The sequence below is a fragment of the Ranitomeya variabilis genome, chromosome 1, assembly GCF_051348905.1.
Source record: "Ranitomeya variabilis isolate aRanVar5 chromosome 1, aRanVar5.hap1, whole genome shotgun sequence".
Lineage (NCBI taxonomy): Eukaryota > Metazoa > Chordata > Amphibia > Anura > Dendrobatidae > Ranitomeya > Ranitomeya variabilis.
Genome location: NC_135232.1, coordinates 1043844673 through 1043988851, shown reverse-complemented (window position 1 = coordinate 1043988851; position 144179 = coordinate 1043844673). Strand labels below are relative to the sequence as shown.

Genomic DNA, 144179 nt, shown 5'->3' with positions numbered 1-144179 from the left:
GACCATAGCCCTTCCACTTAACCAGGTACTGAAGCCTCCGCCTGGAGAGGCGAGAATCCAAGATCTTCTCCACCACGTACTCCAACTCGCCCTCAACCAACACCGGAGCAGGAGGCTCAGCAGAAGGAACTACAGGCACAATGTACCGCCGCAACAAGGACCTATGAAATACATTGTGAATAGCAAACGACACAGGAAGATCCAGACGAAAAGATACAGGATTAAGGATTTCCAATATCTTGTAAGGCCCAATAAAACGAGGTTTAAATTTGGGAGAGGAGACCTTCATAGGAACAAAGCGGGAAGAAAGCCATACCAAATCCCCAACGCGTAGTCGGGGACCCACACCGCGGCGGCGGTTGGCAAAGCGCTGAGCCCTCTCCTGTGACAACTTCAAGTTGTCCACCACATGATTCCAGATCCGCTGCAACCTATCCACCACAGAATCCACCCCAGGACAGTCAGAAGGCTCCACATGACCCGAAGAAAAGCGAGGATGGAAACCAGAGTTGCAGAAAAAAGGCGAAACCAAGGTGGCGGAACTAGCCCGATTATTAAGGGCAAACTCAGCCAACGGCAAGAATGTCACCCAATCGTCCTGATCAGCAGAGACAAAACACCTCAAATAAGCCTCCAAAGTCTGATTGGTTCGCTCCGTCTGTCCATTAGTCTGAGGATGGAAAGCAGACGAAAACGACAAATCAATGCCCATCCTACTACAAAAGGATCGCCAGAACCTGGAAACGAACTGGGATCCTCTGTCTGACACAATATTCTCAGGGATGCCGTGCAAACGAACCACGTTCTGGAAAAACACCGGAACCAGATCAGAAGAGGAAGGCAGCTTAGGCAAAGGAACCAAATGGACCATCTTGGAGAAGCGATCACATATCACCCAGACAACGGACATGCCCTGAGACAGCGGAAGATCAGAAATGAAATCCATGGAGATATGTGTCCAAGGTCTCTTCGGGACAGGCAAGGGCAAGAGCAAACCGCTGGCACGAGAACAGCAAGGCTTAGCTCGAGCACAAGTCCCACAGGACTGCACAAATGACCGCACATCCCTTGACAAGGAAGGCCACCAAAAGGACCTGGCCACCAGATCTCTGGTGCCAAAAATTCCCGGGTGACCTGCCAACACCGAGGAATGAACCTCAGAAATGACTCTGCTGGTCCACTTATCCGGAACAAACAGTCTGTCAGGTGGACAAGACTCAGGCCTATCAGCCTGAAATCTCTGCAACACACGTCGCAGATCCGGAGAAATAGCTGACAAGATAACTCCATCTTTAAGAATACCAACAGGATCAGCGACTTCAGGAGCATCAGGCACAAAGCTCCTAGAAAGAGCATCGGCCTTCACATTCTTTGAACCTGGTAAATACGAGACAACAAAATCAAAGCGGGAGAAAAACAATGACCAGCGGGCCTGTCTCGGATTAAGGCGTTTAGCAGACTCGAGATACATCAGATTTTTGTGATCAGTCAAGACCACCACACGATGCTTAGCACCCTCAAGCCAATGACGCCACTCCTCAAATGCCCACTTCATGGCCAACAACTCCCGATTGCCCACATCATAATTTCGCTCGGCAGGCGAAAACTTCCTAGAGAAAAAGGCACAAGGTTTCATAACAGAGCAACCAGGACCTCTCTGCGACAAAACGGCCCCTGCTCCAATCTCTGAAGCATCCACCTCAACCTGAAAGGGAAGTGAGACATCGGGCTGGCACAAAACAGGCGCCGAAGTAAACCGGCGTTTCAACTCCTGGAAAGCCTCCACGGCAGCAGGAGCCCAGTTAGCTACATCGGAGCCCTTCTTGGTCATATCCGTCAAAGGTTTCACAATGCTAGAAAAATTAGCGATAAAACGACGGTAGAAGTTAGCGAAACCCAAGAACTTCTGAAGACTCTTAACTGACGAGGGCTGAGTCCAATCAAGAATAGCTCGGACCTTGACTGGGTCCATCTCCACAGCAGAAGGGGAAAAAATGAACCCCAAAAAGGGAACCTTCTGTACACCAAAGAGACATTTTGAGCCCTTGACAAACAAAGAATTTTCACGCAAAATTTTAAAGACCAACCTGACCTGCTCCACATGCGAATCCCAATTCTCAGAAAAAACCAAAATATCATCCAGATAAACAATCAAAAATTTATCCAGATACTTCCGGAAAATGTCATGCATAAAGGACTGAAAAACTGAAGGCGCATTGGAGAGCCCAAAAGGCATCACCAAGTACTCAAAATGACCTTCGGGCGTATTGAATGCGGTTTTCCATTCATCACCTTGCTTAATGCGCACAAGGTTGTACGCACCACGAAGGTCTATCTTGGTGAACCACTTGGCACCTTTAATCCGGGCAAACAAGTCAGACAACAGCGGTAAAGGATACTGAAATTTGACAGTGATCTTATTTAAAAGCCGATAATCAATACAAGGCCTCAAAGATCCGTCCTTTTTTGCCACAAAAAAGAATCCCGCACCAAGAGGGGAAGAAGACGGACGAATATGTCCTTTCTCCAGAGACTCCTTGATATATGAACGCATAGCGGTATGTTCAGGTACCGACAGATTAAACAGTCTTCCCTTAGGAAATTTACTGCCTGGGATCAAATCTATAGCACAGTCACAGTCCCTATGAGGAGGCAGTGCACTGGACTCAGACTCACTGAAGACATCCTGATAATCAGACAAATACTCCGGAACTTCCGAAGGCGTAGAAGAAGCAATAGACACAGGCAAGGAATCCCCATGAATACCACGACAGCCCCAACTTGAGACTGACATAGCCTTCCAGTCCAGGACTGGATTATGGGTCTGTAACCATGGCAGCCCTAAAACAACCAAATCATGCATTTTATGTAAAACCAGGAAACGTATCACCTCGCGGTGTTCAGGAGTCATGCACATGGTAACCTGTGTCCAATACTGCGGTTTATTTGCTGCCAATGGCGTAGCATCAATACCCCTAAGAGGAATAGGATTCACTAATGGTTCAAGAGTAAAACCACAGCGCTTAGCAAATGACAGATCCATAAGACTCAGGGCAGCACCTGAATCTACAAACGCCATGACAGGATAAGACGACAGTGAGCAAATCAAAGTTACAGACAGAATAAATTTAGGTTGCAAATTACCAACGGTGACAGGACTAACAACCTTAGCTATACGTTTAGAGCATGCTGAGATAACATGTGTAGAATCACCACAGTAGTAGCACAAGCCATTCCGGCGTCTATGAATTTTCCGCTCATTTCTAGTCAGGATTCTATCACATTGCATTAAATCAGGTGTCTGTTCAGACAACACCATGAGGGAATTTGCGGTTTTTCTATCACATTGCACCGAATTAGGTGTCTGTTCAGACAACACCATGAGGGATTTTGCGGTTTTGCGCTCCCGCAACCGCCGGTCAATTTGAATAGCCAGTGCCATAGTATCATTCAGACCTGTGGGAATGGGAAAACCCACCATAACATTCTTAATGGCTTCAGAAAGGCCATTTCTGAAATTAGCGGCCAGTGCACACTCGTTCCAATGTGTCAGCACGGACCATTTCCGAAATTTTTGGCAATACACTTCAGCCTCGTCCTGCCCCTGAGACATAGCCAGCAAGGCCTTTTCTGCCTGAATCTCAAGATTGGGTTCCTCATAAAGTAAACCGAGCGCCAGAAAAAACGCATCAATATCAGCCAATGCCGGATCTCCTGGCGCCAGCGAAAAAGCCCAATCCTGAGGGTCGCCCCGTAAGAACGAAATAATAATTTTTACTTGCTGAGCAGAGTCTCCAGATGAACAGGGTCTCAGGGACAAAAACAATTTACAATTATTCATGAAATTCCTAAACTTAAACCTGTCTCCGGAAAACAGTTCAGGAATCGGTATTTTAGGTTCTGACCTAGGATTTCTGATAACATAGTCTTGTATGCCCTGCACACGAGTAGCCAGCTGGTCCACACTTGTAATCAAGGTCTGGACATTCATGTCTGCAGCAAGCATAGCCACTCTGAGGTAAAGGGGAAGAAGAAAAAAAAAAAACTCAGAATCTTCTTTCTTATAATCCCTCTTCTGCAATGCATTAAACATTTAATACTGGCCTGGCAAACTGTTATGACCCCAATGGCGAGGGTCTCAGAGGAACGTGGAAGTCTGCAGAATACAAAAATCCAGCTCATAGGGCAGTGGTAACTGGGTTGACCATATATCTACTCCTAACGCCAACACTAGCAGTAGCCGGGGATCATTCCTACGTTGATTCTAGATGACACGCGCCAGCCGGAGAATCTAGCTACCCCTAGGAGAGGAAAACAAAGACCTTTCTTGCCTCCAGAGAAGGGGACCCCAAAGCTGGATAGAAGCCCCCCACAAATAATAACGGTGAGGTAAGAGGAAATGACAAACACAGAAATGAACCAGGTTTAGCACAGAGAGGCCCGCTTACTGATAGCAGAATAAAGAAAGGTAACTTATATGGTCAACAAAAACCCTATCAAAATCCACACTGGAAATTCAAGAACCCCCGAACCGTCTAACGGTCCGGGGGGAGAACACCAGCCCCCTAGAGCTTCCAGCAAAGGTCAGGATATAGTTTAGGAACAAGCTGGACAAAAATACAAAACCAAAACAAATAGCAAAAAGCAAAAGGCAGACTTAGCTGATATAACTGGAACCAGGATCAGTAGACAAGAGCACAGCAGACTAGCTCTGATAACTACGTTGCCAGGCATAGAACTGAAGGTCCAGGGAGCTTATATAGCAACACCCCTAACTAACGACCCAGGTGCGGATAAAAGGAATGACAGAAAAACCAGAGTCAAAAAACTAATAACCACTAGAGGGAGCAAAAAGCGAATTCACAACACAGCTCACACGCAGCTGGTTCGGCTTCCTCCCAGGATCGCCGTGGAAGAACCTCTGGCCCTGTTGTCCAGAGACCCGCTGTAATTCCACCCGCAACACCACTTTCCCAGTCATCCACACACTCCCAGCCCAGTCTACAGCCATCGGTAGTACAGGCATGGGAGAAAAGGCGGCCTTTCTCGTCAAACCACCCACGAGCACAGGCTCTGACTGCAGGCATTGCCAAACTTCTGTCACTGGAAATGCTGTCATTCAGGCTGGTGGAGACTGACAGATTCCGTGACTTGATGTCATTGGCAGTCCCACAGTACAATGTGCCCAGCCGCTTTTACTTCAGCAGGCAAGCTGTCCCTGCCCTGCACAAGCATGTGGAGGGACACATAAAACACGCGCTACTGAACGCCGTCAGTAGCAAGGTCCACCTCACCACCGATGCGTGGACCAGTCAACATGGACAAGGGCGATACCTTTCCCTAACTGCCCATTGGGTTAATGTCGTTGAGCCGGGTACAGATCGTGCGAGTGGCGCAGGACGTGTCCTGCCCACTCCAAGGATTGCAGGAATCCATTCTGTACGCATTGACTCCTCCTCTTACACCAGTTCCTCAGAATCATCGCTGCAGGAGCCGTCACAGTCCACCTCCACATGGACCCGCGATGAACGTTTACCTGATACGACCGACATGAGCACAGCCGTGGCCAAACGTCAACAGGCCGTCTTGAAATTAATTTCTTTGGGGAATCGAAGCCACACAGCGCAGGAGCTCTGGAATGCCATCAAGCAGGATGTGTGGTTTGTGCCAGCGAATCTCCAGCCAGGCATGGTAGTGTGTGATAATGGCCGAAATCTGGTGGCAGCTCTGGGCCTCGGCAACCTCACTCACATCCCATGTCTGGCACATGTGCTCAATTTGGTCGTGCAGAGTTTTTTGAGGGACTATCCGGATCTTGATGCACTGCTGCACAAGGTCCGCCTAGAGTGTGCTCACTTGCGGCGTTCCAGCACGGCAAAAGCGCGCATTGCGGCTCTGCAGCGCCGACACCACCTGCCGGAACATGGCATCATATGTGACCTACCTACCAGGTGGAATTCCACGTTACATATGTTGGAGCGGTTGTGTGAGCAGCAGCAAGCTGTAATGGAGTACCAGCTGCATCAGGCGCAAAGAAGTCGCACTACGTGCCATTCAGACTTCACAACCACAGAGTGGGCCACTATGAAGGACGTCTGCCAGGTTTTGCGACCCCTCGATTATTCCACGCGGATGGCGAGTGCAGATGATGCACTAGTCAGCATGACTGTCCCCCTTATCTGCCTGCTTGAAAAATCACTGCAAGCGCTAAGGGATGATGTTGTGGAAGAGGTGGAGGATGAGGATTCACCATTTCCATCATCTTCTGGACAGTCAGCGCCACGTGGTTCCTCACAAACGCGTAGGCAGGGGACACTTTGTGAGGAGGATGAGGAGTCAATGGAGGAGGAAGACATCCGTCCAGAGGAGGGAGTTACACAATTGTCCAGTACTCAGTGTGTACAGCGAGGGTGGGGTGATGACGAGCGGGCAGAGATCACGCCTCCAGCAGGGGACAGCGTTTCTTGGCCAGTTGGCAGTCTGCAGCACATGGTGGATTACATGCTGCAGTGCCTGAGAAACGACTGCCGCATCGCCCACATTCTCAACATGTCTGAGTATTGGGTGTTCACCCTCCTCGATCCTCGCTACCGGGACAACGTAGAAAGCCTCATCACACCGTTGAACCGGGAGCGAAAAATGCGGGAGTACCAAGATACACTGGTGAATTCCATCATCTTCTCCCTTCCAACTGAGAGAAGTGCTGCTAGTGCATTACAAAGCAGCTCAGTGCGTCCAGGCAGTGGAGGAGGCTCTGCACAAAGAGGGAGCAGAAGCAGTGCCTCTGCCCAAGGCAAGACCAGTATGGCCCAAATGTGGCACAGTGTTTTGTGCCCGCCACAAAAGTCTACACCATCACAGACGGCTCCAGTCAGCAGGAGGCAACGGTTCCGTCAGATGGTGACAGACTACATGTCCTGCCCTCTTGCTGTACTCCCAGACGGCTCTTCCCCTTTCAAGTTTTGGGTCTCAAAGCTGGATACATGGCCAGAGCTAAGCCAGTATGCATTGGAGGTGCTGGCTTGCCCTGCGGCTAGTGTATTATCGGAACGCGTCTTTAGTGCTGCAGGTGGTGTACTAACTGACCGTCGCATGCGACTATCCTCCGATAACGTTGACCGGCTTACTTTCCTGAAAATGAACAAGGCCTGGATCTCGCAGGAATTTGCCACTCCTCTTCCTGATTAAATAATTAGGTGACTGTCTACTGTATCCAGGTCTCCTGTTGTGTTCATCTTTCTACCACCTGAACTTTAATTCCTGGGCTCCAACACCGCCAGTTGAGGCTCAGAAGTGCCGTCTGCACAGTCAAAACATACGACCCAGTGTTATTGGGTTTCAGTAACGTCAGCTGATCCCCAGCTGTGTAGCCGGCAATGTGTCCTGTGACCGCCACGCTGACACAACAACTGAGATGTAAGGGAACCTGTCCCCCCCCCCCCCAAGGCGTTTGTTACTGAAAGAGCCACCTTGTGCAGCAGTAATGCTGCACAAGGAAAAGGTAGCTATTTTTGTTTAGCTCCTTGCACACGCAGAACTTTTCACTTATAAAATGTGTCCACTGATACCGTAAAACTGTCCCGGAGGTGGGACTTTCCTTCGTAATATGACGCAGTACAGCTGTCATTCCTACCCCCTTGGCGCCGTGCCCCGGCTCCTCAGCGTTGTTTGATTCCATCCCGGAGCCTGCGCTGTTATGTTATCCCTTGGCCAGGCACACTTAGTGCTGCCCCTCTTCTGACATCATTTGGTGTCAGGCTGACTGCGCCTGTGCGGCCGCGCTGGCCGAGAGCCCGCCTCGCAGTGTCTTCTGATTTAATCCCACTGGGGGCCTGAGATCCATGGACATGCGCAGTGCATATCTGAACCTCCGCCTCTCACTCATCTCCCTACGCCTTCTTCAGACTGTGCGCCGTCAGCTGATCCCTAATAGCATGCCATGGCCGTGACGCCGCACAGTCTGAAGAAGCCGTAGGGAGGGGAGTGAGAGGCGAGGATATGCACTGCGCATGGCCACGGATCCCAGGCCCGCGGTGGGATTACATTAGACGTCACTGCGAGGCGGGCCCTCGGCCAGCACGGCCGCACAGGCGCAGCCAGCCTGACACCAAATGATGTCAGAAGATGGGCAGCGCTAAGTGTGCCTGGCCAAGGGATAACATAACAGCGCAGGCTCCGGGTCGGAATCAAACAACGCACGGCGCCAAGGGGGTAGGAATGACAGCTGTGCTGCGTCATATTACGAAGGAAAGTCCCACCTCCGGGACGGTCTCACGGTATCAGGGGACACATTTTATAAGTGTTTAGTTCTGTGTTTGCAAGGAGCATAATGAAAAGAGCCACCTTTTCCTTTTGCATCCTTTGTGCTGCACAACCTGGCTCTTTCAGCTACAAACGCCTTGGGGGGGGGTTAAAGGTTCCCTTTCGACTTTCTCCAATCAGGCTTCGGCCTACACTGTGTTCCTCTCCTCCTCCTGCTGTCCCTGGGCTCCAACACCGCTAGTTGTTGCCTGGTAGTGCTGTCCGCACAGTCCCAACAGTCCCTCCTCTGTTCTTGGGGTTCAGTAACGTCAGCTGTTCCCAAGCTGTGTGTGTGGCAATCCCTACTATCTCCTCCACCTCCTCCTCCTCCTGCTGTCCCTGGGCTTCAACACCGCTAGTTGTTGCCTGGTAGTGCTGTACGCACAGTCAACAGTCGCTCCTCTGTTCTTGGGGTTCAGTAACGTCAGCTGTTCCCCAGCTGTGTGTGTGGCAATCCCTCCTATCTCCTCCACCTCCTCCTCCTCCTGCTGTCCCTGGGCTCCAACACCGCTAGTTGCCGTCCAGAAGTGCTGTCCGCACAGTCCCAACAGTCCCTCCTCTGTTCTTGGGGTTCAGTAACGTCAGCTGTTCCCCAGCTGTGTGTGTGGCAATCCCTCCTATCTCCTCCACCTCCTCCTCCTCCTGCTGTCCCTGGGCTCCAACACTGCTAGTTGCCGTCCAGAAGTGCTGTCCGCACAGTCCCAACAGTCCCTCCTCTGTTCTTGGGGTTCAGTAACGTCAGCTGTTCCCCAGCTGTGTGTGTGGCAATCCCTCCTATCTCCTCCACCTCCTCCTCCTCCTGCTGTCCCAGGGCTCCAACACCGCTAGTTGCCGTCCAGAAGTGCTGTCCGCACAGTCCCAACAGTCCCTCCTCTGTTCTTGGGGTTCAGTAACGTCAGCTGTTCCCCAGCTGTGTGTGTGGCAATCCCTCCTATCTCCTCCACCTCCTCCTCCTCCTGTCCCTGGGCTCCAACACCGCTAGTTGTTGCCTGGTAGTGCTGTACGCACAGTCAACAGTCGCTCCTCTGTTCTTGGGGTTCAGTAACGTCAGCTGTTCCCCAGCTGTGTGTGTGGCAATCCCTCCTATCTCCTCCACCTCCTCCTCCTCCTGCTGTCCCTGGGCTCCAACACCGCTAGTTGCCATCCAGAAGTGCTGTCCACGCAGAGCCAAACACCTCGTCAATGTGTTAGTGGGGTTCAGTAATGCCTGCTGCTCCCCTGCTGTGTATACGGCAACGTGTCCTGCGACCGCCACGCAGGCACAACAAGTTAAATTTAAGGGAACCTGTCCCCCCCCCCAGGCGTTTGTTACTAAAGGAGCCACCTTGTGCAGCAGTAATGATGCAAAGGGAAAAAGTGCCTCTTTTCGTGGTGCTCCTTGCACATGCTGAACCTAACACTTATGAAATGTGTCCCCTCACACGGTTAAACCGTCCGGTCGGTGGAACTTTCCTTTGTCATGTGACGCAGCACAGCCGTCATTCTTACCCCCTTGGCGCCGTGCGCCTCTTCCTCAGCGTTGTTTGAATCCGTCCCGGAGTCTGCGCTGTTATGTTATCCCTTGGCCAGGCACACTTAGCGCTGCCCGTCTTCTGACATCATTTGGTGTCAGGATGGCTGCGCCTGTGCGGCCGCGCTGGACGAGATCCCACCTCGTAGTGTCTTCTGATTTAATCCCACTGCGGACCTGTGATCCATGGACATGAGCAGTGCATATCTTAACCTCCGCCTCTCACTCATCTCCCTACGCCTTCTTCAGACTGTGCGCCGTCAGCTGACGCCGCACAGTCTGAAGAAACCGTAGGGAGGGGAGTGAGAGGCGAGGATATGCACTGCTCATGCCCATGGATCACAGGTCCGCAGAGTGATTACATTAGATGACACAGCGAGGTGGGATCTTGCCCAGCGCGGCCGCACAGGCGCGACCAGACGGTTTAACCGTGTGAGGGGACACATTTCATAAGTGTTAGGCTCAGCATGTGCAAGGACCATAATTATAAGAGCTAAGTTTACCTTTTCCAGCATTAGTGCTGTACAAGATGGCTCTTTCAGCTACAAACGCCTGGGGGGGGGGGGGGTAAAGCTTCCCTTTCAACTTGCTCCAGTGCAGGCTTCGGCCTACACTCTGTTCCTGCTGCTGACCCTGGGCTCTAACAACGCCAGTTGGGACCCAGAAGTGCTGGCTGCACAGAGCCAAACACCTCGCCAATGTGTCAGTGGGGTTCAGCACCGCCAGCTGTTCCCCTGCTGTGTAGCCTGCAACGTGTCCTGCAACAGCCACGCAGACACAACAGACCTAAAGCTGCCGCCAGTGCAGGCTTCGGCCTACACTCTGCTCCCTCTACTCCTCCTGCTGACCCTGGGCTCTAACACCGCCAGTTGGTGCCCGGTACTGCTAGCTGCACAGAGAAAAACACCAGCCAATGTGTCAGTGGGGTTCAGCACCGCCAGCTGTTCCCCTGCTGTGTAGCCGGCATCGTGTCCTGCAAATGCCACGCAGACACAAGAACTGAAATTGAAGGGAACCTGTCCCCCCTCCCCCAGGCGTTTGTATGTTTCACAGCCACCTTGTACAGCAGTAATGCTGCATGTGTGCAAGGTGGCTCATAAACTTACTCCCCTTGCACACGTGGAACTGAACACGTCTAAAATGTGTCCTCTGTGACCATTAAACCGTCCCTGAGGTGTGACTTTCCTTTGTAATGACACGCTGCAACCCCCTTGGTAGCGCTGCCCGTCTTCTGGCATCATTGTTTGGCTGGCTGCGCCTCTGCGGCCGCCCTGCCCCACACAACGCCCCTCGGTGTCTTATTTATTTTGACTGCGAGGGTGTGATTGATGGGCATGAGCAGTGCATATGTTCGCCTGTCCCTCATCTCCTTCCGCCTTCTTCAGACTTGCGGCTTCATGGCCGTGGCGTGCGACAAGGGATCAGCTGACGCCGCACAGTCTGAAGCGGGTGTAAGGACCCGAGTGTGAGAGGCGAACATATGTACTGCGCCAGGCCAGGAATCCCAGCCCCACAGTGTTTTAACAATGTAAAGACACTGCGGGGCTGGGATTCATGGTCAACGCGAACCGCACCGGCCGACATGAAATGATGTCAGAAGACGGGCAGCGCTAACAGCGCAAGGCCAAGGGATAACACGACAGCGCAGACTCCTGTACAGCAAATAACGACGCTCAGGAGGCCGCGCCAAGCACCAAGGTGGGATTTTTGCCAGCTGTGCTGCGTCTCATTACGAAGGGAACTCACGCCTCCAAAACAGTTTGACTGTATAAAGGGCTAAATGTTATACGTGTTTCATTCAGCGTGTGCAAGGAGAAAAATTAAAAGAGCAACCTTTGACTTGTGCAGCATTTCTGCTGCCCAAGCTGTGGCTCTTGTAGTTTGTAACCCCTGAGGGGGGGTTAAAGGTTACCTTTGAAATCGGTTCAATTAGGCTTCGGCCTACACTCTGCTCCCCCTGCAGAGCCCGGGCTCCAACAACGCTAGTTGCTGTCCGGAAGTGCTGGCTGCACAGAGCAAAACACCCGCCACTCTGTCAGTGGGGTTCAGCACCGCCAGCTGTTCCCCTGCTGTGTAGCCTGCAACGTGTCCTGCAACAGCCACGCAGACACAACAGACCTAAAGCTGCTGCCAGTGCAGGCTTCGGCCTACACTCTGCTCCCCCTGCTGACCCTTTGCTCCAACCCCACTAGTTGGGGCTGTAAGAAGACAAGCTTGAATAGGTCCCCATCCTGGTTCCAGTACCGTCAGTTGGTTCCGGGCAGAGCCTTTGGCAAAGGTGCCTCCCTCTGGGTATCCAAGTTCCACCAACGTCAGGTGGTCCTTGGTAGTGCTTTCAGGCACGGGTACCTCCTGCTTAGTAACCGGGTTCCAGTAACGTCAGCTGGTCCTCGGTAGTTCCATTGGCTCTTGGACCTTCGGCTACCCATCCGGGTTCCAGTACCGTCAGCTGGTTCTCGGCAGTGTCTTTTGCTCTTGTACCTTCTGCTCCCCATCCTGGTTCCAGTACCGTCAGCTGGTTCCGGGCAGAGCCTTTGGCTTAGGTGCCTCCCTCTGGGTATCCGAGTTCCACCAATGTCAGGTGGTCCTTGGTAGTGCTTTCAGGCACGGGTACCTCCTGCTTAGTAACCGGGTTCCAGTAATGTCAGCTGGTCCTCGGTAGTTCCATTGGCTCTTGGACCTTCGGGTAGCCATCCGAGTTCCAGTTCCATCAGCTGTTTCTCGGCATTTTCTCAGCCTTCTTGTACCTTCTGCTACATTTCCAAGTTCAAGACCCTAAAGACGACGACCCGGAAGACCACCCCTAAGATGACGACGACACCAGAGACGACAACCACTGAGATGACGACGACCCTGGAGACGATGACCCTGAAGACCACCCTGATGACAACGACCCCGGAGACGACAACACTGGAGACGACGACGACATGGGAGACCGAGAAGCAGAAGAACAAGAGGCTGCAGAACAAAGAGCAGAAGAACATTAAGCATAAGACTAAATATCAGAGCAAAAGATATTATCTAAATTATAAGCAGAAGAAGACTAAGCAGTGTATGGGGGTGAGTCCGTTCCTCCTCGTGGTGCCCCTGGATAAAGCCTGATGCTGCAGGCCAAACTGAACGCGGACAAATGTAACTCTTTTGTGACAGGCAGAACGGAAGGTGTAATCTTCAAACTTTTATAGATAACAACTACGGGAATGCCTGTCACAAATAAGAATATGATGAAGAAGTTGAATATGAAGAAGATAATAGTAAAATAAAAAGAATATGAACAATGTAACAAAAAAAATAATAGGTAGAAGATGAAGAAGAAGATGAATAAGGTGAAGAAGTTGATGTCAAAGAAGCTGATGATGAGGATAATGAAGAAGAAAGTGTGGGAGAAGTAAAAAAGAAGGTGAAGGGCGTGGAAGTAGTGAAACATCAATATCTGACAAAATAAAAAAAAAATTAACATAGTCAAAATCTTTCTAATGCCGAACGTCATAAAAAAAAATAAAATTCCTGCTATTCTATTTGATTGGGCTAAACCTCTGTGACTTTAATGTCTCCGCCACGTCCCCCAATACATCCTACATTATTCTTAGTTGTTTTCCTTCATGTAGAATGAACCTACAAGGAAAGAAAGGGTTTATTTTAATTCCGATATTTTCGTCCCATTGACTTGTATTGGGATCGGGTATCGGTATCGGATTAGATCCGATACTTTGACGGTATCGGCCGATACTTTCCGATACCGATACTTTCCGATATCGGAAGGTATCGCTCAACAGTAGTGATAAAACGCATGTAATAAAAATGCAATAAAAAATACAAGCAGCATCAGTTAGCTAATTGGTGCAAAAATGCTACTGAAAATCCACAGCATTTTTAGGTCAATCTACTCCCAGAACCCACACCAATTAGTTGATTATAGGGTCCCAGTATTTGTGGAGAAATTGTATATTTGTATAGGAATGAATTGAATGAAAGCTAATTTAATTAATGGCCAGATTTAATCTTATGCAATCAATCAGCATGGCTTTCCCCTGATTTTCCTGTCTAGCTTTTATCTTGTGCGGAATATAATATACGACCTGGCCGATTGCCCCTATAGATTGCATGTGAGACCAGTAAGATAGGAGTAAAAGCTTAGTAGAAAAAAGAAGAGAGAAGTGTAGCAAAACAATTCTTCCCCCACCTGAGGCAGGTTATTATAATCCCCAGAACAACAGGATGCCTACTGTTCAGTCTCACGAGAATACGACCAGGACACACAGTGATTGCTTCACCGAGAAGAGGCTCTTAAATCTTGGATATTATTAGGCTGTCAGTAGACGGTGATGGGTTAAAATGACTGGTAATGTTCAATAATAGATTAGAACTGCTCGAATAAATGACAAACCACTTTAGAGAAAATGGCAAATTATTTGTAAAGAACATAAAGGGCATCAAATTGAAAAGATTTTCAGAATATTTTAGAGTCATATGAAGATGCAGAGGATATTGAGGTTAAAACTTTATAAATCAAATGACATTTTTATATTTTTTCTTTTCCAGTTAATATTGTTTAAATTCTAAATTGTTCTGTTTCTTTTCCTTGTTGCTTTTTCCTACAGTTTTGCAATTTTTTCATGAGCCATATTTTTTTTTCCATTTTAAGTCTTATTAATTTTAATCTCCACCATTGGAAAAATGTGCCTGCAACTGAACTTCCAATTTTCATGATGATGGATAGGTTATCATCTGAGCATTAAAAATACAAGTCCAAACTAATGCATTACAAATATTGTGAAAAACCCTAAAGTCTTAGAGATGGCTCGTTAGATCTAACTACCTAAAAAAGAAAAAAAGAAAAAAAAAACTGACCAGCACCTCTGAACAGAATAAAGCAAGTGTGAACAGGTGCAATATGACTGCATAATATACAGACGAAAGAATACAGCAGCCTCTGTAAGTGCTCACTTGTATACAAACATTGAATATGGACTGCTTTACTACTGTATGTAATATACTTATAAAATGTTATAAAGTGTGCTGTTGTATGCTTTTGTATCTATCTCATATCTATCTATCCATCCATTATCTATCTATCTATCTATCTATCTATCTATCTATCTATCTATCTATCTATAGATCTATCTATAGATCTATCTAGCTAATATATATCTCATATCTATCTATTTATAGATCTAACTATCTAGAAAAAGCAAGAACAGCACAAGAGAAAAGAGAGTCAGAGTGCAAAGCCCCCCAGGCAGATACCAAACCTCAATTATAGAACTCTACACCATTTGTAGTGACAAAATAGCTATTTAATTAGCCCATCTTAGCGACGTTTCAGTCCAAAAAAATGTGAACCTTTCTCAAGCAATGAATGTGTACAAATGCCAGGTATATAAAGGGTGTACATGATTACAGTCTTTAACAATAATTAATTAAGAAAGAGCATGTCTTATATACAAAATGACATATAAAATGTGCAGGATATAGCACATGTAAACATACACCTTATAAAGTGCAGTGCATCACTGTAAACATAAAAGAAAACAAAGAGTATATACTTTTTCATTAATTGGCAATAAACAGATGTATCTCATTAGTAATAATCTCCATGGCTTGCCCCATTCTACACATGAAAAGCACGCGCCAGTCCACGTCCTGTATGATCAAATGCGCATGTCAGGAAGAATCTCAAAGCAGAGGCGAAAACGTCATCTCGCACCTGCGCAGACGACATTGTGAAAATCTCCACGCCATCTTGGAAATGGACAAAGGAATTGAATGGACTGCGCATGTCATGTAAGCTACTGCGCCTCTGCACACACATCTAATAAATTCATCTCCGCGCCATGTTAAAAATGGGCAAAGGAATTACATGATCTGCGCACATCATAGAAGATACAGCATGTCTGCGCACAAATCTATCATGTTAACTAATATCTGTGTGACATACAAAAAGGAAAATGATGCCATTTCATATCTATCTATCTATAGATCTATCAATCTATCCATTATCTATCTATCTATCTATCTATCTATCTATCTATCTATCTATCTATCTATGTATCTATCCATTATCATGTCTCAGAGCCAGCTCTCCTCCTTCGGTTGTATCATCTATTCAGGTATTTATAGATTCAGGGTGTTTATATTTTCCTTCCTGTCCTTAATATTCCTTTGTGTTAGACCTTCCCGTTCCCTTCGCAGGCGACCTAACTCGCTTCCTGAGAATGTTTCTATAAACCATGACAATTCTTTTCCATCACATTCAAGCTTTCATATTGAGATAAAATCCACCTGTTCTTCTGTTTGTGATTTGTATTTATTTGAACAGAAATTTTAATTCCAATCAGTGATGCTCTATGTTATGACATTTTTCCTGTACATGGCACAGTTTTGTGAACTTTAATGTAATTAGTATATTCCAGTATACTGACTTTTTCACTAGAGGGCGCTGTTCTTATTCATTCAGTAAATGATATTTACGCTCTACAACCGTCAACCACCCAACTGCAGTTGCATTATGGTCACTATTCTTAGAGAATCCCTACATAGCAGAAATATATCTGCTGACGAGGGAAATGAGGCATCCCCTCATGCCCACCTGGACTCCTGGTTGAGCCCCACTAGAAAAAGTTGTCATGGTGGTCCGGGTCAGATGGAATTGAACAACTCCCATTAGAATTAAAAGTCACAATAAATAACAGCAATATAATTGCTTATAGGGTTGAGCTATAGTTGGGAAAATACACCCACTCAGACGCATCTCGCCCCTTCCTGCTTAGCTCCTAGCTACACATCTGATACGCAGTATAGAGGCAACACATTTAAAATGTGTAAGTATGCATAAAAAATAAATTTGAACCCCTTTACACATATATATATATGTCATAGGTCATGTCCCTGCAATCATTGAGGGCTCCGGCGTTGAGCCCCCATGTTTTCTGGCACATGTGCCCATAACAGCCGCAGGTGGAATCACGATCCGCTCGCGGCTGTTAACAAGTTAAATGCCGCTGTCAATTTCCAACAGTAGAATTTAACATGGCCGCACCAGAAGTGAGTTTAGTAATCCCGCCCACTGACAGCCATGTCACATGATCACAGGGTGCTGATGGATTTCTATGACAACAGGGGGGCTGCAAGACACACCTGTGGTCATTGTTGATCTGCTGAATCCCTGCTATGTGCAACACAGGCGATCAGATGATTGCAACTTCTAGTCTCCCATGGAGACTATTGAAGTAACTAAAAAGAAAATGTTTTGTAAAAAATAAAAAAATATATAATAGTTCAAATCACCCCACTTTGGCCCCATTCAAAATAATACAATAAAAAAACAAACAAACAAACACATATTTGGTATCGCCACTTTCTGAATTGGCCGATCAATCAAAATATGAAAATAATTAATCCAATCAGTAAACACCGTAATGAGAAAAAAAATCAAACCGACAGAATTACTTTTTTTTTGGTCGCTGTAACATTGCAATAAAATGCAATAACAGGCAATCAAAACATTAACTCTACCCCAGAATGGTATCAATAAAACATCAGCTCGGTGCACAAAAAAGCCCTCACCCAGCCCCAGATCCCGAAAAATAAAGACGCTACCGATCTCGAAAAATGGCGCCTTTTTATTTATTTTTTTGCAAACTTTTCATTTTTTTTGTTTCACCACTTAAATAAAAAAGAACCTAGACATGTTTGGTGTCTACGAACTCGTAATAACCTGGGGAATAATAATGGCAGGTCAATTTTAGCATTTAGTTAACATTGTTAAAAAAAAATTGTGTAATTGCACTTTTTTTTTGCAATTTCTCCGCGCTTTTAATTTTTTTCTCGTACACTATATGGTAAAACCAATGGTGTTGTTCAAAAGTACAGCTTGTCCCATGAAAACAAGCCCTCACATTGCCATATTGACCAAACAATAAGGCTATGTGCACACACTGCGGATTGGCCACTTCAGATTCGCAGCAGTTTTCCATGAGTTTACAGTACCATGTAAGCATATAGAAAACAAAATCCGCCGTGCCCATGCTGCAGAAAAAAACACGCGGAAACACTGCGTTGTTTATTCCGCAGCATGTCAATTCTTTGTGCGGATTCCGCAGCGGTTTACACCTGCTCCACAATAGGAATCCTGTGGATTTACCAGAATCAGTGCGTAAAAATCCGCACACCTTTCCGCAGCGTGTGCACATGGCCATACATCTGGCAGCTGTGGGTTTGTACTCAGCGTACTGCCCGCAGGAACTCCAGATCGTGTGCACATGCCCTTAGAATACATAGCTGTACAAGAGAACCATAGTGGGGAGAACAAAGTAAGAAATTATTATGACTGATGTTTTTGAAACAAGTTTTAATTTGAAGCTGCTTGAGTGAGATGTATCCATTTTTTTGGGCAGCGTGCACCTCTCCATTTAATGACTCATGGGCTAATGGTGCCACACAGGCTGAACTGCACACCAACCACGAGCACTCTGTTTTATACCAATTTCTGGCACAAATTATAGCAAATATGACAGCTGCTTGTTGCCACTCACCCCTTCTGCTAAGTCATGATTTATTTTTTATTTTTAAATGGCAAAAGTTGTTTTATGTCAGAAAACCGGTGAAAAAGATTTGATAAATTGCCCTCAAATCACTTGAAGACTATGGCGGGGAAGTTATTATAAAGGGAATTTTTTATATTAGTTTTGCATTTGGCTGTAATCTCATCATTTCCACAAAAAGTAATCAAAGTGTTTAGTAAATGTGACTAATCTTTAGATATGCCACTTCTTCCTTAGAGTTGCATCCGATTGCACTTGGCCATTCATGTCTATGGGTCCGCGTAAAAAATCTGACTGCACTCGGATGACATCTGAGAATGGAAAGCATGGAGATTTTTTTTCCATTCTCCACATCTGAGAAAATCAGATCATACTCTGATCAAACTCTGATCAAAGTGTGAGTAGCATAATCTGCCCTATTTTATCGGCTGAGAGAAAAATGGTAGTGTCACCTTAGCCTTATTATAGGACCTCTTCCTTACCGCAGTGAGTTTGCAACTGTTTTGTGAATTTTTAGAAAATGTTCAATTCACAAATCTGACTTGCAGCTCATTTGCATAGCCAACCACTCCCGCTCATACATAATTTTTTAAAAGCCTTGTGAAAGTGGCATAAAATAGCAAATTTGGGGGTCAAAATAGCGTGTGACAAAATTTGCGACTTTTTGACACCAGAAGATAACCATCGCTCCTTATGCCGGTCACCATGCAGACTACATGCATATGGCTTTATGTGCATAAAGTCTAATATTTGTCAGAATCTGCTGTTAGCGGGGTTTGATTTATTATTCAGGGAAAGTCACTTTGTAAAATATAATTCAAACTCTGCATAGCAGCGAGTTATTGACTTGCGGTTAATGCATTGTTGCCAATAAGGAGGGCAGAGGCAATTATAAGGTTAAAATAATCTGCTGAGTCTGCTCAGAATAATCTTAAAAGCTCATTAAAAGAACCGTGAGAAATAATCTCACAATGAGGCCGGGGTTTTTCATTCACTAGAATTATCGCTTCTCCAACATAATGCAATAGAAATTTCCTTCCAATTAACTTTGCCTTAGCAAACAGTTGGATCTAGAAATACTGACAGTCACTAACGTATGTGGGAGAAAAAACATTTACCAGTTTTTGCATAATTATGGCTGCACTGGATTTCTTTAGTTAACCCCTTAACACGGAATGATGGATACAGTATATGTCACTTAGTCCACAATGATGGATGTATCCTTCATGCTGATCGCAGGGTCCAGTTCTGTGGCAGTTCGATCAGCTGTAAGAGGCTTATTGTAAGGGCCTATTCTCACATCACTATTTGGTCAGTATTTTGCATCCGAGGATTGCGAGTAATAAAGCTGACTGCGCCGTTACACAGAGGGAAAGCAATCCCTCTGTCAGCCGATTGGCACCCCCGCAGCACGATAATCATATTGACCCATACTATAATAATAATGGATTATTATTAATCATATTTGGTGCAGGCCTTTAAAAAGATAAAAAAAAGGTAATACAGTATGTTATATGTATCCCTAAATGCTGCCACTGACAAATATAGCTCAGCCTGAAGAAAACAAGCACTCATTCAGATATTCAAGAGCTTCTCAAAAAATTAGAATATCATCAAGTTAATTTATTTCAGTTCTTCAATACAAAAAGTGAAACTCATGTATTATATAGAGTCATTACAAACAGAGTGATCTATTTCAAGTGTTTATTTCTGTTAATGTTGATGATTATGGCTTACAGCCAATGGAAACCGAAATATCATTATCTCAGTAAATTAGAATGATTAATAAAAAAACACCTGCAAAGGCTTCCTAAGCATTTAAAAAGGTCCCTTAGGGTATGTGTCCACGTTCAGGATTGCATCAGGATTTGGTCAGGATTTTTCATCAGTATTTGTAAGCCAAAACCAGGAGTGGAACAATTAGGCCGGCGTCACACTTGCGAGTTTTACGGACGTAAGAGCGCAGAAACTACGTCCGTAAAACTCGCATAACATACGGCACAATGATTCTCAATGGGTCTAGTCCTATCAGCCGTATATTACGGATCCGTAATATACGGCGTTCTACGGCCATACAAAATCGCAGCATGCTGCGTTTGTCAGCGTATTGCGCAAAAAAAATCGCCAATGAAAGTCTATGGGGGCGAGAAAAATACGGATTACACACAGACCAGCAGTGTGACTTGCGAGAAATACGCACCGGTGTTAGTGAAAAGTCGGTAATTCAATTGCCGGCTTTTCATTTCTCCTGCCTAAACCCGACAGGATATGAGACATGGTTTACATACAGTAAACCATCTCATATCCCCCTTTTTTTTCCATATTCCACACTACTGATGTTAGTAGTGTGTATGTGCAAAATTTCAGCGCTGTAGCTGCTAAAATAAAGGGTTAAATGGCGGAAAAAATTGTCGTGGGCTCCTGCGCAATTTTCTCCGCCAGAGTGGTAAAGCCAGTGACTGAGGGCAGATATTAATAGCCAGGAGAGGGTCCATGGTTATTGGCCCCCCCGTGGCTAAAAACATCTGCCCCCAGCCACCCCAGAAAAGGCACATCTGGAAGATGCGCCTATTCTGGCACTTGGCCACTCTCTTCCCACTCCCTGTAGCGGTGGGATATGGGGTAATGAAGGGTTAATGCCACCTTGCTATTGTAAGGTGACATTAAGCCAGATTAATAATGGAGAGGCGTCAATTATGACACCTATCCATTATTAATCCAATTGTTTGAAAGGGTTAAAAAACACACACACACATGATTAAAAAGTATTTTAATGAAATAAACAAACAGGTTGTTTTAATAATTTATTGCTCTCTCAATCCATCAGCAACACCCTCGCTTAGCAAAATAATAAACACACAATATACATACCTTCTGATGTCCTATCACGTCCAACGAGGTAATCCATCTGAAGGGGTTAACTAATATTACAGGCAGGAGCTGCGATAAACCACTCGCTCGTGCCTGTAATCCCCGGGTGCTGAAAGGAAAGCAGTGATCTATACTTACATTGAGTCGCGGTGATGCGCCCCTGCTGGATGTTCTCATGAACTGCAGCCTGGGAACTTTTTCCCACGCTCCAGGTCATATGAGGACATCCACCAGGGGGCACATCACCGCGACTGAAGGAAATGTAGGTCAATGACCTACATTTCATTCATTCGCCGGGGAATTACAAGCACGAGCACAGCTGCATTTGCAGGGCTCCTGCTTGTAAATTATTTTAACCCCTTCAGATGGATTACCTCGTGGGACGTGACGGTTCATCTGAGGGTATGTATCTTGTGCGTTTATTGTTTTGCCAAGCGAGGGTCTGCAAATGGATTGAGAGAGCAATAAAATATTAAAACAACCGCTGTGTTTATTTCATTAAAATACTTTTAAATCATGTGTGTGTGTTTTTTAACCCTTTCAGACAATTGGATTAATAATGGATAGGTGTCATAATTGACGCCTCTCCATTATTAATCTGGCTTAATGTCACCTTACAATAGCAAGGTGGCATTAACCCTTCATTACCCCATATCCCACCGCTACAGGGAGTGGGAAGAGAGTGGCCAAGTGCCAGAATAGGCGCATCTTCCAGATGTGCCTTTTCTGGGGTGGCTGGGGGCAGATGTTTTTAGCCACGGGGGGGGCCAATAACCATGGACCCTCTCCTGGCTATTAATATCTGCCGTCAGTCACTGGCTTTACCACTCTGGCGGAGAAAATTGCGCGGGAGCCCACGCCAATTTTTTCCGCCATTTAACCCTTTATTTTAGCAGCTACAGCGCCCAAATTTTGCATACACACACTACATTAGTAGTGTGGAATATGCAAAAAAAATGGGGATATGAGATGGTTTACTGTATGTAAACCATGTCTCATATCCTGTCGGGTTTAGGCAGGAGAAATGAAAAGTCGGCAATTGAATTACCGGCTTTTCACAGATATCGCGCTGAAGTAAATATAAATACAGACTATATATATATATGTGTCTCAATGACATATATATATATATATATATATATATATATATATACTGTATATATGTTTTCCCGAACATTTGAGCACATAAATCCATTAGATGTCGGTTTTGCAAGCCTGCGAGAAAAACTCGCAGTACGGATGCCATACAGATTACATACGGAGGATGCCATGCGCAAAATACGCTGACACACCCTGCCTACGGATCACTATTTTGGGAACATTTCTCCGTATTACGGCCGTATTACGGACGTATAATACGTGGCGTATTGTCTTACGCCAAGTGTGACGCCGGCCTAAGAGGAAAAGTATAATAGAAACATATGCACCACTTAAGCATTTATCACCCACTCCTAGTTTTGGCTTACAAATACTGATGGAAAATCCTGACCAAATCCTGATGCAATCCTGAACGTGGACACATACCCTTAGTTTTTCAGTAGGCTCCACAATTGTGGGAAAGACTGCTGATTTGATAGATGTCCAGAAGGCAGTCATTGACACACTCCACAAGGAGGGTAAGCCACAAAAGGTCATTGCTAAAGAAGCTGCCTGTTCACAGAGTGCTTGACACTGGTATTGTCGAAGGCGCTCTATGGGAAAAGAGGGAAATACCTCATGCTCCCACCAATCGTTGACTCCACCTTTTTCATCCCAACCCGACTATTCACCCACCATTTTTCCAATTAAAGACAGAGACCGTTATTTCTTTGGAATTGTATAGGCCATAGCAGCCTTTTTATTAAACATACAACAATTAACAATGAATGTAAAAGCATAACATTTTTAAGACTAGGAGAAGTCCTTGGAGCCCACAAGAATCTGGTGATTTAACCATAACGTGAACATAACTTAACCAATATTTTACTCCCAGCCGTTGTAACCCTGGCTCGGGAGCACCAAAAACCCCACAAGAGGGTTCACTGTTCACAGTAATAATCTGGAGATCCGACCACCCCTGCCGGAACTCCCCACCACCATTCACCAGATCTGAAACATATTAAACTCCAAAACAGAGGAGCCATATGCCGATGGACCCCCCAAACCAATTTCCACCAACTCCAAGGACTCCCCCCAGCCGCCACAACGAGAGGCCTTTGAACACCTTAAAGGCCCGAGACCCCACCCAAAGAAAAGCCATGGCCTTTTCAATGCCCTCCTGCAAGCCTAGAGTCCCCAAAAATCCATTCCCACGGCATTCAAATGAACGCCGTCCGCCAACCAATACTCCCCTTTTACTTTTTCCAATTCAAAGTGTCTAACCGTCACACCCCCATTTCTAGACACAAAGGAGGACACCGCCCTGTTAACCTTTATCCTGGCCTTATCAATTTTTTCCAAAGACCGCATGTGCTTCCAACATTTTCGCGGCACGATTTCAGACCAAACAATGTTCAAACCCGGATACAAAACCCATAACCGCAAGCAATCTTGCTTTATATCCTTAATCAATTCCCGAAAAGGTCGGACCCCCAAGTCATTCCCCCAACATGTAAAACCAAAATGTCCGGAGCTCGATCCAAGCTCACGCTGTTATGGATCTCCCGCAACACTCGATTCCAGGCCATTCCCCGAAAACCGAGCCACCGGATTACTGCCACACTTCGGTCAAAACCAAGCTGTCTGCCCTCCGTCCGAACATCGGCGCGCAGAGCTCCCCAATGCACATACGAGTGTTCGAGAATCCCCACCAATAATGTCTGGTGACCTGGAAAACAAAACACAAACTCACCAAAAGTCACGAACTGAAGAAAAAAAAAGCCGCCTAAGCAAGTCCTATCAAACCCCCCCAACCACCCCCTGTGGCCGCACATAGCCCTGAAATCGGTTAGAGCGCCACCTGCCAATCCGGCGAATAGCGGAAGCCCCTAACCCCCCAAGTGCCGCCTCGGTCGCGGCTCCTATCCGAAAAGAATGAGGGGCAAAACAGGCCCCATCAAAACCCAACAATGCAATAGCCTTTTTAAAAACTGCCGTGAACTGATAGTGAGACAAGCAGGAACCGTCTTGATGGCATAACAACGACCGATCTCGCCTAGGCTGAAGGCCCCAAAAACTGTGAAGACAAGCGACCGGACACATAGTAGAACCCGCGACTGAACCCAAAACGATTCTACTACCCCGGCCTTCCTGATCCGATTTCGATCGCCGCAACCACAGCTCCACCTGACCGTCAGCCAAAAACACATCCCTGGCCAACAGGCCCCCTGTCACCTGTTTGCTAGGTGCTACCAACTCGCCCACTAAAAACGCCCCAAAAAAGGCCAATGAAAAGGCCAGCCGAAACAAACAAAGCTCAAAAACCGAGAAACACAACGATGACAAGACCTCGCCCAACTTTTCTAAAATATTGAAAGAAACCGGCCGCCTCGAATCCATTTTTTCAGGCCGCCGTCTGAAACCTTTTACTGCCCGCTGCACCAAAAAGAACTTAGTGATATCATACTGACCCCACAATTTGAAACCAAATGCCAAAGCCGCCATGACTCTTGACACCTTAGAAGACGACCATCCAACCAATGCCCCCCGACTTAACCATGACAACAAGATCCCCACCTGATCCTGTTGGCTCGACCCACAAGACACCGCCGATAACAAAGCCTCCCACTCACGCCAAATTGTATGATAAGCCTCCCAAGTTCTGGGAGCCAACGACACCTTAATCAACGCCTCAGCATCCCGGATACCACTAGCCAAAGTTCCGGAGGGCACTCCAACCCGACCATCTCCGCCTCCGGGGCCAACGACCGAAAACGATCGAACTGTAAACGAGAAAGAGAGTCAGCGATGGAATTATGAACTCCCGGCACATGTGACGCTGTGACGTGTGCATTCAAAGTCAGACACAACAACACCAACTGCCGTAACACACACACCACCGGAGGCGATGATGCGGACAAGCTGTTAATTGCGCCAACCACCCCCATGTTATCGCAATAAAAATGAACCCGCCTGTTCCGAAAGATCCCCTGCCACAAATGCACCGCTACCAAAATAGGAAAAATCTCCAAAAGCGCGATATTCCGAACCAAACCAGAAGAAATCCAACTCGCTGGCCATTTTGACGCACACCATTGTCCCTGAAAGTACGCTCCAAAACTCGACCCACCTGCTGCATCGGTAAATAAATCCAAAGACTCATTGTCGATCACACCTTCCATAAGCAAGGACCTGCCATTATAGTTCTTCAAAAATTCACTCCAAACTGCCAAGTCCTCCTTGTGTTCCACCCCTAGCCGTACGAAATGGTGGGAAGCCTCATTTCCCGCCGTAGCACTAGCCAACCTCCTAGACAAAAACTCTACCCATCGGCATGACTCGACAAGCAAAATTAAGTTTCCCTAGCAGCGACTGCAACTCTCACAACGGCATTTTTCGCGACCCGCCGCCGCACATCATCCCGAAGGCCTGCCAATTTGTCCTCGGGCAATCGGAACTCCCACCGAACCGTATCGATGACGATACCTAAAAAAGATAAGCATGTGCTCGGGCCCTCTGTCTTACCAGGAGCCAGCGGAACGCCGAAGCGAAAAGCCATCCATTCGATTACACTCAAAATCCTAGCACAACGGTCAGACCCAGCCGGACCGACGCACAAGAAATCGTCTAAGTAATGCAGAACCGAATCGCAACCAGAAACGTCCCACACCACTCATTCCAAAAATGAACTAAACGCCTAAAGAAGCGATCCTCCCAAAAGCAACCAAGAAGTCTAACACTAGACGGATGAACCGGTAACAAACGGAAAGCGGATTCAATGTCCGTCTTGGCAAGAAGAGCGCCTTTTCTGCATTTCTGCACCCACACCACAGCCTCATCAAAAGATGTGTACACCACCGAACAAAGATCAGGATCAATTCCGTCATTTACCGACAGACCCCTGGGATAGGACAAGTGCTGAATCAGGCGAAATTTGCCTGCCTCCTTCTTAGGGACTACCACCAAAAGTGAAACAACTAAGTCCTCAAACGGAGCCCTTTCAAAGGGGCCCGCCATGCGCCCCAGCGCCAGTTCCTTACGCAACTTCTCCGAAACCACATCAGCGTGCAACAAAGGTGAACGCAAATTTTTTCTAACACAGGGAACAGCAAAGGAAGGAGCCGGAATGACAAAGCCTTCATTAAAACCTGACAACAACAACGACACCTTCTCCCTATCCGGATATCTATTTAGATAAGGGACCATACTTTCCAACTTCACCAGTGTCTCCCCCATGGGAATTACCGGAACCAGGCTTTGCTTTCACCTTTTTAGAACACTTCGCGGCCCCGTGGAAAGACCCGCTGCAGTGGGAGCACAAATGTTTAAACTTACAATTGACTCCGAATTTGCACTGTCCTTCATTGAATTGCCAGCACACGCCCAACTTCTGACCTCCCGCCTGTCCTGCGGTACCTGAGGACCCTGAAGCACCGGGCTATGCACCATGGCCAGAACCACCGGCTCCCCCGTGAAAGGGATGGCCAAACTTGTACTGCGCCATTACCCATAGCCAGAGACCAATATCTTTCTGGTCCCACCTAATGGCCGGCCGAACAGCTTTTCTCTGTCTAAACTGCTCGTCGTACCTGAGCCAAGCCTGGCCGCCATACACCCTGTGAGCCTCACTGATGGAATCCATGTAACAAAATAACCCCGAGCAATTCTCGGGCGCCTTTTCGCCGATAACATTGGCCAGGATAGCAAAAGCCTGAAGCCAATTAGCAAAAGTCTGGGGGATCAAACGCCACCGCCGTTTCTTCTCCTCCTCTTTCTTGCTATCCTCCTTCTTCCCCTTGTCAAGATTAAATTTTTCTAACGGAAGCAGGGAAAAAATTTCTACATATTTGTCTTTACCTATCTTTTCCCTAACCTCTTTGTTAAGATGTGCCCCCAACGGGCCCTCGAAACACACTTATTCCTCTCCATGCACCCTATCATCCAAGTGGATCCTGCACTCTTTTTCCTTTTCAGTCTGCACCGAAACGGAAACAGGTTCCGCCACCACAGCCGGCGCCGCCACTGCACTAACCGGCCCCAGCTGCGAGCCCGACCACGCTCCCAAATGCCCCTGTGCACCCGTACCACGATCCAATCTCACCAGCAAATTCTGCACATTCACCAAAATCTCCCGGACCCCTGCCATATCTCCGCCACCTGCACTCCCCACCCCAGCTACACCACTAAGAGCCCCCGGAACCCCACTAACTGCAGGTGACCAAGCATCTGAAGGACAAAAACGTGACACAGACGCATACTCACAGGGCTGCAAGGGATCTGTGGTCCCCCCAGCCGGAGTGCTGGCATCCAGACGTCCCCGAACTGTCCACTCCACCATCGACCCGTCTTGCGTTTGTCCCCGGTGCTGCCCATCCAACCTGCTGTTCTGGAACGTCGCTGACGTCGGGATTGCTGGATCCGGACTCCAGGTGCCGGGGGATGACGTGTCCCGGGCAGGTGAGCTGGCTGCACGCTGCCAGCCGCGCTCCCCGCCGCAGCAGACGGCCGTCCCGACCGCAGAAGTGGAGCAGGGGAGCCCCCTGACACCGCCGACAAGGCCGGCCCGGTGCAGTCCAGCCTCAGGCCGCCCGACCCACCGACGTCCGGCGATCCTCCGGACCCCACCGACCACGCCGAGGCAGGCCGCGCGACGGACACATCACCGCTGCGGCCTCCCGATGCTCCTGGCCCCAGACGCTGCCTGGTGCGTCGTGGCTCCGCCCCCACCGCGCCACGAGGTGAGGTCCTTGCAACCGCCGCCGTGCCCCGCCTGGCCGTCGGATTTCTCCCAGGCCGGGGCCTGTTTGCTGCTGCTTATACCGGCGCCCGGCCTGGAGGGTCCCAGGAGGGGCTCCTGCGCCTGCGGGGGGCACGAGGCCCAGAATCCGGCGACAACCGCTCGGGGGGCCGCGACCGCCGAGCTCGTCGCTCCAGAGGGGGGACTGCTGGCGAGGTCCCACCGCCGCAGTCCATGAGATGGGCCACATGGGCTTCCAGCCAGCCAGGAGGGCGTGCAGCTGCAGCAGCCCGCAGGCTCTCCAGGACGGCGTCGATGCTGGTCATCCTGCTCAGAGGTGTATCTAGCCTTTCCTGCACCCGGGGCAAAGGATCAGTTTGGCGCCCCCCCTATATCAAGCCCTGGTGTTAAAAATGGAGAGATGTCCATCAGACACCCCCATCACTAACCCAGTAATCGAAAAAAAAACACACACAAATCTTTAAATGGATACTCATCCATACTTTCCCTAGTTCACAATGTAAAAAAAAAAAAATATCCCCACATACTGTCGGCAAATTTCTCCCCCCCATAAGGTTGTCATATTTCTGCCCCCTATAATGTGCTCAGATTTCTGCCCTCATAATGTCCTCATTTGTGGCCCCAGGCCATAATGTCCTAATTTCTGCCCTCATCCCCCCCCATATGTTCCTCAGATTTCTCCACCAAGTGCAACTACACTCACCCATCCAGCTCCCTGGCTATGCTTCAGTCCTCACACTCACACAGTCAATTAAATTTACTCCCCCTGCTCCCTCCCTATCCTTGTGTCTGCAGGCAGGCTGGCTCCATATAGCCGACCCCAACCAGCCGTTTCTAGCCCCCTTAAATTTCAAACATTAATCTTCGGTGTCTTCAGCTCCATTACCCCGCCGTCTGGAGCTGGAGCACTTACCACCAACGCTGCCTGCGCCCTGTGTGTGCGTCATGTGACCTGATCACGCTGCTGGCGCTTCACTGATGCGGAAGTGCTGGCGGGCATGGCGGTCAGGGCTTACAAAGAGATCAAGGCAAGCCAAGGGTACTAGCGTCGCTAGTACACTTGGGATTCGGAAACGACGCGCAGCACTTTCTCTGAGCCGGCTATCAATTTGACAGCCGGCTCAGAGAACTGGAGAATCTCAGTGTGGGGGCGGCAGAATGCTGCCGACGGGGAGCCTCCTCCTTGGACCGCCGCATCAGGCGGCCCGCTGGCGCCCCCCTGTCGGCTGCACCCGGGGCACAAGCCCCGACTGCCCCCCCTGGATACGCCACTGATCCTGCTTCTCAGAGAGGTGAGCGGGAACTGACCGGCCCCCGCCCCCTGACCCCTCTCTACTCCCCCACCACTAGCCCCCCCATGTAATTAGCCTATTCCGCCCACAACCCATTGTCACGATGGCCTTCGCTTAGGCCGTGGGGGGAGGGGTCGGCTCGCTCCGGCCTGTCCTGTATTCAAGCATAGTAATGGAAAGTTGAGGGGAAGGAAAAAGTGTGGTAGAAAAAGGTGCAAAAGCAACTGAGATAACCACAACCTTGAAAGGATTGTTCAGAAAAGGTCATTCAAAAATTGGGGGAGATTGACAAGGAGTGAACTACTGCTGGAGTCATTGCTTCAAGAGCCACCACACACAGACGTATCCAGGACATGGGCTACAAGTGTCGCATTCCTTGTGTCAGACCACTGATGACCAATAGACAACACCAGAAGTGTCTTACCTTGGCCAAGGAGAAAAAGAACTGGACTGTTGTTCAGTGCTCCAAGGTGTTGTTTTCAGATGAAAGTAAATTGTGCATCTCATTTGGAAATCAAGGTCCCAGAGTCTGGAGGAAGAGTGGAGAGGCCACAATCCAAGCTGCTTGAGGTCTAGTGTGAAGTTTCCACAATCGGTGATGGTTTGGAGAGCCATGTCATCTGCTGATGTAAGGGTATGTGCACACGTTGCGGATTTCTTGCAGAAATTTCCTGAAGAAAACCGGAAATTTTCTGCAAGAAATCCGCATTTTTTTTTTTGCGTTTTTTTTCCGTTTTTTTTGCGTTTTTTTAGCATTCTGCAAGCGTAATTAGCTTGCAGAATGCTAAAGTTTTCCAAGCGATCTGTAGCATCGCTTGGAAAACTGACTGACAAGTTGGTCACACTTGTCAAACATAGCGTTTGACAAGTGTGACCAACTTGTTACTATAGATGCTGCTTTTGCAGCATCTATAGTAAAAGATAGAACGTTTAAAAATAATAAAAAAAATAAAAAAAATGCTTATACTCACCCGCAGACATCAGATCTCCTCACCGGCGTCCGTTCCTATAGCTGATGTGTGCGCGCAGGGCCTTCCATGACGTCACGGTCACGTGAGCGGTCTCGGCCAATCACAGGACAGTGACGTCATTCGGCAAGGTCCTTCACCGCACACCAGCTACAGGAAGTCAGGAACCGAAGCCAGCGTGCAGCACAGAGGCGGGAACACTTCGGGGGCCATCAGAGGGTGAGTATAGGACTATTTTTTATTTTAATTCTTATTTTTTTACCAATTATATGGTGCCCAGTGCGTGGAGGAGAGTCTCCTCTCCTCCACCCTGGGTACCAACCGCACATAATCTGCTTACTTCCCGCATCGTGGGCACAGCCCCGTGCGGGAAGTAAGCAGATCAATGGACCCCTAGGTGTGCGGAATCCCCTGCAATTCCGCATTTTAATGAACATGTTGCTTTTTTTTCCGCGATGCGATTTTTTCGCGGAAAAAAAGGCTACATTTGCACAAAAAATGCGGAATACACTGAAAATAATGGGAGGCATATGTTAGCGTTTTTTTCACGTTTTTATCACGTTTTTATAGCGAAAAAACGCGAAAAAAACGCGAAAAATACTGAACGTGTGCACATGGCCTAAGTCCACTGTGTTTTATCAAGACCAAAGTCAGCGCAGCCGTCTACCAGGAAATGTTAGAGCACTTCATGCTTCCCTCTGCCGACAAGCTTTTTGGAGATGGAAATTTCATTCTCCAGCAGGACTTGGCACCTGTCTACACTGCCAAAAGTACCAATACCTGGTTTAAAAACAACAGTATCACTGTGCTTGATTGGCCAGCAAACTCGCCTGACCTTAACCCCATAATCTATGGGGTATTGACAAGAGGAAGATGAGAGACACCAGACCCAACAATGCAGACAAGCTGAAGGCTGCTGTCAAAGCAACCTGGCTTCCATAACACCTCAGCAGTGTCACAGGCTGATCGCCTCCATGCCACGCCGCATTGATGCAGTAACTGATGCAAAAGAAGCCCCGACTAAGTATTGAGTGCATTTACTGAACATACATTTCAGTAAGCCAACATTTCTGATTTTAAAATCATTTTTCAAGCTAGTGTTATAAAGTATTCTAATTTACTGAGATAATGATTGTGGTTTTTTTTATTGACTGTAAGCCATAATCATCAACATTAACAGAAATAAACACTTGAAATAGATCACTCTGTAATGACTCTATATAATATATGAGTTTCACTTTTTGGATTGAAGAACTGAAATAAATTAACTTTTTGATAATATTCTAATTTATTGAGAAGCACTTGTATAAGACAAAATGAAACAAAATAATAATAAATCTCTCTCTCTCTCTCTCTATATATACAGTATATATTGTATTCAGTGTATTTTGGCTCCTGGAATTTGACAAAGAAAAAAGGAAAATTAGCTTTGTCCTAAAGGCCTACAAGGAGCACATCCCAAATTATTTTTTTAAAACTTTGTTGCTGTCAAAATAAAGTAGACATATGAAAATATATATTTCTTCACATATTAGTATTTAAACATATATGAGACACATGGGTTGACATACAGTATAAAAAGATTTTTTTTTCTGTATTTTTATTTAAATATACATATCATAGTGGCCTACTATTTCCACATAAATATACAGTGGATTGCGAAAGTATTCACCCCCTTGGCTTTTTACCTATTTTGTTACGTTATACCATATTGAGGGCTATGGGGTGCAATATACCATATGGAGGACTATGGGGTACAATATACTATATGGAGGACTATGGGGTGCATTATATTATATGGAGGACTATGTAGTGCATTATACTTTATGGAGGACAATGTGTGGGACCATTGTACTGTATGCAAGCAATTACTCATACATAATACTGTTTGGAAGGCTAGTGGGGGCCATGCTGTAGTGGTGTAGTCCCTTACTGCCTATGGCTTCACATAAGGGTCTCACAGTCGTGGTGTTTCTCTCTCTGTCCCCCGTAGTCGGATAGGACATACCCGTATGACTGGTGGCTTGAGGCTGTTTATAGGGACTCTATCATGCCCCGGCCTCAGAGGGGTGCCACCGTGTCTCCTGGGTATAGATGCGGACAGGTAACCTGCAATTAGCTGTCCTGCCGGTCTCTGGAGCAAAGCATAAAGGTCCTTACTCCCTCATTGTTCCGGCTACCGGGCTTCTGCGCCTCAGAAGGAGGCAGCCTGTGTAGGGCTGGTCCCCTTCTGGTATCCTCTCCTTTGCTCTGACTTCCTTCACGCTCGCTTCAATACAGTTCTGCCTTCTGAATGTCTCTTTCTGGGAGCTGCAGCTCTGAGGGCATGCACAGCCCTCTGTCCTCTGTCTGGACCCTCTGTCCACCTCAGACTACTGTCTGGAACGTTCTAACTTTCCCTACAGACTACCAGTTATATATATATCGGGAGTGACCTAATAAATAGGAGCAGAAGCTCCCCCTGGTGGTCTGGAGTGTGAAATGTGTTGCATGTTTGTGATACCTGGATGCAGTTATCCTTTGCCTCCAAACGTAGCATCACTCTCCCCGAGAGGAAAGCAATACCACTGCGACAACCAGGACCCTGGGGCGCCGCATATACTCGTGCTGACACCGGAGAATCCTCAGAAGATTCTCTAGATCTTCACAGACCAGTTTGACAAATATCTCTTTATCTGAGCTGGGACTTGGTAGTGGGACTTTATGTAATTTGCTCTACAGAGGTTTACTTAATATTCCCCTTCTTCCTCCATTAATCCATCTTTGGTCTACGGCGTGGATTTCGTAAAATCAGGTTTCTTGCAAATAAATGAACACCTTTCACTGCTGAGAGTATGTGTAGAATTAGCGGGGAAAAGTTAGATCTTTACTAGGAGCCTTTACACTACTTAGCTTGTGTGCGTAGAAAGCTTATTTGCGTTTAAATGGTCACCTCTACGACTTTGACTAGTACAGTCCTTTAGGTTATTTTTCCTCTTTCCTGCTAACTTCGTTCTTATTTTACACTAGATGGTGGCCCGATTCTAACGCATCGGGTATTCTAGAATATGCATGTCCACGTAGTATATTGCACAGCCCACGTAGTATATTGCCCAGCCACTTAGTATATTGCCCAGCCACATAGTATATAGCCCAGCCACGAGCCACGTAGTATATTGCCCAGCCACGTAGTATATTGCCCAGCCACGTAGTATATTGCCCAGTCACGTAGTATATTGCCCAGTCACGTAGTATATTGCACAGCCCACGTAGTATATTGCCCAGTCATATAGTATATTGCCCAGTTACATAGTATATTGCCCAGTCACGTAGTATATTGCACAGCCCACGTAGTATATTGCTCAGCCACGTAGTATATTGCCCAGTTACATAGTATATTGCCCAGTTACGTAGTATATTGCCCAGCCACGTAGTATATTGCCCAGCCACGTAGTATATTGCCCAGCCACGTAGTATATTGCCCAGTCACATAGTATATTGCACAGCCCACGTCAGGGCCGGACTGGGACTAAAATTCAGCCCTGGCATTTGAAGTTACACAGGCCCACTTGTCACATGGTGACTGTATAATATCTTTGTACACTTGTAGGCAGGGCCGGTTTTAGGCAAAGTGGGGCCCTAGGCAAAGTTTAAAATGGGGCCCCAAAAGCTAACATATTCCACATCACACAGAAGCCTTTCTGTTGTATTTACGTGCGCTGAGTTCAGGCCGCTAAATGAGTTTGATCGACAATACGGAAGTTGTTCAACGCTTGTTTCCCGGCCTCTTTCCACCAGCTGAGGAATAATGATGGGACAGAACGATCACTAATAGATCACTAACAGATCACCATACAGTATCATGTTTTCAGCAGCACATCTACAGTTTACACTGGCAATGTGCTGCTGACAACAAGGCTTTTTGTTCCAGCAAAAACAATCTGAATATGCAGCATTTTACTTGTTTAGTAAAATACACCCCATAGTCCTCCATATATTATAATGTGCTCCATAGTCCTCCATATAGTATAATACACTCCCTATAGTCCTCCATATATTAAAATACACTGCTCAGTCCTCAACATAGTATAATACACTCCTCATAGTCCTCCATATAGCATAATACACTCCTCATAGTGCTCCATATAGTATAATGCACCGCCACAGTCATCCATGTAGTACAATTCACTTCCCATAGTATAATGCACCCCATAGTTCTTCATATAGTATAACGTATTCCCCATAGTCCTCGATACAGTATCATGCAGCCCACATATAGTATAATGCAGCCACCCCAGAGTATAATACACAAACCACAGAGTATAATGCAGCCACCCCAGAGTATGTAACCCCCATAGAATATAATACAGCCCACCTCCCCATAATATATAATGTAGCCCCCCATAGAATATAATGCAGCCCCCATAGTATAGAATATAATATACTCCCCATAGTATATAGCAAAGCCCGCATATTATATAGCACAAACCGCATAGTATACAGCACAGCCTGCATACTATAGCACAGCCCGTGTAGTAGATAACACAGCCCACACAGCAGTATTCAGCACATACCACACAGTAGTATACAGCACAGACCACACAGTAGTATACAGCACAGCCCACGTAGAAGTATACAGCACAGTCCACACAGTAGTATACAGCACAGCCCACAGAGTAATATATACAGCACAGCCCACAAAGTAATATATACAGCACAGCCCACAAAGTAATATATACAGCACAGCCCACAGAGTAATATATACAGCACAGCCCACAGAGTAATATATACAGCACAGCCCACAGAGTAATATATACAGCACAGCCCACAGAGTAATATATACAGCACAGCCCACAGAGTACTATATACAGCACAGCCCACAGAGAACTATATACAGCACAGCCCACAGAGAACTATATACAGCACAGCCCACAGAGAACTATATACAGCACAGCCCACAGAGTACTATATACAGCACAGCCCACAGAGTACTATATACAGCACAGCCCACAGAGTACTATATACAGCCCACAGTAGTATACAGCACAGAGCACAGCCCACAGAGAACTATATACAGCCCACAGTAGTATACAGCACAGAGCACAGCCCACAGAGAACTATATACAGCCCACAGTGGTATACAGCACAGAGCACAGCCCACAGAGAACTATATACAGCCCACAGTAGTATACAGCACAGAGCACAGCCCACAGAGAACTATATACAGCCCACAGTGGTATACAGCACAGAGCACAGCCCACAGAGAACTATATACAGCCCACAGTAGTATACAGCACAGAGCACAGCCCACAGAGAACTATATACAGCCCACAGTAGTATACAGCACAGAGCACAGCCCACAGAGAACTATATACAGCCCACAGTAGTATACAGCACAGAGCACAGCCACAGAGAACTATATACAGCCCACAGTGGTATACAGCACAGAGCACAGCCCACAGAGAATTATATACAGCACAGTAGTATACAGCACTGAGCACAGCCCACAGAGAACTATATACAGCCCACAGTAGTATACAGCACAGAGCACAGCCCACAGAGAACTATATACAGCCCACAGTGGTATACAGCACAGAGCACAGCCACAGAGAACTATATATAGCACAGTAGTATACAGCACAGAGCACAGCCACAGAGAACTATATATAGCCCACAGTAGTATACAGCACAGAGCACAGCCCACAGAGAGCTATATACAGCCCACAGCAGTATACAGCACAGAGCACAGCCCACAGAGAACTATATACAGCCCACAGTAGTATACAGCACAGAGCACAGCCCACAGAGAACTATATACAGCCCACAGTGGTATACAGCACAGAGCACAGCCCACAGAGAACTATATACAGCCCACAGTAGTATACAGCACAGAGCACAGCCCACAGAGAACTATATACAGCCCACAGTAGTATACAGCACAGAGCACAGCCCACAGAGAACTATATACAGCCCACAGTGGTATACAGCACAGAGCACAGCCCACAGAGAACTATATACAGCCCACAGTAGTATACAGCACAGAGCACAGCCCACAGAGAACTATATACAGCCCACAGTGGTATACAGCACAGAGCACAGCCCACAGAGAACTATATACAGCCCACAGTAGTATACAGCACAGAGCACAGCCCACAGAGAACTATATACAGCCCACAGTAGTATACAGCACAGAGCACAGCCCACAGAGAACTATATACAGCCCACAGTAGTATACAGCACAGAGCACAGCCACAGAGAACTATATACAGCCCACAGTGGTATACAGCACAGAGCACAGCCCACAGAGAATTATATACAGCACAGTAGTATACAGCACAGAGCACAGCCCACAGAGAACTATATACAGCCCACAGTAGTATACAGCACAGAGCACAGCCCACAGAGAACTATATACAGCCCACAGTGGTATACAGCACAGAGCACAGCCACAGAGAACTATATATAGCACAGTAGTATACAGCACAGAGCACAGCCCACAGAGAACTATATATAGCCCACAGTAGTATACAGCACAGAGCACAGCCCACAGAGAGCTATATACAGCCCACAGCAGTATACAGCACAGAGCACAGCCACAGAGTACTATATACAGCCCACAGTAGTATACAGCACAGAGCACAGCCCACAGAGAACTATATACAGCCCACAGTGGTATACAGCACAGAGCACAGCCCACAGAGAATTATATACAGCCCACAGTAGTATACAGCACAGAGCACAGCCCACAGAGAACTATATACAGCCCACAGTAGTATACAGCACAGAGCACAGCCCACAGAGAACTATATACAGCCCACAGTAGTATACAGCACAGAGCACAGCCCACAGAGAACTATATACAGCCCACAGTGGTATACAGCACAGAGCACAGCCCACAGAACTATATACAGCCCACAGTAGTATACAGCACAGAGCACAGCCCACAGAGAACTATATACAGCCCACAGTGGTATACAGCACAGAGCACAGCCCACAGAACTATATACAGCCCACAGTAGTATACAGCACAGAGCACAGCCCACATCTCTTCTCTTCCTCCACCCCCTCCCCTCACCTCCTCCGAGAATGGCCCCACAGTCCAGAAAAAAAAAAACCTCTCCTCACCTCTCCTCTTGCCAGCGTTGCTTCCGCCTTCCTGCTCCTGTCTCTGTCTCAGCAGCGTGCAGTCTGCCCGGGACACAGCAGGTGCGCGATGATATGACGTCATCGCGTACCCGCAGTGTCAGAGGCAGAGCGGGGAATGATGGGAGAGGAGCGTCTGTAGACGCTCTCCTCCATCATTGAATTCAACTGTACCGGCGTCTATACGCCGGTATAGTTGAATGCGACGGCGGGGGCGGGGGGAGGCAGATCGAGCGGCCCACTACTGGCACCGGCCCTTCTGGCATTTGCCAGAAGTGCCCGATGGCCAGTCCGGCCCTGGCCCACGTAGTATATTGCCCAGCCATGTAGTATATTGCCCAGTTACATAGTATATTGCCCAGTCACGTAGTATATTGCACAGCCCACGTAGTATATTGCTCAGCCACGTAGTATATTGCCCAGTTACATAGTATATTGCCCAGTTACGTAGTATATTGCCCAGCCACGTAGTATATTGCCCAGCCACGTAGTATATTGCACAGCCCACGTAGTATATTGCCCAGTTACGTAGTATATTGCCCAGCCACGTAGTATATTGCCCAGCCACGTAGTATATTGCCCAGCCACGTAGTATATTGCCCAGTCACGTAGTATATTGCCCAGTGACATAGTATATTGCCCAGCCACGTAGTATATTGCCCAGTGACATAGTATACAGCACAGAGCCATGTAGTATATTGCCCAGCCACGTAGTATATTGCCCAGCCACGCATGTTACAGGTTAAAAAATAAACATTTACTCACCTTCCGAAGGACCCCTTGTAGTCCTGTCGCCTGTGTGCGGTGCACGTGGCAGCTTCCGGTCCCAGGGTTGGTATGAGCGCAGGACCTGTAATGACGTCGCGGTCACATGACCGTTACGTCATGGCAGGTCCTTCTCGCGCAGGCGCGCAGGACCTGTGATGACGTCGTGGTCAGATGACCGTGACGTCATGGCAGGTCCTTCTCGCATAGCATCCTTAGCACTGGAACCTGCAGGCGTGAGCGCATCGTCGGACTACGGAAGGTGAGAATAGCAGGTTTTTTTAAATTATTTTTAACATTAGATCTTTTTACTATTGATGCTGCATAGGCAGCATCAATAGTAAAAACTTGGTCACACAGGGTTAATAGTGGCGGTATCGGAGTGCGTAACCCGCGGCATAACACGGTCCGTTACCACTGGCATTAACCCTGTGTGAGCGGTGACTGACTGACTGGAGGGGAGTATGCGGGCGCTGGGCACTGACTGCAGGGGAGAAGGGAGGGACTAATCGGACTGTGCCCGTCGCTGGCAGGCAGCTGGCGAGACCAATGAGCGACGCGGGATTTCCGTGACGGAAGTTGCCGACAGAAAGACGGAAGTACCCCTTAGACAATTATATATATAGATCTGTATCTTCTCCCTCGTATACCCTTGTGTGCCCTCAGCTTGTGAGCAGAGAGGTCACTGATGTTGTTCTAGATTACAGGACATCCTTCACTTTTCCATGTAGTTTTCTGTCCTATAAATACTCTGCTAGATGTTTTTGATTTGCCTTGTCTCTTTATTCCAGGTCTAAAATGTCCTTTTCCAATTCCTGGCATAATTTATTTATTTCCAATTCTCTTTGTAATTCCTTTATCCCCCCCCCACTTAAATTAGTGTGCCAGTGTAAAAAATCACTAATGGAACAGTATGGTGCTATATCCTCCCATTGTTCTCTCATACTTTCTTCTGCCATCTTGATGGTAGGATGACTTGTACCCTTAGACCTCTTTTGCCAATAAGTAATTTTGCACAGCAATTCAAGTCCACCAAAGCTTAGTATTTGTAGGCCATAAATGTCCATACTCCACATTGCGCCTGCGTTGTATTTCCTACAAATAACCGGTAAGTAACGGACCATAACTATATTGCTGTTCCTGCCTACAGCTGGGGGTGAAGTCCTGCAGGTTTGGGCACCGCAGGTCTGGTAGAAGCTCAGACTCGGGCACTTGGGTTTATAGAGCATTTTGCTATGTGTAAAATCTGTTCCTCTTGCAGATTTTCTGCACTAAAAAAATGCAACATGAGAACATGACGTTTTCCTTGTAACTAGTAACAATATGACGGTACACAATCAACTAAAATCTCTTATTATATTCTTACTATTCACAAACATTTGTTTTAATTGATAATTGTATAATTATTAACAATAATATAACTGTGACACAGATTTGTTAGTAATACTGATTGTTCCCACTGCGGAGAGATTGTTTGCACTGTCGATTGTAAGGCCGCGGTCACACCACCGTATTTCTCTCATGTGGGAGACTCTGCTAATCACACCCTGATCAGAGTTTGGTCAGCGTGTGACCATATTCTCTTGGCTGAGGAGAAGATGGAAAAAATTCTTCAGCTTCTCCATTCTGTCAGTCTGTGAAGGTTAGACTGCACTCAGACGTCATCCGAGTGCAGCCCGATTTCTGTGACGAACCCATTGACTTGCATGGCTGACTGCAGTCTGATTTACAGATGCAAATCAAGAACGCTGTAATTTTTTCCTCGGTCCTGGCCGGAGGATAATATTGGACATGTACATGATGCTATAGAATAACATTGGTCCAAGTGTGGTCCGGTGTTTTGTCGAATTGCACTGGGAATGACTATATGGCCGCCTGCACCTGCCCGAGGGGACCGTCATCGGCATTCTTCTCAGCACCTGTTAGGCAACGGAGACTATTGGGTGCAGAAACACGAATGACTCTGACTGAGGGCTGTCCCACACGTCCAGATAATTCCGGTACCGGAATAAATCGGTACCGGAGTTATCCGTGTCCGTGTGCCTGGGAACTCACGGAGGCCATACGTGCGGCACACATGTGCCGCCCGTATGGCGAGTGGGTACCACACGGAGCGTGTGGTACCCACTCTGCATCATGCTGAAGCCGCGATTCATATTTTCCCTGCAGCAGCGTTTGCTGCAGAGAAAATATGAATAATAGTGTTTAAAATAAAGATCCATGTGTCTGCCGCCCCCCCACCCCCTGTGCGCCCCCCCGCTGGTCAGAAAATACTTACCCGAGTCCCCCGTCGGCTTCCTGATCTGGCCGCGGCTTCTCCTGCATGCGGTCACGTGGGCCCGATCATTTACAGTCATGAATATGTGGCTCCACCTCCCATAGGGGCGGAGCCGACTATTCATGATTGTAAATGATCGGCCCCACGTGACCGCATACAGTAAGCCGCGGCCAGACCAGGAAGGAGTGACAGCCGACGGGGGACCCGGGTAAGTATTTTCTGACCAGCGGGGGGGCGCACAGGGGGTGGGAGGGCGGCGGACACATGGATCTTTATTTTAAACACTATTATTCATATTTTCTCTGCAGCAAACGCTGCTGCAGGGAACATATGAATCGCGGCTTCAGCACCATGTGGGGGGGACAGCGCTTACTGTAGCGCTGTCTCCTGCACGCACACAGACCCCAGACGGAGAATGTCCGTGTGAGGTCCGTGTTTTACGCGGACCCATTGACTCTATTGGGTCCGTGTAATACGTGCGCTCCCACGAACACTGACATGTCTCCGTGTTTGGCACACGGAGACACGGTCCGCAAAAAATCAATGACATCTGCACAGATGCATTGATTTTTATGGGTCTACGTGTGTCAGTGTCTCCGGTACGTGAGGAAACTGTCACCTCACGTACTGGAGACACTGACGTGTGAAACCGGCCTGAGGAAGAGCACGGTCCCCTGTGTGTGACCTTCACACAACACCGAGCACCGCGGACCGTGGACCGTGCACCGAGCACCGCGGACCGTGGACAGAGCACCGTGGACCGTGCACCGCGGACCGTGGACCGAGCACCGTGCACCGAGCACCGCGGACCGTGCACAGCCCCTCATGTGAGGAGACAGGAGAGGCAGGAAAAGAGAAGCGAGGTCACATGAGCAGCGGCGGCGGCAGCAGCGGTCCCCCGCCCTCCTCAGTCCGCGGCTCTGCCTCACTCCGTGGCGGCCAGTGCTGAGGATCACTCCGGGGGGCGAGCCCTGCCTCCTCCTGCTGCCCCCCGGGCTCACCGGCACCATCAGCAGCGGCAGGAGGGGATGGAGGGGGCACACCGTGCCAGCCTGTGCAGTGTCAGCTGCCATGGTCGCAATGCTCCGCACTGACTGCAGAACACGGCTGGCATCAGCGGCAGGTAATGCATGGCACACAGCGGCGCCCTACCACGGGGGCACAGGATGAAGGGAAACTGTACAGAGGGGAGAAGCGGACGGCAATCGCGCGTATAGGGGTCCGGCATCAGAGCAGACCGTGTAGTGATGCCCCGTGTATGTGTACAAGTATATGGAGGGCAGCGGTATAAAGGGGGCAGTAATACAGCATGTATGTATATATGTAGGGTACAGGTATGAGAATATGGGGGGCAGATATAGACCAGGTATATATGTATATGTAGGCTATAGGTATAAAGGGGCAGCAATACACCATGTATGTGTACTAGTATATGTATGGTATAGGTATGAAGGGGTCAGCAGTAGACCCTGTATTTATATATGTAGGATATACGTATAAAGGGGGCAGTAATAGATCATGTATGCATATATGTAGGCTATAGAGATGAGTATATGGGGCAAATATATATATATATATATATATATGTATATAAGTATATGTAGGGTATACGTATGAATCTATAGGGGAGGCAGTAATAGACCATGTATTTATGTTAGTATATGGTGGCAGAAATAACCCATTTATGTAAGTATAATATGCATGTGTGTAAGTATAATGTGTGTAAGTATATGTATGTGTGTATGTATAATATGTATGTGTGAATGTATAATATGTATGTGTGTATGTATAATGTGTGTAATGATATTTTATGTAAGGTATGAGTTTAGGTGCAGTAATAACCCATGTATGTATGTAAGGATAGGGTCCTGTGAGTGATCGGTTACATAGGCGTTACGTATGAGTCGCCTGGGTGCAGTAATAGCGCATGCCTACCTTGTGTGTAGAATCTACAGTGTAGATATGGGGTGCAGTGATATACTATATACTGTATACACATCTATACATCTATGAGTATGGGGAGTGCAGTACTATACACATGGCTTGGGTATGGATATGGAGGCTGCAGTGATATCTCATATATGATTTGGACATGAATATTGGGGCTACAATGAGATCCCATGTGTGTAGAGTATAAGGCTATGTGTACACGTTGCGGATTGGCCGCTGTGGATTCGCAGCAGTTTTCCACGAGTTTACAGTACCATGTAAACCTATGGAAAACCAAATCCGCAGTTCCCATGCTGCGGAAAATACTGCGCGGAACCTCTGTGGTTTATTTTCCGCAGCATGTCAATTCTTTGTGCCGATTCCGCAGCGTTTTACACCTGTTCCTCAATAGGAATCCGCAGGTGTAAAACCGTAGGTGGAATCCGCACAAAAAACGCAGGAAATCCGCGGTAAATCCGCAGGTAAAATGCTGTGCGTTTTACCTGCGGATTTTACAAAAACGGTGAGGAAAACGAATCCTCAATGTGTGCACATAGCCTAAGAGTCAGTGATTGTAGAGCATTGGGCTCTAACTTGTGGGTCTTTTGACCATCCGGGAATGCAGCAGTCGTAGCTTTGGAGAGTCGGAGGCTGAAGACCACACGTATGGTGGTGTTATTGATATCCTGTGTATGTCTTGAAATTGGCTAGGCGGGTACAATGATGTTGGGTGTGTACTGATATCCCATGCATCTCTTTGACCTAAATGTAGAGAATACGGTCATATCCCATGCATGTAATTGGCATTCGTTTCCAGGACCACTGGTATAGAGGCTGCCATAATACCTTGTGTATGTCTTGGATATGGGCAGAGACTCACTAGAGGGTACAGGATATCCATATCTTTGGTAGAGAAGGCAGGAATACATGGACATAGAGGATGCAAGAATATACCATGCATGTGTTAGGTGTAAATGTTAAAAATTAATACTATCCCATGCATCCCATGTATGGATACCGAGAATGCAGTAATAATTCATGCATAGCATGGGTATTGGCATAGAGGTTATAATAATATCCCATACACGACTTTGGTGTAGTTTTACAGGATGCTGTGAGTGCACAGTGGGTACCCAATGCATAATTTATGTGTAAGTGATGTCACATTTATGAGTCTATGTTATGTGTCAGTATGGAAGTCTTGACTATGAGTGTAAAAGAGCTGCTACTTCCCCTTTAATTCTTTGTGATTAATGTAGATTTAACATGTGTCTTGGGTGCACAGAATTGAGTGACACCCTCTGCATATATTGGGTAGGTGTAGCATTTGGTGATATCTCAGGTATGAGTGCACAGAACACATAGGAAAATTATGTTTTTATTTTGCCAGTTGTTTGGGAATGAGTATAGAGAATGCATACATGATGGCTATGCACATAGTGTGATTAGCGACAGCTGCTGCATGTAAGGTGAGTAGCGACAGCCGTTGCATATAGGGTGAATAGTGAAAGCTGCTACAAGTAGGGTGAATAGTGACAGCTTCTGCATGTAGGGTAAATAGTGACAGTCGTTGCATTTAGGGTGAATAGTGAAAGTTGCTGCACATAGGGTGAATAATGACAGCTGCTGCATGTAGGGTCAATAGTGACAACTGTTGCAAGTAAGTTGAATAGTGACAGTTGCTGCACATAGGGTGAATAGTGAAAGCTGCTGCATGTAGGGTGAACAGAGACAGCTGCATATAGGGTGAATAGCGACAGCTGCTGCATGTAGGATGAATAGTGACAGTTGCCGCATGTAGGGTGAATAGCGACAGCTTTTGCAATAGGGTGAATAGTGACAGCTGCTGTATGTAGGGTGAATAGTGACAGCTGCTGCATGTAGGGTGAATAGTGAAAGCTGCTACAAGTAGGGTGAATAGTGACAGCTTCTGCATGTAGGGTAAACAGTGACAGTCGTTGCATTTAGGGTGAATAGTGAAAGTTGCTGCACATAGGGTGAATAGTGACAGCTGCTGCATGTAGGGTCAATAGTGACAACTGTTGCAAGTAAGTTGAATAGTGACAGTTGCTGCACATAGGGTGAATAGTGAAAGCTGCTGCATGTAGGGTGAACAGAGACAGCTGCATATAGGGTGAATAGCGACAGCTGCTGCATGTAGGATGAATAGTGACAGTTGCCGCATGTAGGGTGAATAGCGACAGCTTTTGCAATAGGGTGAATAGTGACAGCTGCTCTATGTAGGGTGAATAGTGACAGCTGCTGCATGTAGGGTGAATAGTGACAGCTGCTGCATGTAGGGTGAATAATGACAGCTGCTGCATGCAAAGTGAATAGTGACAGCCTTTGCATATAAGGTGAATAGTGACAGTTGCTGCATGTAAGGTGAATAGTGACAGCTGTTGCATATACGGTGAATAGTGACAGCTGCTGCATGTAAGGTGAATAGTGACAACTGCTGCATGTAATGTGAATAGTGACAACTGCTGCATGTAGGGTGAATAGTGACAGCTTTTGCAAATGGGGTGAATAGTGACAGCTGCAGCATGTAGGGTGAATAGTGACAGCTGCTGCCTGTAGGATGAATAGTATAGGCTACATCACCCACCAGGCGGACGCGCTTCCACACAACTCCACCAGAGCTGCCCCATGGGAACTCGGCTCTTTCACCTTTCTTCTACCTCTTCGGCATAAGTGAGGTTTTGATAAAGACCCGCTGGGGTCGAAACGTTACCCGAATTTAATAGTCCGCCACCCAGTTACCTCCTAAAAAAGCACCTGGTGATGTTTATTGTATATGTTAATAAAGAAACTACACAGTTTGCTGAACTTTCAACCATTTGAGTGCGGCTGATTTTTCCTATACTTGGACTATTTTGTTCATGCCTGCACCAACCCAGTGACAGTGTGCACATCTTGTTCCTGAATTTGTAGGATGAATAGTGACAACTTCTGCCTGTAGGGTGAATAATGACAGCTGTTACATATAAAGTGAATAGCGACAGCCTTTGCATATAAGGTGAATAGTGACAACTGCTGCATGTAGGATGAATAGTGATAGCTACTGCAGGTAGGGTGAATAGTGACATCTGCTGCAGGTAGGGTGAATAGTGACAGCTGCTGCACGTAGGGTGAATAGTGACAGCTGCTGCACATAGGGTGAATAGTGACAGCTGCTGCACGTAGGGTGAATAGTGACAGCTGCTGCACGTATGGTGAATAGTGACAGCTGCTGCATGTAGGGTGAATAGTGACAGCTGCTGCACGTAGGGTGAATAGTTACAGCCGCTGCCTGTAGGGTGAATAGTGACAGCCGCTGCATGTAGGGTGAATAGTGACAGCTGCTGCACGTAGGGTGAATGGTGACAACTGCTGTACGTAGATCCAGTTGTCACGGATCCCCCACTCCGTGGTGTCACTAATTTGTCACGTATCTGCTCCCAGCACGTGACTTGGGGTTGTGCCTGCAAGGGTTAGTCTATCTCACCACTCTCAGTCCAGCATTCAACCTCGGTCCTATGCTATAATGGGAGCATAAATCACACACCGACCTAGGCCACATACCCACTCATACACGCTGCCACCACTCATCGAACACACGCGCGATGAGTCCAGAAAATATTAATACTAATAATGTCTACCACTCATAAGGCTCACACACCTTAGGCTATGGATTTTTTTAGAACATTCAGGGTTCAGTGCTTACAGTAAGAAAAAGGTATAAAAATATGATAATAAAAAGACATACAACTTATGCAAAACAGTATAAAATAACAGGAGAAAACTTACAGAAATCATCTAGCTTAGTAGTCTGCTTTCTGCTCCCTGAGGGTAGGATGAATGTAGATTGGATCACACCAGCTTGGCTGCCCCCATTAGGGTATGTTTCCACGTTCAGGAAACGCTGCGTTTTTGACGCTGCGTTTTTCCGCAGCGTCAAAAACGCAGCGTCCAGATGTTACAGCATAGTGGATGGGATTTCATGAAATCCAGACTCCACTATGCGTTAAAAAACGCATGCGTTTTTGCCGCGAAAACGCATGCGTGGTGCGTTTTTTCGAAACGCAGCATGTTGCTACTATGAGCAAAACACGCAGGTACACCGCAGGTGACCTGCCAGTGACCTCAGGTGCAGTTTTGGTCAGGATTTTACCTGCATAAAATCCTGACCAAAGCCTGAAGCAAAACTGAACGTGGAAACATACCCTTATAGGGTGAATAGTGACAGCTGCTGCATGTAGGGTAAATAGTGACAGCTGCTGCATGTAGGGTGAATAGTGACAGCTACTGCATGTAGGGTGAATAGTGACAGCTACTGCATGTAGGGTGAATAGTGACAGCTGCTGCATGTAGGGTGAATAGTGGCAGCATTTTGGTATGTAAGTCAAAGCCTAGTCAATGGACTGAGAAATGTGACCCCAGAAGCATGGCATCGTTTATTTTAGGGTGCAGATGACCTCCAGAGACATACGTGAAGGTTATTCTAGTAGTAGAAAAATGATGATTTATTTACTATGAACTGAGGCTGTAAAATCCCCAGCAGCTGTTAAGTGATTTCTCAGCATTTATCTGGCACAGATGATGTTAACCACGCAGGACATGACCATGTAATAGTCTGGAAATGAGGAGATAATTTAATAGTGGAAATATATAATTAATAGGAAACCTTTATAATTCAGTGAGAGTGTTTGAGCATGTGGTAAATGACATAACACTGTTGCAGCGAGGACGCTGGCTACAGATGTCTAGTGCAGTCCCATCACATTTGGGAAATCATTTGGCCGTGTGGTTCTATTTGTGTGAGTCCCCTCGAGCATTATGTGGCTAAAAATATTTTCTGCTTTATTCAAGGAGCACATGCAGAAATCCAGGTGTTTCTAGACAACATGGCCCAGAGGGATTACACAGGGGATTATGATAAAAGGTGTAGTCCAGCAACCACTCTGAGATAAGATAATGTGGCTGGCAGTTTCCGCAAGACTGTCAAAGGTTATTAGACTTCATTCATCTCACATGTCCTACAATTTAATTTCAGCTTAAAGGAAATGTGTCTGGGGTCCCAAATTTTGCATATATCAATAGCACGAGGGAATAGCACAAACTTTGTAATGTATCTTCTCAGAGAATTCTGATTCCTTATCTACTTATTAGTCGCTTCTCCTCATTCGCCTTTTGTATTCACTTTCCACTCTGAAAAACAGTTAATCTCTGTTTTGTTTAAAAGAAGACAGAGTGCCAGCCAAGTGAGGTGTCAGGTTACACCTCCTGTAAGGGTATGTGCACACGTCCGGATTTCTTGCAGAAATTTCCTGAAGAAAACCGGAAATTTTCTGCAAGAAATCCACATTTTTTTTTTGGGTGTTTATTTCCCATTTTTTTTTTTAGCATTTTGCAAGCGTAATTAGCTTGCAGAATGCTAAAGTTTTCCAAGCGATCTGTAGCATCACTTGGAAAACTGACTGACAGGTTGGTCACACTTGTCAAACATAGTGTTTGACAAGTGTGACCAACTTTTTACTATAGATGCTGCTTATGCAGCATCTATAATAAAAGATAGAATGTTTAAAAATAATAAAAAAAATAAAAAAATGGTTATACTCACCTGCAGACAGCCGATGTCCTCAGCGGCGTCCGTTCCTATAGATGCCGGTGTGGTTCAGGACCTTCGATGACGTCGCGGCTTGTGATTGGTCGCGTGAGCGGTCACATGAGCGGTCACGCGACCAATCAGACAGCGACGTCATCGCAGGTCCTGAACCACACCATCTATAGGAACGGAAGAGAGAGCATGCATCGGAGAGGCGGGAACACTTCGGGGGCCATCAGAGGGTGAGTATATCACTATTTTTTATTTTAATTCTTTTTTTTTACCAATTATATGGTTCCCAGTCCGTGGAGGAGAGTCTCCTCTCCTCCACCCTGGGTACCAACCGCACATGATCTGCTTACTTCCCGCATGGTGTGCACAGCCCCGTGCGGAAAGTAAGCAGATCAATGCACTCCTAGGTGTGCGGAATCCCCGCAATTCCGCATTTTTAATGAACATGTTGCTTTTTTTTCCGCGATGCGATTTTTTAGCGGAAAAAAAAGCAACATTTGCACAAGAAATGCGAAATACACTGTAAATAATAGGAGGCATATGTTTGCGTTTTTTTCGCGTTTTTATCATGTTTTTATAGCGAAAAACGCGAAAAAAATGCGAAAAAAACTGAACGTGTGCACATGGCCTAATACTCTATGGAGAGGGAGTAGTGAGAAAGCAAGTAGAGACAGGCAGATTGTACTGCAGTTAGTGAGTTAGATTATTTTTGAGCTGGATTCACAGCTACACTGCTCAGTGCTGTTGTATAAAGTATTCTATACTGCTGCTGATACTTCTGAATGCCAAAGTGCTGGATACAAGTCATGTAATGGTCAAATAGTGCTATTCTTTTTATACGCATATTCGGAAAAGTTATCTGACATGACAGATGCACACATAAAGTTGGTTTATTCCTGCAATATAACCAGGGCTGTGGAGACGGAAGTTGGTGTCCGTTTTGGAGGAGTTGGGCTCGGAATAAAATGTAAAATATATAATACATTGGGTACAGTAGTACAATGCAGGATGTGCTGTAAATTTTTTCATAAGAATTTGGGAAAGTTATGACAGGTCCTATAAATGTATGTCCTGTGCCTGGTCTAAGGAACTCGGCTTTTAGTGGAGATGAATCTGTGCTGCACTTTATTTACATGCTCAGTAGTAACCAGTGCTGTGGAGTCATAGTGGAGATGAATCTGTGCTGCACTTCATGTACATGCTCAGTAGTGACCAGTGCTGTGGAGTCATAGTGAAGATGAATCTGTGCTGCACTTCATGCACATGCTCAGTAGTGACCAGGGCTGTGGAGTCGTAGTGGAGATGAATCTGTGCTGCACTTCATGTACATGCTCAGTAGTGACCAGTGCTGTGGAGTCGTAGTGGAGATGAATCTGTGCTGCACTTCATGTACATGCTCAGTAGTGACCAGGGCTGTGGAGTCGTAGTGGAGATGAATCTGTGCTGCACTTCATGCACATGCTCAGTAGTGACCAGTTCTTTGGAGTCGTAGTTGAGATGAATCTGTCCTGCACTTTATGTACATGCTCAGTAGTGACCAGTGCTGTGGAGTCGTAGTGGAGATGAATCTGTGCTGCACTTTATTTACATGCTCAGTAGTGACCACCAGGGCTGTGGAGTCGTAGTGGAGATGAATCTGTGCTGCACTTTATGTACATGCTCAGTAGTGACCAGTGCTGTGGAGTCGTAGTGGAGATGAATCTGTGCTGCACTTCATGCACATGCTCAGTAGTGACCAGTTCTTTGGAGTCGTAGTTGAGATGAATCTGTGCTGCACTTTATGTACATGCTCAGTAGTGACCAGTGCTGTGGAGTCGTAGTGGAGATGAATCTGTGCTGCACTTTATGTACATGCTCAGTAGTGACCAGAGCTGTGGCGTCGTAGTGGAGATGAATCTGTGCTGCACTTTATGTGCATGCTCAGTAGTGACCAGTGCAGTGGATTCGTAGTGGAGATGAATCTGTGCTGCACTTCATGCACATGCTCAGTAGTGACCAGTTCTTTGGAGTCGTAGTTGAGATGAATCTGTGCTGCATTTCATGTACATGCTCAGTAGTGACCAGTGCTGTGGAGTCGTAGTGGAGATGAATCTGTGCTGCACTTCATGCACATGCTCGGTTGTGACCAGTTCTTTGGAGTCGTAGTGGAGATGAATCTGTGCTGCATTTCATGTACATGCTCAGTAGTGACCAGTGCTGTGGAGTCGTAGTGGAGATGAATCTGTGCTGCACTTTATGTACATGCTCAGTAGTGACCAGTGCTGTGGAGTCGTAGTGGAGATGAATCTTTGCTGCACTTTATGTACATGCTCAGTAGTGACCAGTGCTGTGGGGTCGGAGTTGGAGTCGGGAGTCAAGAAAATTGAGGAGTCGCGGGTTTAGCTTACCGACTCCACAACCCTGATTATAACACAGTCCTTGATGTTCTGGGCACGCATTTATTTCTTGTAAAAAGCTATTTTTATGTGCAAATTAGCCAGGATAGTCTGGTTTTAGATCCCGTAATCACGTCCAGGAGGGACGTCCTTCTCATAATTCTCAGCATTTTAAAACTCGAAGATCTCACTAGCTATTATTCCTTTCAAAACACAATATTGATTGTGCTTGAGTGCGTTTTTGGATGAGGCCTCATGCAGGAGGCAGTACAGGGGACCCATGAGATCCCTCCAAATCCTTAGTACTAAGCAGCTAGTAATCCACCATCTGGTGCTTTGACAGTCCCCAAAGTGCCTCCATGGGTAATGACCTAGTGCTGCACGGTATTACATGGAGACGTAATATGGCGGTGTACATGAGGCCTTCCCTACAGGCACTGTAACAGGGTGGTCCACCATGACAGCCACATGTACAAATGTCTGTAGCTGCCCAGAGAAGCAATAACACTAATATTCACTAGATTTATGAGATATAAGAATGGTACATAATAAAGAATTGCTGGAGTCGTGTTCCTGTCGGCTCCGTCTTGTTCACTCAGGAGGACATAAATTACATATTGTAGCTCTACCATGGGAGAAAATTGGCCTTGTGTTTTGTTCCCTGCAGCCTCGATAATTGCACCTTTTCCTTTATGATATGAAACCACTCACTATAGAGGTGATAAAGGCGTGTGCGGTCTCCTGAATCTTTGCTGTGTATGGCATGGGTGGGCAAACATTTCTGATGTATCACTACTTTTTGTCAAGCACCAGAAGCGAAAAAAGGACAAAGGACTGGGCATAGGGATGTGAAAGGTACTGTATTATTGACCCAATGTTCCTGGTAGTAGGTTCCTAGTGTGCCCTGGACAGTTGGCAGCAGTCACGGATTCCTCTTACAATCCAAGTGACCTCCATAATACTGATGACCTACAGATGCCCCGTCTAAAGGTCTTTACACCTTAGACGAATGTTGGCAGAACCATCCAGCCATGTGATGTGTAGGAGGCTTCACCACTCTCCCCAACAGATGATATTGCTGGAGATAAAGAGCAATTCAAAATTTCAAGGGGAATAGGCCTAACAGCAACTTTTTCCCCCTCGGCCTATTGAAAACACAGCCTATTGTTCTGTTATATGGGGGATTTGGGAGAGATAGTTGGCCAACAGCTATCCCATGCATATGACGCTGCAGTATAAGTTAATGGGGCGTTCAAAATCCAATTGACAATTGCGGAAATAAATCTGTATGAAAATAAGATCACAGTACGGATATCAAATCTGTAGCCTGCTCATTCCTGTACGGATTTACATAGCAGATTTCACCCTATTCAATGCTCTCTAATGGAATAGGGTGAGATCCTCTGCCAAATCCACAATTAAATCTGCAAGTAACTCATGTGGACTGGATCCTGTCATAGATTTGTTGTGGATTTATGTCTAAATCTGGAAACATTCTGAGATGTATGTGAATATGGCATAAGTGTTAAAGTCCACAGGTTGTTGCTCCCTTTTTATTACCTTTCTTGGTCCTCCTGGGTTATGCTTGGCCACACTGTGCCATTCCTCTGGTTTCCTCAAGTGCCTTTATCCAAACCAATTATTAAAGAGGTTGTCCGGTCACAATATATTGATGACCTATCAGACGATGGGTCATCAATATCAGATTGGTGGGGGTCCACCACCTGGCACTCCCACCAATCTGATATTGATGACCTATCCAATAGATCGGCCATGAGACATGTTGTGCCCGGACAATATTTTTGTCAGCTTCTGTCATCCCGTGCATTGCTGTGTTGTTGTAGTGACTATTGTAATAATGCATATTAGTATCTCTATAGATTTATTAATAATCATTTTAACCATGAAATGACCAAAAGAGGTCTAGGATGATGGATCTGTAATGATGATAAACCATGTCTACTATCAGCCTCCGAATATGAGCAGAACGCTGCCACCACGGCAATACGTATGGGCCGTAATGGGACATGAGCAGTATGTGGCGATAAATCTTTCATGAATGTTCGCTATAAATACATGGCTCCTTTTGTGCTTCCTGATTGCCCTGTAAGATTCCTCTGATGGACATGTAGGCGTTGCTGGGCTTTTCTCATTCATGCCGTCCATTGATTTATTGTTTAGCTCTCAGCAATGTTCTGGATGAGATAGAAATAATGAGTGCAAACAGAGCTTTTGCTTTACCCATAGAACACGACACCAGGGAAGACATGATAGCTTCTACCGGGTAACCTTTTCCCCTCGTTAGTGACACAAAGACCTACATCTTGGAGCTTGTAATTAAATCGTGGCCTGAAAGACTAATTGTACTTTTCTGTATTCTGTACAGTGAGCGTGGGATTGATGGTGTTAGCAATGACATTAAATAAAAAAACTCTTTAACTCCAATTTTTATGGGTATCATAACAATTTTTGGTGCTTTTTATTTTAATATTCCAAGCCATAAAATATATTTAAATAAAATTCTGAAGTCTTGCAGTTTTCACTGCATTGTCTGAGCCTCATAATACTTTTCAGTAGTCATTTTTATTAATATCAAAGGATGAATTACAATGAAAGGTATTACGTCTATATACACACATGGTCAAAATTGTTGATACCCCTCGTTTAATGACAAAAAAAACCCAAAATGGTCACAGAAATAACTTGAATTTGACAAAAGTAATAATAAATAAAAGATCTATGAAGATGAACAAATGAAAGTCAGACATTGCTTTTCAACCATGCTTCCACAGAATTAAAAAATAAAACTTATGAAATAGGCCTGGACAGAAATGATGGTACCACTGAAAATAATGTGACAAAAGGGACCTGTTAAATCAAGGTGTGTCCACTAACCAGCATCACAGGTGTCTACAATCTTGGAATCAGTGAGTGGGCCTGTATATAGGGCTACAGATACTCACTGTGCTGTTTGGTGACATGGTGTGTATCACACTCACATGCTGTTGCTTAGTTCTATTCCTCCCATTCTATAGATGTATTTTTCATTTTTCTTGCCCAGATGTAGAATCTTGCATTTCTTCGTTAAATACCATTCTATTAGTTGCTGCCCATTGTTCCAGCTTACCTAGATCCTTCTGAATCCTTTCTCTGTCTTCTTTAGTGTTAGCTGTCCCTCATAGCTTTGCATTGTGTGCAAATTTGAATTGAGTGAACGGTCGAATCACTAGACGGTGTGCGGCCTTGCTCCATACAAGTGAATTTGGACAGTATTTTACCTCGGTATTTGTAAGCAAAAATAAGTAGTGGAACAATCAGAGGAAAAGTAGAGTAGAAACACGTCACCACTTCTGTATTTATCACCCACTTGTGGTTTTGGCTTACAAATGATGTAAAATACTGATCAAATACTGAACATATGAACATGGCCTTAAAGTGGTTTTTATCAAGGCAACAATCCCTGTCCATAAGCCCTTTTTGCATGTCTTGATGCCATATTGAGGGTGATCAATGAATTCAAAAGGCTGCCACGAGAGGTGGTGAGTTCTTTTTCAATGGAAGTCTGGAAACAGAGGCTGGACAAACATCTGTCTAAGATGGTATAGTGAATCCTGCATTGAGCAGGGGGATGGACACCATGACCCTTGAGGTCCATTCCAACTCTTAACATTCTAGGATTCTATGATTCGTATACTCAAATTCCTCTGCTATGTGCCCTCAGCACATCTCCAGCTCTGGCGGACGCTACAGGTCTATGTGTCCATGCAGCCCCCATGTATATTGCTAGGTTTCATAGATTGAAAATAATGGAGCCACCTGCAAGTCAGAATAGGAAATACTATGAGTGTGAACAGCAGCGCATAAGGACAGTGTAATAACTGAGCTGCAACAGCAGAACACATGGCATCTTATTACATTGTGGAAAAGAGGTTTTGCTTGTGGAACAGGCCTTTCAGCCAACTCATAATGAGTATTCTTTCACTTAATTAAATACTTACTTGGACTGAACCAATTAATTGGCTAAAAGCATAATTGACTGAATATGAATTTGTTCAGCCAATGAAACTGATGTATTAATGAATTACATGGAACATTTGGGGAAAAAAGTATTTTGTTCCCAGGTTTGTGACGAAGTGTCAGTGTGCTCTATTGACTCACAAATCCTATCACTGAATATTGTCTGTCTGAGCCACAAGGTCAACCATGCAGTGTCGTGTCACGTAACATCGCTGTATCCCCTAGGGCATGAACATATTTGTCTTGCAAAAACATAGATGTGCTAGGAAAAGAGAAATCGATATTTCTGTGCTTGTTCAGGATTAGAAGAGATTTATGTATGCAAGAATTCTGTGGCCGTTCTACAAGGAGCACATGAGCCAGGTGCTTTTGCCAGAGACATAGACATACAGTTGTGGCCAAAAGTATTGACACCCCTGCAATTCTGTCAGATAATACTCAGTTTCTTCCTGAAAATGATTACAAACACAAATTCTTTGTTATTATTATCTTCATTTAATTTGTCTTAAATGAGAAAACACAAAAAGAATTGTCCTAAAGCCAAATTGGATATTATTCCACACCAAACATAAAAAAGGGGGTGGACAAAAGTATTGGCACTGTTCGAAAAATCATGTGATGCTTCTCTAATTTGTGTAATTAACAGCACCTGTAACTTACCTGTGGCACCTAACAGGTGTTGGCAATAACTAAATCACACTTGCAGCCAGTTGACATGGATTAAATTTGACTCAACCTCTATCCTGTGTCCTTGTGTGTACCACATTGAGGACTTGAGAAACCAAATTGTGAGGAAGCATGAGCAATCTCAAGGCTACAAGTCCATCTCCAAAGACCTGAATGTTCCTGTGTCTACCGTGCGCAGTGTCATCAAGAAGTTTAAAGCCCATGGCACTGTGGCTAACCTCCCTAGATGTGGACGGAAAAGAAAAATTGACAAGAGATTTCAACGCAAGATTGTGCGGATGTTGGATAAAGAACCTCGACTAACACTTTACAATTAAGCGGGGACATGTACAGACAATAAATTCAATACAAGTTAAGACAATTTAAACAGTGACATTAGGGGTGAGGTCCCTGCTCGCAAGCTTACAATCTACAAGGAAATGGGGGGGACACAATAGGTGAAAAGTGATTGTTATTTCAGGTCTGGCTATTATAGTAAATAGGGATTTTCATATAAAGCTGCATGATCCGGTCATCAGCCCGTGTGTTTAAGTGCAATAGTCAAGTATCAAGTGCAGTTATCGTGTGCATGGAGGGTGTGGGGACAGATGAATAGTAGGGTGCAGATGCAGAATAATATTTGGAAGGAGGGAACAGGGCAAAGTTAATTTACTGAGTAGTTGATGTGGTAGGCTTGTTTGAAGAGATGGGTTTTCAAAGCGCGCTTTCTAATTCTCTTAATCTCCTGGCGCTTACTGAAACCTGGATCCAGCAGTCAGACACCACCGCTGCTGCTGCTCTCTCATATGGTGGACTACACTTTTCTCATACCCCAAGATCAGACAACAGAGCAGGTGGAGGCGTTGGTCTGCTCCTTTCACCCAAATGTACCTTCCAAGTTATCCCCCAAGTACCCTCACTTGTATTCCCTTCCTTTGAGGTCCATGCTGTCAGACTCTACGTCCCCTTCTCCATGCGAGTGGCAGTCGTGTATCGTCCTCCTGGCCCCTCTCATCAGTTCCTGGATCATTTTGCCACCTGGCTTCCACACTTTCTCTCCTGTGACACCCACACCCTTATCATGGGTGATTTAAACATCCCCGTTGCTTCTCCCCTCTCCCCATCTGCTTCTCACCTTTTATCTCTAACCTCCTCTTTCGGCCTCTCGCAGCATACTAACTCTCCAACCCATGAAGATGGAAACTCCCTTGACTTGGTCTTCTCCCGGCTTTGCTCAGTGGATGATTTCACAAACTCCCCTCTCCCACTCTCTGACCACAACCTTCTTTCATTCTCTATCAAGAACTGCAATCCCGCTCAGGTCACCCCCACTTTCCACACTTATAGAAACATACAGGCCATTAACACCCAGAAACTTATGAAGAACTTGCAGTCCTCATTGGCCCCAATCTCCTCTATCTCATGTCCTGATTCTGCTCTGAAGCATTACAATGAAACCCTGCTAAGTGCCCTGGATGAAGCTGCTCCTCCTATACATAGAGCAACTCGACACAGACGGCGACAACCGTGGCACACGCTGCAAACACGTTTCCTGCAGCGGTGCTCCAGGTGCGCCGAACGTCTGTGGAGAAAATCTAATCTACCTTAAGATTTCATCCATTATAAGTTCATGCTAAAAACATAGAACTCTGCCCTTCACCTCTCCAAACAAACCTATTTCAACACCCTCATCACCTCACTGTCCAATAACACTAAACGTCTCTTCGACACTTTCCAGTCCCTACTCAACCCAAGAGAGCAGGCCCCAACCACAGATCTCCGCGCTGACGATCTGGCCAATTACTTCAAAGAAAAAATTGACCACATTCGACAGGAAATCATCTCCCAATCTCTTCATACCAGGCACTGTCCTCCCTCCCCCACTGCATCTAGTTCACTCTCTGACTTTGAACCAGTTACAGAAGAAGAAGTATGCAGGCTCCTTGCATCTTCTCGCCCGACCACTTGCACCAGTGACCCCATTCCGTCACATCTCCTCCAGTCCCTTTCCCCGGCTGTCACCTCTCACATAACAAAAATATTCAACCTTTCCCTCACTTCCGGTATTTTTCCCTCCTCATTTAAGCATGCCATCATACATCCACTACTTAAAAAACCCTCCCTCGACCAACTGTGCCCCTAATTATAGACCTGTCTCTAATCTTCCCTTCATCTCTAAACTCCTGGAGCGCCTGGTCCACTCCTGTCTTACCCGCTATCTCTCAGATAACTCTCTTCTCGACCCTCTTCAATCTGGCTTCCGCTCTTTACACTGTACTGAAACTGCCCTCACTAAAGTCTCTAATGACCTACTAACAGCTAAATCTAATGGTCACTACTCCATGCTAATTCTCTTGGATCTTTCCGCAGCATTCGACACTGTGGATCATCAGCTCCTCCTCACTATGCTCCGCTCCATCGGCATCAAGGACACCGTTCTCTCTTGGTTCTCCTCCTATCTCTCTGACCGATCCTTCACTGTATGTTTTGCTGGTTCCTCCTCCTCTCCCCTTCCCCTTACTGTTGGGGTTCCTCAAGGATCAGTCCTAGGCCCCCTCCTCTTCTCTTTGTATACTGCCCCTATTGGACAAACAATCAGTAGATTTGGTTTCCAGTACCATCTCTATGCTGACGACACCCAATTATACACCTCTTCTCCTGCTTTCACTCCGACCTTCTTAGAAAACACCAGTGATTGTCTTACCGCTGTCTCTAACATCATGTCCTCCCTCTATCTGAAACTGAGCCTGTCAAAAACTGAACTCGTGTTCTCTCCCTCTACTAACCTACCTTTGCCTGACATTGCCATCTCCGTGTGCGGTTCCACCATTACTCCCAAGCAACATGCCCGCTGCCTTGGGGTCATCCTTGATTCCGAGCTTTCATTCACCCCCCACATCCGATCACTGGCTCGCTCTTCTTATCTGCATCTCAAAAATATTTCTAGAATTCGCCCGTTTCTTACTTTCGACTGCAAAAACTCTTACTGTCTCACTTATTCATTCTCGTCTGGACTATTGTAACTCTCTACTAATCGGCCTCCCTCTTACCAAACTCTCCCCGCTCCAATCTGTCCTGAATGCTGCAGCCAGGATCATATTCCTCACCAACCGTTATACCGATGCCTCTACCTTGTGCCAGTCATTACACTGGCTACCCATCCACTCCAGAATCCAGTACAAAACTACTACCCTCATCCACAAAGCACTCCATGGCTCAGCACCACCCTACATCTCCTCTCTGGTCTCAGTCTACCACCCTACCCGTGCCCTCCGCTCCGCTAATGACCTCAGGTTAGCATCCTCAATAATCAGAACCTCCCATTCCCGTCTCCAAGACTTTACACGTGCTGCGCATTCTTTGGAATGCACTACCTAGTTTAATACGATTAATCCCCAATCCCCACAGTTTTAAGCGTGCCCTAAAAACGCATTTGTTCAGACTGGCCTACCGCCTCAACGCATTAACCTAACTATCCCTGTGTGGCCTAATAAAAACAAACAAACAAACAAAAAAAAAACAGGTTCCTCGCATCATGTTCTCACACTTTATGCAGTCAATAGCCTCTGTGTCTGTACTGCTACATACTTAGGCTGTTAACTGGTTCATGCAGCTTTACATGAACACCCGAGCCTTACACTATGGCTGGTCCAAATAACTAAAGCAATTGTTACCATCCACCTCTCGTGTCTCCCCTTTTCCTCATAGTTTGTAAGCTTGCGAGCAGTGCCCTCATTCCTCCTGGTATCTGTTTTGAACTGTGATTTCTGTTATGCTGTAATGTCTATTGTCTGTACAAGTCCCCTCTATAAAGCGCTGCGGAATATGTTGTTGCTATATAAATAAAATTATTATTATTATTATTATTATTAATAGGTCGGGGCTAGGTATCAGCCTGATCGTCTGGGGAAGTGCATTCCAGAGAGCTGGCACAGCACGAGAGAAGTCTTGGAGACGGAGGTGTGCGAGGTTTGGATTATGGGCGATGTTAGTCTTAGGTCATTTGTAGAACAGAGGGCATGTGTAGGGCAATAGACAGAGATGAGAGAGGAGATATAAGGCAGTGCAGAACTGTGGAGAGCTTTGTGGGTGAGAGAAATGAGTTTATACTGGACCCTGTAGTGAATGGGTAGCCAGTACTTACCTACATGCTGTTAAATAATTTGTTCAAAGACCTTTTCTAATATAGAAGTAAGGCTAACTGTCCTGTAATTTCCTGGCTCCATTTTTTTCCTTTTTTGAAGAGAGGGACATTTGCCCTTCTCCAATCTTCTGTGAGTTCTGTTCTCCAGGAATTTTCAAAGATTCTGGCTTTTGGTTCTGCAATTTCCTCTGCTTTCTATTTTAGTACCTTAGTATATAGTTCATCTGGAGATTTCAAATCATTTAAATTAGCTAACTGTTCCCTCACCATCTCCCTATTTATAGATAGTGTGGATTATTTTATTCCTTTAATAGCACTGTGAAGATCAGTTTATGTTACATTTGCTTTCTTAGAGAACACAGATGCAAAAACCTGCTGACAGATACCCTTTAATTAAACCTGCGAGTCTTCACTTCAATTGCATCTCAGTTACTTCATTTTAAATATAAAATAGTGGCATGTGGAGCCCAAAACACAAAGATACGGTAACTGTCCAAATATTTGTTACTGTATTGTAGAAGTTGTCCAATGTTGAAGTAGCAGTAGCCACACTAAGGCCGGTTTCACACGTCAGTGAAACGGTATGTGTAGTGACAGCTTTCTCACGTACCGGAGACACTGACACACGTAGACCCATTCAAATGAATGGGCCTATGCAGATGTCAGTGTGTTTTGACGGACTGTGTGTCCGTGTGCAAAACACGCAGACATGTCCGTTTTTACCCGGACACATGGCCCGCCAAAGTCCCGCACACGTGCACACGGAGAACAATGTACACTGTCCTCCGTGCGCACGGCCAGCTGCAGGGGAAGCAGGGCACTGTAAGCCGTCAAGGTGTCAATAATCAGCTGGCATTTTCCCACGCTGAAGAGTTCATTTGAGTTCATGCCGCCAGGGGGCACAGCTTCGGTGACGTCACCGCAAGTCACTGAAGCTCCGCTCCCATTATTTCATTCATTCCTTAGTCGTTTACAGCCAGGAGCGGCTGCATTAGCAGCGCTCCCGGTTGTAAACTGTAAATTCCTCTAGATTTGGATTACTGCATCGAACTTGCTGTACGGCGGACAGGTATAGGTATATTTTTGTTTTTTTATCTTATAACAGATATAGGTATATTTTTGTTTTTTTTATCTTATGACTTATTACATGGAATGGCAGAAGAATAAAGATAGAAAAACTGTGTGTATTGTTTTATTTAATTCAAATACTTTTTTCTTACTGTGTGTGTTTTATTAACCATTTAACAACTGTAGGATTAGTAATGGATAGGTGTCTTATTGACACCTCTCCATTACTAAGCCAGGCTTAATTTCACCTTACAATAGGAAGGTGACATTAACCCCTCATTACCCCATATGTCACCCCATATGCCACCACTACAGGGCAGTAGGAAGTTTCGGGCAAAGCTCCAGAATTGGCGCATCTAAAAGATGTGCCTTTTCTGGGCAGCTGCGGGCTGCTGATTTTAGGCTGGGGGCCATATCCCCAGCTGACAATAGCAGCCGGCACCTGTGAGTTTTGCCAGGTTCGTTGTAAAATATAGGGGGGACCCCACGCCAGTTTTTCTTTCATCCCTTCTCCCCTCTCCTCTGAGCAGTGGAGGATGAATGACAGCTGACTTCAGCACCACACGCAGGGGGACAGCTCTTACTGTAGCGCTGCTTCCCCCGCAGCAGTCCCTGTGATGCGGCACACGGGTGACACACGGCCTGCTGCACGTGTGCCACACAGATGTTCCACACAGACACGGATATGTCTGGTACCGTGTATACCTGTACGGGAAATATCAGGACATGTGAAACCGGCCTAAGAGCTATTTCACCCCAAATAAAAATTTTGGGTTGTCTGAGGGCAAAATGTGATAGCAGCCTTTTGTTCTCATGATTTGTACCCCTTTAGGCCTTGACCTATTATGGTCTTCAGTGGCATGTCAAGAGCTACTTCTTTTCCACAGCTGCTACTGTTTTGTATGCCAGTTTGCTTGACAATAAAATATCAAAGCTTTTTATGTTAGTTTTCTACCATGAAAAAAATAGAAAATTTGCACAAACCATTTTTTTTCTAAATAATTGTGACTTTTTGCAATTTTAAGCTTTTCTATTTTTTTTTCAAAGTAGACAGTATTCTATGTTCTATGCAAATGAGTTTGTAGAAACTTGTTACAATAAGGAAGTGGCATATTAACATTTCAACACAGAAGTTTAATATCTTAAAATTTGCCAGATCTATCAAACATTGTGCAACACTTGATAATTTCCAAGTAACAGCAAAGCATCAACAAGAAAATGTGACTTTAACCTCTTAACGACCTATGAAGAACATTTTCATCTCATGTCTCTAAGGGTATGTTTCCACGGTCAGGATTGCATCAGGATTTGCTCAGGATTTGACGTAGGTAAAATCTGCACCAAATCTGCACCTGAGGTAACTGGCAGGTCACCTGCGTTTTTGATGCGTTTTTACATGCGTTTTTCATGCGGATTTGTGTGTGTTTTTGTAGGCTAAATAAAGATACAGTGGGGCAAAAAAGTATTTAGTCAGTCAGCAATAGTGCAAGTTCCACCACTTAAAAAGATGAGAGGCGTCTGTAATTTACATCATAGGTAGACCTCAACTATGGGAGACAAACTGAGACAAAAAAATCCAGAAAATCACATTGTCTGTTTTTTTATCATTTTATTTGCATATTATGGTGGAAAATAAGTATTTGGTCAGAAACAAACAATCAAGATTTCTGGCTCTCACAGACCTGTAACTTCTTCTTTAAGAGTCTCCTCTTTCCTCCACTCATTACCTGTAGTAATGGCACCTGTTTAAACTTATTATCAGTATAAAAAGACACCTGTGCACACCCTCAAACAGTCTGACTCCAAACTCCACTATGGTGAAGACCAAAGAGCTGTCAAAGGACACCAGAAACAAAATTGTAGCCCTGCACCAGGTTGGGAAGACTGAATCTGCAATAGCCAACCAGCTTGGAGTGAAGAAATCAACAGTGGGAGCAATAATTAGAAAATGGAAGACATTCAAGACCACTGATAATCTCCCTCGATCTGGGGCTCCATGCAAAATCCCACCCCGTGGGGTCAGAATGATCACAAGAACGGTGAGCAAAAATCCCAGAACCACGCGGGGGGACCTAGTGAATGAACTGCAGAGAGCTGGGACCAATGTAACAAGGCCTACCATAAGTAACACACTACGCCACCATGGACTCAGATCCTGCAGTGCCAGACGTGTCCCACTGCTTAAGCCAGTACATGTCCGGGCCCATCTGAAGTTTGCTAGAGAGCATTTGGATGATCCAGAGGAGTTTTGGGAGAATGTCCTATGGTCTGATGAAACCAAAATGGAACTGTTTGGTAGAAACACAACTTGTCGTGTTTGGAGGAAAAAGAATACTGAGTTGCATCCATCAAACACCATACCTACTGTAAAGCATGGTGGTGGAAACATCATGCTTTGGGGCTGTTTCTCTGCAAAGGGGCCAGGACGACTGATCCGGGTACATGAAAGAATGAATGGGGCCATGTATCGTGAGATTTTGAGTGCAAACCTCCTTCCATCAGCAAGGGCATTGAAGATGAAACGTGGCTGGGTCTTTCAACATGACAATGATCCAAAGCACACCGCCAGGGCAACGAAGGAGTGGCTTCGTAAGAAGCATTTCAAGGTCCTGGAGTGGCCTAGCCAGTCTCCAGATCTCAACCCTATAGAAAACCTTTGGAGGGAGTTGAAAGTCCGTGTTGCCAAGCGAAAAGCCAAAAACATCACTGCTCTAGAGGAGATCTGCATGGAGGAATGGGCCAACATACCAACAACAGTGTGTGGCAACCTTGTGAAGACTTACAGAAAACGTTTGATCTCTGTCATTGCCAACAAAGGATATATTACAAAGTATTGAGATGAAATTTTGTTTCCGACCAAATACTTATTTTCCACCATAATATGCAAATAAAATGATAAAAAAACAGACAATGTGATTTTCTGGATTTTTTTGTCTCCCATAGTTGAGGTCTACCTATGATGTAAATTACAGACGCCTCTCATCTTTTTAAGTGGTGGAACTTGCACTATTGCTGACTGACTAAATACTTTTTTGCCCCACTGTATACCAAAAAAAAAGAATTGTGATGTAATTTCTTGTCTAACCTCTTCATTTACATATTCCATTGAAGAATAATGTTTACACACACAGACTGATAGATATGGGATAGATAATAGATAGATCTATCTTATCTATCTATCGTATCTATATCGTATCTATCGTATATATCTATTATCTATCTATAAATATATCTATCGATAGATATATCTATCGACAGCTAGATAGCTATATCGATAGATGATAGATAAGATAGATAGATTCGATAGATACGATAGATGATAGATAATAGATAGATAAATAGATACGATAGATAGATATGATAGATTGATAGATGATAGATAATAGATAGATAGATAAATACATAGATACGATAGATAGATAGATGATAGATAGATAAATAGATATGATAGATGGATATTAGATAGATAGATTATAGATAGATAGATAGTACCAAGCCTGATGTTTAGTAATAAATATAATAAAATGGTACATAAAGAGTTAGGCCGGGATCACACATTCGAGAAACTCAGACGAGTCTCGCATCTTAACCCCTTCCCGACCTTTGATGCAACGTATGTGTCATGAAAACCTGTGCCAATCCGACCTGTGACGCAGCATATGCGTCATGGTCGGATCGCGCTCCTGCAGGCCGGGTGAAAGGGTTAACTGTAATTTCACCCGACCTGCAGGGACAGGGGGAGTGGTACTTGAGCCCAGGGGGGTGGCTTCACCCCCCCCCCCCGTGGCTACGATCGCTCTGATTGGCTGTTGAAAGTGACGTTTCACTTTCACTTTCAATCAGAGCGATAGTAATATTTCACCAATGAAAATTGGTGAAATATTACAATCCAGCCATGGCCGATGCTGCAATAGCATCAGCCATAGCTGGAGATCGCGATCTGCCCCCTCCAACGCCACCGACCTCCTCCCCTCCGTCATTGCTGTCCTCCGCTCCCCTCCGTCCTCCTGTCCGCTCCCCCCCGCTGTCCGATTTCCCCCCCTCGTACTTACCGACCTCCGGTGTCCCTCCCGGTGTCCGGCAGATTCGTTACAGGTACATTTTGATCGATGTGATAGGTTCTATCACAGCGATCAAAATAAAAAAAATAATAAATAAAACCCCCCTTTATCACCCCCATAGGTAAGGACAATAATAAAATATATATATATATTTTTTTCCACTAGGGTTAGGGTTAGGGTTGGGGCTAGGGTTAGGGCTAGGGATAGGGCTAGGGCTAGAATTAGGGTTAGAACTAGGGTTAGGGTTAGAATTAGGCTATGTGCACACCGTGCGGATTTGGCTGCGGATCCGCAGCGGATTGGTTGCTGCGGATTCGTAGCAGTTTTCCATCAGGTTTACAGTACCATGTAAACCTATGGAAAACCAAATCCGCTGTGCCCATGGTGCGGAAAATACAATCAATTGGAATCCGCAGGTGAAATCTGCACAAAAAACACTGGAAATCCACGGTAAATCCGCAGGTTAAACGCAGTGCATTTTACCTGCGGATTTTTCAAAAATGGTGCGGATAAATCTCACAACGTGGGCACTTAGGGTTAGGGTTGGAATTAGAGTTAGGGTTGGAATTAGGGCTAGGGTTGGAAATAGGGTTAAGATTAGGCTGTGGTTAGGGTTATTGTTAGGGTTAGGGGTGTGTTGGGGTTAGGGTTGGGATTAGGGTTAGGATTAGGGTTAGGGTTGGGATTAGGGTTAGGGGTGTGTTGGGGTTAGGGTTGTGATTAGGGTTATGGCTACAGTTGGGATTAGGGTTAGGGGTGTGTTGGGGTTAGTGTTGGAGTTAGAATTGAGGGGTTTCCACTGTTTAGGCACATCAGAGGTCTCCAAACGCAACATGGCGCCACCATTGATTCCAGCCAATCTTGTATTCAAAAAATCAAATGGTGCTCCCTCCCTTCCGAGCCCCGAAGTGCGCCCAAACAGTGGTTTACCCCCACATATGGGGTACCAGCAGGACAAACTGGGCAACAATTATTGGGGTCCAATTTCTCCTGTTACATTTGTGAAAATAAAAAATTGCTTGCTAAAACATCATTTTTGAGGAAAGAAAAATGATTTTTTATTTTCACGGCTCTGCGTTGTAAACTTCTGTGAAGCACTTTGGGGTTCAAAGTGCTCACCACATATCTAGATTAGTTCCTTGGGGGGTCTAGTTTCCAAAATGGGGTCACTTGTGGGGGGTTTCTACTGTTTAGGTACATCAGGGGCTCTGCAAACGCAAAGTGACGCCCGCAGACCATTCCATCAATGTCTGCATTTCAAAAGTCACTACTTCCCTTCCGAGCCCTGACGTGTGCCCAAACAGTGGTTCCCCCCCACATATGGGGTATCAGCGTACTCAGGACAAACTGGACAACAACTTTTGGGGTCCAATTTCTCCTGTTACTCTTGTGAAAATAAAAAATTGCGGGCTAAAAAATAATTTTTGAGGAAAGAAAAATGATTTTTTATTTTCACGGGTCTGCGTTATAAACTTCTGTGAAGCACTTGGGGGTTTAAAGTGGTCACCGCACATTCAGATTAGTTCCATGGGAGGTCTAGTTTCCAAAATGGGGTCACATGTTGGGGAGCTCCAATGTTTAGGCACACAGGGGCTCTCCAAACGCGACATGGTGTCCGCTAACGATTGGAGCTAATTTTTCATTCAAAAAGTCAAATGGCGCTCCTTCCCTTCCGAACCCTGCCGCGTGCCCAAACAGTGGTTTACCCCCCCATGTGAGGTATCAGTGTACTCAGGAGAAATTGCCCAATAAATTTTAGGATCCATTTTATCCTGTTGCCCATGTGGAAATGAACAAATTGAGGCTAAAAGAATTTTTTTGTAAAAAAAAAAGTACTTTTTCATTTTTACGGATCAATTTGTGAAGCACCTGAGGGGTCAAAGTGCTCACTATGCATCTAGATAAGTTCCTTGGGAGGTCTAGTTTCCAAAATGGGGTCACTTGTGGGGGAGCTCCAATGTTTAGGCACATAGGGGCTCTCCAAGCGTGACATGGTGTCCGCTAAAGATTGGAGCCAATTTTTCATTGAAAAAGTCAAATGGCGCTCCTTCCCTTCCGAGCCCTGTCGTGCGCCCAGACAGTGGTTCCCCCCCACATATGAGGTATCGGCGTACTCAGGACAAATTGTACAATAACTTTTGGGGTCCAGTTTCTCTTTTTACCCTTGGAAAAATAAAAAGTTGCTAATTTTTGTGACTAAAAAGTTAAATGTTAATTTTTTCCTTCCATGTTGCTTCTGCTGCTGTGAAGCACCTGAAGGGTTAATAAACTTCTTGAATGTGGTTTTGAGTACCTTGCGGGGTGCAGTTTTTAGAATGGTGTCACTTTTGGGTATTTTCAGCCATACAGACCCCTCAAACTGACTTCAAATGTGAGGTGGTCCCTAAAAAAATGGTTTTGTAAATTTTGTTGTAAAAATGAGAAATCGCTGGTCAAATTTTAACCCTTATAACTTCCTAGCAAAAAAAAAATTGCGAAATTTTCTAAATTTTAGCCAAATTTCCATTTTTTTCACAAATAAACGCAAAAATTATCGACCTAAATTTACCACTAACATGAAGCCCAATATGTCACGAAAAAACGCTCTCAGAACCGTTAGGATCCGTTGAAGCGTTCCCGAGTTATTACCTCATAAAGGGACACTGGTCAGAATTGCAAAAAACGGCCAGGTCATTAAGGTCAAAATAGACTGGGTCATGAAGGGATTAATACCCGGCACTGACGACGGCCCTCTGGAGCAGAGCGTTCTGTTGCATGTATTTCTGTGCAGCCGTACGCTCTGCTCCTGAGTGCCGGCGGCAGTCCCAGGTATTAAGATGCGAGACTCGTCCGAGTTTCTCGCATGTGTGATCCCAGCCTTAAATAAAGACACACACACACACACGAAATCTGCGTTAGGCCGGGGTCACACTTGCAAGTAACTCGCACGAGTCTCGCACCTCAATACCCGGCACTGCCGCTGCCACTTGGGACCAGAGTGTGCATCTGCATGTATTCCTATGTAGCTGAATGCACCGGTCCGAGTTCTGGCGGCAGTGATGGGTATTGAGGCGAAAGACTCATGTGAGTTTCTCGCAAGTGTGACCCCGGCCTTAAAAGCAATATCTGTTTAATTAAGAAAAATGGTGTGGGCTGCCGCGCAATTGCCAGCGCAAGAGAGGGAAAGCCAGCGACTGGGGGCCGATGTTTGTAGCCGGGGAAGGGGTTAATACCCATGGATCTTCCCAGGCTATGAATATCAGTCCGCAGCTGTATATTTAGCCTTTACTGGCTATTAAAATAGGGGGACCCCCCCAAAAAATGACATGGGGTCCCCCTATAATTTATAGCCAGAAAGGCTACGCAGACAGCTGCGGGCTGATATTCATAGCCTAGAGAGGGGCCATGGATATTGGCCACCCCCTGGCTACAAATACCAGCTCCCAGCTGCCCCAGAAATGGCACATCTGTAAGGCTACGTTCACATTTGTGTCTTGCGACGCAGCGTCGTCGACGCAACGCATGACGCATAGTAACGCATCAGAAAACGCATGGATTTCGACGCATGCGTTTAACGCATGCGTCGTAAAACGCTGCGTTTTTTTGTGCGTTTCAGTTTCAGTTTTTTTCTAAAAAACGCAGCGTTTTACGACGCATGCGTTGTCAAACAATGATGTCATTTTTAGTGTCTAGACACTAGATAAAGACCACCAATGGATAGAAGAGGGTGGGTATAATGGAATTTTAGTATATATACCCCGGCTTCCATGAATTCCTCCCATTTTGCGTGTTTCAAGATGGAGCGTCCCATGGAGAGCATTTACCGCAATATGGAGCTGGATTTAGCCATGGCTAATGCTTACGCTATCGCTTTTCATGAACAAAGGAAAAGTGAAAAACAACGGAGAAGGATTCATCGGTGTTTTTGGCTACACCCAATAGTGGAAGTCCGAGAGAGCCGTGGAGCCTACCATTGTTTGTTTGGCGAGCTAAATGAGAACCTGGAAAAATATTTCGAGTATACCAGGATGTCTCAAGACAGTTTCCGCTATCTTCTGCGTCGTGTGGAAGGAGCCATTTCCAGGCAGGACACGCAGCTCCGGAGATCAATTTCCGCCGAGGAACGTCTGCTGGTGACTCTCCGGTACGTAATGCAGCTATTTGAAGGACTTTAAGGGTATGTCTCCACGTTCAGCATTGCATCAGGATTTGGTCATGATTTTCCATCAGTATTTGTAAGCCAAAACCAGGAGTGGATGATAAATGCAGAAGTGGTGCATATGTTTCTATTATACTTTTCCTCTAATTGTTCCACTCCTGGTTTTGGCTTACAAATACTGATGGAAAATCCTGACTAAATCCTGATGCAATCCTGAACGTGGACACATACACTTAATGTTGTTGCCTTTTTTTCATTAATCTTTTTTTGGGTTTTGGTGTGTGAGGGATGTAAATGTAATTTTCTAATATATAATTGCCTAGAATACTACTTCCTGCAATTTGTGCCAACTTCCGTGGCTTTGTCCGGAGCTAATGTCCGGAGATAATGTCCGGAGCTAATGTACGGAGCTAATGTCCGGAGCTAATGTCCGGAGGTAATGTCCGGAGATAAGTGACGTCACCAGTGTCCTACACCCAGGCAGAGCACAGGGGCCCCAGGCAGCATATGGGGCCCCAGGCACAGCACAGTGGCCCCAGGCAGAGCACAGGGGCCCCAGGCAGCATATGGGGCCCCAGGCAGAGCACAGTGGTCCCAGGCAGAGCACAGGGGCCCCAGGCAGCCTATGGGGCCCCAGGCAGAGAACAGTGGCCCCAGGCAGAGCACAGGGGCCCCAGGCAGCATATGGGGCCCCAGGCAGAGCACAGGGGCCCCAGGCAGCATATGGGGCCCCAGGCAGAGCACAGTGGCCCCAGGCAGAACATGGGGCCCCAGGCAGAGCACAGGGGCCCCAGGCAGCATATGGGGCCCCAGGCAGAGCACAGGGGACCCAGGAAGAGCACAGGGGCCCCAGGCAGCATATGGGGCCCCAGGCAGAGCACAGGGGCCCCAGGCAGCATAAGGGGCCCCAGGCAGAGCACAGTGGCCCCAGGCAGAGCACAGGGGCCCCAGGCAGAACATGGGGCCCCAGGCAGAGCACAGGGGCCCCAGGCAGAGCACAGGGGCCCCAGGCAGCATATGGGGCCCCAGGCAGAGCACAGGGGCCCCAGGCAGCATATGGGGCCCCAGGCAGAGCACAGTGGCCCCAGGCAGCATATGGGGCCCCAGGCAGAGCACAGTGGCCCCAGGCAGAGCACAGGGGCCCCAGGCAGCATATGGGGCCCCAGGCAGAGCACAGTGGTCCCAGGCAGAGCACAGGGGCCCCAGGCAGCTTATGGGGCCCCAGGCAGAGCACAGTGGCCCCAGGCAGAACATGGGGCCCCAGGCAGAGCACAGTGGCCCCAGGCAGAGCACAGGGGCCCCAGGCAGAACATGGGGCCCCAGGCAGAACATGGGGCCCCAGGCAGAGCACAGGGGCCCCAGGCAGAGCACAGGGGCCCCAGGCAGCATATGGGGCCCCAGGCAGAGCACAGGGGCCCCAGGCAGCATATGGGGCCCCAGGCAGAGCACAGTGGCCCCAGGCAGAGCACACACCAAATCGGAGGCCGAGGGGCCCCGCCAACCAAATCGGAGGCCGAGGGGCCCCGCCCACCAAATCGTAGGCCGAGGGTCCCCGCCCACCAAATCGGAGGCCGAGGGGCCCCGCCTACCAAATCGGAGGCCGAGGGTCCCCGCCCACCAAATCGGAGGCCGAGGGTCCCCGCCCACCAAATCGGAGGCCGAGGGTCCCCGCCCACCAAATCGGAGGCCGAGGGTCCCCGCCCACCAAATCGGAGGCCGAGGGTCCACACCATCCAAATCGGAGGCCGAGGGGCCCCGCCCACCAAATCGGAGGCCGACGGGCCCCACCCACCAAAGCGGAGGCCGAGGGTCCCCGCCCACCAAATCGGAGGCCGAGGGTCCCCGCCCACCAAATCGGAGGCCGAGGGTCCCCGCCCACCAAATTGGAGGCCGGGGGGCCCCACCAACCAAATCGGAGGCCGAGGAGCCCCGCCCACCAAATCGGAGGCCGAGGAGCCCCGCCCACCAAATCGAAGGTCGAGGGGCCCCGCCCACGAAAGCGGAGGCCGAGGGTCCCGGCACACCAAATCGGAGGCAGAGGGACCCCGCCCACCAAATCGGAGGCCAAGGGGCCCCGCCCACCAAAGCGGAGGCCGAGGGTCCCCGACCACCAAATCGGAGACCGAGGGTCCCTGCCCACCAAATCGGAGGCCGTGGGTCCCCGCCCACCAAATCGGAGGCCGAGGGTCCCCGCCCACCAAATCGGAGGCCGAGAGTCCCCGCCCACCAAATCGGAGGCCGAGGGGCCCCGCCAACCAAATCGGAGGCCGAGGAGCCCCGCCCACCAAATCGAAGGCCGAGCGGCCCCGCCCACCAAAGCGGAGGCCGAGGGGCCTGGCCCCGCCCACCAAAGCGGAGGCCGAGGGGCCCCGCCCACCACATCGGAGGCCGAGGGGCCCCGCCCACCACATCGGAGGCCGAGGGGCCCCGCCCACCAAATCGGAGGCCGGGGGTCCCCGCCCACCAAATCGGAGGCCGAGGGGCCCCGCCCACCACATCGGAGGCCGATGGGCCCCGCCCACCAAATCGGAGGCCGAGGGTCCCCGCCCACCAAATCGGAGGCCGAGGGTCCCCGCCCACCAAATCGGAGGCCGAGGGTCCACACCAACCAAATCGGAGGCCGAGGGGCCCCGCCCACCAAATCGAAGGCCAAGGGGCCCCGCCCACCAAAGCGGAGGCCGAGGGTCCCCGCACACCAAATCGGAGGCAGAGGGACCCCGCCCACCAAATCGGAGGCCGAGGGGCCCCGCCCACCAAAGCGGAGGCCGAGGGTCCCCGCCCACCAAATCGGAGGCCGAGGGTCCCTGCCCACCAAATCGGAGGCCGAGGGTCCCCGCCCACCAAATCGGAGGCCGAGGGTCTCCGCCCACCAAATCGGAGGCCGAGGGTCCCGCCCACCAAATCGGAGGCCGAGGGGCCCCGCCCACCAAATCAGAGGCCGAGGGTCCCCGCCCACCAAATCGGAGGATAAGGGGCCCTGCCTACCAAATCGGAGGCCGAGGGGCCCCACCAACCAAATCGGAGGCCGAGGAGCCCCGCCCACCAAATCGAAGGCCGAGCGGCCCAGCCCACCAAAGCGGAGGCCGAGGGGCCCCGCTCACCACATCGGAGGCCGAGGGGCCCCGCCCACAACATCGGAGGCCGAGGGTCCCCACCCACCAAATCGGAGGCCGAGGGTCCCCGCCCACCAAATCGGAGGCCGAGGGTCCCCACCCACCAAATTGGAGGCCGAGGGTCCCCGCCCACCAAATCGGAGGCCGAGGGTCCCCGCCCACCAAATCGGAGGCCGAGGGGCCCCACCAACCAAATCGGAGGCCGAGGGGCCCCGCCCACCAAATCGGAGGCCGAGGGTCCCTGCCCACCAAATCGGAGGCCGAGGGGCCCCGCCAACCAAATCGGAGGCCGAGGGTCCCGCCCACCAAATCGGAGGCCGAGGGGTCCCGCCCACCAAATCGGAGGCCGAGGGTCCCCGCCCACCAAATTGGAGGATAAGGGGCCCCGCCTACCAAATCGGAGGCCGAGGGGCCCCACCAACCAAATCGGAGGCCGAGGAGCCCCGCCCACCAAATCGAAAGCCGAGTGGCCCCGCCCACCAAAGCGGAGGCAGAGGGTCCCCGCCCACCAAATCGGAGGCCGTGGGGCCCCGCCAACCAAATCGGAGGTCGAGGGTCCCCGCCCACCAAATTATTCTTACATTTGAATAAATAAAGTATATATGGATTCTAGACTCCCGATTCTTTAGAATCGGGCTGCCATCTAGTATTTAATAACAATGTACATTTATTAAATTTATTTATTTTTCTTCTTGCCAGTTTCCTGGCTACCGGAGAGACCTTGAGATCTCTGCATTTCCAGTTTCGGATTGGAGTCTCAACACTTTCGGGTATTATTGCCGACACATGCCGCGCATTGTGGGACAATCTCCGTGAGGAATTTTTACCAATCCCAACAGTGGAGTTATGGGAGGCCAACGCCCAAAAATTTGACCAAGTGTGTTCCTTCCCTAATTGTATTGGAGCAGTTGATGGGAAGCACATTCGGATTTTAAAGCCTACAAAAAATACTTTTCCACCGTCCTCATGGCCATTGCAGGTGCGGACTGCAGGTTTCTTGCTGTGGACATTGGAGCGTTTGGCCGTGCCAATGATTCCCGGACCTTTAAGGAGTCTGATATGGGCCGAAGATTGTATGAGAACAATTTTAATTTCCCCCAGCCAAGACCTCTTCCCAACACCCAAGGCCCGGCAATGCCATTTGTGGTTGTTGGTGATGAGGCATTTCAAATGTCTGCCAACCTTCTGAAACTGTACTCAAGTCGGGGCTTGAACCACACAAAAAGGATTTTTAATTATAGACTGTCCAGGGCCAGAAGAACTGTGGAGTGCGCGTTTGGAATCCTTGTCTCCAAATGGTGGATTTTAGGATCCGCTATAAATCTGAAAATTGAGACAGTTGATCAGGTGGTGAAGGCTTGTGTGGTTCTACACAATTATGTTATTACCAAAGAGAGAGTCAACGTGGAACTAGATGAACCCATACCAAACCCATTGCCCGATTTCCAAGATCATCCTCTGAGGACAACTTTGGAAATTGCTCAGATGAGGGATCAATCAAGCAGCATATTTTGTTTCTGATGTTGGCCGTGTGTCATGGCAAGATCAAATGGTTTAATGTATATACTGTACTTTATCCTGCTGTAAGTAAAATTATAGTGATTAATAAAAATATAATCTAATTTAAAAATAATAAAACACTGTTGAGTCCATGACATTTCAGCCAAATGTACTGTTCTTTAAATGTAGAAATGTATCGTGTTTTTACACTTTTTGTTTTTAAATAAATTTTTTTATTGTGTCTTTACGTTTTAAAAATAATTCTCCCCTATAAATGTTGTTGGCAATAAAAAAAAAAAAAAAAAAAAATTAATGTTCTAGAACCAAATGTGTGTACCATAAAATGTAGTAATGTGAGCACCGGTTCCCAAATTGACTGACAAAACAAACCAATTGTTCACATAGCCGTGTGTCCCATAGTTTTGAAAGCAAACATGATTGGCTCCCACCTTGTCAAGCAATTCTTGCAGACTATTTGCATATGGAACCTGGCATCATGGAGCGTGATGGCTGAAGCAGGTTTTCTGCCGCTGTGCTGCGGCTGTGTGACAGGCACTACACATGCCTTGGATGTGCATGTGTTCTGCCTGTCACACAGCCTCTGAACATGTGGCTGCAGATCATATCCGCACTCCATGAAGCCGGGGGACATATGCTACTAGTCTGCAAGTGTTTTGCTTGACAAGGAGGGACACGATCATGTTCGCTGCGTAACACTATTGAACTCAGGATGGTGGAATACGATCTGAGTCAAATAGTGTCTACGCTTGGCCACGTGAACATTGCTACAACCTCTCGTGACCAGTAGCCTTAAGGTACCGTTACAGAAACGATTAACCAACTATCACAACCAGCGATACGACCTGGCCGTGATAGTTGGTAAGTCGTTGTGTGGTCGCTGGAGAGCTGTCACACAGACAGCTCTCCTGTGACCAACAATGCCGAGGTCCCGTGTAACCAGGGTAACCATTGGGTTACGCATGGCCGCTTAAGCCTATGTTTAGTTAGGATTGTACATTTTAAAAATATAAACAGTATATACTTAGATTACCGTGTCTGCCACGTCCATCGCCGTCAGCTTCCCGCACTTTGCCGGGCCAAAAGCACAGCACAGCGTTGACGTCAGCGCTGTGCTCTGCTTTAACTTTACGGCCGTAAATCACTGTCACTCATTGCGGGAAGATGACGGCCAGGGACGTGGCAGACAACGGAATATAAGTATATACTGTTTATATGTTTTACCTTTCCAATGGTAACCAGGGTAAACATCGGGTAAATAAGCGGCCCTTCACTTAGTAACCCGATATTTACCCTTCTTACCAGTGAAGACATCGCTGTTTACCCTGGTTACCAGTGAAGACATCGCTGAATCGGTGTCACACACTCCGATCCAGCGATGACAGCGGGTGATCAGCGACCAAAAAAAGGTCCTGATAATTTGCATCAACCAACTATATCCCAGCAGGGGCATGATCATAGGTCGCTGTCACGCATTAAGATTTCGTTAACTATCAACGATATTGTTAACAAAATCGTTATGTGTGACGGTACCAGTACAGTAGGATTTGAAAATTGATATATTTTTTTTACCTATTTGTGTTTGTAACAACTCATAGTACAATGAGCGACAGGGCAAAAAAAAAAATGCATAAAAATCTGTCATACATTGCAGATATGAGTTGTTGCAAACACAAAATTTGTGTACGGCGCACGGTGTGAGTTGGTGCAAACTTTATTTTAGACCAAGAAATCAAATATGGTTAACCAAATAAAACAATTTATTAGGGGTGATAGGGGTGACAGAAAACGAAAAATGGGGAAAGGTTCAAGGGGTGGGAATTTCCGCTATTAACGGAGACTGATATCCCCCAGTTTGGGAGTGGGTGGAGGTGGAAGAGGAGGAGGAGGAGGAACGACCATACTGAAGGATGCTGGATGGTATGCCAACGTCTGACCATCCTGTGGTCAACGGTGGCGAGAATGCCAACGCAGGAGGGGAGGGAGGAGGCACGACCAGTGTCCTTGGCTCTCTGGGCTGGCTCTGGCTACTCCTGCTCCGGCTAGACCCCTGCCGAGAGCTTGGTGCAGGTATCGGAGCAGCCAGAGCCGGCGTAGCGGGTGATGTTCTGGCCCGTTTTCTCCTCTCTCCCTCTGGGTGTTGTTCCTCCTGCCGTCTGTGGGTCCTTGAAGGCCTTGCAGGAGCAGGACTTTGCGGCTCTCTTCGATGGTGTCGGCGGCGTCGGCAGCGGTGGCCCTCGGCACGCGGAGTTTGGTGTGGCTGCTCTGCAGCAGGAGTCAGAGTCATGCTAGCCAGCAATGGGACTACGGGCATTGTAGTCGCTGACTGCATGACCCGAGCCTGCTGCAGAGCAGTAACGTACGCATTGTTGCAGGCCTGCATCACCGAAATCTCGAGTTCCGGCGTAAGATGTTCCATCATGCCCTTCGCAATGGCACTAAAGAAATGTTTGGCCGGCCTCGAGAGCTCGGATTCCATATTTTCAAGGCGCCGGTCGATATTGGACAGAGCAGTGTCCATTCTATCGCCCAGCGCCTTGAAACAATTCTGGAATACCGTGCTTAAATGTAAAAATTCGGGCAGTAGCGGCCTGTCCGAGGCCCGCTGACTCTGTCGGGAAAACCCGAAGGAAGGAGCGCCAGTGGCCTCGGGCAGGGGAACATCTGATGGACCGGCTGCCGGTTCTCCAGATGGTGGTGTTGAGGGAGGATTTAAAGTGATCCTTCACGGTTAACCCAGTGATTTCCAAATTAATATATAAGGTGTTGCCGGCAACTGAAAATGACCAGACGGAGACGTGTGTCTCTGTTTGGGGGGATCAAGCTGATCTATCCCCTCCCTTTAATGAGTATGAGTTTTCATAGTCATAGAAATTATACTTCAACCAATCAGCATAAGAACACGCTCACGGTTCTTAGCCTATAAGAATGCAGGGACAATCTGTGCGTCAAAGCTTCATAGAACAATACACTCTCAGTCTCATATTCTGTTTAGATTGCAACAATCAAGGTCTCATAACAACTGTAAATTTTAGCCTACTAACAAAATTTATATCAAAACAACAAAATGGAGTCGAAAAGCACAAAATGGAGAACCTTTCTTAATTTCTTCCTTCACATTCCCCCCTAGATAAATTTTGTTAATTAATGTCCAGCATCAGAGGTACTATCCCTAAGCTCGAGGGGTACTGGTCTTCACATGACTGGTGCCATGTTACCAGACATGGCTGTTGCGGCGTACCCGTCCCCCCTGTATACTAGAATTTACGAATAATAAGTATTAATAACAGTAGTGGGGATCTTTTGAAGATAGCCATGCACTTGGCTTCAACATCTTCATCAGGTAACTTTGTGAAATCGGTGTAGAGAAGAGCAGAGGTGGCAACGCTTTTGGTTTCATCATTAGTTATCCTAGTGCAGAATTTCCTAATACACACAGAAATACACCAAAAAACAAGTTTTAGTATTACATACATGACAAGGATAAAGGCAACAATATATAACAAACTTTGCAAGATTCCAGCTATCCAGCCCCCAGGTCCCTCAAACCAATTGGCTGGATTAAGAAAGGAGAAGGTGTCTGCCCACCAACTGTCCCTATTACGGTCATTGTCTTTATCATATTAATCTCTGAGTCTTTGAATATCCTCTAACTTTAACTTCATAGAGCTATTGGGATCTATATAATAACAGCATGCGGGTCCAATAACCTGACACATACCACCCTGTGCTGCTGTTAAGTAATACAGTATATTGATTAGTGACTATGATAAATTGGTTTTGGACAACAACAGTAGTATATTAAATATATCCTATATATCCCAAATTTGATCATCTAGATAGTCTGTGGCCCTAACCAATTTATCCCACATTTGTGTAATCATAGGGTAAATGAAAATAGAACTGACAATTTTATTGGCTATGCCCATCTGTACTACTAATCTTTCATGATATTGTACAAACTTATTATTTCACAGTATAAGATACAGCAGTACAAAAAGTATATATGAAAATATATTTTCACCTTGACAATCCCCCCTAAACACTAAGTTTTGGCAGCCCAGTATATTTATTGGTGCTTTGGAATTGAGGGTTACAAGTTTCCTTCCAAAACCAGACACTAGATTTCACTTTCAATTTACAATATTTCACAGATCTACCAGCGCGTACTACACTAAGAAAACACAGAGAGACCAAAGAGCGCAGCTACGTGCATGACCCCTCCCTACCAGAAACAATTTCTTTTCCCTTCTTTGGGCTAACAATATCAAATTTTCATCACACAATTCAAAGTCTTCTTCTTCCACGGAAACTGATTCACCTTTAGAGTTAAATATCCTTCTTAGTCGTGTATAGATACTAGAGCGGCCGTATAGTCTATTCCACTAGGGTTTTTACCTGTCCCCCGCTGGGACACCCAAAATCGCGGTACTCAGTGAAAGGAGGAGGGCATCGTCTCAAACTAGCCCTCCGGACACCTCTGGAAATACACATACTGTATACCTATATATTCCTGAGTTACGCATCCTACCCATCTTCGATCACCTCACCGCGCAAATCGCGGTACTCAGCGAAAGGAGGAGGGCATCTCAGACTTTCCCTCCGGACACCTCTGGAAATATACATACTGTATACCTATATATTCCTGAGTTACGCATCCTACCCATCTTCGATCACCTCACCGCGCCTGATTCTAACAGTGATCAGGAATTCAGGATATTTTGACTGTAAAGAGAATTACATCACTGGTCAATCCGGGGTGTCCGTCCCCGTCAAGTGCAGCCATTGTGAAGGATTATAGGCAAGCCTTATCAGAAAACTCATAGTAATCTATGTATTAATCATTATCCTTTTTTTTCTTTTTTACATCAAACATTCAACATATCTGAAAAGAGTGTGAATTGTGGGTATGACTAAATGTCACTGCTCTTTTTCAGCATGGACCATGAAGCCGCCCAGCTGGAGAATCAACATGTGCACAGTGTGTATGAGAGCACAGCCCCGTACTTCAATGAAGTGCAGAGTAAAGCATGGCCAAAGGTCCGACAGTTTCTGCTGGAGCAAAAGCCAGGCAGTCTCGTTGTTGATATAGGTAAGCATTTCTTATTTTAATGCTATATAAAATAATTTATGCCCCTTATTTATTGTAACACATCTAATTTAATTAATTTTATATCTTCTTTTGCAAATTCTGTCATTTTATTCCTACTAATTAATTTATCTTAGACTTTTTAATTAGCATGTTTAAACATAAAATGTGGAAAATCAGTAAGAGTTACAGAACAGCTCGTTGCAGAATTTTATTTATCTCTGCACATCCAAAATTACAATAAATGCTTGAAGGAGAAGACTCAGGATCCACTTGCTCCTGCTCTCTTACAGAGACTTCTGCACAGGTCACAGAGCATGTCAGCAACACACTTCAACGTTAGTCATGCCTACTGTAAAGTAAAATACTATTGCTCTGGCACTCGTGTAATCTTGCAAACAAAGTAAAATATTGAAAAAAATGTTCTGTAGTGTTTGGACTAAAATACCCTCTGACCTAATTGATTGTGCAAAGTGTTTATACAGTGCTGTGCCCCACTATTGAGAAAATTATTGAGAGAAATGTGTAGCTTCAAGGTTCTCTCCCTACCCAACACTGATCTGTCTGAGCGGGGAAGGGCAGGGGAGGGAACATATGTTTGTGTATGTACAGAGCTGTGTGTATCAACTGGGCATGTAGCAGAGCTGTGTGTGTATATGTATGGTAGGTGCAGCATTGCAGTTTTTGCGTATATACAGTGGGTGAAATAAGTATTGAACACATCAGCAATTTTTAAATATAAATCTTTAAAATATATTTCCAAAGCAGACCCCTACCGATCTAATATTGATGACCTATCCCATGAATAGATCAATAGGATCTTAATCCTGGACAACCGCTCTAAGAATAGGCCTGCATGCACAAAATTCGGCACTACCTTCATTGGTGTCCTTTTGGAGGCTGGTGGTATCCACTGTAGGAAAAATCCTGAAATATATCAGCCTGTTCTTTTTCAGCAGAAACCACTGAGTAAATGTGATCAGAGCTAAAAAGTGATGTAGTTAATATTGGCAAAATGTATTTTGTCCTGTAAATACATTATTCACTTATTTTGACACTTTTGGAAAGAGACGTAATTGTAAGTCAGCCATTAAGTTATATGGCACAGAGAAACATATTCAACTTACTTAATAAATTGTGCCAAGTTTTCCACACCATGTATATGGCATTTTTAAATATTTTGCACTATTTTCTCCCACGCAGAAATTCATACATGCGGTATAGCTTTTCTGCTGAATACTAATTGACCTCTTGTGTGATAATAATTGTTCGCAAATGTTACGTATATTTCTTCAGAAACCTTGTCAGGCAACTTTCTGGCTGCTGCCACCTGAGCACTGAGTAATAACAGCCTTCCCGAACAATGACAGAAATAGACAATAGGTAAAAATAGGCTGCGACGTGTGACAGCGCTGAGCCGACGCTTTAGTGAGCACGATTTACCCTGCATGAAGAATGAGCGATCGCTTCTTACACAACGCTGAGCGGATGGAGAATTCAGAGGTGAAGAAACAAGGATCCTGCTAGTGAATACACAGAGATTTATAGTCTGGAAGTTTTATCTATTCTGCACTTCAGACTTATTATTAATTGACTTTAAGCACTTTATGTTCTGAGAAATTCTAACATTAATATCCATAGCCTTGTGTGATAGTGTATAACATCTGTGCGATTTATGGGGATTTCAAATATAATTTTTCCAAGAGTTTTTATCTATCCCTTTTAAAAGTGTTTTGCATCATAAATAACATGACTCCTAAAATAGCGCCACTCCTGTCTGTGGGTTGTATCTTATATTACAGCCCTGTTCCGTTAAACTGAATAGGATTCAGTTGTACTACCACAAAAACTGTAGGCAGGAGCGGTGCTGTTTTTTTTTAAAAAAAGCAATGTTTTTCTGATTTTCCAAGCCTAGGAACAGTACATTCAGCAGTGCTTTAATGGCTTCTGACCTGAATTCTTGAAAAACAACATAGGACAGAGCCATTCATGACAGTGAGACAAACAGACGTCATATAGATTCTGTGTCTGCTATTTTGCAGCATACAACAGCACAAACGAATAGATGTAGCATGTTATACAGTGCCTTGCGAAAGTATTCGGCTTAATGGAACTTTTCAACCTTTTCCCACATTATTATTATTATTATTTATTTATATAGCACCATTGATTCCATGGTGCTGTACATGAGAATGGGTTACATACTAGTTACAGATATCACTTACAGTAAACAAACTAACAATGACAGACTGATACAGAGGGGCGAGGACCCTGCCCTTGTGGGCTTACATTCTACAGGATTATGGGGAAGGAGACAGTAGGTTGAGGGTTGCAGGAGCTCCGGTGTTGGTGAGGCAGTATCTCCGGTAGTGATGATGAAGCAGCGGGGTCAGTGCAGGCTGTAGGCTTTCCTGAAGAGATGGGTTTTCAGGTTCCGTCTGAAGGATCCGAATGTGGTTGATAGTCGGACGTGTTGGGGCAAAGAATTTCAGAGGATGGGGGATATTCTGGTGAAGTCTTGGAGGCGGTTGGATAAGGAGCGAATAAGTGTGGAGGAGAGAAGGAGGTCTTGGGAGGACCGGAGATTACGTGAGGGAAGATATCGGGAGATTAGTTCAGAGATATAAGGAGGAGACAGGTTATGGATGGCTTTGTAGGTCAGTATTAGTAATTTGAACTGGATACACATATCATGCTTCAAACATAAAGATACCAAATGTAAATTTTTGGTAAAGAATCAACAACAAGTGGAACACAATTGTGAAGTTGGACAAAATTTATTGGTTATTTTAATTTTGGGGGGAAATTAAAAAACTGAAAAGTGGGGTGTGCAATATTATTCGGCCCCTTTACTTTCAGTGCAGCAAACTCACTCCAGAAGTTCATTGTGGATCTCTAATTGACCCAATGTTGTCCTAAATGCCTAATGATAATTATAATCCACCTGTGTGTAATCAAGTCTCCGTATAAATGCACCTGCTCTGTGATAGTCTCAGGGTTCTGTTTGAAGCACAGAGAGCATCATGAAGACCAAGGAACACAACAGGCAGGTCCGTGATACCGTTGTGGAGAAGTTTAAAGCCGGATTTGGATACAAAATGATTTCCAAAACTTTAAACATCCCAAGGAGCACTGTGCAAGCGATCATATGGAAATGGAAGGAGCATCATACCACTGCAAATCTACCAAGACCCGGCCATCCCTCTAAACTTTCATCTCAAACAAGGAGAAGACTGATCAGAGATGCAGCCAAGACGCCCATGATCACTCTGGATGAACTACAGAGATCTACAGCTGAGGTGGGAAAGTATCCATAGGTCAACAATCAGTCGTACACTGCACAAATCTGGCCTTTATGGAAGAGTGGCAAGAAGAAAGCCATTTCTCAAAGATATCCATAAAAAGTGTTGTTTAAAGTTTGCAACAAGCCACCTGGGAGACACACCAAACATGTGGAAGAAGGTGCTCTGGTCAGATGAAACCAAAATTTAACTTTTTGGCAACAATATGTTTGGCATAAAGGCAACACAGCTCATCACCCTGAACACACCATCCCCATTGTCAAACATAGTGGTGGCAGCATCATGGTTTGGGCCTGCTTTTCTTCATCAGGGACAGGGAAGATGGTTAAAATTGATGGGAAGATGGATGGAGCCAAATACAGGACCAATCTTGAAGAAAACCTGTTTGAGTCTGCAACAGACCTGAGACAATGATCCCAAACATAAAGCAAAATCTACAATGGAATGGTTCACAAATAAACGTATCCAGGTGTTAGAATGGCCAAATCAAAGTCCAGACCTCAATCCAGTCGAGAATCTGTCTAAAGAGCTGAAAACTGCTGTTCACAATCGATCTCCATCAAACTTCACTGAGCTCGAGCTGTTTGCCAAGGAAGAATGGGCAAGAATTTCAGTCTCTTGATGTACAAAACTCATAGAGACATACCCCAAGCGACTTGCAGCTGTAATTTTAGCAAAAGGTTGGGCAACAAAGTATTAAGTTAAAGGGGCCAAATAATATTGCATGCCCCATGTTAGGGTTGGCGGAACACACCGAGTATATATATATATATATATATATATATATGTATAAATAGGTGCGTTCGCAACCCGGGGTCCACCGTGCAGGAGAGAAACCTGCTGCTGGCAAATGGCGGCGCTATATGGTGGTATAAGTGAACTCTGTTAACTCCACAGATTTGCTAGAAACAAGATACTGTGCCTTGTTAGCGTCACAGGGGAACACAGCTAACTGCTGAGCTGATGGCAGTTAGTGGTCACGCACCAGAAAAGCACACAAACACTCCTCACCGGAGGTGCCGGTATTCTAGGGGCTTATTTCAGCCGGGTCACTGAATACATACATACAGGCGCGACCACAAATAACAAGCTCATAACATGAAGTGATACTAGCGCATGGCCGTGCGGCCATGCAAACCTTTTATAGCTGCAGCAGCTTCAGGACCTTCCTAGGGAACCAATGGAAGTTGCTGCAATACCAGAGCAACTTCAGGACCTTCCTAGAGGACCAATGGGAGCTGCTGCAGTACTTGAGCATGTGACCCCTCCAATTAGAGGTCTTACCCTGGTCATTCTCAGTGTGTGTAAAGCAGGACTTAGTCCCAGAAAAGCCTGCTCGCCGCTGACCAGTGCAGGCTATAACAGCAGAGCCTGGAAAGGCAGCAGTAACCCTTTGCACAGTATCAGACTGAGTGAGACGCTGGGGCCGACATCTCTGCTGAGCAGGCTCCACTGCGGCTGATGTAGAAAGGGAGACCGCAGCAGACATGACTCGAGATTCCCCATGTGTGGCAGCGGGAACTCGACTCCTAACACCCCACTTTTCAGTTTTTGGTTTTCCACAAAAATATAAAATATCCAATAAATTTCGTTCAACTTCACAATTGTGTTCCACTTGTTGATTCTTCACCAAAAATTTACATTTGGCATCTTTATGTTTGAAGCATGATATGTGGGAAAAGGCCGAATATTTTCTCAAGGCACTGTATATACAGCCATGGCCAAAAGTGTTAGCACCCTTGAAATTGTTCTAGAAATGTATATATGTAGTAGATACACCGGCGCTCCACAAAAGTGTTGAGCGTGGAGATGAGGGAAGCTGCTGGTGCCTAGACGGCTACTGTGCCAAGCCTGTCATATGTAAAAGGAAGAACTTTATGTAGTAGAATATAGGTCACCGCGCGGTAGGTAGCCCGGTGACCTATGTTCTAGAAATGTATTTCTCCCAGAAAGTTATTGCAGTTACACACATTTTGTAAAACACATGTTTATTTCCATTTTGTGCATTGGAACAACACAAATAATACTGAGAAAAAAGGGAAATTGGACATAATTTCATATATATATATATATATATATATATATATATATATATATATATATATATACACACACCGTATTTTTCGGACTATAAGACGCACTGGACTGTAAGACGCACCCAGGTTTTAGAGGTGGAAAAAAGGGGAAAAAAATATTTGAAGCAAAAAAAAAAAAATGTGGTAAAATTGAATAACATACTATTATATGTGGTGTTATTATATATAATAGTATGTTATTGTGTTGGAAGCTGTGGGTAGAAGATGGCGCTGCGGGACCAGTGTGGTGTCTGTAAAGTACTATATGAAGACGCTGGAGGGTGAGTATAAGACTCAACTCAAACCCAGACTCATAGTCAACCAGGTGGTCAGGAACACTGTCCCCACCCCCATGCATGTAACTCCCAACAAGACCTATATATATGAAGGAGGACAACGGGAGTATATATAGCAAAGTAACAAACTTTATTAGAAACAATTAAAACCACACACGTTTAAAAGACACCAATTGAACATACCAGGAATCAATATTGTGTCACAAATTAGCAACCAACCTTTGACATATAATATACAGAGGGAAGATGTACAGTAACTCCATGCATTCCCGCATGGACGCATGCGCCGTGACAAGCAGCGGTGTGAGTACCCGGTCACATGATTGCCATGTGACGCGGGACTCATAGGATATAAGGTTTTGCGATTCAGAAAACGACACTCCCCCTTGATAAAGCAGTAAGAATAGGAGCGAAACGCGCGTCGGGGGTGACGCTCCATCCAGGGATCTTCATGTGGGTAAGATTGTACGTGTGCTCTGGGAGGGGGATCCTTTAATGCCGGATGGCTTGGCACTCATATTGCTCCTCTGGGCACTCTCCATGTTTGTTCCCGCTATGGATCAGGCTCTCTGATTGGCACCTCCTTTTTACATCATAGCAGCACTTGCTAATACACATTATGATGGTTATGGGGTGGCTCAGGATAACTTGGTCTATTTAGTGGGAATGCATGGAGTTACTGTACATCTTCCCTCTGTATATTATATGTCAAAGGTCGGTTGCTAATTTGTGACACAATATTGATTCCTGGTATGTTCAATTGGTGTCTTTTAAACGTGTGTGGTTTTAATTGTTTCTAATAAAGTTTGTTACTTTGCTATATATACTCCCGTTGTCCTCCTTCATATATAAGGGTGAGTATAAGAATGGGGGCACAGGGCTTATATTTAAAGCACCACTCCAGAACTGAAAAATAACACTGGAGTGCTTCTTTAAGATCCCATTGGGAGAACTATAACTCCCAGCATGTCTTGCAAATCCTATGGCATGTTGGGAGTTATAGTTGAACACAGGAGTGGCAGAGTGCTTTATTGTGTGTTGTAAAGACTAACCTTTTATTTGTGGCAGCCAGCCAGCCACTGTGGTGATGTAAATAGCTGGAGCATCCCATGACTGCACAGAGCCCTCCCTCTTGTTGCCTTTCCACAGCACAGGTCATATGAGGAAGCCAGCAGATTCTAGTGGGGAGTCTGAAGGACCTGTGATGACATCAGAAGAGGGCGGGCTCTGTGCTGTCATGTGATGCTCCAGCCTGCCCGCTTCATGACATCACACAGGTCCTTATGCCTCAGCATCCAGCACAGCCCCTGCAGGCAGGTATGCAGCAATCTTGTCTCCTCTGGCCCCTGCTGCCCCCTCCTCCACCGGACACACAGATCTCCCCAGCTGCTGCAGGAATCCAGCGCTGGGGAAACCATGTGTGTCCCTGTTTCAGTGAAGGACTATTCATGTGCTGCTCCCTGCTCACTGCTCAGCTGACAGGTGGGCGGGGAAGCGGCTAATGAATATTCACTGCACTTTGCGCTAAAATTTAGGTGCATTTTTTCAAACTTTTTTTTAAGCCAACATGCCACTTTTGGCAACAAAGGTCGCAAAAACAGCTCAAGGCCGGAAGACAGGAAGAAAGCCTTTTTTTTTTTACTTTGCGCTAAAATGAATCACATGCATCATTTGGATGCATTTGGCAACAAAAACAGCAACTAATACCAAAAGACAAAAAGGAGTGACTTTACAGAACCCGCACATGAGGAATAGGGACCTATATCCTATCATAGTCAGCATTATAATTGTGCTACGGCAGGTATCTATTCTGTGGGTTTGGAAAAGAACACCCAGCCTTTGCTCTCTTGGACTATCAGCCGGTCTTGGGTAGCCACAAGTCTAGGGTTATTCTTCCTTGGACTTTTTTTGAGTCAAAATGGAGACTAAAATGAAAAATCTGCAGTCACTGTGTGGGACTGGACACTTTTGAATCTTCCCAGCGCTGCTAGAATTCACTTTTCTCTGCCCCGGGAACAGCGGTCTGGTATGCAGACTCCGGGGCCTAATCTGTCTACTAGGCGTGACCTCACTCAATACAACTGTATTGAGCTAGGCCACACCCACTAGACGGATTCTGCCCGGGAGTCTGCATACCAGACCGCTGTTCCCAATGCAGAGAATAGCGAATCCTCGCTGTGTGCCGTGATTCATAAGTCTGCAGTCACACAGAGTGACTGCAGACATTTCATTTTGAACCGAACAATCCCATTAACTGACTTTGAAAAGTCAAAATGTTTTTAAAGTCTTAGGGAGGGCTGTAGCACTCTTGAAATTGTTAAGCTATTGTGGCGTGATCACAGAACTTTGAAAAGTTTTGTTGCAAATAATCAACAGTTTTGCAAAGAACATGTTGAGAAAAAATGACGCACATTAACTGCCAAAGATTTGGGAAGAATGAAACGTGAAGCAACAAGGAAGCCATTATCCTCCAGTGCTGTCATATTCCAGAACTACAACCTTCCTGCAGTGCCCAGACGTACAAGGTGTTCAGAGCTCAGAGTCATGGCCGAAGTAAGGAGGCTGAAACCAGACCACCACTGAGCAAGGCACAGAAGAGGAAATGTCAAGACTGGTCCAAGTAATATCTTAAGATGGATTGTTCAAAGGTTTTATGGACTGATGAGATGAGAGTGACTATTGACTATATGGATGAGCCCAGGGCTTGATCAGTGACGAGCACAGTCCTTTACTTCGACTCAGATGCCATTGAGGTAGATTTGTGGTTCTGCTATGGGCTGGGATTATTAAAGATGAGCTAGTTGGACCTTTTCAGGTTGAAGATAGAGTCAAAATCAATTGCCGAAACTATTGCCAGTTTTTAGAAGAACCTTTCTTCAAGCAGTGGTAATGTCTGCATCTTGCAAGAAAACCATGATTTTTATTCAGGACAATGCTCCATCGCTGCAACAAAGTCTCCACAGTAGAGGCCGTAAAGATGAAAGAATACTGACATGGCCCCTTCCTCACCTGACCTAAACTCTATTGAGGACATGTGTGGCCTTCTTAAATAGGAGATTTACAGTTCAGAAAAAACAGTCACCTCTCTGATTAGTGTCTGGGAGACTGTGGTTGGCCCTGCCCAAAAAGTTGATTGTCAACAGATTAAGAAACAGAAAGACTCCATGGTTGGAAGGATTATGGTTGTTATTGAAAAGAATGGTGGCTGTATTGGTCACTGATATTTTTGGTGGGTAATGTGAAAAATGTATTTTTGTACATTTTGAGTTGTTTGGTTATTATTTTCACTTTAACCCCTTTACAACATCGGGTGTAATAGTATGCTGATGTCGGACTCCCCCTGTTTGGTGTGAGCTCCGGTGCTGAGCCTGCACCTTTCCAGGCACATGACAGCTGATTTATGCAGCTGACATGTGCCCGCAACAGCCGCGGGTGGAATTGCTGTTAACTAGTTAAATGCCACTGTCAATTTCTAATAGCGGTATTTAACTCTCTCTTACCTGAAGCATGTTGTAAATCCCATCGGTGACCCTGTCACATGATCATGGGTCACCGATGGTCAGCATGACAACCAGAGGTCTGAAGCAGACCTCTATGGTTGTCATTCCTGGATTGCTACGAGCGCTGCCTCGTGGTCTGCGCTCTTAGCAAGTGAGCATTTCTGCTACACACAGGCGATCTGATTATCGTCTGTATGTAGTAGAGCCGATCAGACAACTGCAGCTTTTAGTCTCCCATGGAGACTAGTGAAGAATGCAAAAAGTAAAAAAAAATGTTTTTAAAAATATTACAAAAATTAAAAAAGTATAAAAGTTCAAATTACCTTTCGCCCAATTCAAAATAAAACAATAAAAAAATCAAATATACCTGATCGGTAAACGGTGTAACGAGAAAAAAAATAAAAACGTCAGAATTACATTTTTTGGTCTCTGCTACATTGCAATAAAATACAATAATAGGCGATGAAAAGATTGTATCCATGCCAAAATGGTGCACAAAAATTAAGCCCTCACCCAACCTGAGATCACGAAAAATGGAGACGCTACAGGTCTTTTTTTTTTAACAATATTTTGGATTTTTTTTCACTACTTAAATAAAAAAGAACCTAGACATTTTTTGTGTCTATGAACTCATAGTGACCCGGAGAATCATAATGGCTGGTCAGTTTTAGCATTTAGTGAACATGGTAAAAAGAAAAAACAAAAACAATTGTGGAATTGCACTTTATTTGCAATTTCACCACACTTGGAATTTTTTCCAAGTTTTCCAGTACACTAAATGCTAAAATCAATGGTGTCTTTCAAAAGTACAATTCATCCTGCAAAAAAACAAGCTGTCACATGGCCATATTGATCGAAAAATAAAAAATGATGGCTCTGGGAAGAAGGGGAGCAAACAAGGAAAACGCCAAAACGCCAATACCTCTGGCCGGGAAGGGGTTAAATGATGAAAATAAACAACTGCGATGGGAAAATTGACATTTTTTTTATTTAGTTGCATAATAATCCAGCACACTAATTAATAGTTGCCCAATTATTCTGAACACATATTTACTTCTCAAATAGTCAGGTTTATTAACTTTCTGGCATGACTGACAGCACTGGAGTTGTTGAATAATAAAATGAATATGAAAAATAAAAATTGTCTAATAATTGTGCATCTGGTCTAGAAGATACAAATTTCAGGGTACATAAATGATGCTTCTCAATTGTAATGTCTGATTGGCTTTCCTCGTATTTGTATAAACCTCACATGTGATCTTTATTAATGCCTGTACCAGTTTCTCTGTGTATTGGCAAATTGCTGAAAATTTTCTCATTTTTTCATTGCAGGTTGTGGTACAGGAAAGTATCTTAGTGTGAACTGTAACACGTACAATCTTGGCTGTGATTACTGTGAACCTTTAGCGGAGATTGGTAGAAATAACAACCTTGAAGTCATGGTATGCGACAACCTGAATCTCCCTTTTAGGGATAAGTGCTTCGACACTGTCATCTCTATTGGAGGTAAGTCTGATATTTGTGTCAGGGTTAAGCAATTACTGTGTGTTACTCCCAAATAATGCTGCAATTTTCTTCCATATCTATCAGTAAAGGATACATTTTCATTACTCTGAAAAAAAGAGAATGGACCGCACCTCCAAAAATCATACAATGATCTAATGCCGCTAGGCAAAAATATATATAACTGAACATGAAGTTCTTACTGTAGTTTGACATTCTGATCAGACTTTTCATTACTCTGGCACCTTTTAATCTGGATAATCCAAAACAAGACAAAAAGAGGCTGAAGCATGGAATGTTTTGTTGGTTTGGCGGAGAAGTTTTGTAATTCCCTCAAAAATGCCGGGTTCCAGCGGCCGCATTACATGGTCGGTATATGGGCCACAGTGCCCGGACTGAATGCAGGTTTCCTGACCCGAGCTGACAACCTCATAGGTCAGGAGCCCCACCGTCAGACCGGGCATTGCGGCCCACACACGGAACATGTAATACAGTTGTCTGAACCTTGTCTGACACGGAGGGCAGGCTTATACAAATTATCATTTTACTACATTTTAAGAGGAGTCTTCAATAGATTTTTTTTATTTTAAAATCAAGAAGTTCTTTAAATATTCAGGAAAAAAAGATGGTCCTCAGAGGTGGAACACAAATAACGGTAATGGGTACCGGTCACTGAGGATCAAGAGAAGGCAGAATTGATAAGCAGGTTCTCCAGCTTTGTATGTGCCAAATTGGAGAAAGCTGTGGATATGGTTGATCCCAGTGATCTTAATGTGTCATCTAAGGTACTCAGTTGGCTAAGTGATTTTATGTAACCTAGCTTGGACAATGTCTGCAATGTGAACAAGGCCCTGCGTTCAGATGGGCCGCCTCCAAAGTTTTCTTAAGGTTATACATCATGTTTAAAGACTCTTTAATGACTGTTCTTTGCCGAGTGACTATTTTTAAACAGGGCTCCAGGTTTTTCACGGGTAATTTTAGAATTGTAAGCTTAACGTCTATTGTGTGCAAAATGTTCAGGGGGCTGGTAAGGGATTATAAACAGGAGCATGTGATAGAAAATAACATTGTAAGGATCACCAGCACTGTTTTACTAAGAAAGGAAGTCCTCAAACTAACCTAAACTCTGCAGTCATTATGAAGAGGTGAGTAGAAACCTAGACAGAGGGATAGGTGTGAATATAGTGTTTGACGCCGTTTCACGCAAAGTCCTGAAATGTAGGCCTACAGGATTAGAAAGTAAGATTTTGTATTTATGTTGAAAAGAGCACACACAGAGAGTCGTGGTTGATGACTGCTAGTCTGAATGGTATCTGGTTATATGTGGTGGATCTTCTATTATTCAACTCCTTATTTCTGATGACACCAAGCTGTGCAGTATAGAGCAGTCTGTGGAGGATCTTCATAACTTGAGTTGGACAAAACTTAAGGAATTTGATATCCACGTGGCAGGTGAGGTTCAATATGGGTTCAATATGGAGAAATGTAAGGTCATACACTTGGGCACTAATAATATGCAGATCCATATGTTCTAGGGGGAGTGACACTAGGAAAGTTACTTGTAGAGATGGATCTGTGTGTACTTGTAGATCACAGACTACATAACAGCATTCAGTGTCAATCAGCGGCTTCTAAGGTGAGCCAGGATACTGTCATGTGTTAAAAGAGGTGTGAACTTGCGGAGCAGTGATGTAATACTACCACTTTACATGGTATTGGTGCAATATATGGAATATGCATAATATAAACACTGGCGCTCACCCAAAAACTAGCGATTCTCAGCTGCTGGAATCAATCAGGGTAGTGCCCCCCTGTATAACAATATAGACCAGTAAAACCAATAGACACCGCGCTTGAGGATGCAGAAACAGATAACACGTGGTGGAAAACTTAAAAGCAAGAAATACACAGAGCCCCCACGTGGATTCCCAGTACCAAGCCCTCCCTAGAACAGTAACAAATATTCACCACACCAACACAATCTTACAGTAGCCGCGCAGTCTGTCTAACTATTATTCAGGATGCCGATAACCTCTAGCTTACCTCTTGTGAGACTGTTACAGCTGAGTGTGGGCCCGTGCTGAGTGTGAGTAGGTGTTCACCCGTCCGGTATGTGCCACCGGGGCTTCAGCGTGGTGCGTATCAGATGGCAATATGTAGTATAACCCAGGGAAGCCCTGGCCGGTAGCGTTCCCTGGATACCGCATAGGCGCCTGTCTATCCTATTAAAATACATTCAAATGGGTTAAAATACACTGCATTCTAATCTTAGGCAAATCTCGGTGCTGTTGTAAATACACAGTATCGGTATGGATGTTTCTATATGAGCTGGGAAACCTGGGGTTAAATCGGGGGCAGTGCGCATTGATGGCTAGATACTATATAAGATAGGGTGAGCCAGGGGAGCGGTAACCCTGAGGAAGAAGAGCGGTGCTCTTTGAAACGCGTTGGTTGATTCCTCTCCCCCTTTTTGAGCGTTCTAGCGCTCCTTACAGCAGGTGACGTCACTAGGTAGGAGGAGCCTATCGGCCATCTTTTTTTGTATGCGGTATCCAGGGAACGCTCCCGTCCAGGCTTCCCTGGGTTATACTACATATTGCCATCTGATACGCACCACGCCGAAGCCCCGGTGGCACATACCGGATGGGTGAACACCTACTCACACTCAGCACGGGCCCACACTCAGCTGTAACAGTCTCACAAGAGGTAAGCTAGAGGTTATCGGCGCCTGAATAATAGTTAGACAGACTGTGCGGCTAGTGTAAGATTGTGTTGGTGTGGTGAATATTTGTTACTGTTCTAGGGAGGGCTTGGTACTGGGAATCCACGTGGGGGCTCTGTGTATTTCTTGCTTTTAAGTTTTCCACCACGTGTTATCTGTTTCTGCATCCTCAAGCGTGGCGTCTATTGGTTTTACTGGTCTATATTGTTATACAGGGGGGCACTACCCTGATTGATTCCAGCAGCTGAGGATCGCTAGTTTTTGGGTGAGCGCCAGTGTTTGTATTATACTATTATCTTATTGAGTGCCTGTACACTTGGGCAGCCCCCACAAGTTCTAGATTTAGGGAATTTGTCTATAAAATGGCCATAAATATGTTGTGGCAGGATAGGGACCACTGCATATCCTTTATTAGAGAGCGCTTCTCACACAATGAACCATTGTCAGTCGAAGTGAACAGGGCCAGGGAACTGCTAAAGACCCTGGAGAAATTGTTGTCCATCGAAATGAGGGATATGTGGGAGATAGCTGCACTAGAGAAATATATTCAAGCACAAAAAGCTCCAAAAGGCTTGACCATTTATAAGACACTTGCGGGTGATTTTGGTAACCCAAGTATCCAGGGGGAATGGGACTGCATGTTCAGGGATTTTTCCTTGAGGACAGTCCAATTTATCATTGATAAAAGGTCATCTAATATGAAAAAAACAAGTGAGTCTATTGTTGGGATATTTGAGCAGTTGAAAACGTGTGCCAATACCAATGAGTTTGGGGAGCTGGTTGATAATATTCTGTATAGACTTAAAGAGAAGGAAAAGGATATAATTGCAAGGAAGATTAAGAAATTTAAAAGAGACCATATACCCGATGAGCTGTACATGAGGTGCCCAAATTACATGGACACCACCAATACATCCCCCATGAATTCACTATATGAACCCAATGGGTTGGTGGTACTGGACGAATACAACATAACACCAACACATAAGGATAGCGACATCTCTGTTGAATTTTCCGTCTATGATAATTAAAACTCAACGCAGTATACTCCTGTTTTGGCTCGGCAGGAGAACCCTCCCTTAGAGCTAGACTCCCTGTTCACTACTAAATACAATGACCTGATAGATATTACCTTGCATCCAACTACCCCGTTACCTGAGGAACCCAGCCCTCAAGCGGGACCAAGTGGGCTGTCTAAGTTTCCGGTGAGCACATCTAATAGATTTTCACCTCTTGTCTTTGAGGGAGGGGTTAACGAGGATATTGAGGATATTGAACCCTATAGTCCAGTGGATCGTAGGGTAAATGAGCAATGTAGGATTAGCACGATCACTGGAATGACTAAGGGTTCCTCTAATAAGAGGGATCGAAATAAAAACTCCATAATAAGCACCCCCCGCCCACCCGTTACCAATATAAGGACTGGATCAATGGAAGGTCCATCTTCCAATAAACCATCCGGGAGGAGCCTAAGGGGATCAAAACCTCCCCTATTCCATCCCTCTATTAATCGGGATTTTTTTCAGGTCTCCGATCCACAAAGCAAAAAGAGGTAAAAGGGGTGGGTGTTGTGAATTTGGATTCTGGGCTCCCCCGGTGGCTACTGGTGGAATTGAACTGGTGTTTTCATCTTCTCTGTTCACCTGTTCCCATCAAGATGTGGGAGTCGCTATATAACCTTGCTGCTCTGTTAGTTGCTTGCCGGTCAACAATGTTATCAGAAGCCTCTCTGTGCTTGTTCCTGCTCCTAGACAACTACTAGATAAGTTGGACTCTTGTCCATGTTTGTTTTTGCATTTTTGTTCCAGTTCACAGCTGTAGTTTCGTTACTGTGTCTGGAAAGCTCTTGTGAACAGTAATTGCCACTCTGGTGTTATGAGTTAATGCCAGAGTTTTAAAGTAATTTCTGGATGGTGTTTTGATAGGGTTTTAAGCTGACCATGAAAGTGTCCTTTCTGTCTTCTGCTATGTAGTAAGTGGACCTCAAATTTGCTAAACCTATTTTCATACTACGTTTGTTATTTCATCTTTATTCACCGCCAATACATGTGGGGGGCCTCTGTCTCCTTTCGGGGTATTTCTCTAGAGGTGAGCTAGGACTTATATTTTCCTCTGCTAGCATTATTTAGTCCTCCGGCTGGTGCTGGGCATCTAGAATCAACGTAGGCATGCTACCCGGCCACTGCTAGTTGTGCGTTAGGTTTAGTTCATGGTCAGCTCAGTTCCCATCTTCCAAGAGCTAGTTCCTATATATGCTTATGCTATGATCTCTTGCCATTGAGATCATGACAGTTTGACCGGCCCACTAAAGGGTTAAATTCCTTGGCTGAGAAAGGAGAGAAATAAGAAGTCTGCTGAGAATTTTTTTTTTTTTTTTTTTTTCCTAATCTTTGAATGGCTCTGTGTCCACCTGTTTGTAATGGATCTTCAGAGTGTAACTGCAGGTTTGAATAATCTCGCCACGAAGGTACAAAATTTGCAAGACTTTGTTTTTCATGCACCTGTATCTGAGCCGAGAATTCCTTTGCCGGAATTTTTCTCGGGGAATAGATCTGGGTTTCAGAATTTTCGAAATAATTGCAAATTATTTTTGTCCCTGAAATTTCGCTCTGCTGGAGACCCTGCACAGCAGGTCAGGATTGTGATTTCCTTGCTCCGGGGCGACCCTCAAGACTGGGCTTTTTCATTGACACCAGGGGATCCTGTGTTGCTCAATGTTGATGCGTTTTTTCTGGCCTTGGGGTTGCTTTATGACGAACCTCATTTGGAGCTTCAGGCAGAAAAAACTTTGATGTCCCTATCTCAGGGGCAAGATGAAGCGGAAATTTACTGTCAAAGATTCCGTAAATGGTCTGTGCTTACTCAGTGGAATGAGTGCGCCCTGGCGGCGACTTTCAGAGAGGGTCTCTCTGATGCCATTAAGGATGTTATGGTGGGGTTCCCTGTGCCTGCGGGTCTGAATGAGTCCATGACAATGGCTATTCAGATCGATAGGCGTTTGCGGGAGCGCAAACCAGTGCACCATCTGGCGGTGTCCACTGAGAAGTCGCCAGAGAGTATGCAGTGTGATAGAATTCTGTCCCGAAGCGAGCGGCAGAATTTTAGACGGAAAAATGGGTTGTGTTTCTATTGTGGTGATTCTACTCATGTAATATCAGCATGCTCTAAGCGCACTAAAAAGCTTGATAAATCTGTTTCCATTTGCACCTTACCGTCTAAGTTTATTCTATCTGTGACCCTGATTTGCTCTTTGTCATCTATTACCACGGACGCCTATGTCGACTCTGGCGCCGCTTTGAGTCTTATGGATTGGTCCTTTGCCAAACGCTGTGGGTATGATTTAGAGCCTTTGGAGACTCTTATTCCTCTGAAGGGGATTGACTCCACCCCATTGGCTAATAATAAACCACAATACTGGACACAAGTAACTATGCGTATTAATCCGGATCACCAGGAGATTATTCGCTTTCTGGTGCTGTATAATCTACATGATGATTTGGTGCTAGGATTGCCTTGGCTGCAATCTCACAACCCAGTCCTCGACTGGAGAGCTATGTCTGTGTTGAGCTGGGGATGTAAGGGGGCTCATGGGGATGTACCTGTGGTTTCCATTTCATCATCTATTCCCTCTGAAATTCCTGAGTTCCTGTCTGACTATCGTGACGTCTTTGAAGAATCCAAGCTTGGTTCATTGCCTCCGCACCGAGAGTGCGATTGTGCCATAGATTTAATCCCGGGTAGTAAATACCCAAAGGGTCGTTTATTTAATCTGTCTGTGCCTGAACATGCTGCTATGCGAGAATATATAAAGGAGTCCTTGGAAAAGGGACATATTCGTCCATCGTCATCTCCCTTAGGAGCCGTTTTTTTCTTTGTGTCAAAAAAAGACGGCTCTTTGAGACCATGTATCGATTATCGGCTTTTGAATAAAATCACTGTAAAATATCAATACCCATTGCCGTTGCTGACTGATTTATTTGCTCGCATAAAGGGGGCCAAGTGGTTCTCTAAGATTGACCTTCGTGGGGCGTATAATTTGGTGCGAATCAGGCAGGGGGATGAGTGGAAAACCGCATTTAATACGCCCGAGGGCCACTTTGAGTATTTAGTGATGCCTTTTGGTCTTTCAAATGCTCCGTCAGTTTTCCAGTCCTTTATGCATGATATTTTTCGCGAGTATTTGGATAAATTTATGATTGTGTATCTGGATGATATTCTGATTTTTTCGGATGACTGGGACTCTCATGTCCAGCAAGTCAGGAGGGTTTTCCAGGTTTTGCGGTCTAATTCTTTGTGTGTGAAGGGTTCTAAGTGTGTTTTTGGGGTACAGAGGATTTCCTTTTTGGGATATATTTTTTCTCCCTCTTCCATTGAAATGGATCCTGTCAAGGTTCAAGCTATTTGTGATTGGACGCAGCCCTCTTCTCTTAAGAGTCTTCAGAAATTTTTGGGCTTTGCTAACTTTTATCGTCGATTTATTGCTGGTTTTTCGGATATTGCTAAGCCATTGACCGATTTGACTAAGAAGGGTGCTGATGTTGCTGATTGGTCCCCTGACGCTGTGGAGGCCTTTCGGGAGCTTAAGCGCCGTTTTTCCTCTGCCCCTGTGTTGCGTCAGCCTGATGTTGCTCTACCTTTTCAGGTTGAGGTCGACGCTTCTGAGATCGGAGCTGGGGCAGTGTTGTCGCAGAAAAGTTCTGACTGCTCCGTGATGAGGCCTTGTGCCTTCTTTTCCCGTAAATTTTCGCCCGCTGAGCGGAATTATGATGTTGGGAATCGGGAGCTTTTGGCCATGAAGTGGGCTTTTGAGGAGTGGCGCCATTGGCTTGAGGGGGCCAGACATCAGGTGGTGGTATTGACTGACCACAAAAACTTGATTTATCTTGAGACCGCCAGGCGCCTGAATCCTAGACAGGCGCGCTGGTCATTATTTTTCTCTCGGTTTAATTTTATGGTGTCATACCTACCGGGTTCTAAGAATGTTAAGGCGGATGCCCTTTCTAGGAGTTTTGAGCCTGACTCGCCTGGTAACTCTGAGCCCACAGGTATCCTTAAGGATGGAGTGGTATTGTCAGCCGTTTCTCCAGACCTGCGGCGGGCCTTGCAGGAGTTTCAGGCGGATAGACCGGATCGTTGCCCACCTGATAAACTGTTTGTTCCTGATGATTGGACCAGTAGAGTCATCTCTGAGGTTCATTCTTCTGCGTTGGCAGGTCATCCTGGCATTTTTGGTACCAGGGATTTGGTGGCAAGGTCCTTCTGGTGGCCTTCCCTGTCACGAGATGTGCGAGGCTTTGTGCAGTCTTGTGACGTTTGTGCTCGGGCCAAGCCTTGTTGCTCTCGGGCTAGTGGATTATTGTTGCCCTTGCCTATTCCTAAGAGGCCTTGGACGCACATCTCGATGGATTTTATTTCAGATCTGCCTGTTTCTCAGAAGATGTCTGTCATCTGGGTGGTGTGTGACCGTTTCTCTAAGATGGTCCATTTGGTTCCTCTGCCCAAGTTGCCTTCTTCTTCCGAGTTGGTTCCTCTGTTTTTTCAAAATGTTGTTCGTTTGCATGGTATTCCTGAGAATATCATTTCTGACAGAGGGACCCAATTCGTGTCTAGATTTTGGCGGGCATTCTGTGCTAGGATGGGCATAGATTTATCTTTTTCGTCCGCTTTCCATCCTCAGACGAATGGCCAGACCGAGCGGACTAATCAGACCCTGGAGACATATCTGAGGTGTTTTGTGTCTGCTGACCAGGATGATTGGGTTGCTTTTTTGCCATTGGCAGAGTTCGCTCTCAATAATCGGGCCAGCTCTGCCACTTTGGTGTCCCCGTTTTTCTGTAATTCGGGGTTTCATCCTCGATTTTCCTCTGGTCAGGTGGAATCTTCGGATTGTCCTGGAGTGGATGCTGTGGTGGAGAGATTGCATCAGATCTGGGGGCAGGTGGTGGACAATTTGAGGTTGTCCCAGGAGAAGACTCAGCTTTTTGCCAACCGCCACCGTCGTGTTGGTCCTCGGCTTTGTGTTGGGGATTTGGTGTGGTTGTCTTCTCGTTTTGTCCCTATGAGGGTCTCTTCTCCTAAGTTTAAGCCTCGGTTCATCGGCCCGTATAAGATATTGGAGATTCTTAACCCTGTTTCCTTCCGTTTGGACCTCCCTGCATCCTTTTCTATTCATAACGTTTTTCATCGGTCATTATTGCGCAGGTATGAGGTACCGGTTGTGCCTTCCGTTGAGCCTCCTGCTCCGGTGTTGGTTGAGGGTGAGTTGGAGTACGTTGTGGAGAAAATCTTAGACTCTCGTGTTTCCAGACGGAGACTCCAGTATTTGGTCAAGTGGAAGGGATACGGCCAGGAGGATAATTCTTGGGTGAATGCATCTGATGTTCATGCCTCTGATCTGGTTCGTGCCTTTCATAGGGCCCATCCTGATCGCCCTGGTGGTTCTGGTGAGGGTTCGGTGCCCCCTCCTTGAGGGGGGGGTACTGTTGTGAATTTGGATTCTGGGCTCCCCCGGTGGCTACTGGTGGAATTGAACTGGTGTTTTCATCTTCTCTGTTCACCTGTTCCCATCAAGATGTGGGAGTCGCTATATAACCTTGCTGCTCTGTTAGTTGCTTGCCGGTCAACAATGTTATCAGAAGCCTCTCTGTGCTTGTTCCTGCTCCTAGACAACTACTAGATAAGTTGGACTCTTGTCCATGTTTGTTTTTGCATTTTTGTTCCAGTTCACAGCTGTAGTTTCGTTACTGTGTCTGGAAAGCTCTTGTGAACAGTAATTGCCACTCTGGTGTTATGAGTTAATGCCAGAGTTTTAAAGTAATTTCTGGATGGTGTTTTGATAGGGTTTTAAGCTGACCATGAAAGTGTCCTTTCTGTCTTCTGCTATGTAGTAAGTGGACCTCAAATTTGCTAAACCTATTTTCATACTACGTTTGTTATTTCATCTTTATTCACCGCCAATACATGTGGGGGGCCTCTGTCTCCTTTCGGGGTATTTCTCTAGAGGTGAGCTAGGACTTATATTTTCCTCTGCTAGCATTATTTAGTCCTCCGGCTGGTGCTGGGCATCTAGAATCAACGTAGGCATGCTACCCGGCCACTGCTAGTTGTGCGTTAGGTTTAGTTCATGGTCAGCTCAGTTCCCATCTTCCAAGAGCTAGTTCCTATATATGCTTATGCTATGATCTCTTGCCATTGAGATCATGACAGTTTGACCGGCCCACTAAAGGGTTAAATTCCTTGGCTGAGAAAGGAGAGAAATAAGAAGTCTGCTGAGAATTTTTTTTTTTTTTTTTTTTTCCTAATCTTTGAATGGCTCTGTGTCCACCTGTTTGTAATGGATCTTCAGAGTGTAACTGCAGGTTTGAATAATCTCGCCACGAAGGTACAAAATTTGCAAGACTTTGTTTTTCATGCACCTGTATCTGAGCCGAGAATTCCTTTGCCGGAATTTTTCTCGGGGAATAGATCTGGGTTTCAGAATTTTCGAAATAATTGCAAATTATTTTTGTCCCTGAAATTTCGCTCTGCTGGAGACCCTGCACAGCAGGTCAGGATTGTGATTTCCTTGCTCCGGGGCGACCCTCAAGACTGGGCTTTTTCATTGACACCAGGGGATCCTGTGTTGCTCAATGTTGATGCGTTTTTTCTGGCCTTGGGGTTGCTTTATGACGAACCTCATTTGGAGCTTCAGGCAGAAAAAACTTTGATGTCCCTATCTCAGGGGCAAGATGAAGCGGAAATTTACTGTCAAAGATTCCGTAAATGGTCTGTGCTTACTCAGTGGAATGAGTGCGCCCTGGCGGCGACTTTCAGAGAGGGTCTCTCTGATGCCATTAAGGATGTTATGGTGGGGTTCCCTGTGCCTGCGGGTCTGAATGAGTCCATGACAATGGCTATTCAGATCGATAGGCGTTTGCGGGAGCGCAAACCAGTGCACCATCTGGCGGTGTCCACTGAGAAGTCGCCAGAGAGTATGCAGTGTGATAGAATTCTGTCCCGAAGCGAGCGGCAGAATTTTAGACGGAAAAATGGGTTGTGTTTCTATTGTGGTGATTCTACTCATGTAATATCAGCATGCTCTAAGCGCACTAAAAAGCTTGATAAATCTGTTTCCATTTGCACCTTACCGTCTAAGTTTATTCTATCTGTGACCCTGATTTGCTCTTTGTCATCTATTACCACGGACGCCTATGTCGACTCTGGCGCCGCTTTGAGTCTTATGGATTGGTCCTTTGCCAAACGCTGTGGGTATGATTTAGAGCCTTTGGAGACTCTTATTCCTCTGAAGGGGATTGACTCCACCCCATTGGCTAATAATAAACCACAATACTGGACACAAGTAACTATGCGTATTAATCCGGATCACCAGGAGATTATTCGCTTTCTGGTGCTGTATAATCTACATGATGATTTGGTGCTAGGATTGCCTTGGCTGCAATCTCACAACCCAGTCCTCGACTGGAGAGCTATGTCTGTGTTGAGCTGGGGATGTAAGGGGGCTCATGGGGATGTACCTGTGGTTTCCATTTCATCATCTATTCCCTCTGAAATTCCTGAGTTCCTGTCTGACTATCGTGACGTCTTTGAAGAATCCAAGCTTGGTTCATTGCCTCCGCACCGAGAGTGCGATTGTGCCATAGATTTAATCCCGGGTAGTAAATACCCAAAGGGTCGTTTATTTAATCTGTCTGTGCCTGAACATGCTGCTATGCGAGAATATATAAAGGAGTCCTTGGAAAAGGGACATATTCGTCCATCGTCATCTCCCTTAGGAGCCGTTTTTTTCTTTGTGTCAAAAAAAGACGGCTCTTTGAGACCATGTATCGATTATCGGCTTTTGAATAAAATCACTGTAAAATATCAATACCCATTGCCGTTGCTGACTGATTTATTTGCTCGCATAAAGGGGGCCAAGTGGTTCTCTAAGATTGACCTTCGTGGGGCGTATAATTTGGTGCGAATCAGGCAGGGGGATGAGTGGAAAACCGCATTTAATACGCCCGAGGGCCACTTTGAGTATTTAGTGATGCCTTTTGGTCTTTCAAATGCTCCGTCAGTTTTCCAGTCCTTTATGCATGATATTTTTCGCGAGTATTTGGATAAATTTATGATTGTGTATCTGGATGATATTCTGATTTTTTCGGATGACTGGGACTCTCATGTCCAGCAAGTCAGGAGGGTTTTCCAGGTTTTGCGGTCTAATTCTTTGTGTGTGAAGGGTTCTAAGTGTGTTTTTGGGGTACAGAGGATTTCCTTTTTGGGATATATTTTTTCTCCCTCTTCCATTGAAATGGATCCTGTCAAGGTTCAAGCTATTTGTGATTGGACGCAGCCCTCTTCTCTTAAGAGTCTTCAGAAATTTTTGGGCTTTGCTAACTTTTATCGTCGATTTATTGCTGGTTTTTCGGATATTGCTAAGCCATTGACCGATTTGACTAAGAAGGGTGCTGATGTTGCTGATTGGTCCCCTGACGCTGTGGAGGCCTTTCGGGAGCTTAAGCGCCGTTTTTCCTCTGCCCCTGTGTTGCGTCAGCCTGATGTTGCTCTACCTTTTCAGGTTGAGGTCGACGCTTCTGAGATCGGAGCTGGGGCAGTGTTGTCGCAGAAAAGTTCTGACTGCTCCGTGATGAGGCCTTGTGCCTTCTTTTCCCGTAAATTTTCGCCCGCTGAGCGGAATTATGATGTTGGGAATCGGGAGCTTTTGGCCATGAAGTGGGCTTTTGAGGAGTGGCGCCATTGGCTTGAGGGGGCCAGACATCAGGTGGTGGTATTGACTGACCACAAAAACTTGATTTATCTTGAGACCGCCAGGCGCCTGAATCCTAGACAGGCGCGCTGGTCATTATTTTTCTCTCGGTTTAATTTTATGGTGTCATACCTACCGGGTTCTAAGAATGTTAAGGCGGATGCCCTTTCTAGGAGTTTTGAGCCTGACTCGCCTGGTAACTCTGAGCCCACAGGTATCCTTAAGGATGGAGTGGTATTGTCAGCCGTTTCTCCAGACCTGCGGCGGGCCTTGCAGGAGTTTCAGGCGGATAGACCGGATCGTTGCCCACCTGATAAACTGTTTGTTCCTGATGATTGGACCAGTAGAGTCATCTCTGAGGTTCATTCTTCTGCGTTGGCAGGTCATCCTGGCATTTTTGGTACCAGGGATTTGGTGGCAAGGTCCTTCTGGTGGCCTTCCCTGTCACGAGATGTGCGAGGCTTTGTGCAGTCTTGTGACGTTTGTGCTCGGGCCAAGCCTTGTTGCTCTCGGGCTAGTGGATTATTGTTGCCCTTGCCTATTCCTAAGAGGCCTTGGACGCACATCTCGATGGATTTTATTTCAGATCTGCCTGTTTCTCAGAAGATGTCTGTCATCTGGGTGGTGTGTGACCGTTTCTCTAAGATGGTCCATTTGGTTCCTCTGCCCAAGTTGCCTTCTTCTTCCGAGTTGGTTCCTCTGTTTTTTCAAAATGTTGTTCGTTTGCATGGTATTCCTGAGAATATCATTTCTGACAGAGGGACCCAATTCGTGTCTAGATTTTGGCGGGCATTCTGTGCTAGGATGGGCATAGATTTATCTTTTTCGTCCGCTTTCCATCCTCAGACGAATGGCCAGACCGAGCGGACTAATCAGACCCTGGAGACATATCTGAGGTGTTTTGTGTCTGCTGACCAGGATGATTGGGTTGCTTTTTTGCCATTGGCAGAGTTCGCTCTCAATAATCGGGCCAGCTCTGCCACTTTGGTGTCCCCGTTTTTCTGTAATTCGGGGTTTCATCCTCGATTTTCCTCTGGTCAGGTGGAATCTTCGGATTGTCCTGGAGTGGATGCTGTGGTGGAGAGATTGCATCAGATCTGGGGGCAGGTGGTGGACAATTTGAGGTTGTCCCAGGAGAAGACTCAGCTTTTTGCCAACCGCCACCGTCGTGTTGGTCCTCGGCTTTGTGTTGGGGATTTGGTGTGGTTGTCTTCTCGTTTTGTCCCTATGAGGGTCTCTTCTCCTAAGTTTAAGCCTCGGTTCATCGGCCCGTATAAGATATTGGAGATTCTTAACCCTGTTTCCTTCCGTTTGGACCTCCCTGCATCCTTTTCTATTCATAACGTTTTTCATCGGTCATTATTGCGCAGGTATGAGGTACCGGTTGTGCCTTCCGTTGAGCCTCCTGCTCCGGTGTTGGTTGAGGGTGAGTTGGAGTACGTTGTGGAGAAAATCTTAGACTCTCGTGTTTCCAGACGGAGACTCCAGTATTTGGTCAAGTGGAAGGGATACGGCCAGGAGGATAATTCTTGGGTGAATGCATCTGATGTTCATGCCTCTGATCTGGTTCGTGCCTTTCATAGGGCCCATCCTGATCGCCCTGGTGGTTCTGGTGAGGGTTCGGTGCCCCCTCCTTGAGGGGGGGGTACTGTTGTGAATTTGGATTCTGGGCTCCCCCGGTGGCTACTGGTGGAATTGAACTGGTGTTTTCATCTTCTCTGTTCACCTGTTCCCATCAAGATGTGGGAGTCGCTATATAACCTTGCTGCTCTGTTAGTTGCTTGCCGGTCAACAATGTTATCAGAAGCCTCTCTGTGCTTGTTCCTGCTCCTAGACAACTACTAGATAAGTTGGACTCTTGTCCATGTTTGTTTTTGCATTTTTGTTCCAGTTCACAGCTGTAGTTTCGTTACTGTGTCTGGAAAGCTCTTGTGAACAGTAATTGCCACTCTGGTGTTATGAGTTAATGCCAGAGTTTTAAAGTAATTTCTGGATGGTGTTTTGATAGGGTTTTAAGCTGACCATGAAAGTGTCCTTTCTGTCTTCTGCTATGTAGTAAGTGGACCTCAAATTTGCTAAACCTATTTTCATACTACGTTTGTTATTTCATCTTTATTCACCGCCAATACATGTGGGGGGCCTCTGTCTCCTTTCGGGGTATTTCTCTAGAGGTGAGCTAGGACTTATATTTTCCTCTGCTAGCATTATTTAGTCCTCCGGCTGGTGCTGGGCATCTAGAATCAACGTAGGCATGCTACCCGGCCACTGCTAGTTGTGCGTTAGGTTTAGTTCATGGTCAGCTCAGTTCCCATCTTCCAAGAGCTAGTTCCTATATATGCTTATGCTATGATCTCTTGCCATTGAGATCATGACAGGTGGGAAACGCTCCAAAGTTAAAATAATAAAGAATAACCAAAGAATTCAGACAAACAGTAATACTCAAAAAATATTCAATTTAAGTGAGCATGTGCTATCAAACAGCGAAATATCTTTATTACAAAAGGGGCTGAAATTTACACCTACATCTGCAAATAATCCGTTTAAATTGTAAAAGTACTTCTTAAAGAAGGAGACAACATCTACTCTAAGTACGAACCAAACAACAAATGAATATATTCATACTACACTGTCGAATCATTCAAAATTTACTCCTGCACAGGAATATTCGAATGCTTTCCGCACTTTTGACACATTGGTCACAGCGGACATTAGAAGAATGAGCGTTCAAAAACCAAAATCTATGCCCCACAATCTATCCATGCAGGAAAGAATGGCAATAAAAGAACTGCAGGAAAACAAAGATATCATAGTTCGTCCAGCAGACAAGGGGGGAGGGATAGTATACTAAAATGGTCCATGTACCGGGAAGAGTCGATGAGACTCCTCAGTGATAGAACTACGTATCAAAAACTAAAAAGCGATCCCACGACACTCTTTGTAAAGAAATTGAACATCCTTTGTTCTAAGGGAAAATTTATGGGTATCTTAAACAGAAAAGAGTTTGAGTTTGTAATGAACCGCACTCCAAGCATAGCGTTGTTCTATCATATTCCAAAACTCCACAAAAACCCAACATGTCCACCCAGAAGACCCATCATTTCTGGCATTAATAGCCTGACAGCAGACCTATCCAGGTACGTGGACGTCTACTTACAGAAGTGTATGTCTTTGGTATCGGCATTCCTTAAGGATACAGGTCATGTGCTACAAATTTTAGAAACAGTTAATTGGAAACCCATTTTTATCTTAGGTTCATTGGACATTAAGTCCTTGTACACAGTAATTGATCAGGATAGGGGCTGTCAAGTAGCAGGCCACTATCTCCAACTGTTGGGTACGTACACTTTAACCCAGGTGGAGTTCATTCAGGATTGCATACAATTCATTCTTAAACACAACTATTTCTTATATGAAGAACAGTTCTTTTTACAGAAGTGGGGCACCGCTATGGGGACACGGTTTGCCCCTAGCTACGCAAACTTGTATGTAGTCAAGTGGGAGGAGTCCAAAATCTTTGTAGCCGGAAAACTCCATGGAAATTTGGTATTCTGGCGTCGATTTATCGATGATGTTCTGTTTATCTGGGAAGGATCACAATACGACCTTGAAGTGTTTATATCCAGTCTAAATATAAATGAATATGGTCTTGAGTTTACCCCAACTATAAGTACCACGAATGTAAACTTTTTGGACCTCAACAGCTATATAGATGGCAACCAATTATGCACGAAGTGCTATCGCAAAGAAGTGGATGCAAACAGCTTCATCCACATCATGAGTTGCCACCTTCCTGTCTGGCTCACAAATATCCCCAAGAGTCAATTCACACGGATTAAACGTAACTGTACTAAAGAGGAGGACTACCGTGTGGAGGCAGAATTCCTGTCACAGCAGTTTCTGGATAAAGGTTATCTGAAACATCTAGTAGATCAAGCAAAACGTAACATGGAACATATACCAAGAAATGAGCTGGTATATCCCATAAAAACAACTATCACGCACGAAATCAATATCAGGGAACAAATCAATCAACTTCCACTTATATCTCAGTTCCATACAAGCCACAAGCAGTTTAGGAGAATAATAGCAAAACATTGGGCAGTGCTACAAGGGGACAAAACAGTGGGAGAATATCTACCTAGGGCCCCAAGGTTTATATACAAAAAAGCCCAATCTTTGGGCCACATTATAGCCCCCACGACCAAATTAGCTATTAATAATGGAAATAAGAAACCCAAAACTCCCCTACAACCGAATGCGGGTTTTGTGCCATGTGGCAGTTGTTTTAGCTGTATTAACACCAATTTCAAGAAAGTATTACAGACCTCATTCAAAGATGCCAGTGGAAAAAAGGAATTCATTATAAGGGATAGGATCTCATGCTTTTCTACAGGGGTCATCTATGTGATCCGATGCCCATGCGATAAATTGTATGTAGGGCTTACTAAGCGGTGTCTCATGACCCTACTTAAGGAGCATATGAAAAATATCCAGAAAGGCCACTTAGGACATCCTCTATCCCGGCACTTTCTAATGAAACATAATAAATCAACCAAGGGAATATTCTTCACTGGCATCCAACGTGTCCACCAGAACCCCAGGGGCGGCGATTATATTAAGAGCATGTCCAGGGCAGAGACACAATGGATATTCACCCTGGACAGCCTGGCCCCAAAGGGCTTGAATTATGAGGTGGAACTATTTGCATTCTAAATGAACAAAGGTTTCCCTGTTTAAATATAAGGTGGCGAATCAATAACCAGGCAGAATACCGGAGAATAGGGTATTGGAAACGCGTTAATAGACATCAATGGGAGCTTTATATAACGAATAACATTAGTAACACAAGTTTTAGAGGAAAGGTCCCTCCCTGGAGGAGACTTTTTAGGGTGATTTTGTGAGTATATTTTAATATAAGCTTTCATGGAGGGGTTTTCTCTGGTGGGATTTTTTAGAGGGTATCCTTGGGAAGATGGCTGAGATACCTCTTAAGAGAATGCCCAGCAAGAATAATAATCAAAGAAACAACTTTTATCATAATAGATTTATTTCTCAGGCATTACTGAGAGTCTTTTAAATTGGTTTTACGTGTTCTATTGGCATTGTAATATTTTTAATGCGCGCTTTTTAATGCGTGCCTTTTAGACATTTTGTGTTCCTAAATAAAACTATGGTTTTAATATATATACACATATACATATTTAATCATTTAGATATTAATTCAGCACACTGAGGTAGGCGCCTGTCTATCCTATTAAAATACATTCAAATGGGTTAAAATACACTGCATTCTACTCTTAGGCAAATCTCGGTGCTGTTGTAAATACACAGTATCAGTATGGATGTTTCTATATGAGCTGGGAAACCTGGGGTTAAATAGGGGGCGGTGCGCATTGATGGCTAGATACTATATAAGATAGGGTGAGCCAGGGGAGCGGTAACCCTGAGGAAGAAGAGCGCTGCTCTTTGAAACGCGTTGGTTGATTCCTCTCCCCCTTTTTGAGCGTTCTAGCGCTCCTTACTGCAGGTGACGTCACTAGGTAGGAGGAGCCTATCGGCCATTTTTTTTGTATGCGGTATCCAGGGAACGCTACCGGCCGGGGCTTCCCTGGGTTATACTACATATTGCCATCTGATACGCACCACGCCGAAGCCCCAGTGGCACATACCGGACTGGTGAACACCTACTCACACTCAGCATGGGCCCACACTCAGCTGTAACAGTCTCACAAGAGGTAAGCTAGAGGTTATCGGCACCTGAATAATAGTTAGACAGACTGTGCGGCTAGTGTAAGATTGTGTTGGTGTGGTGAATATTTGTTACTGTTCTAGGGAGGGCTTGGAACTGGGAATCCACGTGGGGGCTCTGTGTATTTCTTGCTTTTAAGTTTTCCACCACGTGTTATCTGTTTCTATGGAATATGCAGTTCAGTTTTAGACACCAGTTCATAGAGGAAATGCCCCGCAGTTAGAAAAGAACAAGATTCATAAAACTGATGAGCATGGAGGATCTTAGTTATGAGGAAGGATTAAAGGGAATCTGTCACCACATTTGGCGTATCTAAATTATTACTATGGGCAGCTGCAAAGAAAGTCCTCCTGTGTGTCTCATATCAGAAGCCTTGTTGTTGATAAATCATCTTTTATCCCTTTTTGTAAATTACCTCTTCCAGGCTATGGGGAGGATGCTGCCTGGAAGATAACTCTGCCTCCAGAGCTTACTGTAAATAGAAGGGGGCAGAGTTATCTTCCAGGCAGCATCCTCCCCATAGCCTGCAAGAGGTAATTTACATATAAGAAAATTGTGGACTCCTCTGGAAAAAACATCAGGTCGCAGATATCAAATACCGTATTTTCTGGTGTATAAGACGACTGGGCGTATATGACGACCCCCAACTTTTCCATATAAAATATGGAATTTGGGATATGCCCGCCGTATAAGACGGGGGTCATCTTATACGCCCAGTCATCTTATACGGCGTGTGGTTCCCAGGGTCTGGAGGAGAGGAAACTCCTTCAGGCCCTGGGATCCATATTCATGTAAAAAATAAAGAATAAAAATAAAAAATATGGATATACTCACCCTCGGACGGCCCCTGGACCTCACCGCTGCAAGCGTCTGCCTCCGTTCCTAAGAATGCAGTGAGTGTAGGACCTGCGATGACGTCGCGGCTTGTGATTGGTCGCGTGAGCGGTCACATGAGCGGTCACGCGACCAATCACAAGCCGCGACGTCATGGAAGGTCCTTCACTCTCTGCATTCTTAGGAACGGAGGCAGACGCTTGCAGCGGTGAGGTCCAGGGACCGTCGGAGGGGTGAGTATATCCATATTTTTTATTTTTATTCTTTATTTTTTACATGAATATGGATCCCGGGCCTGAAGGAGAGTCTCCTCTCCTTCAGACCCTGGGAACATCCAGGATCGCTCCCTGCACACGCCATACCCGGCGTATAAGACGACCCCCGACTTTTGGGACAATTTTTAGGGGTTAAAAAGTCGTCTTATACGCCGGAAAATACGGTATATTTTGTTCAATGGCTTAGGAGGGTTGATCCTACTGACAGATTACCTTTAATGAATTACATTTATTTAATCTTGAGAAGAGACTAAGATCGAGGCGACATGATTAACTAGTACAAATACATAAGTGGCCCATACAAAAGCTATTATGAAAACCTGTTTCATGTAAAACCCCTTGAAAAGACAAAGAGACACTTTCTCTCCCTGGAGAAAGAAAGGTTGAATCCCCAGAGTAGACAAGACATCTTTACCATGCAAACTATTATTCTGTAGAATAGTCTGCTTCAGGAGATGGCGACAGCGGGTTCCGCTTATGGTTCCAAAAAAGTTTGAGATCCTTTTTTAGAAGAAAATAACAAATGATTATGAAAATGTGTAGAGTTGTTTTATGAATGTTTGGTACATTGGTTCAACAGATGGGATCAGGAGGGACAGATTTACTTTTTGGGGGAAGCCTTGATCCGGCATTGTGGTTGTCCATGTCCCCCTTTTCTTTGTAATTCCCATCCCTTAGTTGAACTATATGGACATTTGGTTTTTTTTTTAAATGTATTCACTATGAACTGAGTACCTCCTCCAATGGCTGCTGTTCCACTGATTCTGGAACAGTGTTTCTTTTTTTCCCGTACACCTCTGTTCCAAAGTTATGCCTCCCCAGATAGAAATAGATGCTAATTTTTCCTTCAACCAACCGGAACAGAACTCCTTTCACAGAGTAGAAAAGCCATTTCTGTGGTATACGCCCTGTTGGTTGAAGGGAAACATTTTCAGCTCCTTTGGAATGGAGGGCAATCAGAGGAGCAGCACTAGTTGGAGGAGGAACTCACTTTAAATTAAATTTATATTAAAAAATCCATTGAAAGGTCCTCTTTCGCCAGAACAATAAGTGGCTGCAATTTCTATCTGGTGCTGCATATATTGGCTTACTCCCACTTTTCCTTGTTCCACCTCTACCGGCTCTATATGGAGATATCATGTAGTTTGATGCACAGTCTATCCATATTATAAAACAATAATCATTTATGTAATATAATGATCCTTCTAAGACCTCATTCAACAGTCCATTTTCTTTTACATACAAGAAAAAGAAAAGTTTTTCCATAAGTGTTCTAGATCCAGTTGTCACCCATTTTTGGTATAAGCGTCCGTTTTTACCATCAGTGTAGCATGTTGCTCTCCTATACAAAAATAATAAAATTAAAGTTTTTCCAACTCATTACACAGTAAAAAATAGCACTTCTATGACACATGGATGGCATCCGTGTACTGTTTTTTAAGGACACATTGATTTGAATGGGTGAGTTAGATCCTTGTCAGGAAACAAGCACAAACACGTCTCGGCTTTTTCTTTGCGTATCCATCTCTGAAAACTCCGGTTACTGAATGAAAATCATAACTTTTGTAAAACTTTCTTATTTCCTTTGCGATTATGTTGTGGAGGATTACAGTGACATTGGAGAGAAAATGACGAGCATAGTGATGACTAAGATGTACCTGCTTATTATAAGGGCTTTTATTCTCCATTTAATCTTTCTATAAATACCAATCACTAAAATACACGAACATCTCACATCGTCATTCTCAATTGAATCATTTATCTGCTCGTACTTAGTCATTGATAGTGCTTACTCTACTATACAATTCCCTAGTGTATTTTCAGTATTAATACCTCATCGATTTTAAGCTACCGTATTTGCTTGCTGTTATTTAATAGGAACCTTCAATTTTTTTTTTCAGGACTAATATAACTCTTCCATGGTAATGTAATTGACACTTGCGTGTAGGACTTGTTATGGTGTGTTCACACTGATGTTTTTTCAAGAGTTTTTGAAAACTCTCCAAAAACCATGAAGAGTTCAAAAAACACAGGTTGAGAAGTTTCTGCTCCAAAGACTCCTGAAAAAACCTCACTGTGAACATACTCTTACAGTATGTGCATTCAGAGTTTATTTGAGTTGGTCAAAAACCAACTAGTTTTCTAGTGGAAACCGGGTCAGGAAACGCTACTTCTTTGGGGAGTTTTTTAAGTTCTACATTTCTTGAAGCACATTTGAAGTGTTTTTTCAACAATTTGGGGGAGATTTTCCTGAAGCATTTTTTGCAGATAGGACAGGGCTTATTTTGGAGCAGATATGTTTTTGCATAGCCTCAGGATATCGCTGTTGAACAGCGGAGGGTGGAAGGTATGCTGTGCATGAAAACTTTGACCAATTTTGACTTACAAATACTGACGGAATACTGAACATATGATCGTGGCCTTTATGAGAGCTTCACAGTCCAATTAAGACCAAATTGTAAGTGATGATTTAGAATAACGATATGCCATTCATAGCATGGTGAGAAACTCTTTAGTATTTTCCTCACTGAAACTAACTGTTCAAGCCCAAACTAAAAAATCAGGCGCACAACGTTTTTTTTTTCTATCAGATGCCACCATATTTAGGAAAGTTCTATATTCCTTAATCTGTCAAATTAGAATTGTCATTATGATGGCTGGATGGTGAACTGTGGTAGAAGTGAGCATAGACAATTTGATCCATTGCTAAGTATTGTGCCTGTTTTATGGGGTTTCTGTGCTGTTACCAATTCACTAAAGCTTCTAGTGAAGAGTTTTGAAGTTACGTCGTTTTTAAAGTCAGTTTTTAACTCAACAGTAATTTTTTCTACCAGGATCTTCTAATAGGACTTACAGACTTGGAATATTTTTGTGGCGTTCACCATGAAGTTCAAATGGTAGATAAACTTTACTGTGGTGAGAATATGTAACATTTTTTCCATAAAACATGCCTTTTTAAGTGTTTTATTTTTTTTAAGGTGTCCTTAGCTCAGGAGCTGAGAGGAGTTGAGCTATGTTTATTGCATGCTGCTGAAAGATCAGTGGTGTGAAACTGCAAATGCTGCTCTGTTGATGCATGACACAAAAGATAACCTCTGCCATATGCATCAACTTTAGCAGCATTTGTAGTTTCACATCACTGATCTGTCAGCTGCAGAAAACATTCACAGCTCTGCACTGTCTAGTTATATAGTAGGGGACTGCAGTAGAGTTGAGCTCTGAGAGAAACCAGCTAACAACGGTTTAAAACTATACAGGCAGCTTTTCTAATGTAGATGGCAGCAGATAAAATCAGTAGTAGGCAGAGTACTCTAAAGGAGCACAGAGTGAACAGAAGCATAAGGTGAATTGTACATTTAGATTAGCTTGATTTTAGTTTGATGACAACTGTGAGAAAAGAAGGATGGAATCTGCAGTACTAAAGAGAAGCAAGTGCTGCCGGAAATATAGTTTTTGCTGATTTGAATAGATAGAGATGACAAAGTATACAACCAGAAAATAAACTTTATGTTGGATTTAGTATGTACAGTATATAAACAATTATTATGCATTAACTGTGCTTTGTGAAAAATAGTGAGATTGTGATAAACACCCTTTGATTTAATTGTAGAGCTGGTCTTATAGTTATAAATATGTTTCTAACAATAAATTGTAATGTTTTCTGTGTTTTTTTTTACTTAGTGATTCATCATTTTTCTACTAAGCAAAGAAGAATTCGGGCAATAAAAGAAATGGCAAGAATTTTGCATCCTGGTGGTCAGATAATGCTGTATGTTTGGGCAATGGAACAGAAAAGCCGTCGGTTTGAAAAGCAAGACGTATTTGTGCCATGGAACAAAGCATTACTGCCTCGGCGGAACCCAGAAACAAACCAGTGTGAAAATAAAGAAGACTCCAATACTAAATCACATGACATCAGCTCAAAGTTGGTTCAGCAGTCAGGGAGCATCAACATACATAACTTGAAGCAGACTTTTGATTCTAAGCAATTACACAACGCCAACACCTGTAGAGCAAGCGAAACATGCTGTATGAAGTTTCCTAATGATGACAGTAGACTCTACAGTGCTATTGGAAAATCTATTCGCTCGTGGTTCTTCTCCAGATCCCTTGATGAGTCCACCTTGAGGAGGCAGATTGATAAGATGAAGTCGCTCAGCCCTGTGAGCGGTTGGGTGAATAGCGCTGTGTCGGTGCAACCTTCCCGACACTGTAGTCTGGACCTTGGACACCAGAGGCTCCTACTAAAGGAGACCAGTTTTGACGATGATGATGATGTTTTTATTAAAAGTGAAAGGGTCAAAAAACATCAATGGTTTCTAGCTTTAGATCACTCCAAAAATGGGAAACACATTGGTTTGGTTCAGAATGATGTAAAGCAAAACTTCCAGCCAGATGTCAAATACTGTAACTGTATTTGTAGCAATGAAGGTGATGCAGGTACCCAAAACAGAGTCTTAAAGAGAACTTCAACCACAGAGTCCAGTGACTCAGTCTTGGATGAGACCGTGGCAGCTAGTGACCAAGAAGCAGATGCTTTTGACTCTAAGGCATACATGCGCTATTATCACGTTTTCCGCGAGGGAGAACTGCGTAGTCTCTTGGAAAACGATGTTCCAGAGCTTACCGTTATAAGTTCTTCTTTTGACCATGGTAACTGGTGTATAATTGCGGGAAAAAAATAATCCAATCCTATAAGAGTTTCCATTTTTAAATGAAGTAATGGTTCATTTGTGCTACTAAGTTTCATTCTATTTCCTTTTTGTACTGCAGAAAGAAATAATAGTTTTTGTTATTTATTTTATTTTTAAATGTGCAAATGGCAATACTTGAAAATAATGTTTTATACAGATTAGTATCAGATTGGCTGATTATTTGGTATTTTTACTATTCTTGTTATAAATATTCTTTAATTTCTTTTTTTTTTTTAACAAGAAATGGATAACGAAGCAATACTAATTATGGAAAAAAGACATTATTACATGAAGGTTTTATAGTTGTCATCTATCATTAGTAGTAATTTATCTGTATCTGTCCTGTAGTTAGTATGACCAGAATAATTAGAAACTTTTAGATTACTATTATTGGTATTATTATCATTATAGTTATACTTTTATTATAGGAATTTACTGAAGAAGTACCACAAAAGTACTGTACATGATATACAGCAATTAACGAGTATTTCAGGGCACCGTCCAGGCATCCACATAGGAGTTAGCTATATTTTTTTAGTATTTTTGCTATGTTTCTGTATTTTTTTTGCGATATGCTGTGGAAAGATGTTAGTTACAAGTTTATAGCAAAGTGTAAAGTTTGAAAACACAAATAATCCTGGCCTGCACGCTAGGCAGGGTAGTTGTACTTTATGTAGTGAATTCCACAAGATCCTTTGGGTTAAGATCACAACAAATAGTCAAGATATAGTTCCTCACATTCATGATCAGGAGGGTCTGGGCACTGTTGTTGTCTCGGATAAAAGAGCCAAGAACGTTAGGCAGTATAAGGTGAGAAAATGTACGATGCAGTTTGAGATACCGAAGCCAAAGTGGACAAGAAGTAGAAGTTCTTACTCCTTTCCTTCTATTTCCTACTTATGAATCCACGTCTAGCTTTGCCTCAAAGAACTGCATAAAAAATTACCACAACACTACATGTGTGATTTCAGCCTAATGGTAATCATACATCCTAAGACTCTTGTTAGTGAACAGTTTTCTCTCTTGACCCCATGCACAAATAACCACTCCCCAAATCACTTTCCAGATTTAAATAAATCTTTTAGAGAGTAACTAAAATATACACTGCTCAAAAAAATAAAGGGAACACTAAAATCCATCATCCTAGATATCACTGAATGAAATATTCCAGTTGTAAATCTTTATTCATTACATAGTGGAATGTGTTGAGAACAATAAAACCTAAAAATGATCAACGTAAATCACAATTAATATCCCACAGAGGTCTGGAGTTGGAATGATGCTCAAAATCAAAGTGGAAAATGAAGTTACAGGCTGATCCAACTTCATTGGAAATGCCTCAAGACGAGGAAATGATGTTCAGTAGTGTATGTGGCCTCCACGTGCCTGTATGACCTCCATACAATGCCTGGGCATGCTCCTGATGAGGCGGCGGATGGTCTCCTGAGGGATCTCCCAGACCTGGACTAAAGCATCCACCAACCCCTGGACAGTCTGTGGTGCAACGTGACATTAGTGGATGGTGCGAGACATGATGTCCCAGATGTGTTCAATCGGATTCAGATCTGGGGAACGGGCGGGCCAGTCCATAGCTTCAATGCCTTCATCTTGCAGGAACTGCTGACACTCTCCAGCCACATGAGGTCTGGCATTGTCCTGCATTAGGAGGAACCCAGGGCCAACCACACCAGCATATGGCCTCACAAGGGGTCTGAGGATCTCATCTTGGTACCTAATGGCAGTCAGGCTACCTCTGGAGAGCACATGGAGGGCTGTGCGGCCCTCCAAAGAAATGCCACCCCACACCATTACTGACCCACTGCCAAACCGGTCATGCTGAAGGATGTTGCAGGCAGCAGATCGCTCTCCACGGCGTCTCCAAACTCTGTCACGTCTGTCACATATGCTCAGTGTGAACCTGTTTTCATCTTTGAAGAGCACAGGGTGCCAGTGGCGAATTTGACAATCATAGTGTTCTGTGGCAAATGCTAAGCGTCCTGCGTGTTGGGCTGTGAGCACAACCCCCATCTGTGGACGTCGGGCACTCAGACCATCCTCGGAGTCGGTTTCTAACCTTTTGTTCAGACACATGCACATTTGTGGCCTGCTAGAGGTCATTTTGAATGGCTCTGGCAGTGCTCCTCCTGTTCCTCCATGCATAAAGGCTGAGGTAGCGGTCCTGCTGCTGGGTTGTTGCCCTCCTACAGCCCTCTCCACATCTCCTGGTGTACTGGCCTGTCTCCTGGTAGCGCCTCCAGCCTCTGGACACTACGCTGACAGACACAGCAAACCTCACCACAGCTCGCATTGATGTGCCATCCTGGATGAGCTTCGCTACCTGAGCCACTTGTGTGGGTTGTCTCATGCTACCATGAGTGTGAAAGCACAACCAACATTCAAAAGTGACCAAAACATAAGCCAGAAAGCATTGGTACTGAGATGTGGTCTGTGGTCGCCACCTGCAGAACCACTCCTTTATTGAGTGTGTCTTGAAAATTGCCAATAATTTCCATCTGTTGTCTATTCCATTTGCACAACAGCATGTGAAATTGATTGTCAAACAGTGTTGCTTCCTAAGTGGACAGTTTGATTTCACAGAAGTTTGATTTACTTGGAGTTATATTCTGTTGTTTAAGTGTTCCCTTTATTTGTTGAGCAGTGTATATATTTTTAATTGCCAGGAGATCAAAAGAGGTTTTGGTCTTGAGACCCCCCACTGATTTTCTGAAAGATGGCTTAGAAATATGTTGCATGAGTTCACTCACTGAGCGGAGGACAGAATAGAAAGTCCTGTATTCCATGCTGAAATAGAAAGTTCAGCCTGCTGAGATGCACAATTCTCCGGAGAGATTGGTGGGGGTCTAAGGACATAGTTTCCCTTCAACCTGCAAAAAATTAAATTGCGTAAAAAAACTGTTAAATGTTTAGTCATTTATTTAAAATGCAACATTTATTAACAAGACACATACAGGTGCTTCTCACAAAATTAGAATATCATCAAAAAGTTAATTTGTTTCAGTTCTTCAATACAAAAAGTGAAACTCATATATTATATAGACTCATTACACACAGAGTGATCTATTTCAAGTGTACAATGACTTCCTTCTGGACATCTGTCAAGTCAGCAGTCTTCCCCATGATTGTGGAGCCTACTGAAACAGACTAAGGGACCTTTTTAAACACTTAGGAAGCATTTTCAGGTCTTTTTGTTAATTATTCTAATTTACTGAGATAATGACTTTTGGGTTTTCATTGACTGTAAACCATAATCATCAACATTAACAGAAATAAACACGTGAAATAGATCATTCTCTTTGTAATGACTCTAGATAATATACGAGTTTCACTTTTTGTATTGAAGAACTGAAATAAATTAACTATTTGATGATATTCTAGTTTTGTGAGAAGCACCTGTATCAATGCATTGTGAATTATGGACCGTTATTAAAGTGTTAGTGTTTTGTTTTGAAGTAGACAATGCAATAAAACATGCTGCTCTGTACAGTTTGTTCCTTTTCATAATTGTAAAGCAGTGATGTCACTTCTGTAAATTATGACATATTGCTGGACTAGTTCATGTGGTACGTGTATTTGTCAGTAGATTTGTCACGATCACCTCATACAGGGATCTCAAATGTTTCAAATTGAAACTCATATTGTAAGGAATGATGTGTTGTATAATGCAAAGACAGAATTAATAAATGCAGTTAATTAGATGTAGTACTCACATTTTGAAATATTCAGGTTCTTAAATGTTTTCCACATTTAGGCAAAGTTCACATCTTGATTTTATTTGAAAAACAATGTGAAGCCTTCTCCCGCTTTGTAGGCCTCCACCATGTTCATTTTCAGAGTGCTAGGCTGTTGTTTAGGCTATGTGCACACGTTGTGGATTTTGCTGCGGATCCGCAGCGGATTTGACGCTGCGGATCTGCAGCTGTTTTCCATGAGTTGTACAGTACCATGTAAATGTATGGAAAACACAATCCGCTTTGCACATGCTGCAGAAAAAAACGCGCTGAAACGCAGCAGTGTTTTTTCCGCAGCATGTCAATTCTTTGTGCGGATTCCGCAGCAGTTTACACCTGCTCCTCAATAGGAATCCACAAGTGTAAAACCACAGGTGGAATCCGCACAAAAACTGCGGTAATTCCGCGGTTTACCTGCGGATTTTGCAAAAACAGTGAGGAAAAATCCGCACACCAATCCGCAACGTGTGCACATAGCCTTAGAACAACCCATGGTGGCTGTTGTGGCACAAGGTTAGAAGAGGCTGGGTGTTTATAAAGCTGGGAAATTTGCATCACCTGGCCTTTCCTAATGATGATAGTGAACAGGCCATAACCCTAACAGGCTAATTAAGGTCTGAACTTTGGACAAAGTTATCTGAGCACACAAATCTCCTAGGGTACCCAAACTTTAGCATTAGCCCATTTTCCTTTTTGTAATTTTCAAAATGAAAAATATGAAAATGTGTAATTTTTTTTTGCCTAAAAATGTAAATGTGTTGTTTTCACTAGGGGTTCCCAAACTTTTACATGCCACTGGATCCCTCATTATCGGCATATGCAGGTTCCTCAACCTAACTTAGGTAAAGGTGTGCTTAGACTACACGACCTGTGGCCAGAAATTGATGGCGGATAGGATGTATTTAAGCCCTTTCTGCCATCAGACGGAATAGTATGTCCGATGGCAGATCCCCTGCATTGATGCTGGCTCTGGTGATGAGCCCGCAGTTTTGAACAGCTGACATGTGCCCGCAATAGGCGCAGGTGGAATCGTGCTCCACCCGTGCCTATTAACTAGTTAAATGCCGCTGTCAAACTCTGCTGCATTTAACAAGCGCTTCCGGCCATCGGGCCGGAAATGCGCGCATCGCTGACCCACGTCACATGATCGGCAGAGCCAATCAGGCTATGCCAGCTTCTAGCCTACCATGGAGGCTATTGAAGCATGGCAAAAGTAAAAAAAAATGTTTTAAAAAATATGAAAAAAATAAAAAAATATGAAAGTTTAAATCACCCCCCTTTCGCCCCATTCAAAATAAAACAATAAAAAAAATCAAGCCTACACATATTTGGTATCACCACGTTCAGAATCGCCCGATCTATCAAAAAAAGCATTAACCTGATCGCTAAACGGCGTAGCGAGAAAAAAATTCAAAACGCCAGAATTGTGTTTTTTTTGGTCGCCGCAACATTGCATTAAAATGCAATAACGGGCGATCAAAAGAACATATCTGCACCAAAATGGTATCATTAAAAACATCAGCTCAGCACGCAAAAAATAAGCCCTCACCCGACCCCAGATCACGAAAAATGGAGACGCTACGGGTCTTGGAAAATTGCAAAATTTTTTTTTTTTAGCAAAGTTTTGTATTTTTTTTTCACCACTTAGATAAAAAATAACCCAGACATGTTTGATGTCTATGAACTCGTAATGACCTGGAGAATCATAGTGGCAGGTCAGTTTTAGCATTTAGTGAACCTAGCAAAAAAGCCAAAGAAAAAAACGAGTGTGGAATTGCACCTTTTTTTGCAATTTCACCGCATTTGGAATTTTTTTTCCCATTTTCTAGTACATGGCATGATAAAACCAATGGTGTCGTTCAAAAGTACAACTCGTCCCACAAAAAAATAAGCTCTCACATGGCCATATTGCCGGAAAAATAAAAAAGTTATGGCTATGGAAAGGAGGGGAGTGAAAAACGAGAACGCAAAACCGAAAAAGCTCCAGGGGTTAAAGGGTTAATGGCCTGTTTAGATACATCCGACAGCTTTTCTAATGCGCACAGAATGATCACTACTACATCGTCCTATGCACATAGAATATCATTGTTGACCTGGTTACATAGGATGATGTGCTGCCCAGAGCGACTATCTTAAAACCAGCCTGGACATACCGTAATTTCTCCTGCTGAATGAGCTTGTCTGCTGGACAATAACTTTTTTGTACAAATTAATAGACTTTTTTTTTGTTTCACCTTATTTATGACTGTATACCTTTTTATTTTTGTCTTCAGTGCAGCTTCATGAGGTTTTATTAATGCTTGTAATTATTATATTAACTATTTTGGCTTATAAAAATCCTCTGATAGTGGTGGCAGAAGCTACAAATATGTTAAGAAATCTTAAAGCCAATTCCAACCTAATAGCTTAGGTACATGGTAGAGGAACACCTGGATTATACGGATAATTGGAAGAGATCGCCATAGTATCTGCGATATTTTAGAAGGGACCACTCATCAAAGGGATCTTGACCTTTTTGTTGCTTGTCACTATTACCTTTCTCATTCCACAAAATCTTACAGCTCATTCTGCCTTCATTGCTGATTGTTATTTTTTGTGGAATGGAGCTGACATCATGTCAAGTGCTCGCAATGTGTGCTACATGTCTTTTTATTGCTGGTTAAAGTCTGCCCTCAGACAGACATGGTAGCATATTTGTGGACAGACAGATGACAGAGATGCTTTCTTCAGTCATCAGGGAAACATTTAGGTGCGTTAATTTCACTTGTGGATTTGCCCACACTTGTTTTTTTTGCTGGATGTGAGGGTTCTCAGGACTGGTCATAGCACGTCTGACATTGACAGTCATAGACATGTGTTATTTTATGTGTATGAGCACAGAGATCAGAATGCATGGCTGGGGTACACATAGCATCTTGTATAGACTTCTGTATGTGTTTCATTTGTACTAAATCTGTGTGTTACATATATGTTTGCTGTATGACATACAGTGGGTACGGAAAGTATTCATACTCCTTTAAATTTTTCACTCTTGTTTCATTGCAGCCATTTGGTAAATTCAAAAAAGTTAATTTTTTTCTCATTAATGTACACTCTGCACCCCATCTTGACTGAAAAAAAAGTAGACATTTTTGCAAATTTATTAAAACAAGAAAAACTAAAATATCACAAGGTCATAAGTATTCAGACCCTTTGCTCAGTATTGAGTAGACGCACCCTTTTGAGCTAGTACAGCCATGAGTCTTCTTGGGAATGATGCAACAAGTTTTTCACTCCTGGATTTGGGGATCCTCTGCCAATCTTCCTTGCAGATCCTCTCCTGTTCCGTCAGGTTGGATGGTGAACGTTGGTGGGCAGCCATTTTTAGGTCTCTCCAGAGATGCTCAATTGGGTTTAGGTCAGGGCTCTGGCTGGGCCAGTCAAGAATGGTCCCTAGAGTTGTTCTGAAGCCAGTCCTTTGTAATTTTAGCTGTGTGCTTAGGGTCATTGTCTTGTTGGAAGGTGAACCTTCGGCCAAGTTTGAGGTCCAGAGCACTCTGGAATAGGTTTTCATCCAGGAAATCTCTGTACTTGGCTGCATTCATGTTTCCTTCAATGACAACCAGTCATCCTGTCCCTGCAGCTGAAAAACACCCCCATAGCATGATGCTGCCACCACCATGTTTCACTGTTGGGATTGTATTGGGCAGGTGATGAGCAGTGCCTCTTTTTCTCACACATACCGCTTAGAATTATCACCAAAAAGGTCTATTTTCGTCTCATCAGACCGGAGAATCTTATTTCTCATAGTCTGCGAGTCCTTCATGTGTATTTTAGCAAACTGTGTGGGCTTTCATATGTCTTGCACTGAGGAGAGGCTTCCGTCGTGCCACTCTGCCATAAAGGCCCCACTGGTGGAGGGCTGCAATGACAGTTGACTTTGTGGAACTTTCTCCCAAGTCCCTAGTGCATCTATGGACCTCATCCACAGTGATCTTGGGGTTCTTCTTTATCTCTCTCACCACGGCTCTTCTCCCACGATTTCTCAGTTTGGCTGGACGGCCAGGTCTAGGAAGACTTCTGGTGGTCCCAAACTTCTTCCATTTAAGGATTACGGAGGCCACTGTGCTCTTAGGAACCTTGAGTACTGCAGAAATTCTTTTGTAACCTTGGCCAGATCTGTGCCTTGCCACAATTTTGTCTGTGAGCTCCTTTGCCAGTTCCTTTGACCTCATGATTCTCATTTGGCTGACATGCACTGTGAGCTGTGAGGTCTTATATAGACAGGTGTGTGCCTTTCCAAATCAAGTCCTATCATTTTAATTAAACACAGCTGGACTCCAATGAAGGAGTAGAACCATCTCAAGGAGGATCACAAGGAAATGGACAGCATGTGACTTAAATATGAGTGTATGAGCAAAGGGTCTGAATACTTATGACCATGTGATATTTCAGTTTTTCTTTTTTAATACATTTGCAAAAATATCTACTTTTTTTCAGTCAAGATGGGGTGCGGAATGTACATTAATGAGAAAAAAATGAACTTTTTTGAATTTACCAAATTGCTGCAATGACACAGAGTGAAAAATTTAAAGGGGTCTGAATACTTTCCGTACCCACTGTACATTTCAACTTCTATATGAAATTAGTGTTAACTATCACTTACAGCAAACAGAACATCTATCTATAATTGAAAGATGCCAATAATTATCTTTATTTACAGAAACGTATAAAGTACCGAGGCAGATTTATCGAGAAATTATTGTCTTGCACAGAATGCTATTATAGCGATTCTGATCTGGATATTCTACTCATACAGTTTCGATGGGCTTACAGGTAAAAAATGGAGGGTATGGAGGACATCAGTGTGAGCGGTATTTTCTTACATCAGCACCCCTGATATCTTCTGTAATAGATAAAAAAGATAGGGTGAACAGCAATGTGAGCAGTTTCCTCTTACTTCAGCACTCCCAGTATCTCCAATATTTTATCAGATAGACAGGTTGGTCAGCAGTATGAGCAGCATCTTGCCTCAGCACTCCTGGTATCTCCACTATTAGAAAGAAAGGTTGGACAGCAGGGTGAGCAGCCTCTTCTTACCACATCACACTGGTATCTCCAGTATTAGATCAGAATGACAGGGTAGATAGCAGAGCAGTGTGAGCAGCCTCTTCTTATCTCAGCACACTGGTATCTCCACTATTAGATCTGAAAGACGGGGATAGCAGAGCAGTGTGAGCAGCCTCTTCTTACCATAGGACTCATAGTATCCACAGTATTAGATCCAAAAGATGGAGTGGACAGTAGTGTGAGTAGCCCCATTCATACCTCAGCCCCCATGGTATCTCCAGTATTAGGTCAGAAGGACAGGATAAATAGCAGAACAGTGTGAGCAGCCTCTTCTTACCTCAGCACACTTATCTCCAGTATTATATCTGAAAGACAGGGGGGATAGCAGAGCAGTGTGAGCAGCCTCTTCTTACCACAGCACTCCTAGTATCCACAGTATTAGATCAAAAAGGGGGAGTGGACAGTAGTGTGAGTAGCCTCTTCTTACATTAGCCCCCATGGTATCTCCAGTGTTAGGTCAGATAAATGGGGGTGGACAGCAGTGAGAGCAGCCTCTTCTTATCTTAGCACCCTTTGTATCTACAAAACTAAATCAGAAAGACATGTTTGACAGTAGTGGGAGCAGCCTATTCTTATCTCAGCACCCCTGGTATTTCTAGTATTACATCAGAAATACAGGGTGGACAGCAGATTGAGCAGTCTCTTCTTACCTCAGTACCCTTGGTATCTACAGTATTGCATCAGAAAGACATGTTGGACTGCTGTGTGAGCAGTTTTCTTACCTCACACCCCTGGTATCTTTAAAGACAGGGTGGACAGCAGTTTGAGCAGCCCCTTCCTTTCTCAACACCCCTGATATATCCAGTATTAGATTTGAATGACAGGATGGGCAGCAGTGTTAGCAGCCTCTTCTTACATCTTCACCCTCAACACCCCTGGTATTTACAATATTATATCAGAGAGTCATGGTGGACAGCAGTGTGAGCAGCCTTTTCTTACTTCAACATCCCTGGTATCTCTAGTACAGAGAGATAGGGTGGATAGCTGTGTGAGAGCCGTTCCTTAACTCAGTACCCCTTGTATCTCCAGTATTAGATCAGAAGTACACGGTCGACAGCAGTATGGCCTGCCTAAGGGCTATTGTTTTCCTTGTGGAATATGACATGCCAGTGTAAGGAAACTTATAGCCATGCAATGCTCCTCTGGAAAATTAAATATGCTGAGAGGAAGAGGAATTTGAACTTACTGGACATAGCAATCCAAAAAGTCCTGCGTCACGCCAAACCAGATTCTCCATTGGCAGACACGTGGCCCGTTATTGACTTTTAGGATTGCTATTTCTGGTAGGTGTCACTATAGTTCAAGTCCTCTCTGAAGAGACAATTTGCATATCTGAGAAGTAGGGATGCCATTTTTTTCTTGGTGTATCACCGAAGGCGAAAAAGAACAAGTTAGAAGGTGATGAACCTCTATGAATACATGTACCAATCACCAGCAGAAAAAAGATCTGGATAATTGTGGACTTGGCCATGGATATAGACTCGTGTATGTATTTATCATGTATGTGTGTTAGCCAGACCATGCAGTGCAGTAGAGTGCAATCTTTTCTTTTTGGTTGTTGATTAAAGAGCCTTTTTTGGTACAAGAAGTGCTGGCTTTACGTTATACCTATTGAATTCAGGCCAATGCTGAACTGTAATTTAGTTTCTCCACACTCAGGTCTAGACTTGTTTGTGAATTTAGGATTATTGACATCATTGTGCTGCGATATCTCCCAATTACACTTCAGCTTAGGATGAGAATACTGGACATTCTTTGGAAAGGGAATCTGTCAGTAGGATCATCCCTCCTAAGCCATGTATATGGGCATGTAGCTAAGAGAAAGTTGAAATAAATTCACGTTTTTCTTAAAGGGGTTGTCTGGCGGGTGCATGACTGCAAGAATGTGATTTGCATACATGCCGCAGTTACTGACTAGATGGGTGCAAGTGTACTGAGCAAGGCCGGAAACAGTCTAATCGGAAAGTGGCCGGGAGTATGCAACTCATATACTAGCAGTCACATGACTGCCGGCGCCGGAGAATCCCCACTTCACAGAGTGCGCAATGTGAGGATTCACAATTCTGCAGTCACATGGAGAGGCTGCAAACTTGTATCCAAAGGGTGGAGGACAACCCCTTTAATATGTAAATGAGCTGTTAAAATATGTGAGCTTATACTAAATGAAAAGGAACATTACCAGTGTGAGACATGTAATGACTGACAGTCTGCTCTCCTGATCTACATGTCTCACACTGGTGGTGCCTCTTTCATTTACAATAAGCCCCAGAGGCAGATTCTCGTGGAGATCTATGTCCGGCCCATAGACCTGAACAGCTTGTTTACATATTAAGGAAAATGTGGATTTCTTTGGAATAAGACATCAGATTGCAGATATCAAGGTATCATTTTATTCAGCTTCCTATGACCTGTATGCCCATATAGACGGCTTAGGAGGGTTGATCCTACTGACAGAATCCCTTTAAAGGGAACCTGTCACCTCAAATTGGCGGGATATTAAAATGAGTTTTTATCCTCGTCATCTCTCCACCCCATCCGTCCCTGTTTTCCGCAATATTTTAGTGAATAAGAGTATGCGTGCGCCATAGTTGGCGCGTGCGCCATGCAGTCTTCGGTGGCGCACGCGCAGTATGCTTTGCCCTACTGCTGGCAAAGCCGAAAAGCATTACTGCGCATGCGCCCGTGCACTATGTCCTGGAAGTATTTAGCTGTGTTCCAGGACATAGTATGCGGGCGCATGCGCAGTAATGCTTTTTGGCTTTGCCCGCAGTAGGGCAAAGCATACTGCGCTTGCGCCACTGAAGACTGCATGGCGCATGTGCCAACTAAGGCACACGCATACTCTTATTCTCTAAAATATTGCGGAAAACAGGGACGGACGGGGTGGAGAAATGACGAGGATACGCTGCCCATCTGACCGGTAAAAACTCATTTTAATATCCCGCCAATTTGAGGTGACAGGTTCCCTTTAAGAACAATATGAACGAGCTTTGAATTCTTGGCTCCTCCAATAATGGAGTCTTAAGTTGGAAAAGCATCCTCACATCATCCCAAAATTAAAAAGTTCAAGTGGAAAAGTCCCGGCTGCTGTGGTTTATGATTATATAATTGTGGGCATCTGGAAATTGTATGTAGGTCCTTCACTGGCTTCCTATTGCCCAGAGGCTACAGTTCAAAACACTAACAATGACCTACAAAGCCATCCACAACCTGTCTCCTCCATACATCTGTGACATGGTCTCCCGGTACCTACACGCAACTTTCCATCATCTCATGATCTCCTTCTCTACTCCCCTCTCATCTCTTCTTCCCACAACTGCATCCAAGACTTCTCCCATGCTTCCCCTATACTCTGGAACTCTCTACCCCAACACATCAGACTCTCGCCTACCATAGAAACCTTCAAATAGAACCTGAAGACCCACCTCTTCCGACAAGCCTACAACCTGCAGTGATCCTCAACCTACTGAACTGCCGCATAACCAGCTCTACCCTCTCCTAGTGTATCATCACCCATCCCCTGCAGACTGTGAGCCTTTGCGGGCAGGGTCCTTGCTCCTCCTGTACTTGTGTGTGCCTTGTTTTACTCATGTTTATTGTACTTGTCTATATTTGCCCTGTTCACATGTAAAGCACCATGGAATAAATGGCTCTATAAAAATGTATAATAATAATAATGTAGCAAAAATATTCAAGCATTCATTCATTTCTTTTTTTTTTTAAAGCTGGTGGAGCTTGTGATTATTACTTTATATGACATTTTCATTGTTTTACAGGTCTCAGAAGATACTGCCATGGTTTTACTTGCTATTTTGTCCATAAAAAAAGATGAATTTTGGATACTTGTTCAGAAAATCTAAAAACCAAGTTAGCAACCCTCAGGGCATAGGTCACCGGGGCCGACTTTCTAGTTGGTCAGCTCCCAGCAATTACTGATCTCACATTATCTGGTGTAAAGGTGACAAATGTGACTGGAACGCCTCCTTAATGGGAATCTGTCACCAGGTTTTTGCCACCTAATATGAGAACAGTACAATGTTGAGACAGACACTGATTCCTATACCCCTACCTGCCAGTATTGTTTAAAGGGGTTGTCCACTACAACTGCTGTTGCTGTGTTTACGGACCTAAAAGTTGTGAAATGTATGTTACTCATTTATAATAATGATTCTATTGGGGGATAGTGGTGATGTGCACAATATGACAGCTCCTCATTATAGGCATTTCATCACAGCTACAAATAACATGTTTTGACTATGGTTACAATGCTTTCTGAAATATTTGACCTGCAGAGCTCCTCCAAAAATAGACGAACTTCCATAAATTGTTCTCATTCCAATCAGTTGAAAGTCATTTATAAATGTATGAAGACTGTCACTGGGGTCTGTATTAGGAACAGATGAAGTAGCAAGACGGATTCTTTCTTAAGTGTATCTTAAAGAGTAAATAACCATCATGACATTTTTTTATGTAGGAAGTTAATAGCACACATAAAAATTAGCAACTTTGTGATATATCTGATCAGAGAAATCTATTTTTTTCTCCTCCTGGACTGATCATTCGCTCTCAAGTCACGGGCAAAACCTTTAAAATGTGTATTCAGTGAAGACAGATTTTGCCATTACTGAGATAGATGAAAGTTGGTGTTTTGAAAATTCTATGGATTGAGGAGCAAGAGGCAGATACAGACAGTCCGCTGCAGGTTCTCCTGAAACCACAGTTACCGTTCTCCATAGAACTTTATGAGCACCAACTGTCATCTGCTATCTCTGTAATGGTAAAGCTTGTGCGGAGCGCCCCCACACCGCCGCAGGGCCGAGGGGGTACCCGGAGCCGGGCCTCTGGGATCTCAGTCCTGGGGTTGTCACGGTGGCTAGACCCGGTCCGTGGCCCTGTCCGTCAGTGGGGGACGTCCGGTGAAATAGGTGGTGATAACGGTGGTGTAGCGGTGCAGTTGTGGGGTGCAGGTCGCGGTAAATAACGAGGACACCAGGTTGCAGTCTCTTTACCTCTTTACTGGAGATCTCTGAGTCCTCAGTCCAGAATACGGTTCACCAGGCTGCGCAAGTCCGGCCGGTCCAATGGCACCTCCAGAGTTCTCTTCACAGGTGGAAATCAGTGCCTTCCTTCTTAGCGCTGTGTGTTGTAGTCCTTCCCTGCTGTGCTCACGGAAAGTACCCCACAACTGTTGTGTCTGTTTCTTAAGTTCCCTCACAACTCGATTAGATGTTCCTCTCTTATTCCATCCCTCCCTGTTATTCAGGTTGGAACGGCACCCGTTTGTCAGGTAGGCCTGGAGTTCTTCCGGGACCCTAGTGACGCCCCTCTCCCGCAATTGCCCCCCAAGACTTCATAGGTGATATGTGGTAGACAGCCCGCCTGAGACTGACTGTCCTGCCGCTGTTTGGAGTATGGCTTAAAGCTGTATATTATTCCACTCCCTCGGCGTTCCGGCCACCGGTAATGCGCCTCAGCAAGGTGCTGCCTCTTTCAACAAAACCCCTGCTGGTATTCTCCGTCTGCTTGATCTCGTTTCTCACTCAGCACAATCTATCTCGCTTCTAGTCCTTTCTTGGGCACCGCCGCTATGCTGAGCAGGCACGGTCCCGTTACGTTCTTTCCAATGCCTAGCCTCTGCCAGGATCCCACCCCTGGCAGAGACCCTACTGTCTCTTCCTCCACAACACCCCCTCTCACTAGGTGTTGCTTCGTTCAATCCAGTCAGCGTTCTCTACTAACTTCCTGCCTGACCCCCAGTTTACCCACTATGGTGGGGAGTGGCCTAATGAATAGCACCCTTAGCTCCCCCCGGAGGCCCAGCTGTGAAACATATTTTTGTCTGTGATACCTGATCAGAGGAACTCCTTCAGTGCCATCGAACGCACCATGGCTCCCCTTAGTGGCGGAGCCACAGTACTGCAACGACCAGGACTCTGGGGCGCTGCACTCCCCCCTGGTTAAACACAGTACTCCGGGACTGGGAAGAAAAACAACAATACAGATTAGCAAAAAGACATACAATTTTGTTGAGTGCAAAACAATAAGCATACTTGAACAGGCTTCCCTTTATGGGAGGTGAGGACACTTTAACGTTACAAAACATAATCAAATATCATAGCAACAGGCTACAATCTACTCTCATTACCCAACCGGGTATTCTACTAAGTGCAAATGCTGGAACAATAAATTAACATTGCCTTTAAGAAACATACACTCTTAGTTTATCAAAGGCCTTCCTATAATCACATTACAGGGCAAAGTAACTCTTCATTCTCCTACTTTTGAACCTGCAGGACCGCCTGTCCCTATGGCACCAGACCTACTGCCTCTCCTTTCTTTTACAGGACCGCCCCGTTCAGCCAGGGCCTACTGCCTTTCTCTACTATACATAGTATAGACATAACATTCCTTTCAGTTTGAGAACATGGAGCCCACTCTGCCTGGCTCCTATAAGGACTCACTCACTAACCCCTACGGGTCTACTTTCTGTCCTTAGTAACGAACTAACTTTCTATGGGGACGCAGGGTTTACCTTCTATCCTCACCTTCATTATTACTTTCTTACGTTTCTATCCATGCAGAACTCTAAGTCTACCTCAACAGGCTTTCTGCATCTTTCCTTTTGAAGAACATTATTCAAGCTTCACATTTCAAACATATTAAACACATATAACTTTTCATGTAAAACGGTTACATTTCTTGCAAAGCATCATCATGACATTACTGTTCCAAAACAGTATCACTTTCAGGTTCAATTCTAACCTCCCCTTTAAGAGGAGATCAAGTCTTTCTGAGGTAGCTCTTCTTCTCAGCCTACCAGTCCATGCAAAGGCTCCGGAATGGTATCTTCGCAAAATGTCTTTAAACAAAACCAGTAGGAAGCACCTTTAATAAGGTGCAAACTATTTACAAGAAAGTTTGGATCATGCACTGTTCATGATTTCTCAGTTTGTAAAACTTGTGCAAACTTGTGGAAAAACAAACAATAAGGATCCCGGGTCAACTAAGGGATCCATAAAGAGTTAACCCTGGACGGGTTTAGCAGCAACAGGAACAAAAGAACAAACAGTAACTATTTACATTTTCAGGTTTCCGAGGTTTACTCTTTCTCAGGTGGCTTGGGCTCTTGCCCCCCGACCACCGTGGTGTCAGTGTCCGCGGTTCGAACGTGCAAATGAACTCGACTGGCCAACTCGGTGGCCGCTACCAGACGCACCGTCGCGATGGTGACAAGGTCGGGTGCTCCTGGGACCAGGTCCGAGGTGGTAAGGGTCGTGGAAGCGGACTCATGAGGGGGAGCAGGGGCGTCTTCCGTACCTACGCCTGATGTGGTTCCACCGATGTCGATCCGGTCCGCTGACAAGAACGCTGGAGTCGGCTGCTGCTCGGACCGCGGCTCTTTCGATGCGGCCCCCGAACGCTGCTCCGCTCGCTGTGGTTCCTCCTCCACGGACTCCAAGGTCAGGGTTGGTGGACTCAGCTCTGCTATCTGTTCCAGGAGTTTCAGGTCCTCCGGCTGCAGGGGACATAAGTCCGTCTCCGGTGAAGAGGGGCAAGCCGGAGTCGCATCTTCCTCGCTCAGGCACTCGCTGCTCATCATCGCTGCCTGATAGTCGGTGGCAGTGCATGCACCTGGCTCCGCCATTTCTCCGAGGTCGGGCTTCTCCATCACCCGCTTCCCGCTGTTGCAAATCAGGAGGTTGTCTTCTGCTTTGGGGCAGGTCATCTCCTTGCAGCCCGAAGCGCAGAGGGCGGTATCCATTTCTCGCGCCATTCTGGTAGTCTCCTCCCATAGCACGCCCTCCTTCTTCTCCAAAGTAGCAATGGCGGCGGCTTTTGGCGGGAACTTCTCTTGGTCAATGGTAACACACAGTCTCTCAATAAAGCTACAGTTCATGCACAACAAATCACAGTCTCTAGGCACACATGACCTGATTCTTCAGGCTTAAGTAGATCCTGTTCGTGACGCCAAGTTTGCGGAGCGCCCCCACACCGCCGCAGGGCCGAGGGGGTACCCGGAGCCGGGCCTCTGGGATCTCAGTCCTGGGGTTGTCACGGTGGCTAGACCCGGTCCGTGGCCCTGTCCGTCAGTGGGGGACGTCCGGTGAAATAGGTGGTGATAACGGTGGTGTAGCGGTGCAGTTGTGGGGTGCTGGTCGCGGTAAATAACGAGGACACCAGGTTGCAGTCTCTTTACCTCTTTACTGGAGATCTCTGAGTCCTCAGTCCAGAATACGGTTCACCAGGCTGCGCAAGTCCGGCCGGTCCAATGGCACCTCCAGAGTTCTCTTCACAGGTGGAAATCAGTGCCTTCCTTCTTAGCGCTGTGTGTTGTAGTCCTTCCCTGCTGTGCTCACGGAAAGTACCCCACAACTGTTGTGTCTGTTTCTTAAGTTCCCTCACAACTCGATTAGATGTTCCTCTCTTATTCCATCCCTCCCTGTTATTCAGGTTGGAACGGCACCCGTTTGTCAGGTAGGCCTGGAGTTCTTCCGGGACCCTAGTGACGCCCCTCTCCCGCAATTGCCCCCCAAGACTTCATAGGTGATATGTGGTAGACAGCCCGCCTGAGACTGACTGTCCTGCCGCTGTTTGGAGTATGGCTTAAAGCTGTATATTATTCCACTCCCTCGGCGTTCCGGCCACCGGTAATGCGCCTCAGCAAGGTGCTGCCTCTTTCAACAAAACCCCTGCTGGTATTCTCCGTCTGCTTGATCTCGTTTCTCACTCAGCACAATCTATCTCGCTTCTAGTCCTTTCTTGGGCACCGCCGCTATGCTGAGCAGGCACGGTCCCGTTACGTTCTTTCCAATGCCTAGCCTCTGCCAGGATCCCACCCCTGGCAGAGACCCTACTGTCTCTTCCTCCACAACACCCCCTCTCACTAGGTGTTGCTTCGTTCAATCCAGTCAGCGTTCTCTACTAACTTCCTGCCTGACCCCCAGTTTACCCACTATGGTGGGGAGTGGCCTAATGAATAGCACCCTTAGCTCCCCCCGGAGGCCCAGCTGTGAAACATATTGGTGTCTGTGATACCTGATCAGAGGAACTCCTTCAGTGCCATCGAACGCACCATGGCTCCCCTTAGTGGCGGAGCCACAGTACTGCAACGACCAGGACTCTGGGGCGCTGCACTTGTATTCACTGAAAATAGATTTACCTGTGAATTGAAAATTTTGAGAATGAAAGATCAGTCCAGGAGGAGAAAGAAGTAAATTTCTCTAATACAATATCTCACAAAGTCTCATATTCATGTGTATTACTGATTTATTAAAAAAAAAAAATATTAAAAGTGATGGTTACTCTTTAAGCATTCTGTGAAAACATGTGCTATTATTAGTGATGAGCGAAATTCTCATATAACATCTTATCCTAGCATGCTCGAGTGTTGTCCAGGTATCTTGGGCGTGCTCATATATTACAGGTGCTTCTGACAAAATTGGAATATCATCAAAAAGTTAATTTATTTCACTTCTTCAATCCAAAAAGTGAATCTCATATATTACATAGAGTCATTACAGAGAGATCTATTTCAAGTGTTTATTTCTGTTAATGTTGATGATTATGGCTTACAGCCAATGAAAACCCAAAAGTCATTATCTCAGTAGATTAGAATACTTTATAACACCAGCTTGAAAAAATGATTTTAAAATCAGAAATGTTGGCCTACTGAAGTATATGTTCAGTAAATGCACTCAATACTTGATCTGGGCTCCTTTTGCATCAATTACTGCATCAATATGGCGTGGCATGGAGGCGATCAGCCTGTGGCACTGCTGAGGTGTTATGGGAGCCCAGGTTGCTTTGATAGCAGCCTTCAGCTCGTCTGCGTTGTTGGGTCTGGTGTCTCAGCTTCCTCTTGACACTACCGCATAGATTCTCTATGGGGTTAAGGTCAGGCGAGTTTGCTGGCCAATCAAGCACAGTGACACTGTTGTTTGTAAACCAGGTATTGGTACTTTTGGCAGTGTGGACAGGTGCCAAGTCCTGCTGGAGAATAAAATTTCCATCTCCAAAAAGATTGTCGGCAGAGGGAAGCATGAAGTGCTCTAAAATTTCCTGGTAGATGGCTGCGCTGACTTTGGTCTTGATAAAACACTGTGGACCTACACCAGCAGATGACATGGCTCCCCAAACCATCACTGATTGTGGAAACTTCACACTAGACCTCAAGCAGCTTGGATTGTGGCCTCTTTACTCTTCCTCCAGACTCTGGGACCTTGATTTCCAAATGAAATGCAAAACTTACTTTCATTTGAAATAAACACCTTGGACAACTGAGCAACAGTCCAGTTTTTTTTGTCTTTGACTCAGGTAGGACACATCTGGCATTGTCTATTGGTCATGAGTTGCTTGACACAAGGAATGTGACACTTGTAGCCCATGTTCTGGATAAGTCTGTGTGTGGTGGCTCTTGAAGCAATTACTCCAGCAGCAGTCCACTCCTTGTGAATCTTCCCCAAATTTTTTAATGGCCTTTTCTTAACAATCCTTTCAGGGCTGTAGTTATCCCGGTTGCTTGTGCACCTTTTCCTACCACACTTTTTCCTTCCACTCAACTTACCATTAATATGCTTGGATTTGTGGCTTACCCTCCTTGTGGAGTGTGTCAATGACTGCCTTCTGGACATCTGTCAAGTGATCAGTCTTCCCCATGATTGTGGAGCCTACTGAAACAGACTAAGAGACCTTTTTAAACACTATGGCTAGGTTCAGATTGCGTTAGTGCAATCCGTTTAGCGCGAGCGCTAGCGGATTGCGCTAACGCAATGTCTTTTTCAGGGCCGCGTTCAGGGGTCGCGTTAACGTCCCCGCTCTCGCAGATCCCCGATCTGCGAGAGCGGGGAACGGACCTCTGGCGCGCCGCGGACGCTGCAAGCAGCGTCCGAGGCGCGCTACAAAAGACCGGCACATCGCTAGCGCGTGCCGAAAATGACACGCGCTAGCAATGCACTCTAACATTGCCGGCAATGGGAGCGCTAACGGACGCGGTGCACGGCGTTAATTTCGCCGTGCAACGCTGTCCGTTAGCGCTATCCCATTAACGCAATGGGAACCTAGCCTTAGGAAGCCTGTGCAGGAGGTTTTTGTTAATTATTCTAATTTACTGAGATAATGACTTTCAGGTTTTTATTGGCTGTAAGCCATAATCATCAACATTAACAGAAATAAACACTTGAAACAGATCACTCTGTAATGACTCTATATAATATATGAGTTTCACTTTTTGTATTGAAGAACTGAAATAAATAAACTTTTTGATGATATTTTAATTTTGCGAGAAGCACTTGTATGCTCTGCTCCCTGTGGCTGCATGATTTGCGGTTGTTAGACAGCCTGAACACATGTGGAAATTGCATAACAAACAGGCAATTCCCACTTGTGTCCAGGCTGTATAACAGCCCAAATACTCCGTAAATACTCCGATAACCCCCGAGCATGCTTGGATAAGATGTTATCCGAGCACATACGCTCATCACTAGCTATTATGTAATATTCAAAATAATTCCTAGAATTTAGGATTTTGGTAATCAAAGGATATTAAGTGTCTTATAGGTAACGCTGTGAATGTGTAGCTTCAACGTCAAGTCAGGATCAACGCAGCACCTCACTAGGTGGATCCTCCGGTCAACTATTGCACTCCTCTGCACAGAGAATTTGTGCTTTCTCACCACTCTGCTATCTCAGTGAGTAAAAGGGAATATGTGATCAAGTGTTTGCTACCTCATCTGAGAGCATCATGATGTAGGCAAAGAGACCCTGATTCCAGCGACGTATCACTGACTTTACTGGATGCAGCAGCTGTGGCACCCAGTTGTAGCATGCAGCAGAGCAGAGAAAGCTAACCCCTCCCACCCCAGGCTCTATGTACATAATGTATTGACAGTGAGCCGCTTATCAGAGGAGGGGTGTGGCTGGTCTAGCATGCGCATGAGACCTAGTCCGGCAGTGATAATCTTCTGGAGATAAAATCTTTTTAAGTAAACAACAGCACACAGCCTTATAAGGGACACATCGCTGAATTCAGTGTTTTAACCCCTACCTCATGCTGTCCTCAGATTACATAGCAAAAACCTGCTGACATATTCCCTTTAACCCTTATGTACTAACATTTGTAGGCCAGCCTAAGCGCTCCTTTACCTTTTACCCCTTTGTTCCTGCTGCTGCATGTTTCACTCTTACAAATCCCAGAGGCTCAATACTTCTTTTGTCATTGAATTATATATTATTCCAGTTTGGAATTTAGCAAGGATTGTGTATGTGGTGTCCATTGAGTGAATAAGTGAACCCTGCTCCACATCTGTGATTTATCCCACGTGATATGAATCAGGCTGGTGAATTGTATATGATAGAAGAGATCAGGACACACAGGCGATGAAAGGATCTGCTCTGACGCTGGACATTCGAGACTGCAAGCTCACTCATCCTAAGGAAGCAGGAAGGGTAATACAATAAAAGATCTAATGGATGAGCAATTTTCAGTAATCAATGCAACACGAACAGGACATCGATATGATTCAGTTAGTTCAAACAAAAATCAATGTGGAATGTCGTCTGCGGGTCTGAATAATGCGAACCATCCCCACCATACAGGCGAATGTCCTCCCCAATGTAAGGGAGAATCATCATGGAGAAGGGATGACTTCTGCACATCAACCAGACCTCATATACTTATAGAATCCTTCACAGCCGCATTCATCAGGAAAGCATTCTCCGATGCAGACCGCACAGGAACAAGATGTTATAACTTCATTTCCTTCTTGCAGGAGAGGGAAGAAGGTGACCGGAGAGTCTGTAGCTGACAGCGGGAGCACAGGGATGAATGCTGGTGGCACAGATGGCACCCCAGATTGTCACTGATGGTTCTCCATATGTCCCCATTTGGCACGGCAGCAGGTGATGCCCAGGCATTATCAGGGTTTGCTAGTGAGGAGCCATAAGAAGCCGGCTTGTGAGGCCTTCATCTACAGTCATTATACATTTTTAAGTATCATTCAGTTTTTCATTTATGTAAAAAAAATACTATAAGTATTATCAGTTTTTAGGATCCAAGTTTGAACATTGTTTTGTGCATTATCAGTGTTTTTCATGTATGGATAAATTAAATTACAAAGCTTCCCCTGCACATCACAAAGGTAATCACAGACCGCACACGTCCAGCACAGTGATAATAATAGTAATCTTTATTTTTATATAGCGCTAACATATTCCGCAGCGCTTTACAGGTTGCACACATTATCATCGCTGTCCCCGATGGGGCTCACAATCTAAATTCCCTATCAGGATGCCTTTGGTGATGCACCCGCTTACTGTCTGTGATTTTCATGGACCCATAGATTTGTATTTGTACTTTCCATTTGTGATGCTGGTAAAAAAAACCAGTCATGCCTCCTTGGTGTTTGCACAATATGAACAGCTCCATACACTATAAAGGGCATGTGTTCTCTGAAGATCACAGAACACGTATGCGAAATACGGACATCTGACTGAGGCCGCAGAGACTGTGAGCGTTCCCGGTAATTATGCACACCTCCCCTCTGTGCCAGGATCGAGAGAGGCTTTCCCAGATTTGGGCAGTAGTCCCATTGTCTTGGGAGGTTGGCAGTAAGAACTTGCCGTATCTGAATCTTGGAAATGCAGATATGGTGAAGCAGGAAGCCTTAGGCTATGTGCTCACGTCAGGATTTTATGCAGAAATTTCCTGAACAAAACCGGAGATTTTCTGCAGAAAATCCGCACTCGTTTTACTCGCGGTTTTTTCACGGTTTTTGTGCGGATTTTTCGTGTTTTTTTTCCGGAGTTTCCCAATGCATTAAATAGCGGGAAATCCGCAAAAAATCTGCAAAATTAATGAACATGCTGCGTATTTTTCCACAATGCGTTTTTATTGCGGAAAAATACGCAGCATGTGCACAAAAAATGCGCAATGCATTCAAAATGATGGGATGCTTAATGTATGCATTTTTTAAGCGTTTAAACCACCCATAAAACGTGCAAAAAACGTGAAAAATCCGGAATGTGTGCACATACCCTTACGCTCCCCTCTCCACCATTCAGACTGAGCTGCTGAGTCTTGGTGCAGCAGATGTGATGATGTCCCTACATACACTGAAAGCAGTGAGGTCACTATACTACACATGATGATGTTGCTTCACTAATTATAATGATGTCATTTGGGGTCTCCTGCGCCGAGTCACATGCAGCACTAAATTGAGCAGCTCATGGTGAGAACCGGGCAATGTGAGTATCTAATATATAATTGCCTAGAATACTACTTCCTGCAATTTGTGCCAACTTCCGTGGCTTTGTCCGGAGCTAATGTCCGGAGCTAATGTCCGGAGGTAATGTCCGGAGATAAGTGACGTCACCAGTGTCCTACACCCAGGCAGAGCACAGGGGCCCCAGGCAGCATATGGGGCCCCAGGCACAGCACAGTGGCCCCAGGCAGAGCACAGGGGCCCCAGGCAGCATATGGGGCCCCAGGCAGAGCACAGTGGTCCCAGGCAGAGCACAGGGGCCCCAGGCAGCCTATGGGGCCCCAGGCAGAGCACAGTGGCCCCAGGCAGAGCACAGGGGCCCCAGGCAGCATATGGGGCCCCAGGCAGAGCACAGGGGCCCCAGGCAGAGCACAGGGGCCCCAGGCAGCATATGGGGCCCCAGGCAGAGCACAGGGGACCCAGGAAGAGCACAGGGGCCCCAGGCAGCATATGGGGCCCCAGGCAGAGCACGGGCCCCAGGCAGCATAAGGGGCCCCAGGCAGAGCACAGTGGCCCCAGGCAGAGCACAGGGACCCCAGGCAGAACATGGGGCCCCAGGCAGAGCACAGGGGCCCCAGGCAGAGCACAGGGGCCCCAGGCAGCATATGGGGCCCCAGGCAGAGCACAGGGGCCCCAGGCAGCATATGGGGCCCCAGGCAGAGCACAGTGGCCCCAGGCAGCATATGGGGCCCCAGGCAGAGCACAGTGGCCCCAGGCAGAGCACAGGGGCCCCAGGCAGCATATGGGGCCCCAGGCAGAGCACAGTGGTCCCAGGCAGAGCACAGGGGCCCCAGGCAGCATATGGGGCCCCAGGCAGAGCACAGTGGCCCCAGGCAGAACATGGGGCCCCAGGCAGAGCACAGTGGCCCCAGGCAGAGCACAGGGGCCCCAGGCAGAACATGGGGCCCCAGGCAGAACATGGGGCCCCAGGCAGAGCACAGGGGCCCCAGGCAGAGCACAGGGGCCCCAGGCAGCATATGGGGCCCCAGGCAGAGCACAGGGGCCCCAGGCAGCATATGGGGCCCCAGGCAGAGCACAGTGGCCCCAGGCAGAGCACACACCAAATCGGAGGCCGAGGGGCCCCGCCAACCAAATCGGAGGCCGAGAGGCCCCGCCCACCAAATCGGAGGCCGAGGGTCCCCGCCCACCAAATCGGAGGCCGAGGGTCCCCGCCCACCAAATCGGAGGCCGAGGGGCCCCACCAACCAAATCGGAGGCCGAGGGTCCCCGCCCACCAAATCGGAGGCCGAGGGTCCCTGCCCACCAAATCGGAGGCCGAGGGGCCCCGCCAACCAAATCGGAGGCCGAGGGTCCCGCCCACCAAATCGGAGGCCGAGGGGCCCCGCCCACCAAAGCGGAGGCAGAGGGTCCCCGCCCACCAAATCGGAGGCCGTGGGGCCCCGCCAACCAAATCGGAGGTCGAGGGTCCCCGTCCACCAAATTATTCTTACATTTGAATAAATAAAGTATATATGGATTCTAGACTCCCGATTCTTTAGAATCGGGCTGCCATCTAGTTTTATATAAATGGTGCACTACTAGGATGGGATGGAGGGGCACCATATTGGGAGGGGGAATATTATTATTATTATTATTGTTTATTTATATAGCACCATTAATTCCATGGTGCTGTACATGAGAAGGGGTTACATCAAAATACAAATATCACTTACAGTAAACAAAACTAACAATGACAGACTGGTACAGCGGGAAGAGGACCCTGCCCTTGCGGGCTTACAATCTACAGGATTGTGGGGAAGGAGACAGTAGGTCAAGGGAATGATGATGGATACCATAGAGTGTGTGTGGATTTATAGGCACAGTGGGGGATCGTAATGTGTGATGGTGAGCTTTGGAGGCATCTTTTTTTGTAGTGCATCATGCTGTGTATTTAGTTCACTGTGGGGTCATCATTCTGTGTGTGGGGGCATTATACTACGTGGGGGCATCGTTTTTTGTAGGGCATCATGCTGTGTGTGTACTTCACTGTGGGGCATCATTCTGTGTGTGGGGGCATCATACTGTGTGTGGGGTGCACTGTGGGGCATCATACTGTGTGTGGGAGCATCATACTGTGTGTGGGGTGCACTGTGGGGCATCATACTGTGTGTGGGAGCATCATACTGTGTGTGGGGTGCACTGTGGGGCATCATGCTGTGTGTGGGGTGCATAGTGGGGCATCATTCTGTGTGTGGGGGCATCATACTGTGTGTGGGGTGCACTGTGGGGCATCATTCTGTGTGTAGGGGCATCATACTGTGTGTGTGTGGTGTACCATTGGGGCATCATACTGTGTGTGGGAGCATCATACTGTGTGTGGGAGCATCATACTGTGTGTAAGGTGCACTGTGGGGCATCATGCTGTGTGTGGGGTGCATAGTGGGGCATCATTCTGTGTGTGGGGGCATCATACTGTGTGTGGGGTGCACTGTGGAGCATCATTCTGTGTGTGGGGGCATCATACTGTGTGTGTGGTGTACCATTGGGGCATCATACTGTGTGTGGGGTGCACTGTGGGGCATCATACTGTGTGGGGTGCACTGTGGGGCATCATACTGTGTGTCAGCGATGTGACCAGGTTACACAGAGCTCAGCATTCAGAGCACTGTCTGATCTGTAGCAGATAAAAAAGTGATTTTACAGTAAGTTTAGTGACACATCGCTGGATTCAGGGTTTCTGCTTCTACATTATGTAGCACTCAGATAGGATATATTTAAAGCTATAACCACCATTATCCATCTTAAAATAATTTTTTTTATCAAAAAGATGCATTTGTGGGTCAAATATTGCCCTACTTGTGCCCTGAAGGGGGATTACAACTAAAACCAGTGATTTCCATTACAGCTATTTATTCTGCCTCTCAACAGATTATTTGAAAGCCGTAAAATAATGTCTCATCATTAGGCTCAGACTAAGTAACGACTGGGAGTTGTAGTACTGCAATTTGTATCTATGAGAAATAATTGAACAAGTGATTTGCACTTTATCTAGTCGCCACATGACCTTCAATGCCTCCTAAGGCCTCTTTCACACTTCCATCTTTTCCGATCCGTTGCAAAGCGTCGTTTTGGGAAAAAAATGGATCCTGCAAATGTGCCCGCAGGATCCTTTTTTTCCCCATAGACTAGTATTAGCGACGGATCACGACGGATGGCCACATGTCGCGTCTGTTGTGCGACGGATTCGTCGTGTTTTGGCGGACCGTCGTCTGGAAAAAACGTTCAATGTAACGTTTTTTGTCTGCGTCGGGAAAACGTGTCATGACGGATCCTGCGGCATACGTCGTTGACTATAATGGAAGCCTATGGACGCAGGATCCGTCGTGACACGTCATATGACGGAATCCAGCGCTGGAATCCGTTTTTTTACACTGAGCATGCTCAGAATCAGGAATTTGTAGCCAATTGGCCAGACAGGCCCCAAATCTATATAAACGTGGCCTGGGGCGTCACCCTCAAATGTGCCAACAAGACTCCTGCCAGCCGGAAGACAGCCAGCCAGTCAATATATTGGTTTCCCTATTTTCCAGTAGCCAATCACATTTGGGAGACTCCCATTTTTAGGCATGGAAAACGGATCCGTCAAAAAAAGGGATGAAACAGATGATAAAAAAAAGGACAAAATGGAAGCAATGGATCCAGTTTTTGACGGACCCGTCGAGCGGATCTGTCGAAATACTGGATGCGTGCATCCGTTTTTCACTATTTGTGACGCATCCGTCGATACGTCGCGCCGACGCATTGTGACGGATTAAAAAAAACGGAATTGTGAAAGTAGCCTAAGTGGTTGCTTAAGGCGTCAAGAGAACTTTTGAGATAACGGTTCATGGGGACAGAGACTTCTAAGCTTTAGATGACTGTGACAATGCAATAGATTATACAAAAAAGGTTGCACTCTGTCGTGCCAAAGCATGTCTAATATGGAATACTTGAAATTTGAATAGCAAAATGGCTTTTGAACATTAGAAAATTATTTAAGAGACGCTTAGCACAGAATTTGATATAATCAAATAGTGTGTGCCCATCAACCGACGTCAAGGTGGTCTCATAAACTGATGGGTCCCTGACCTCCCTGTCCAAATGTGAACACTTACCAAAGGCCAATGTCTGTATGCCTGGGTGAATGTGAAAACCTCTGTTCAGCACAGCCTACATATGAGTTGGCCGGGACCAAGTGTAATGAGATGCAATTAAAAACCACATGGTGATGGGAGGAGTGCTCAGTCAATAAGCTAGCATTGAAATGACAGAAAAAAGACTCGCACATCCTAACTAGTGTGAATAGGTGCATACCAGGAGCAGCTACCTCCATACATAAATATACAAAAAGGTTGCACTCTATCGTGCCAAAGCATGTCTAATATGGAATACTTGAAATTTGAATAGCAAAATGGCTTTTGAACATTAGAAAATTATTTAAGAGACGCTTAGCACAGAATTTGATATAATCAAATAGTGTGTGCCCATCAACCGACGTCAAGGTGGTCTCATAAACTGATGGGTCCCTGACCTCCCTGTCCAAATGTGAACACTTACCAAAGGCCAATGTCTGTATGCCTGGGTGAATGTGAAAACCTCTGTTCAGCACAGCCTACATATGAGTTGGCCGGGACCAAGTGTAATGAGATGCAATTAAAAACCACATGGTGATGGGAGGAGTGCTCAGTCAATAAGCTAGCATTGAAATGACAGAAAAAAGACTCGCACATCCTAACTAGTGTGAATAGGTGCATACCAGGAGCAGCTACCTCCATACATAAATATACAAAAAAGGTTGCACTCTATCGTGCCAAATCATGTCTAATATGGAATATTAGGAGGTTTTCACATTCACCCAGGCATACAGACATTGGCCTTTGGTAAGTGTTCACATTTGGACAGGGAGGTCAGGGACCCATCAGTTTATGAGACCACCTTGACGTCGGTTGATGGGCACACACTATTTGATTATATCAAATTCTGTGCTAAGCGTCTCTTAAATAATTTTCTAATGTTCAAAAGTCATTTTGCTATTCAAATTTCAAGTATTCCATATTAGACATGCTTTGGCACGATAGAGTGCAACCTTTTTTGTATATTTATGTATGGAGGTAGCTGCTCCTGGTATGCACCTATTCACACTAGTTAGGATGTGCGAGTCTTTTTTCTGTCATTTCAATGCAATAGATTAGTTATAAATTGTAATGATTAGTAAATGACCTTGTAAAATCAAAGCCAAATTTACAAACTTTTGTAAGTTTATGGTTCGTCGTATAATTACAGGAAATATACTGTATATAGATCAGAATTTTGTGTTCCCTAAATTATAAGAAACTGACGCATTTCAAAATTCTACCACTTGAGGGCACTCAATCCTTAATTCTGAAATGTAAGTAAATGGGAAGATTTACTTTTATTCATCAAGTAGGTATTTTGAGAGCTCAGCTGCACAATGCCCATGGCCGAACCCTTCCACCTAATTAGATAGGGACAGCTCACATTAAAGTCCTAAATAATACTGGAAAGACCATATAGTTCTTGATGAAATAGAGGTTTGCCATATAGTGGACTCTATTCATTTGCTTACACTAGCCGAACTTATATATAAACTTATGATCCATTTAAATGGGGGTCCGTGAGCAAGGACAGGATATGGGCCATTTGCTGTTGAATGGCTCATCATAATGTACAATTCTACCTACTTTGGAGGTCAAAATGGGCCCCCTTACCTCTTGGGCCCTTGTCTGGCTGCACAGGTTGCACTAATGATGGCCCCTAGGTGGCACGATACTACCACTGGTCAGTAAATGTTTACTGACAGGCACTTGTGTAACAAAGACAGGGTGGCCCATGTATATGGATGCACCTAAATAAAATGGGAATGGTTGATGATATCAACTTCCTGTTTGTGGCACATAAGTATATGGGAGGGGGAAACTTTTCAAGATGGGTGGTGACTATGGCGGCCATTTTGAAGTCGGCCATTTTGGATCCAACTTTTTTTTTCCAATGTCATGTGACACAACAAACTTATTGAGAATTTCATAAGAAAACAATAGTGTGCTTTATTTTAACGTAACTTTATTCTTTCATGAGTTATTTACAAGTTTCTCTTTGTTTACAGCCATTGACATGAGGTTAACATGTGAGGAGCGGATAGAAATTGTGTTGATGTCTGGTGAACGCAGTACCCGGGTCATTGCAGCAGATTTCAATGCAAGACACCCTACACAAGAAAGCTGTCACCATTCCCATGTTATTTAGGTGTATCCATATAAATGGCCCACCCAAAAAAGTTTGCCTCATCACTGAACATAATGTTCTGTGTAAACTGAGGGTCCTGTTCCAATTTTTGGTTTGCCCATTCTGCAAATTCAGTGCTCCGATCTGGGTCATCCTCGCTGAGATGCTGCAGCAGCTGGATTTTGTAAGGGTGCCATTTGTGAGTAGCTAATATTCACCGAAGGGATGTTCGACTGATGCCAGATCGGCGCGCTGAATAGGAGCCAATTCAGCAAGCAGTTTGTGACCATTTTTTAGCATAAAGCTGCATGAAAGGTTGCTGAATTTTTGAGCAAATTGACGTTGAGTGAGTATTGGCCACTTTTTAAAAAACTGTTATAAGAGAGCTTGGTCTGGTGTAAAATCACCAAAAGTTGCAACTGTTTTGCTCTACTTAAAGCTACTCATAAATTTTGCCAGATTTCACGAACCTTTATGTTGGTCTCAACCATCTCTGCCAACTTTTTGGAAAAATGGGAAAAGTTCGGCCAAGAGGAAGCATAACCAGGCACACGCAACAAATTCATCATGATATGTGCCACACAATTGGTGAAAATTACGATAGACGTACGCCATGTACAGCTCTGAAATATCAGTCTTGACAAATCAGGGCCTTAGTGTTTGATAGTGTATACATGTGAAAGATTCAGTCAATGTCACTTCTGAGAACTGGCAGCAATGTATTATCCGCCAGAAGCTGAGACTTGGCTTACTCGCATTGGTCATGTGAGGTGACGGCGAGTTCTGTCTGTAAACTGAAGCAATCCGTCAACACTTAATCTGTATGGTGATGGAGCGGCACATTGAGAATTGCTGGGTGATGTGCTTTGCGACCTTCTACCACTTGAATAACAGGATTAAATACATTCCGATGAGGTTTAATAGAGCTTAGAGTTGCATTAATTGCCATTAACCTGTAGGATCAAGCATTGACACATGTTATCATTCCCTTGCTCCGAATAGTGCCATTGTATCTACATGTGAAATATGAGATTTCCTGTACTCACAAAGTATGTACTGTGTTCCCTTGGACCATACGTCTTCAGTGTTTTCTGAAAATCACAGCATGATATGTCAGATCTGGATTAATATAATTTTAATAGGTAGAAATGGTTTGCTTAGATTAATGACAATCCAGAGGAGAAAAGAGAACTTAGCACTGATTTACTAAGCTACATGCACCATCATACTGGCGTCATTTGCAATGCCAAGTTTGAGAAGAAGATCACAGAATGAGCCAATAAAGAACTCAGGGTTAAGACTTCAGGAACAACACAGGTACTAGTATCTGAATTAGCAAGGAGCTGTGCAGCGAGCTGAATGGCTCAGAGGGAAGAGCTGCTGCCTGGTGACAAGAGCTGCTGAGTTCCAATCCTGATAAAGATTCTATACAAATGGAAAGTGGGAGAAGGCGAGAGCTCTGGCCTCACATTCTCCCATCTACATAGAATCTTATCAGCACCAACTGTCATCTCCTATCTCAGTAGTTTAACCCCTTCAAGACCTTGCCCTTTCTGTTATTGCGTTCTCGTTTTTCGCTCCCCTCATTCACAGAGCCATAACTTTTTTATTTTTCCATCAATATGGCCATGTGAGGGCTTATTTTTGCAGGACAAGTTGTACTTTTGAACGACATCATTGGTTTTAGCATTTCGTGTACTAGAAAACGGGAAAACAATTCCAAGTGCGGTGAAATTGCAAAAAAAGTGCAATCCCACACTTGTTTTTTGTTTGGCTTTTTTGCTAGGTTCATTAAATGCTAAAACTGGCCTGCCATTATGATTCTCCAGGTCATTAAGAGTTCATAGACACCTAACATGACTAGGCTATTTTTTATCTAAGTGGTGAACAAAAATTCCAAACTTTGCTAAAAAAAAAATTGCGCCATTTTCCGATACCCGTAGC

General features: G+C 45.4%; 1 protein-coding gene across 1 annotated transcript; it reads left to right on the top strand.

The window, feature by feature from the left end:
- Positions 1 to 41172: 41172 nt before the first annotated feature.
- On the top strand, positions 41173 to 116613 carry TRMT9B (tRNA methyltransferase 9B (putative)). Its single transcript, XM_077279717.1, has 4 exons — positions 41173 to 41608; positions 78051 to 78205; positions 88708 to 88881; positions 111885 to 116613. The coding sequence occupies exons 2-4, from the start codon at positions 78052 to 78054 to the stop codon at positions 112886 to 112888; spliced, it is 1332 nt and encodes a 443-aa protein (XP_077135832.1). The 5' UTR covers positions 41173 to 41608; position 78051; the 3' UTR covers positions 112889 to 116613.
- The last annotated feature ends 27566 nt before the right edge of the window (positions 116614 to 144179 follow it).

Bases quoted from the DNA above. Each gene is read 5' to 3' on its own strand.
- TRMT9B (XM_077279717.1), top strand. From the start codon at position 78,052: ATGGACCATGAAGCCGCCCAGCTGGAGAATCAACATGTGCACAGTGTG. The intron at 78,206-88,707 runs GTAAGCATTTCT...TTTTCATTGCAG, and splicing joins CAGTCTCGTTGTTGATATAG to GTTGTGGTACAGGAAAGTAT. The intron at 88,882-111,884 runs GTAAGTCTGATA...TTTTTTACTTAG, and splicing joins CACTGTCATCTCTATTGGAG to TGATTCATCATTTTTCTACT.